At 44.2% G+C, this 144,179-nt stretch overlaps 1 pseudogene; it reads right to left on the bottom strand.

Moving 5' to 3' along the window:
• Nucleotides 1–25,067: 25,067 nt before the first annotated feature.
• LOC147728315 (far upstream element-binding protein 2-like) lies at nucleotides 25,068–135,279 on the bottom strand (annotated as a pseudogene).
• Nucleotides 135,280–144,179: the final 8,900 nt, after the last annotated feature.

The raw sequence follows: 144,179 nt of genomic DNA, 5'->3' as shown, positions 1-144,179 counted from the left end.
TGTACAGAGGACACACTACATTGCCGCTCAAAGGACTCATGAGGGTATGTGTCCGGTCCAATGACCTGGAGATCATGGCAGCTGTTCACATGATTGACAAAGAAGCAGTCATACAGCAGAAGACCTGAGCCTAGTGTATTTTTTTTTTTTTACCAGGAACGTTCAAGCATATCAGGTGGACAATCTGGAGAGTTTAATGGGTGATTGAGAAGGTGTATGGTCCGACGCTCTGGCCATCCCCAACGGTGATCGCAGAGAAGCCCAGGCATCATGGTAGGATGCAGTTGTGCATCAATATGAACCTTCCAAACAAGGCCATCGAATGGGAGAGGCACATCACTCCATGATAGTTGACATCATAGCTCACTTGAACGGGGCTAGTTGGTTTTCCAAATTGGACCTTAATGCTCAATACCTCAACTCCAGCTATTGGAAGAGAGCTGAAACACAACTGTGTTCTCCACACTCCTGTGTCTGAGGAGATGCAAGTTGCTAAGCTTCAGCATATCATCTGCAGCAGAGGTATTCAAGAATGCTATAAGGGAGGAACTGTCCGGATTTCAGGGTGTCAAGAATATCAATGATAACATTTTAATTTACTCAAAAAAAGCAGAGGAATATCACCAACAGCTGTAGGCTTCCTTGAAGTGCCTAAGTAAGGAAGGCATCACCCTCAATAGGGAGAAGTGCTCTTTCTTCCAGACCACCATCGAAATATTTAGATATGTCTAAACACAGGAAGAGGTGCGGGTAGACCCCCGAAAATTGCATGCCATCAAGCAGGCACCAAACAATGTCTCTGAGTTGCGTAGTTTCTTAGGAAAGGTCAATTATTGTGGCAATTCATTCCCAAATTGGTGACCACAGTGAAACTTCTAAGTGCACTGATAAAAGTGGATGCTTTTTGGATATGGGGCCTGGTGTAGAAGAGGCTTTTCAGAAAGCAGAATCAGCACTTTTCAACAAGGCAACAATGCCATGCTTTTACGTGAAGAAAAGAATGTAGCTTGTGGTTGACGCAAGCCTCCTGGGCCTCGGGCGGTGCTTATGCAGAAAGTGGAGTCAGGAAGAGGGGCACCTCAGTCATTTGTAAGCAAGGTGCTCACACCAACAGAAGCAAGGTATGTGCAAATTGAAATGGAAGCCCTTGCCATCATATTGGCATGCAGGCATTTTCATTTGTATCTAAGTGGGTAATCGTTCAGGGTGATCAGGGATCATCAGATTTTGCTGCCATTGTTTAGGGGCATGGCGCCCTATACACTGCTCATATCGAACAATGTAGCACTACCAGTTCGAAGTTGTCTACAGACAAGGGTCAAAAAGTCCAGTGAATTTCCTGTCCTGTCACACCATCCACCCCAAAAGAATGGAATAGAAAAAGAAGCTGATTGTGGGGAGGTGTACGTCCGACTGATGTTGCAAGGAGCCTGCCTGAAGGCATTGAGCCTGCCATAAATAGAAGAAGAGACTGCTGGTGATCCAGAGCTCCTGAGTTTTCTGGGGACACTGCAGAGAGGATAATGGCATGATTTTCGACAGGACGCTAACAGCTGGAGCAGCCTGTAAAGAAACATCTCACCTGCTACGGAGGATATGGCACACGCTCAGCGCCACCCAAGAGAATGGCATTGTGTGGGGCCATAGGCTGTTCATTACTGAGTGTCTGCAACTGTAGGTAGCAGTGCTGACACATGGTGAGCATCAGCCCATGTTCACAGCAGAACATGGGCTTGTATTGGTATTCTCAAGGGCCTATTATCAAGCCCATTATCGCCGCTTTAGAGTCAGTTTTCTGCCGCTGAAGCTGCGATAATTGTAACGCCGTTCCTTGATAATATGTCCCTGCCTTTCTCTGCGCTTCCAAGATTTAATGTAATTTGCAGCAAGTTGATTCTAATCAAGGATCGTTCTTTCATCTTCAAGCAGATTCACACTCAAAGGGTAGGAGTGTAATGCAGGCCCTTTCAACCACTGTGGTGCACAACGGCCCACGGCCATAGGTGAGTCCTCTTTTCAGCCCAAGGCTACAAATATTGGTAAAGTATGGGAGACTCAGAGAGCCCATCACCCTAATCCACGGGGGAGGTGGGTATGAATGAATGAATGAAATTGGATCTTATAAAGCGCGAACTTAGCCCAAGGGCGTCAAGGCGCTAGAGCAGACTATAAGTGATGGAGGCAGAGAGAGTTAGGCTACAGACTGAGTGAAGAACCAACTCTTCAGGGCCTTACGAAACAATACATGAGAAGAAAGGCTGGAAAGATCATGAGGAAGGGAGTTCCAGAGTTTGGCAGCGACTGGAAAAAAGGCACGACCTCCCCATCTAACCTTGCTAAACCTTGGCACTATAAGCATGTTCTTATCCGCCGACCTGAGATTTCTAGAGGGATTATAGCGAAGTAAGAGTGCTTTAATACCCTCTGGACTAGTGCCAAAAAGGGCCTTGTGATCTAGACATAAGGTTTTAAAAAGGATCCTACGATCAATGGGAAGCCAGTGTAACGCCCTAAGAGAAGGGGAGATGGAATGAAATTTGGGTAGGTTCATCACAAACCTGGCCCCAGCGTTCTGTACCAGTTGCAGCCGCTGAATGAGACCTCTGTTAATGCCCAAATGAAGGGCATTACAGTAATCAAGTCTGGATGTCACAAGGGCGGCCACAGCCTGCTTACGGGAATTCAATGAGAGATAGGGTGACAGTTCTAATGATCCAGAAGCAGGTGGAAACTGTCCTGCTCACCTGCCTACTCACGGTGAGAGAGTTATCCACCAAAATACCACGATTTTTTCCAAGTGAGACAGGGCAGGGACAGCCGCCCAGCGAATCAGGCCACCAATCGCTGGACCAGATATCCAGACTACTGCCAAAAATTAACACCTCAGTCTTCTCCCCATTCAATTTGAGGAAGTTTGAGCTCATCCAAGATGCAACTGCTTCCATGCAGAGCCTAAAGTTGGAGGACTCATCTCTGATATTATGGGTAATAGATAACAAAATTTGCATATCGTCTGCATAGGATAAAACCTCCAAGCCATACGATCTGACAACTTTGGCGAGCGGGGCCACATAAATGTTGAAAAGCGTCGGACTCAGGGAGGAGAACTGAGGGACGCCACACCCCGTAGGCCCAAGAATCACCATCTGGGTCCGATCATTCAGAAAGGAAGCAAGAAGCCCCAGCGCTGAGCCCCCGATCCCTATCTCCCTGAGGCGCTCTACTAGCCACACCGGGGACAGGGTATCAAAGGCTGCTGTGAGGTCGAGAAGGATAAGTAAAGTAGTGTGGCCTGCATCCACCTGCATACAGATATCATTGAACACCACCGTAATGGCTGTTTCAGTACTATGCAGGGTTCTAAAGCAGTGTTGTGAATAATCCAGCAGTTGATGGTCACTTAGATAGGAAGAGAGGTGAACATTAAGATGCCTTTCAAGGATCTTAGCCGGGGCCGGGAGCAATGATATCGGACGATAATTCTTGAGCTTCACCGGATCGAGAGAGGGTTTCTTCAACAATGTCTTGACCACTGCTGTCTTCCAGGACAAAGGAAACTGTCCATCAGAGATAGCCAGATTCAGAACGGGTAAAATGTGGTATAATAACATCTCGACACCGTTTTAAAATTTTGAGAGGGCATGAGTCCAAAGGAGAGCCCGACTTAACACCTTCCAGTAGTCTGTCCGTGTCTTCAAGCGATAATAATGGGATGGTTAGGAACGCTGGTAAAATCTCAGGGGACGCCCGTTCCTCCATAACAGTAAGTGAAGACGAAGATGTGGACTGTCCTATATTGGCAACTTCAAGAGCCACATAGATATCTCTTATCTTGCCAATAAAGAAATCTGAGATTTTATCACAGAAAGCCTGTGATACGTCCACGGTACGAGATGTTGTCAGTCAGGACAATAAGGGAGTTAGTAACCTTAAACAGTTCCCTCGGGGACTTAGACGAGTCCATCATCTTTGAATAATAGAACTTTTTTTCTTCCATAATAACTTCCTTGTAATGTTTTAAAGAGATCTTATGAAATTCCCTGTCAGCAGGATCTAACTTTGAAAGCCACGATCTTTATGTCTACGGCAGATTACTCTCAGTATTCTGAGTTTCTCAGAGAACCAAGGAGCAGAGGGTTTTAGTCTAGCAGAGTAGTGCTTCTTAACTGGAGCCAGATTATCCAAAGCATCTGACAATTTTTGCGACAGCTCCATAGCAGACTGATCAACATCATGGTGCCTACGGGGAGGGTAATTGTCTAACAACCTAGTAAGGGCCTCATTTGTTATCCGGCTAAGGTCTCTTCTTTCCACCCAATGATTGTGTTCTGAGATAGTTTTACTGGATGAACCATTGCGTAAGGAAAAAGGTACCGCAAAAGGATCGCTGACATAATATCGAGGGACATAATATCGAGTACCAAAAATATCGACGACAAAATATCGACAGACAGAATATCGACTTTGCATCTACAAACAGGTAAGTACAAAAATATTGAGTAAAAAATATTGTTTACAAAAATATAGTTTGTAAAAATATCGACTTTATTAAAAACAATGTTACATTAAATTAATATTAAAAATTATTTACTAAAATATACTTAAAATACTTAAATTACCTTATAATAATTAAATAATTAATTGAAGTTATAAAATTTTTTTTTTACAATCATATTTGTTGAAACATATATATATAGTAACATAATATAATTAAAATATATCCAATATTATTACCGTAAGATAGCGGAAGTATAAAATTACTATTCCCACTCCAGAGAGTGCAACAGGAGATAAGGCGTTGGACAGAGTAGGGGTAAAAAATACTATTCCCACTCCAGAGAGTGCAACAGTAGGGAAAGGGTTGGATAGCGTAGGGGTAAAACTTACTATTCCCACTCCAGAGAGTGCAACAGTAGGGAAAGCGTTGGATAGCGTAGGGGTAAAAATTACTATTCCCACTCCAGAGAGTGCAACAGTATGGAAAGCGTTGGATAGCATAGGGGTAAAAATTACTATTCCCACTCCAGAGAGTGCAACTGTAGGGAAAGGGTTGGATAGCGTAGGGGTAAAAATTACTATTCCCACTCCAGAGAGTGCAACAGTAGGGAAAGGGTTGGATAGCGTAGGGGTAAAAATTACTATTCCCACTCCAGAGAGTGCAATAGTAAGGAAAGCGTTGGATATCTTAAGGGTAAAAATTACTATTCCCACTCCAGAGAATGCATCAGTAGGGAAAGCGTTGGATAGCGTAGGGGTAAAAATTACTATTCCCACTCCAGAGAGTGCAACAGTAGGGAAAGCGTTGGATAGCGTAGGGGTCAAAATTACTATTCCCACTCCAGAGAGTGCAACAGTAGGGAAAGGGTTGGATAGCGTAGGGGTAAAACTTACTATTCCCACTCCAGAGAGTGCAACAGTAGGGAAAGCATTGGATAGCGTAGGGGTAAAAATTACTATTCCTATTCCATAGAGTGCAACAGTAAGGAAAGCGTTGGATAGCGTAGGGGTAAAACTTACTATTCCCACTCCAGTGAGTGCAACAGTAGAGAAAGTAGATACTTCATATAATATTTCAAAAGATATATTATTAATATCTATAAAAAATGTAATTAAAAGTAATTACCACTTTAATATAATATAATATGAATTAATTACAAATACAAATTTAATTTATTCATTACAATTAATTATCTATTAACACTAATTAATTACAAATTAACAATTAATTAATTAGTAATTAAACAGTTACTTAACAATTAAAATCTAACAAATACACAAAAAAATTAACATATTTGATTAGTTATAATTAAATTACTTCCCACCCTATTCCCCTATGAACCCACAACCCGCTACAGAAATTAAATTACTTAAATTAACATAATTATCAATTAATCAATTAAATAAAAGTAATTGGCAATTAAAATGCAATTAATTACTAAATAAAAATTAATTAACAAATTATTATAAACAAATACCAATAAATAAATTTACATATTTAATTAATTATAATTAAATTACACTACATAAATTAACATATTTAATTAATTATAATTAAATTACTTCCCACCCTACTCCCCTATAAACCCACAACCCGCTACAGAAGTTAAATTAGCTAAATTAACATAATTATCAATTAATCAATTAAATTACAAGAATTGGCAATTAAAATGTAATTAATTACTAAATAAAAATTAATTAACAATTCATTATAAACAAATACCAATAAATAAATCTACATATTTAATTAATGATAACTAAATTACTTCCCACCCTATTCCCCTATAAACCCACAACCCGCTACAGAATTAAATTACGCAAAATTTAAATAACATTAAATTTATTAATCAAATTACATTATAACATAAATAAACACTTTCAACACATAAAATACACTATAAAAAAATGTGATATTAATAAAAGTTCAATATTTTCCTTAACCTATATTATCTACTTCGATATTTTGACTATCTATATTTTAAAATTCGATATTACATTACTTACCTTCAAAACGATATTTTTGATGTCTATATTCTGTCCATTCAATATTCTGTCCAGCCTATATTTTGTATTCGATATTATGTCCATTTGATATTTTGTAATCAATATTTTGTCTGTTTACCACCGCAAAATGATCCGACCATGTCAAAGGAACAGGGTCTCCCACACTAACTCGAGGGTCATTAGAAAAGATCCCATCCAGGGTGTGACCTGCCACATGCGTGGGACTCCTGACCAGTTGAGGGCAACCCCAGCCATTAAAGATTTCAACAAGAGATTGAGTGTCAATACAAAGAGAATTATCTAAATGAAAATTAAAACCACCAAGAAAAGTAAAATTCAATCTATCTAGAAAAGGTTCCACAAGACTGCTAAATTTATGGCCAAAGGTCGTCCTGGCCCCCGGGAACACTAGAGAAACTTTTCGTAGGAATCGAATTAATAGAGAAATACAAAGCTTCAAAGAGGTCCGAAGGAGCGAAAAGCTGCTGTGTGCGGCAGACCAGATTGTCCTTATAAAGGGTTTTTTCCAGAAGGATGTGATATATTTGCATTACAACACTGTCAAGGGGCTGGCTAGACTGGAGAACATGTTTTTGGCAATCTGTGCAGTGGACTGTTTTCAGCAGTCCCAGGGAATGCATTGTAGGCAGGGGTTCAGCTAGTAATTTAGGCAGCTATCTTCCTATTTTGTCTTTTCCTTATTTAAGCTTTAATTATTGTTTCAAAAGACTTGGAGTTAAGTGATGAATATTACCTCAATTGTTCCAGTTATATTCTTCATAGAAGAATTCATTTGACTAAACTGTCATTATTACCTTTGATTAGTTGGGTTAATAATTATTTGCAAGACCACTTGCATTGTATCCATGCTAAGTGAAATTTGTGTATTCACTTAAGTAATTGGTAAGATGGTATACAGTTTATTTTACTACAACTTGACATGCTTTCAGTATCTATATAAAGGATGTATCCTTTTCTCATTTTACCTGGTGCAACTGTAACCAGTATCTAGTAATGATAAAGGGCCTCATTTATGAAAAGTGATGCATCGCTGCGTGAAAACAGCGATGCGTCACTTTTTATTGCGCCCTGCTTGCGACACCAATGATGCGTCCTATTTACAGTATGACGCATCATTGCGCAGGGAGTTACAGATACGTCAGTATTTCTGACGTATCTGTATGGCACAAAAGTGACGCATTGCTGGTGTGTGTCACAAAAGTGACGCAACTCCAGCAATGTGTCCAAGGGCCTGCGTCAGTCTTACGCCTGCTGTGAGGCAGGCGTACAATATTGATGCATTTGCATTATGGAAGTAGGTGAAAAAGGAGAGGTACCCCTTAACTGAAGTCAAGGGAAATGGGGTTCACCAACCAATATAAAACAGAGATTCCCTTGAACAAGGTCATGTACATAAGCACCATAAGTGGAAAAAACCAATAACTATAACAAGTAAATCTAGAGTAAAAAACTGACAAAATTTATTGTATACAGTAAAATTAAAAAAGCAGAAAACATAGTAAGCTGCTTGACATAGGTTAAAATAATTATAATAATAAAATAACAATCCCACATTCAATATTGACCAGCAATATTGCTAATAACAGACAGAAAAATAGTAAGACATACAATTTGTGCAATACAAGGTGTGTGTTCTGATATTCTTTTTAAGGCACCGGTGTTATGCACTTTAAGATTGTACTGTGTCAACAACAGTGTCTGAGCCTTGAATCACACTGTACTAGGGCGTCGACGCGTTTCGGTGGTTTGTTGAAATTCTATCCACCTTTATCAAGACAAAGAATCAGCTTCTGTCGTAGTGTACATATGTTCCTCTTAGGTGCGAAGGACCAATCTATAGTGATAGTGCAGACGTCCTCTGTAATGACGTTATTACTCAAACCGCGGATGTTCATTAACAATTTTCTTGGTACACGGCGCTTTACTTTCAATCGCGTTGTGTGGGACCAGAGGCGCCTAAGTCATGCCCCAGAGACGTGAGTATTCGTTTCCTCTACGTCTACTGTCGGCTGCGCGCTTCTCCGGTCGTAATTGAATGACACAACGCGATTGAAAGTAAAGCGCCGTGTACCAAGAAAATTGTTAATGAACATCTGCGGTTTGAGTAATAACGTCATTACAGAGGACGTCTGCACTATCACTATAGATTGGTCCTTCGCACCTAAGAGGAACATATGTACACTACGACAGAAACTGATTCTTTGTCTTGATAAAGGTGGATAGAATTTCAACAAACCACTGAAACGCGTCGACGCCCTAGTACAGTGTGATTCGAGGCTCAGACACTGTTGTTGACACAGTACAATCTTAAAGTGCATAACACCGGTGCCTTAAAAAGAATATTAGAACACACACCTTGTATTGCACAAATTGATGTCTTACTATTTTTCTGTCTGTTCTTAGCAATATTGCTGGTCAATATTGAATGTGGGATTGTTATTTTATTATTATAATTATTTTAACCTATGTCAAGCAGCTTACTATGTTTTCTGCTTTTTTAATTTTACTGTATACAATAAATTTTGTCACTTTTTTACTCTAGATTTACTTGTTATAGTTATTGGTTTTTTCCACTTATGGTGCTTATGTACATGACCTTGTTCAAGGGAATCTCTGTTTTATATTCATTATGGAAGTAGCGCAGTGAAATCTTATAGATTTCATTGCATCACTTCTACGACCCTTTCTTGCGTTAATACGCCCCCCTTGCCTACATTATACCTGGCGCAGGTATACTGTGGCGCTGGGGTTTACAAAGTGTTGCATCTACCTAGATGCGTCACTTTGTAAATATGGCGCAACAAGGCGCATTTTTTACACCACTGGTGCATCAGAAAAAGTGACGCACCGGTGGCGTAAAAGTGACGCACAACCTCATAAATGAGGCCCATAGAATTTCATGTTGTACCCTGTTTTACATGGCTACAGTGTCCCTACTAGAAACATTGAGGTTGGTATCCCTCCAGATCCTTGCTACACTCCTAAATGTTAAGTAAACTGTTGACCCCTTTTTTATGAGAAGTAACAAAATGAAATTTGACACATGTTTTTGGCATTTTTTTTATCAAACTCTATGGTATCTGATGGTATCTATGGTGGTTTAATCAAACTTATTTCAAATAATATTATCATTCCTAGTAAAAATCTTAAAATGACTTCAAATAGAAGTGTGTGCTATAATAAAAATTATGGGTTACCCTAATTGGATTTTTTAAAAGTCAAATGTGTATTTTATAAGCTGCATGTTAAGTGTAGGAATTTCACCTTTCCTGCATGGTCACCTCAGACTTTTCTCTTTTCTCTGGACTCTATTTGTACTGGTTTTAGAACTATTTGCACTTTACAACTTGTAACCAGGATTAAAGTGCTGGTGCTCTCCCTTTAGCTGTACAAAAGGGGGTGGTGATGGACGGAGCATCTGAATTAATCAAACACTCACACCCAGTCAAAAGATCTGGGGTTAATCATCACCGTTCTTTAGCCCACTCTGCCACCCCAGTTCAGACATGGCTATATGCAAATCAGTCTGACCCTGTGCCTCTTGGGAACAGTCCAGCCCGAACTGCCAAGCCATGTCTTCCCTGGACCGGAAGCAAGCTTCCGAGGACCGGTTTCTGCATTCCAGCCGTCTTCAGGCCGGCTTGCTTGAATCCAGTGGCAAAGTGAGCAAGGGACGCATGTCTGAGCATACCCTGCCACACTTATGGTGGCCAAAAGCTGTACAAAAGGGGGTGGTGATGGACGGAGCATCTGAATCAATCAAACACTCACACCCAGTCAAAAGATCTGGGTTTAATCCATCACCATTCTTTAGCCCACTCTGCCACCCCAGTTCAGACATGGCTATATGCAAATCAGTCTGACCCTGTGTCTCATGGGAACAGTCCAGCCCGAACTGCCAAGCCATGTCTTCCCTGGACCGGAAACAAGCTTCCGAGGACCGGTTTCTGGCATTCCAGCCATCTTCAGCCCGGCTTGCTTGAATCCAGTGGCAAAGTGAGCAAGGGACTCACGTCTGAGCATACCCTGCCACACTTATGGCGGCCAAAAGCGGTACAAAAGGGGGTGGTGATGGACGGAGCATCTGAATCAATCAAACACTCACACCCAGTCAAAAGATCTGGGTTTAATCCATCACCGTTCTTTAGCCCACTCTACCACCCCAGTTCAGACATGGCTATATGCAAATCAGTCTGACCCTGTGCCTCATGGGAACAGTACAGCCCGAACTGCCAAGCCATGTCTTCCCTGGACCGGAAACGAGCTTCCGAGGACCGGTTTCTGGCATTCCAGACGTCTTCAGCCCGGCTTGCTTGAATCCAGTGGCAAAGTAAGCAAGGAACTCACGTCTGAGCATACCCTGCCACATTTATGGCTGCCAAAAGTGGTACAAAAGGAGGTGGTGATGGATGGAGCATCTGAATCAATCAAACACTCACACCCAGTCAAAAGATCTGGGTTTAATCCATCACCTTTCTCTAGCCCACTGTTCCACCCCAGTTCAGACATGGCTATCTGCAAATCAGTCTGACCCTGTGCCTCATGGGAACAGTCCAGCCCGAACTGCAAAGCCATGTCTTCCCTGGACCGGAAACAAGCTTCAGAGGACCGGTTTCTGGCATTCCAGCCGTCTTCAGCCCGGCTTGCTTGAATCCAGTGGCAAAGTGAGCAAGGGACTCACGTCTGCGCATACCCTGCCACACTTATGGTGGCCAAAAGCGGTACAAAAGGGGGTGGTGATGGACGGAGCATCTGAATCAATCAAACACTCACACCAAGTCAAAAGATCTGGGTTTAATCCATCACCGTTCTCTAGCCCACTCTGCCACCCCAGTTCAGACATGGCTATATGAAATCAGTCTGACCCTGTGCCTCATGGGAACAGGCCAGCCCGAACTGCCAAGCCAGGTCTTCCATTGACCGGAAACAAGCTTCAGAGGACCGGTTTCTGGCATTCCAGCCGTCTTCAGCCCAGCTTGCTTGAATCCAGTGGCAAAGTGAGCAAGGGACTCACGTCTGAGCATACCCTGCCACACTTATGGCGGCCAAAAGCGGTACAAAAGAGGGTGGTGATGGACAGAGCATCTGAATCAATCAAACACAAACATCCAGTCAAAAGATCTGGTTTTAAACCATCAGCGTTCTTTAGCCTACTCTGCCACATCAGTTCAGACATGGCTATATGCAAATCAGTCTGACCCTGTGCCTCGTGGGAACAGTCCAGCCCGAACTGCCAAGCCATGTCTTCCCTGGACCGGAAACAAGCTTCCGAGGACCGGTTTCTGGCATTTCAGCCGTCTTCAGCCCGGCTTGTTTGAATCCAGTGGCAAAGTGAGCAAGGGACTCACGTCTGAGCATACCCTGCCACACTTATGGCGGCCAAAAGCGGTACAAAAGGGGGTGGTGATGGACGGAGCATCTGAATCAATCAAGCACTCACACCCAGTCAAAAGATCTGGGTTTAATCCATAACCGTTCTTTAGCCCACTCTGCCACCCCACTTCAGACATGGCTATATGCAAATCAGTCTGACCCTGTGCCTCATGGGAACAGTCCAGCCCGAACTGCCAAGCCATGTCTTCCCTGGACCGGAAACAAGCTTCCGAGGACCGGTTTCTGGCATTCCTGCCGTCTTCAGCCCGGCTTGCTTGAATCCAGTGGCAAAGTGAGCAAGGGACTCACGTCTGAGCATACCTTGCCACACTTATGGCGGCCAAAAGCGGTACAAAAGGGGGTGGTGATGGACAGAGCATCTGAATCAATCAAGCACTCACACCCAGTCAAAAGATCTGGGTTTAATCCATCACCGTTCTTTAGCCCACTCTGCCACCCCAGCTCAGACATGGCTATATGCAAATCAGTCTGACCCTGTGCCTCATGGGAACAGTCCAGCCCGAACTGCCAAGCCATGTCTTCCCTGGACCGGAAACAAGCTTCCGAGGACCGGTTTCTGGCATTCCAGCCGTCTTCAGACCGGCTTGCTTGAATCCAGTGGCAAAGTGTGCAAGGGACTCACGTCTGAGCATACCCTGCCACACTTATGGCGGCCAAAAGCGGTACAAAAGGGGGTGGTGATGGAAGGAGCATCTGAATCAATCAAACACTCACCCCCAATCAAAACATCTGGGTTTAATCCATCACCGTTCTTTAGCCCACTCTGCCACCCCAGTTCAGACATGGCTATATGCAAATCAGTCTGACCCTGTGCCTCATGGGAACAGTCCAGCCCGAACTGCCAAGCCATGTCTTCCCTGGACCGGAAACAAGCTTCCGAGGACCGGTTTCTGGCATTCCAGCCGTCTTCAGCCCGGCTTGCTTGAATCCAGTGGCAAAGTGAGAAAGGCACTCACGTCTGAGCATACCCTGCCACACTTATGGTGGCCAAAAGCAGTACAAAAGGGGGTGGTGATGGACGGAGCATCTGAATCAATCAAACACTCACCCCCAATCAAAAGATCTGGGTTTAATCCATCACCGTTCTTTAGCCCACTCTGCCACCCCAGTGCAGACATGGCCATATGCAAATCAGTCTGACCCTGTGCCTCATGGGAACAGGCCAGCCCGAACTGCCAAGCCATGTCTTCCATGGACCGGAAACAAGCTTCCGAGGACCGGTTTCTGGCATTCCAGCCGTTTTCAGCTCGACTTGCTTGAATCCAGTGGCAAAGTGAGCAAGGGACTCACATCTGAGCATACCCTGCCACACTTATGGCGGCCAAAAGCGGTACAAAACATGCTTAAAGTGGCGTATTCTCTATTGGCACCTTTAACTTGACCATATATCCCTGATATATGGTGTATAAGGTGTTACCAGGGCCTAGGGGTCAAATACCACTTTTAGGCTTTATCATCTATTGTGCCATCTATTACAGTGAGAGTGCAAACATGGTTTCAGGCCTACCCTGTGTAGCCTGGCTGCAGCAGTGTCGCCTGTCAAAACGAACCCCCTGACAGGTAAAGACCTCCCTTTTAAATACTAGTGTATCACTCTTATGTATGCCTTGCTGCCAGCAATGCAGTGTGCTTGATATTCAAAATTGGGACAGAGAAAATTAAAATTAACATATCCCTACAGGGACAAGGACCAAAAAGCTAATTTCACTTTGGTTGGCAAATTTCCTATGCAAAAAGTCGCTGACTACAATGACACTTGGATCAAATCCTGGATGCCTCCGGACCAATTGTCATCCTGGTTCACAATAGAAAGGGCCCACAGAGGTTCCTGTTTTTAAGAGGCAAGATGGCCGCTGACAGGCCGTAGGGAGCAGTCGCATCCTCACCTCTCTCCTGAAAGTTGCTGACTACCGCTGGCTGCTGGTAATGGAACAATTGGGATTAGTGTATGGTGCTCAACTACGCTGACCTCACCTATATGAAGATATCACTAACTATGCTATGGATATCTAACTGGACTTTGTGGTCGGTGTGCTCCCTCGCCACGAGCAAAGCAAGGCAATTACAGCGGCGTATCCTTGAACTGATCCGTGGGGGAGCGAGGCGCTCTGACAAGGCGACCGCAAGACACACCATGGCGCCGAAGCCCCAAAAGGTGCCGAGGGAGCAAAAGGAAATGAAGGACAAATATAAGGAGAAAGCTGTCTTCAGCGATCCGGGGGTGCCAGAGGCTAACCTGCGGACAAAAACGAAGACACAATCACAGCAACGGAGACCCATTGAAAAGAATGTGGATGATCCTAAGATTAGGGATGCAGTCGTAACAGAAAAGAAGGCGAAGGAAAAGGGCAATAGTGGTAAAAAAGGAAATAAGGCACCGAGGAACAATGAGGAGCTGGGGATGAAAGAAGCCACATTCCCGCAGCCTACCTTGATTGAATCCTTTGTCCCAACGATAGCAGTACGATCGCCAAATCCACAGCTTCCCATTGATGCATCACTCGGAGACTTGCAAACTCAGCATTGGTCTAGCAGCGGTGAGCAGCGGCGAGGTGAGATGGAGACCCAGGCCACTGAGGGAGCGGCCGAGTATCGGATTGCATCTGAGACGGAGACAGAGCCCGGATTCCAGGGCCAGGACACTACACAGCAGCAGACATCAGAACAACACGAGGAGCTAACTGCAGCTCCTCACGGACGAGAGCGCCCACTAGTACAGGCTTCATTGCTTCCAGGCCTTCCTGAGGACCGGCAGGTAGGGGAAAACAATGCTGGAGGCTCAGATTGGCAGCTTCCGCCACTTCTGATTGACAATAATAATAGACACGAAGAGCATGGTAAAAGTGGTGGCCAGAATCCATATTTAAAAGAAAATGGAAGAAGGAATGATCAGGGCATAGAGGAGCAGTTATTAAGCCCCACGGGGCATTCAACAGTAGAGAGGCTAAACAAACTGCCTGCAAACACTGGCCATATTATAGAGGGACTAAGTACTACTTCCCTAATCATAAGGTCACCCAGCGATGAGTGTTTTTTCTCCCTCAATGATGAGGAAGGTGAAAAGGAGGAGGTGGAGGAGGATGAATCGCTGACAGACTCACTTTCAACAGGGTCAGGGAGCTGTACAGAGGCTTCAGAAGTAGAGACAGATACTTCAGAGGTAGAGGGAGACACAGTACATAAGGCGTGCTCTCATCGGAAAACCAAGACTAGCAAAAATAGAATACGGAGCAGAGCAAAGAACACACTAAGCTCTTCACACCCAGAAGTTTCAAAGAAATTAGACTGGGATTACTCGGCTACTTCCCAGTTGTATCAGGAAGGGGCAGGAAATATCCCTCCACAGCCCCAGCCTCAAAGTCAACCGCAGACCTCCAGTCTTGACCTTGTGTGTACAACGCTGAAGCAAATGCAAGGGGAAGCCAGGTCAGAGAGCCGTAGAGCGAGACAGGCAAACATGAGAATACAGGGGTCACTACGAAAAATTAATAAACTACACTTGGACCTAGCAGGTAGGGTTATGGAGGTTGAAGAAAGAACTGGTAAACTGGAGGACGAAATTGTAAAATGTCAGGAACACAGACAGGAGCAGGAGAAGACATCATCAGATATTTTATGGAAGCTCGAGGATTTTGAAAATCGACAACGAAGAAATAGCATAAGACTACTGGGTGTGGCAGAGGGGAAGGAAGGGCAGGATGTTCGGGCCTATGTAATTGAGTTACTTAGAGGTGCACTCCCTGAAATAACTGCATGAGTTTGGGAAAATGAAGTGCAGAGGGCTCATAGGTTTCCTCTAATTCAGAGAAGGGGGAATGCTATAGACAAGCCAAGGGCGATTCTGGTTTTCATAGGTAACTATTTGTTAAGGGAGGAAATCATGAGCAAAGCTAGGCCTGAGGCCAAGCGCATCTATAAGGATACAACGCTTTTAGCTAGGCCTGACTTCTGCCACACCACTGTGGAAAGACATTGGCGGTTGAGCTAACTAATAACACCATTCCAGAACTTAGGGTGTGAGGCTTATCTGTTGTTTCCTAGCCGCCTCAAGGTAGGGAGAAATAGGCAGTTCAAGATATTTTATTCAGAAGTGAAGCCCCAAGAGTACCTCACGGGGATTAAGGGAAACAGGGGCCAGAGCAGTGCGACAGATCTTGTGAGGCAAAATAACCGCAAATCCCAACAATAGGAGCAGGGAGAAAGCCCAATGGGCACCCTGGTTGGAAACAGCAGCATGTTGAGAAGGGGTGGCACGGTAGTAGGGTTTAAACAAAGAATGAAATGAGGAGGAAGGAGGGGGCGCGGGGAGCGACAACCTGGGGCCACAGATGTCACACATAGGTCAGAATTGACCTATTTGCCAGTAAGGGGGGAGGGTACGCTGGGAGGGCTACCAGGGGAGGGAGGGGAAGGGTCTGGGCACAGGGCACGGCACATGGATACAACACATGGGGTTTTTGGGAGGTGATGTAAGATGGCTGAATACAAATTGCAATGAGTTACAAAGAAGAGAACTGAGCAAAAAAACTAATAAAGGGGGAAAAATGCTTAAATATTGTAGGGTTTTGTGGTTAGGACAATCACCAGATTTATTTTAATGGGTGCCCGAATTGTGAATTGGAATGTATGCGGGTTGAATGAGTGACACAAGAGGCAAAAGGTTTCTATGTTGGTAAAAAGTATGAGGGTGGATTTTTTGCTTTTATAGGAAACGCATATTATGGGGACGCAAGGGCATCTTCTGGAACAGCTGGGGTTTCATGTATTGGCATGTTCAAGACAGGGCTCCAGAAATAGAGGTGTGGCTATTCTATCCAGGCGGAGAGATATTGAAACTAGAAGAAACTTGAAGAAAAACGGGGGAGATGGGCTCTGGTGTAGTGCTTTATTAGTGGGGAATGGCCCACCCTTGGTTCAATTTACGGGTCAACTGAAGATGACCCAGATATTTTAGATTTTTTAGATATGGAATTAGCAACCTCAGCCCCCCGTATTGTTCTTGCTGGAGACTTTAATATCAATGGGGCAGACAGGTTAGGGCTAGGATCTCAGGGGAAATACCAAGGCAGAAAGAGGAGGGTTTGCCAAGCAGTTCTCAGTCTGGCAAGAAACAATGCATTGGTAGATGTATGGGATGGTCTAAGGCCGGGGTAGAAAGGGTTCACATTTTATTCGGCTCCACATAGGGTTTGTGTACGATTAGACTACTTCTTTATCTCAAATGACCTTCTTTCTGTGTCAAGAATTGAGAGGTTACCTCGTATACTCTCGGACCACAATCCCCTGATTTCTAATTTAGCCCTGGCTACGGTGTGTAGAACAGAGAGGGTATGGACCTTTGAGAGAGGGTTGCTGAGCGATGACAGCTATGTGCAGCATATGACGCATTGGATTGAAGCATTTCTCGAGATAAATAGGGGTAGCATGGCAACGGGAATTGTCTGGGACGGCTTTAAGGTGGGAGTCCGGGGGGAGACCTTAAGTTTTAACACTTACATACGAAAGCAAGATCAGTTGAGAAATCTGAGTTTAAATAATGCATTATTGGAGGCTGAGGATGAAATAACTAAATGTGTCTTGGCAGGTATCCCGCTTGAACAGGCCCTCATTAAGGTGGCAAAGGCCAAAATGGAGGCAGAAGAGGATGTAGCAAGTAAGGCTGCTAAGATATATATGGCGAATAGGGAAAGATGTCATGAGCTCAGTGAAACAGTGGGTCGTACCATAGCGGTAGGGGCGAGGCAAAAGGAGGCGACAGGAGAAGTAAGGGAAATCAAGGATAGCTTAGGTAAACTAATTACAGATCTGCAAGGGGTTCAGGAGGTATTTAGGCAATTCTACTTAAAATTATATGATGAGGGGCAGGGAAAGGATCCTGAGGAAATAGGAGTATACCTACAAGATATACCGCTGGCAATTTTAGGGGAACAAGACTGTGTGAGATTAGATGCTCCTTTAGATCCAGAGGAGATAAAAGCAGCTATGATGAGCCTTCCATCTGGGAAGGCGTCGGGCCCAGATCAAATTCCATTGGAATTTTTTAAGGTATTTTGGAATGTGCTGGGCCAGGACATGATAAATACAATACAGCAAGCACAGACAGGGGTATCCATTCCAGGCTCCTGGGCAGGGGCTGACATTGTCATTATTTTAAAGAAGGGGAAGCCATCAAACGACCCTGGTTCATATAGGCCGATCACCTTGATGAACGCTGATACAAAGGTCTACTCCAAGGCATTGGCAATAAGGTTCGCAAGTATAATAGACACACTAGTAAGTGGTAACCAGCATGGCTTCATCCCAGGGAGAGGCTCTACCCACCACACTCGGAAAGTGATCACCATGTTTGATGCCAAAGAAGTCGCAGGGGACCCGATGGCGGTAATGTTGTTAGATGCAGAGAAGGCGTTTGATCGGGTCTCCTGGGACTATCTGTGGTACATTTTAGGGAGAGCTGGGTTTGGGGATGGTTTTATTAGAGCAATACGAGCATTATATAGAGCCCCTACAGCCTGTATTAGGGTGAATGCAGGATCAACCTTGCCACTACAAATTAAGAGAGGAACAAGGCAGGGGTGCTCGTGTTCCCCGCTGCTGTTCTCTATGTACCTAGATGCACTGATTCGTAGAATGGAAATGAACGAGAACATCCCCCATTATCCACACATAGGGGACAATGCAAGATATTAGCATACGCCGATGACGTGGCGGTCCTTACACCAAACCCCATGGAGGCTATAGCACATGTGAAGTTAGAGGCTCTTAACTTTGGTAAGGTGTCAGGCTGTTCGTTAAACACCTCCAAAACGCAAATAATAAAGAACCAAAAAGTGGTATGCCTCGATCAGCGGGTGGTGCAGTCAGGTATATATTTAGGGATCACGATCACATCAGATTTAGACAACTTGGTGGAAGGACATATAACCCCTATAATTGCTAAAGTGAGAAAGGACTTATATAGGCTGCACAACTTACACTTATCTATAGTTGGCCGCACTGATATTGTTAAAAGGTTGATATTGCCAAAGTTTTTGTATATTTTTAGGGCAGTCCCGCTGTTTTTTGAAACCAAATGGTTTAAGACTATAGAGAATATGATTAACAGATTTGTGTGGTCCAAGGGAAAGACTAGAAGGGCACTAAGGTATATGGCACTTCCAAGGGAAAGGGGAGGCTGGGCACTGCCAGACTTAAACCTATACTATTGGGCAGCAGCCCTCCAGTACATGGCAGGATTGTTAGGGGGAGCAGAGGCAGAAGGGGGGATGAGTTGGGGACCATAGCAATATATGCTTTACTGTTGGGGGACGAGGCAGAAAATGTGCTTCTTAAGCAGTTTGATTCAAGTTATTTTAAGTGAACCCGATTCAAGACGATTATGGCAGCGCATAATATCTGGAAGGCGTTTAGGAAGAGGTTTGGCCTAGGGAAATATAATGTATTCACGAGAATGATCAATAATCCTACATTCCCTCAAGATATAAAGATTGTGGATCTCATGGGCACACAAGGAATTATGCAATTCTCGGAGATTCAGTTGAAATATGGAGTAGATCCAAGACAATTTTTCAAATATATACAAGTGAGAAGTTTTATAGTAAATAAAACAGGGGGGCCGGCGGGTTTTGAAAATAATTCAATCCTGGAGGTTGTCCAGGGCAGGGTAGATTGCACGATTAAGAGATTCTATTCTGAAATAATAAAGAGTAAGGAGGATGACTTGGAGAAGTGGGGGGATAAGTGGGCACAGAAGTTAGAGGTGGGAAAAGACTGCTTTAATTGATCATTAGAACTAGGACAGAACGTCTTGTGTTCGGCAGCCCTCCAGGCGCAATACTATAAAACATTGTACAGGCTGTATTATACGCCGGCAAGAATTGCACAATGGGGGGGGCTCAACGGGATTTAATTGTCCAAGATGTGGAAGTCCGGAGGCAAATATTGTGCATATATTTGCAACATGTACACACCTTTGTACAACATTAAGAGACATTGAGATGTTCCTTCGAAATTCGCTAGAAATACATATTACTCTACTGCCTTCAATAATATTACTGGGAGTAACGGATGATGATAGACAGATGGAAGGTCGATATTTTATCTTTGTAGCAATGGCAGTACTAAGGTTATGTATTGCTACAGCATGGCTTGACCCATTACCACCGACATACCATCAGTGGCTAGCTAGGTTAATGACAATCTATAACTTAGAGAAGGCAATATATACAAAAAAGGAAAGAATGGAAGGAAACTGGGACTAAAAATATGGGAACCTATACGTAGATGGAAGGAAGAAAAAAATAATGTTTAGATGCTAATTTAAGATGTTCCGTTTGTATGTTATAATTTGTATCAGTATTACCCATGTAAAATCACACGTGCAATTGCAGTGTAATATATATTGTTTCTTTTTATCTGTTTTTTTCTCTATTTGATGGCTGTATTGCTGTGCCCTGTGCACATAAATGGGGGAAAAACTTTCAATAAAAAATGTTTTTTAAAAAAAGAAAGGGCCCACAGAACTCTGACCCCAGGTGCATTTCCCAGAATGGAGATTGTTCATATCATTAACTTCAGAGACAGAGACGCCATCCTTATGGAAACCCACTCCCGGTCGAAGCTCTGCAGCGGGACGCCAAGGTTCTTCTTTACCCTTATTACTAGTAGCCCGCCCCAGCGTTGCCTGGGGCAGAAAGGGGCTGGAGGCAGTACACCCCATCCCGCCCGACCCCCTCCTGCACCGACTCCCTCCCGCCCCAACTCACTCGCGCCCCCCTCCCTCCCCGACTCACTCGCGCCCCCTCCCGCCCTGACTAACTCGCGCCTCCCTCCCGCCCGACTCACTCGCGCTCCGACATTTTCATTTACAGCTGCCTCCTTCTTGCCTCCCCCTGCATCACACAGTCTCACTTTCCCTTTCCTTACCTGTGCCGCCGCTCCTCACTGCGCAGCCGCTCGTCACTGCACCGCCCTCCTCCTTCGTCATCACGCACGTTGCGTAGCGGCCAGCGCTAGGACCCGGCCGGCGCTACTTTCAGGGGACTACTTTGTTTACAAACGTAATTTTTTTTAATTTCCTTTTTTTTAAAAATGTATATAGCCTATGTCCATCTACACACCCTGACATTTTCATAGATGTATCGGGTATGTAGATTGGCGCTGTGGTTACCGAGTTTACCTGGCCAAAAGGTGCAAGTTCTCTCTTTATAATAGTAGTATAGATACCCGGAAAGCTTTACAACAAAGCCTTTTTATTCTGGAGCTCAAACAGAAACTCAGGGTGCTGGGCCTCCAATATTGCCTCCTAGTTCCTGTCAGGCTTTGTGTAATCCACGCTAACAAATCCAACTTCTTTGATACCCAGTGTCTGTCTGGCATTGGTTTACAGAAGAACGCCCACTTCTTGATCTTGCAGAGAACTCCATGCGGGGTCCAGAACCACCAGGACAGCTGGGAACACACCGGCGCCCAAACCTCAAAGATATTGTACTTTTTCATAGAAAAGGCACCACAACAACTGATTTAAATTCTCCTCACAGTCTCCCCAGGCACGGGGCCGATTTCCTTCTTTATTACAACTTCCCCACACCTCCGATGCAGGGGAACACTAACTGGATCGAGAGAACCCTCTGGACATAGCATCACCACTACCTACTGATATTCACACAAACACAGACCTCATTATGAGTCCTGCTTTATACCTATTGTACTATTCACTGTTTGTGGGGCACAAATGCATCCATACCTGAACCTCATCAAACATACTCCAATGGCTGTCCCTTTTCTTTGACTAAGGAGGGGTCCACCACTCCATTTCCTTCTTATATATTGTTTTGAATCTCAGTTTTCTTTTTCAGGGCAACTGATGCTTCCTGAGTGGAAGTAAGGGGGCATGGAGGGTGTTGCAGATTGGGGATTCAGTACAAAGTCAATGCTCATTTTGTTGTTAGTTCTGATTTGTTTGTTTTTTGTGTTAACTTGACTCAAACCCACATATACAATGTACCTCATGCAGCACTAACTGAGGCATGGCTCCCTACCATGCACTAAAGGTGCACACTTCAACCCCCAGGTGCTATGGGGAGACTTACTCTCCCTCGTCCTGACTGCTTACAAACACCTCTACACCCTCTATGGCACCCTTCAAATGTTGTCCTGGAATGTTAATGATCTCCAGATCCGGTGAAACTACCACTGTCCTCAACTTTGCTCACCCACACCTCACTGAGGTCCTACTACTCCAAGAGAATCACTTCATATGTAACCACTGCCCCATTTTTGATGCACAAAGACTGTGACAGCTTCTTTCACTCAGGTTACTGGTGGCTATCCTGCTGTGGTGCACCTTCCCCCTGTCACTCTCCCACGATGTTAGAGACTCACAGGGCAGCTTCCTTGCACTCACTAGAATAATTGAAGGCTTGACCATTGGTGTGTGTCTATGCTCCCCCAGTGGCCCTCAGCATCTTTCTACATAATCTTTTCAAGATCCTCCCACAAGATGTAACCTTAATACCTGCTGCGTGTTTATGCTCCCCCAGTGGCCCTCAGCATCTTTCCACATGATTTTTTCAAGAACCTCCCACAAGATGTAACCTTAATAGGTGGTGACTTCAATGCGGTTCTCTACCCGGAGGCTGACAACACTGGGCCGCCCACTGTATCTAGACACTCAGTGGCTCGTCATCTCTCGGATTGGGCACCCACCCTTGGCCTCTGTGACGCATTGAGGATATGGAACCCACAGTGCCATCAATTCACACACATCTCAGCCACACATAACACCCACTCACTTATAGACCTTGTCTTTATGCTCTCTCTTGATTGTTGAGCCATCTCCCAAGCTCAGATTCTCTCCCTGAGTATATCTGACCATGCCCCTCTCGTCCTCAACATCAGCACCCCAGGAATGGTGTATGCCCATGTGGTGACTCAATGCATGGTATCATGACGACAAATCCTTAGTTCAGGCACTTGGCCCTGAACTCCAAGCATACTTCCACAGTATGAAGGCTCTGTTGCCGCAGTTGGCACTGTCTGGGTCACCAGTAAGGCGACCATGAGGGCGTTTGCTAGTGGGCACATTTGTGTGCAGGAATGCACCTGCGTCCTTCACATCACTCAGCTAGAGGCCCATGCCCTCTTCTTGGAGAGAAGGCTTGCGACAGACCCGTGTGGTGACACCACGCAACAACTGGGTTTCTTGTATGAAGAAATACGTCTTCAGTCCCTGGAAACTACTAAACATCTTTGGCTTGCCACAGCGGCCAGAGTCTACATGTGGGGGGATGAAAACAGGGAGCTCGTGTACTGGCTTGCCTCCCCTCTACAGACAACCAGAATTGTGCCTGAAATCACTGATGAAAAGGGCAATGTTTTCCATGCCCTCACTGAGATAACACAAGCATTCCCCCTCTATTATGACTGCTTATACACAGCTTCCCCCCAGAGGAGACACAGACTCCCCCTCCCGTTCTTTAACAATATACCTCTCTCTCGACTGTCCCAGACCTATAGCCTGAATTCTGGACAAGCCTTTCACAGCTGAGGAGATCAGCTCTGCCTTGTCTGAGGTGACTCCCATACACCTTCCTGCCCCGACTGCTTCCCCTCAGAGTACTGTGCAACATTTTGTGATATCCTGACCCCTCAACTCCTGGCCTGTATAAGGAGGTAGGACAGAAAGGTTACTTTCCTCCAGAATTGCAATGATCATGGTGATCACAAAAACACATCCTCCCTCTACATCATGTGCTGATTACCTTCCAATATCCTTCATCAATGGGGAATTTAAGATCTATGTCACACTGCTGGCCAGCCGTCTAAAAACAGGTCCACAACTTACTGATACATCAAGACCAATGTGGCTTTATGCCCGCCCATAGCAAAATACATTGCCTTCAGCGCCTTCCTGTGGCACTGTCCCACCACTGTCTCCTGCCTCCTGACTTAGCCTTGTTTCTTATCGAGTTTTAAATGGTGTTTAATAAGGGGTACCTACGGTTGGTGCTGATACATGCCAGAGTCGGACCCCGCTGTTGTGGAAAGGTTCAGATCCTTTACTCCAATTCCACGGCACAAGCCTAGATCATCAGTGTTCTCTACCATGCCTTCTGCATCAGATGAGGCCCTAGACACGGCTGCCTCCACTCCTCTTCTTACTGCCATTTGAACCACTAGCGCAGCTCATCTGTAAATAAGCTCAGCTACGCGGATGGAGATGGAGTGAGGGTCACGAAGATCGCATAGCCTTATACTCAGAAAAAGTCCTTCTTTTTCTTTTTTTTTAAACAAAAGCAGCATTTATTTTAACAAAAAAAATGCCTTTTATCGACAACTAATTAAAAAAAAAGACAAAGAAGCTGTGCCACAATGGCCTCCATGACATGACCATTTACAATGGTCCTTAGAAATACCAGGAACATATCAGTTGGCAACAGCCCCTCCAGAGCACCAGGGCAGAGGGATGCAAGCCAGCAATTGCCCTTCCCACCCTGGGGTGCCAATACAAAGACACCAGCCAGGAAAACACCAAGGGGAAATATTTTGTTATTGTTTATTGTGAAGATAAAAACGAGCGGTAAAAAGTAAAGATTTGAGCATACAATTTTTTCTGTCTTTATTCCTCCCTTCAACAGACCTTTATACAAGACAGACAAGACCAGTCCAAGCGGTGGAAAATGGTATTGTGGGATGGGGTAAGGGCATCAAGAGAGTTTTTTCTTTCCAGATACCTTGTCCAAGGAATGTTCCAACTCTAACTAAAAGCAGAGCTTGTTTAAAGTTTATTTTAAAAACAAAAAGAAAAAAACAATTCAGTGTTAACCTGAAACTGTACAAGTTTCAGAAAAGAGCTGACTTTTGATGTTTTGTGAGGGTCTTTATATCTTCTACAACTGGTTCAACATGAAGGGGGGGCTCCAGATTTTAGACGTCAAAGGAGCAACCAGGGTACCTAAAATGTAAAAAAAAAAATCTCTAGATATCACCTTTTCGGACTGCTCCCATCCCTCCCCGGGACTTCTCTACAGCAGCGACCGTGCTCTCCAAATCCTCATGACTGTCACAGATGGGGAGTCATATTCAAGTCACTGAGCCTTTTGTCCCTTTTGTGTGGGAGGGGGCTGCTCAACAGGGGCACCCGGTGCTTGTCAACAGTAGGTCGCTTGTTGGCAACAGTATTCTGCCCATGCCGCACTGTGGTCTGGCTGAGCACCTGGTGGCACCTCTGCTGGTGCCAGTGCTGCTGCTGCTGCTGGAGCAGGGACCACTTCTGCTGCTTGAGCTGCCGCTTGTTTCTTATAGTATTCCTCTCACGCTTTTGTGTAGTCCTGCTGGCCTGTGGGCTAAGGAGCTGGCTGACCCTGCTGCTGTCCTTTTTTCTTGTAGAATTCATCCCAAGCTTTGGTGTAATCAGATTGTCCAGTTCGCAACTGCTGTGGGGGTTCTCCCTGAGCAGGTGTTGCTGCCACAACAGCAGGTGGCTGGCCTGGCAATGGTGCTGGAGGCTGTGGGTAATAGTGGGTGTAGTACGCTGCCCAAGCTGCATTGGGATCCGTTGGTTTGCCTGGGTCATGAGCAGCTGGAGGCTGTCCCCATTGTGGATATGTGCTTCCCCAGCCGTGAGGAGAATATTGGTGTGGTGGCAGTGGCCCAGGGTTGTAAACCATTGCTGCGTCCTGAGGCGGCCTTACAGCGGCATGCGAGGCCGGCGGAGAAGGCCCAGGCAGCCCTGGATTGTAGGGGCTGGGTTAAAGGGGCCCATAGGACCTGCTGGACCAGGACCTCCAGGTACTCCATGCCCAGGTTTAAGAGGTCAGAGGGGTGCCTCAATATTCTCCTCAATAAGCTGCTTAGCGTGGTCAATTTGTTGGGGTGCCCCTCGGATGATGAAAAGCTCAAAGTTGGGGTCACCATTGGGTGGGGGCTGCCGGGAGATCTCCGCAAACACCCCCGTTTGCTGATTTATAGCTTTAGCATTCTCTCCACCTCTCCCAATGACTAGGTCACACTTGTGCATAGGAATGGGGAAAGTCATCTTCCCTCCAGGGGGCCCCCAGCTACCTTGGCCTCGTCCTCTACCTCAACCACCAGGGGGCATCTCTGGACCTTGGGGACCAGGTGGCCCAGTCCGAAGGCTCTGTAAAAGGTCATTAATGATGCGTGCGGCATGATCACGCCTATCTGACGGACCCATTATGTGTGCTATCTTCTCAGGGCCAGTACCATCATCTTGTTGGAACTGTATCCGCACTCCTGCATTGTTCTGTATTTTCTCAATCATTTCACAACTACGGCCAATAACCACACCAACTGAATACCTAGGCACCGGGACATCTATTCCTCCACCACCTCCGCCGCCGCCTCCTCCCCTTGAACCATATTCATTTCGGTAACCAAAGCCACCTTAGTCACGCTCCCACAGCATTTCCATTACCATCTCACTGGCTTGCTGTACTTTATAGGGATCGCCAACAATTCGAAGGGGTTTATCAACATTCTGACCCTGGCAACCATCTTGAATTAAAATAATTTTCACTCCAGCTCGTTCCTGAAGCTGCTTGATGGTCTCTCACCCCTTGCTGAAGATGAGTCCAGCTTTGCCTGCAGGAATTAATATTTCCTCACTGCGCCATTCTGACTATTGGAGTTATCATGGAACTGACCAGGTAGGCCCCCGCTGAGACCCCGGGACACAATTTCATCCAGCATCATCTTTGCCTTCTGCATGGAGTCCGGAATTTCTGTCAGCTACACAACTCTTTCTGGCATGCCACCGCTATCTGCATCTGATGAAATCTGTACTTTGCAGCCTGAGTCCTGCTGGATTTTGTTGATTTGTTCACCTCCTCTGCCTATGATCTAGTGGACCCAGCATTGAGCAGCCCTCATTGTTCTTGCCTCCTTCAATACTTTGAGAGGTCTTTATACATCTTGCAGAGTCTGCCACTCCTCATCCCACGGTTATGGTTAAGGGCCCAGGACATGATCGCAATCTCCTTTCTCTGGCATGGGGCCAGGCCCTGCCTTGGTCTTACTCACTGGCAATGTGCCCCATATGATGGTGGCTTGGGAATGGCCAACCTCTACCTCTATTACCTAGCCTCTCACCTACATGATTGCTTTAACAGGGGCTGGTCTTATCTCACCTACAGGTTCAAACTATCTCTCTTAGGATTCTCCCAAATGCTAGCCATGCTCTACAGTTCCCTGATCCCCCACAACACACCCCCAGTGACAAAAATGGTTCTTCTGGCTTGGGGAGCTGCCCTACGGAACACTCACTGGGATACAACACTTATGCAACAAACACCCCTCTGACACAGTACCTGGCTGAGGGAGGCGGTGATATTGTGGGGCTTTGGAAGATGGGACATTATTGGTATTTCGCAAAAAGGCAATGTGTGGTCATGGACACACATGCAGCCCTCCCAAGAACTCCAAACCACTTATGCCCTTACCAGCACATAAATCTACAAATATTTTAAATTGAGAACCGCTCTTCAATTTCATGTCTCTCAGACCAGCCCGCAGGAAGCTAAACTCCTCATGGATGCACAAGTCAAAGGTGGGTTATCCAAATTTTACTGCACACTAACATTAACACCTCGGGCACTTTAGACTACCTTTGAACCCAATAGGAGAACTGGATAGGTCTCCTCAAAGATGATGATTGGAGGGACGCACTAATGGCGCCTAGGATTATCACCATTTCTTTTCACCTGCACTTGATCCCAACGTACTATCTATATGGAGCTTACCTTTCCCCAGCTAGACTGCATGAGTAGGCCTTCTCCCTGAACCCACTTTTCCCCGCTGTGGTGATGCTCTCACCGATTTCTATCATGTGGCCTGTCTATGCCCTAAGTTTCAAGAGTTTTGGTCCACATTGGTAGGAGAGCTAACCGAAGAGTTGGGGTGGAAGGTCACCCTTTCCCCCTTGGTGCATTTGCTAGGTGTCCTCGATGGCTCCAGGGGTATGAGGGCTGACCGGACATTCTCGGGCATGGCCTTCATGGTTGCCAAGCGCAACATTGCCATTCGCTGGAAAGCTCCAACCCCTCCTACTCTATCACAAAGGCACCAGGGGGTGGACTTGCGATCTCAGCAGTAAAAATTATTCTACAAGGCCCGAGATTGTCCCCTTTAACATGGAAGAGTCTGGGGGAAATGGCTCTGCCAACAAGCCTAGGGTTCCACTTGGGGATGAGGTGTTGCTGTTTTGTGCTACTGTGTCATGCCTATACCATGATCAAATGCTGTATAATCTTTTTTGACATGCTACCTGGGTTAATTCTGTGTGCAAAATTTCAATAAAATCTGTTTGTCAAAATAAAATTTCCCATGTAGAAAACCCCAGTGCTGATTAAAATATGAATACTGTTAACTCAGGAAAATACCAGCTATAACAATAAGTAAACTGAATAGTGAAACTAGTTTTTAATATATATTAAGGAAAAGTAACTTTTAGAAGGTCACCCCTTACTTGCCTGAACTAACTAGCATTAGCCTCTGCCAAATCCCAGACTGTGCACACCCCTTAATGAGGTGTGTATGAGGATAAAATTTCACTCAGGAGTTACATAAGAGTTTAGCCTGATTGGACAGGGGTAATTCCTATGAGCTCAACAGAATCTTCAGGGTTAAATCTATTGTCTTTCTATTGATGCCACAGTGCCAGATTTTGCCTGACAAGTATGTTGAGCCACATGTAACACTAAGGTGCACCTCATCATCATTTGCTTTCTTTGAGCAATAAGACAATAAAAGTGTAAACATCAACATCAAGCACACATGCAATCATCTTATGTAAAAATAAATCAACAAGTACTGATTCTTTAGAAAGATAGGATAAAAATACAAAATACAAAAGGCTGCACATAAAATCTTAAGCATAAAAAGATTACAGTTTAAAAGGCTGGGAGCTAGGACATAGCCAGACAAACTAAAGTGCATACTCTTAACATAGACCATTTCTTAATCCATTGGGCAGAGTATGTATTCTCTTTTGTCAGAAAGTAACTACTGGTCAGATGTAAGCAATAACTCATAAGATTTAACATTTAGCCAAATCGCCTCAGCTCCCAGCCTTCAGTGCAGCTGTGCGAAGGGGCCAGGTCCACTTTAGATATCTTGATAGGAAAAAAATACGATAAGTTCAGTTGCATCAATTTTCAGTTTGCGTAACGCTCCTGCACATTGTATAATTCCCAAATTCCGACAGAGATGGAGAATCCATCTAACTCTATCGGCTTTATACGTTTAACAGAGCAATAAGAAGTGTACCTCGGTTTTAGAAATATTAAAGCAAAAAGGATAGCCTCAAGGACTGACCCATGAAGTTCCCCCTTTGCAGTAACAGACCTTAGTGGCAATGTGGCAATTTGAAAACAAGTGTGCAGGGATTTAGCCTCAGCTTGGGTAATCCTATACAGGAATGGTTCAAAGTGTAGAGAGGATTTGTCGCTCAAACATGTGTACTTCAGACCTCTTTTTGCATTATGTTCTTTGTAGGAAATGTTCCCGGGCAAGTCCTTTTATTCATTTGGCTGAGATCTTATCCTTTGTAGTGGTGTCTTTCCACATGCTCATTAGATTTAGATTGTTACATAAATATATTACAGCACTCAGCCAAGGTGTAATACAGTTCTTGTCTAAAGTAATTAGCTCCTGCAATTATAAACCTATTTTCTGTGATGTTATGTCTTGAAATGTCATCTAAACTCCATATTTCTTGACCATAAAATGCTCCACCTATAGCTACCGTACTGCTCAATACACTTAAACAGCTGGGGAAAATGCTCTATTAAGTGTTGTTCTATATTTCAGTGCTGAGCTGTGGGACAACAGAGAATTACATTTTTGTAACTGTAGATCCAAAGTTAGTTTCTCCGGGAGCCTAACTCCCAAATAGTCAAAACTCTTTACTTGTCCAATAGGGGATGCATCAACAGTAAAATTATTTCTAAATGAGTGATGGGGATTTAATACGATCAGTTATCTTATGCATTAATGCATAAGATGCATTATGCATTAATCTCAAGGCCTCTACATTTACAAAATTCTACAAAATGATTAAGCAAATGTTGCAAACCTATATGTGTGCGTGAGAGTAACAGGGTATCATCCGCAAAAAGCAATACTGAAACACGTACACCTGCTACCTTTGGGGCATCATGCTAGTAGTTGGACAAATCATCCACCACTCCATTCATAAACAAAGAAAAGAGGGTGGGAGCCAGCACACATCTCTGGTGTACACCCCGCTTAATAGGGATCTGCCCGGTTAAGCCTCCCAGGTCATTCCACCTCACCCATCGCCAAGTTAGAAGATGCAAAAGGTCATGGGGCAGAACCTCCCAGAGTGTATATCTTGGTAGTAGAATGAATGCAGCTCTACTATCCATAAAGGCTGGGTGCAGATGCTCTTCCCAATAGTGATTTATTTCCAGCACAGATTCATAAAGCAGAATATCTGGTCCTCTCTCCCCCATCATCTCCCCAAAACCCACCTGTAAATGTGATGGAACATTATGATCGGTCATCCACTCCTAGATCCAAATTAAAACTTGGCAACAAAAAATCTTCTGGGTGCTATGTATTAGGCTGATTGGCCTATAATTTGCAGGGATGTCTTTGGCTCCCTTTGGATGGATTAGAACAACTATTGCACCTTGCCATGTTTCTGTGAATAAATCCCAATTAGAAACAGAATTTCTTAACATGTTCAGATAGTGGACCCAAATGTCAGGCTCCAAGTGGAATAAGTCAATGGGAATTCTGTCTGGGATTCTGTCCGGGTCAGGTAATTTCTCGCTTTTCATATGAAGGAGGTCAGTTCTAGTTTTGTCCATGGTAAATACTAAAGAGCGATCCTCAATAGGATTTGAATAACCTGGCGCCAAAACAAGAGGGCAACATAGAACCTTTGTTTTAGGAAGTACATGTGAAACCCTTTTCAAACTTGCTGTATAGTGTTTTAAAGTGTTTGACCTAGCATTCTGCTGGGACAAACACTTCTGGGGTAGAGTTACCAAAGCAATTGCCCACCGCATCCATCTTCCAAAAGGTTCTGTAATCATGTTTCCACTGGGCTTTTAGCATCTGTATCCATTTAGACTCTTCCCAGACTTGTTTTGCCTTAGACAATCAGGATTTGTACAACCTCCTTGCTGAGATAATTTCCCTTTTGGAGCCCTCCTTGCTAGCTTTTATCAAGTTTCCCTAAGCAAACCCGCAGGCAGACGAAAACTGAGGGTGGATTATAGATCTGACTTGCAACTTTCTAGTTTGTTTTGTAGATATTGGCCCTAATGTGTTAATTTTCACCTATGGTAGCCCATTTTATGTTCCTCTGATTGTTTATAAGCTTCGGTGGGATTGCAAACGGACCAGTGATGTCTTCAAGGGCCTTGCCAAAAGGATCTGGGTTAAACTCAACAACAAGGGCATTATGATGGCTGTGTACCCTGTAAGCAACTATCATGTTGGCCATATATGACCAGTGCCTTAGATCTAAAAGTATATATTCTTGTGTTCAAAATAGTTTATTGAATTATTGTATAAAGACAAATAATATTGACAATACAAAAAATATTACTCTTAAGCAATTAATACCAAACAAAAACAGCATTAATTTACAAGCATCTACTAAAAAATTACAATTGGCATTACAACAGGCTTCATCAAGGGAAATATGGGAAGGGGAGGAGAATAAGGAGAGGGGAAACAAATAGATCAATCAGATCGTAAAATAACTATACATAGCTACTATAATATAATACAAAATAGACTATATATGCAAACTGAGAATTAAAGTTATAACTATACCATTAAGAGGATAAGTACACATCAATAGGAATCCAAATAGAATGATAAGCAAGGGAATAATGGTTAATCCCATTCATAGATAATTGTGCACCTCTTTTAGTAAAAATAACCCAAGACCACCATGCATGAACAGATAATATAGAAAGGTCTTTCCAACAGTCAATGATAGATTTAAGTGCTGCTGAAATTAAAAAATGTAAACGTTTTCATTCTAAAACACACAAATTTGATGAAAGAAGCGCAGATTTACATATTATTAATGGATTAGAAATATCTGTATGAATATTAAAAATCTTTTTAATGATCACCCATAGTTCGATCCAAAATTAAAAAATTAAGGCACAGTTAAACGGCATATGTTGTAAGGTACCAGGTTGAGATTTACAATGCCAAGAATCTGCAGATGGAAGAAGTTTAGTTTTATACAAACGTAATGCAGTCCATAAACGATTAAATAATATATAGGAATTGGTTTGATAAATTGAAACAGGAAACCAACCAGATATATTACTAAGCCAAATATCTTTCCATGCGTCTATGGATAAAGTAAGTGAAAGCTCAGTATTCCAAAAATTTGAAATCATTTCTAAATTATTACCTAAAGTATCAGACAGCTTTTTATACAGTATGGAAACCCCATGAGATGCAGTGGAGATTGTTTGAATATACATTGACAAATCAGCAGTGACATTAGAAGGAATAGTATTTGGAAAAGAGTCTAAGATAGAATTGCATAAAAGTTGATATTTAAGAGAGTCAGAATGGCGTAAACCAAATTTAGCTTGAATGTGATCAAAAGGAATAAATGTATTATTGGAGTATACATCTTTCAGATAAAAAATACCAGCTTTAATCCATGAAGACCAGAAACTCATATTTCTGCTTAATTTTATAAGACTACTGTACCATAATGAAAATGCTGCTGTATTATTCATAGGACATAGAAAAATTTGATCAAGATCATGAAATAATATTTTAGAAGATTTGATAATAACTGAATTTTGGAAAATGTTATTAGTATTACGCATAGTCAACAAAGTAGTTAGCGGAAATGGAGAAACTAAGGATTTCTCAATACAGAACCATGCAGGTGGATTATGTAAAGATGATTTGTTAAACCACAACAAACTTTGTTGTAAAATAAAGGCTTTATGATAAAGAAAAAAGTCAGGTATACCAAACCCAGCATTACGTTTAGATATTTTCAACTTATTGTAACTAATACGAGGAGATTTGTTGTTCCACAAAAATGTAGACAAAAGTTTATCAACATCTCTATAAAATGTTAGTGGGAGTTGTGTAGGAATCATGGAAAGAGTGTAGAAAAATTTGGGAGCAATCGTCATTTTAATGGTGTCCATTCTGCCCCACCAAGAAAGATGAAAGGAGGCACATTTAGCCGTTTTAGTTTTGATATAGTTGAGAAAAAAATCACAATTTAAATTGAGTGTAGATTTTATGGTATCAGAAAATAAAATTCCAAGGTAATTTAGTTTATTTTTTTGCCAGATAATTTCCCGCATAGGAAGCATATCAGAAGTGCAATAAATATTTGAAGGGAAATACTCTGTTTTATTGGTATTTAAAGTATATCCAGAAATGTTAGAATATTTAGTAATGATATCCAAAAGTGATGGGAAAGAAGATAAAGGGTCACCAACAAATAAGAGCACATCATCAGCATAGGCAAGGATTTTTAGAATAACATCCTTAATAGTGATTCCTTTAAAAGTTTCACAGTTTCTAATAGAGGCCAGGAAAGGTTCAATGCCAATTAAAAATAAAAGAGGAGAAAGAGGGCAGCCTTGTCTCGTACCTCTAAAAAGTGAGAATTGATGTGAGATTTGGCCATTAATAAACAAACGAGCAGTAGGGGCATAATAAAGAGCTGATATCATGTGTATAAAAATATCTCCAAAATTAAATGAGGATAGTGTATGAAATAAAAATTGCCAATGAATTTTCTCAAATGCCTTCTCAGCATCTAAGGATAGAATTTCAGAAGGTAATGTTAGAGTATGGCTTTGTTCAATAATGTGAAGTAAAGTTCTGGTATTATTAGCAGAATGTCTATTCTTCATAAAACCAGATTTGTCTGGATGTATAATAGAGTCTAGTATGGGCCCTAACCTATTTGCAAGGATCTTAGCATATATCTTACAATCTTGATTAATTAGGGAAATGGGACGATAATTAGAAACTCGAGTAGGGTCTTTATCTGGTTTCTGAAGTACTATAATTAAAGCTTCCATAAAAGATCCAGATGTAGTTCCCGTAGAACTAAAAAATGTAAAATGTTGGTGTAAAAAAGGTAATCATTGTGATTGAAACTCCTTATAAAATTCCGCTGGGATCCCATCAGGGTCTGGAGATGTATTCTTTTTAAGAGATTTTATGGCTGCTAAAATTTCATTTCTAGTGATAGGTGTGTCAGGATCATTTCTATCAGATAGTGAAATCCCAGGTAACTCACAGGAATTTAAAAAGGAATCTATCAGGGACACATCTAGAAATATAGGTTTGTTATAAAGTTTGGAATAGAAACTTAAAAATTCATCAACAATATCATTGTGATGAATTTTTCATTCAAAGGCAGTTAGCTAATAACCTTCCAGATCTATTGGCATTTAAACTGAATCTAGCTTTAGCATTAGAAAGTTCAACACCCGCTCTCTTACTAAGAAGCGAGTTAAATTCATAACGCAATTTTTGTAATTTACATTTTTATTGTGGATCGTTGGATTTAATAAAAAGACATTCAAATTTTGCAATCTGCTTTTGAAGGTTTTTAGTACTAGTATGGGAGGTTTTATTTTCATGAGCCATAATAGATATGGAAACACCTCTAATATAAGCTTTGAAAGCATCCCATCTATTAGTCATTAATGTAGAACCTTCAGGAGTAAATATAAAATATTCTTGAATGGCAGTTAAAAGTTTATGCTTGTTATACTCATTTAAAATTATACCAGTATTCATTCGCCATCTAGACTGTGGAGCAAACGCTGTTTCTAAATTCAAAACTAAAGAAATCATAGCATGATCTGAGATGTCAATGTTACAAATCATAGGATTGGATATTGAAATAAGTACATGTCTAGAATACGAAATTTGAGAGTTAGAAAAGAAGGTGAAACATTTATCTGTAGGAAAATGTAATCTCCAAACACCTACCAGTTTAGTGGCTTGAAGAAATGATTTGAATGCAAAATAAACTTTAGAGGGATGAAACTTAGTAAGAGACAATCTATCAAGTAATGGGTCGAAAATAACAATAAAATCACCTCCAACAATTAAAGGGACATTACCAATCTTAAGAATCTCCATTGTAAGATTAGACCAGAAAACTGGATCGTCCGCTGGAGGCCCATAAATGCTCAATAAAAAAAGAAATGAGTCGTGAACTCTAATCTTAACAAGTATAAATCTACCATCCTTATCAGATGTTTTACTAAAAATTTGAAAACAAAGTTTCTTTGCAAATAAGATAGCCACACCGTTTTTTCTACCATTAGCAGGTGATGAAACAATAACATCAACCCATTTTTTCTTCATATAGTCTAAAACTTTATCATCTATGTGAGTTTCTTGTATAAAACAAACATCTGCTTGGGTAACTTTTAAAATAATCAAGTATTTATGTACGCTTAACTGGATGACGCAAGCCTTTAACATTTAGTGAAACTACATTAATATGTTGAGTGTTAGCCATAATAAAAGAAAGGAGAAGGAAAATAGAAAAGAGGAGGATAGAGAAAAATCAAGAGAAGGAGAAAAAAGTAGCTCCAGATAAAGAGGAAGAAAAAGGAAAGGGGAAAAACATAAATAAAAAGACGACAGGCAAGAGACATAAATAAGAATTGTGAAACGCACACACGCTCAACAAACATGACCATAACCGCTGGAGCCCCTAAATAAAGGAATTTCAGTATTGAGTCAGAGTATACATAGCATATAAAAGTCACGTATTAGAGTCATTTGTATCCATAGAGAGTTGTGACTGATGGTCCAAGAAATGTTTCAAATCCTCAGGACGTTGAAAAGAACTTGAAAAATTGTCCTTCCAAATGCGCATCGTCGACAGATCAAAAAGGCCATATTTGTAACCTAGACTTCGCAGTTGAGGACGAAGAGAAGTAAACCCTTTCCTAATTGAAACAGTTTCTTTGGCAAAGTCTTGATGGATAAATATTTTGTTTCCATTAACCATCAGTGAAGGTATTTCCATGGCTGCTTTTCGGATTGATAGCAAGTGGTGATGACGAAGGACTTTAAAAATCATTTGTCAGAGCTTTGTCTGTAGAGGGTTCCTGTGGGAGGGAATCCTCTGAGCCTTATCAATTTCAAACTTCTCTTGAAATTTAAGTTGTAAAAAGTTAGGCAATAGACCCTCTAAATATAGTCTACAATTATAACATCTTCCGGTAAATTAAAGATGCGTGAATCATACTGTCTATTACGATTTTCCAAATCCAGTAATGCAGTGCAGACAGGTGAAATATTACCCATAAGTGGGGTAAAAGCATCAAGTTTAGCTTTATTATCCTGTATTTTGATAGAATTATCAGATATTTTCATTGATAGATTAGCCATTTCTCGGCGTACAGTTTTAATTTCAGAGGCAATAGTATCGGTGTTAACACGAAGTGCTGTATTTCCTCCAGTATTAAAGATAATGAGGGCTCAGAAGATTCCACCACTTTAGATTTAGCAGGAGGTGGAGAGACTTGCTGCCTTCTTTTATTATTAAATGCACTTTTATTTTCCATTTTGAAAGAAAATGAGGCAGAAATATAATGTATTTAAGTCAAGAATGGAATGTAAGGCAAAAGCAGTGAAAGCAGGCAAAAAAGGCTGGTGCAGCAGCTAAACCAGTCTGGGGGAGTGGCTAGGCCCAAGCCAGGCCCTTTCCTAAAGATTACTCCACCCCCCTGACTAATATTCCAGGCAGTACCTTGAGGCAGAGGAGGGAGCAGGTACCATGGAGGGGAAAATACCACTTGCAGCACAGAAAAACACCACGAAAACGGCCACCAGGTAGGCAAACTGCTCCCCAATACAGCGACCTCTTAATGCGGCGAAAACTGACCCAAAATCGTCGATACTTGCCAAAACGGGCAAAAATGCGGTGGAGCTCGATTATGCGGCGACCATTTTCTTTTGCGCGATCGCGCGTCCCCCTAAAAGTATATATTCTATATAGCTAGTATACAACACTCATTTAAAAGTAGGATGAGGGCAAATTTCAGACTTGGTATGCCCATCGCGGCTGTTAGGCCATAGTCAAATTACAGATGAAAAACTTGAATTGGTACTTTTGGCCACTTCATGGCCGATTTGGTCTGAAGCTAAGAGATGCCTCACTAAGTATCTTCCTCAGCTATTAAGGCTGAAAATCGGCCAAGTGGTTCAAAATGTGAATTACAGTCACCTACTGTCACCTACTATAACCACAGGCCAAGGGTGAAGTGAAATATTCTCGGTCAATAGGCGTAATATGTGTATAGTCCGTGATTTTGCACTATCATGAACAGAACATACATAAATGTTCACCACCACTATATGTTTGATCAGACAAGGTCTATTGTTAACAATACTGACATCTAATATATTATTTGAGCTTGTTTCTATCTCTTTGACCCTATAGTCATAAGAATGTTTTAACCAAATAATTATACCCCCTTAGGCCCGACCTGATTTGGCTGGAGTAGCACTGAAGTAAAAGGTAAGATATACAGGCCTGTGGACTGGCTCTATAAAATGATTTGATGGTCGGCTATAAATTCTTCCCATTCAGGGTCACATAGTTTAGCTTGCAGACCAGCAACACTCAGGGCATAAGTCTGACTGGGCTTGTTAGAGATCGCATGTTTGTGACTACAGTTGAAGACGAGGCTGGGACTGGAATAACCACACAGGGAGGAAAGTCCTATTTAGCTTGACCATTGGTAAAATCACTCGTGTTTACATTCAACATGAACCCATGACATATCATGGATGCATGCTCTATCGGTTGACGTATTGGATCAGAGTCGGTGTGGATATTCTGATCCAATGACTCAAGGAGTCAATCTATGTCTGATATGGCCAAGGTGACAGCCCTGACCAGTTACCGTTCAAGTGATTGTATGTGGAAGGGACCGCATGTCTCCAAACATCTACCAATTTAGGGGCTTGAAGAAATGATTTGAATGCAAAATAAACTTTAGAAGGATGAAACTTAGTAAGAGACAATCTATCAAGTAATGGGTCGGAAATAACATTACAATCACCTCCAACAATTAAAGGGACATTACCAATTTTAAGAATCTCCATTGTAAGATTAGACCAGAACACTGGATTGTCCGCTGTAGGCCCATAAATGTTCAATAAAAATAGAAATGAGTCATGAACTTTAATCTTAACAAGTATAAATCTACCATCCTTATCAGACGTTTTACTCAAAATTTGACAACGAAGTTTCTTTGCAAATAAGATAGCCACACCGTTTATTTTACCATTAGCAGGTGATGAAACAATAACATCAACCCATTTTTTCTTCATATAGTCTAAAACTTTATCATCTATGTGAGTTTCTTGTATAAAACAAACATCTGGTTTGTAACTTTTAAAATAATCAAGTATTTTTGTACGCTTAACTGGATGACGCAAGCCTTTAACATTTAGTGAAACAACATTAATATGTTGAGTGTTAGCCATAATAAAAAAAAGGAGAAGGAAAATAGAGAAGAGGAGGATAGAGAAAAATCAAGAGAATGAGAATAAAGTAGCTCCAGATAAAGAGGAAGGAAAAGGAAAGGGGAAAAACATAAATAAAAAGACGACAGACAAGAGACATAAATATGAAGTGTGAAACGCACACACGCTCAACAAGCATGACCATAACCGCTGGAGCCCCTAGATAAAGGAATTTCAGTATTGATTCAGAGTATACATATCATATGAAAGTCATGTATTAGAGTCATTTGTATCCATAGAGAGTTGTGACTGATGGTCCAAGAAATGTTTCAAATCCTCAGGACGTTGAAAAGATCTTGACAAATTGTCCTTCCAAATGCGCATCGTCGACAGATCAAAGAGGCCATATTTGTAACCTAGACTTCGCAGTTGAGGACGAAGAGAAGTAAACCCTTTCCTAATTGAAACAGTTTCTTTGGCAAAGTCTCCCCATTTAAGTGGCCTGGCAGAGGAAGTGAAGGGAGGGGTAAAGACTTGCTGGGTGCGATTAGACAGGTACGATGACAGCCACTTCAGAACAGAGCCGCCTAGCCCTAAGTCCTCCAGCCTTCTCAGCAAGATCTTATGAGAGACGGTGTCAAATGCTGCTGAAAGATCCAGCAGCACTAACACCGCCCTCGACCCTCGGTCAAGCGTCCATCTCACAGAGTCGGCCATTTCAATGAGGGCCGACTCCGTGCTATGGCCCGACCTGAAGCCATGCTGGGAGGCATGAAGGAGCCCATTGGATTCGATGAAACTAGCCAATTGGGAATGAACCAGCTTTTCCAAGACCTTGGCTGGGGCAGGCAGGAGGGAAATGGGCCTGTAATTACAGGGGAGGTCAGGATCTAAATTGGGTTTCTTCAGAATGGGGACTAGGGAGGCATGCTTCCATTTGGTAGGGAAGCATCCTGTACGGAGTGAGTCATTCCAGATGTGATTTAAATAGGGGTTAAGTAGGGGTGCCAGTTTTTTGTATTCCTTGGCTGGCCAAGGGTCGTTAGGGGAGCCTGATTTACATTTAAGGAGCTCAATCAGTGCTCTCCTTAATTCACCTGTTTCCACCCTTGCAATTGACAAATAAACAATATCACTGCCCTCAATGATGGAACTTACTCTAGGATCCCTAGTTAAGAGAGCTACATAATTCACAGGTTGTACCTCCTCTCTTGGTTGAAGCACCATGTACCTGTTGGAGCACTCAACATTAACCATGAAGGGGGCTGTGCAGCTTGCTTCCTGCCTGGGGGCTACAGCTGTGTCATCTTTCAGGGGGCTCGGCAGTGTGTTGCTATTGGTGATGGAAATTGGGTTAGCTACTGGCACAGTCTTGTTCTGCACTGAACCATTCTTAATTAAAGACGTTATGCCTTTAATCTTTGATTTATTTTTTGCGAGTTCACCCCCTTTATCTTCCTCACTCAAAAAGCCTTCTACTTCCTCAATTAACCACTCAGTTTCTTCTGAGCTGTATTTGGATGCAGAATGCTTTGCCTGCTTCTTGGCCTTCCCAGACTCCCCCGCATTATCTGTAGCTTTTTGTTTGCCCATTTCACCCTTGATATAAAACAGAGTCAGTAGCCTACAAAGCATGTACAACTGAAAAAGGACCTCAGACAGGTTTTGGGATCAAAACAGTGGAGTAAATATATGTCACCACCAGTACAGTTACTATTACACAGTCCAAGCAACACAGTTAAAATCACTATACACAAACAGCAGCAGGAGTTTACATTAACGCAATAGGTGAAATAACTAGCTTGAACACTGCTACCAAAATCCCAGTTTATCTGAGAGGTTCAAAGGCATAATGTCAGTAGCAAACAAAAGGTTTATCAGGGCGCCTCCACCTCAAGAGAAACCAGCATTCAAGCCTAACAAACTTGACTTGCAAACAATCTGCAGCAGAAAGTTCAGTATATTGCTGGTCAATGACCCCTCAATAATGTTGTATGCTCTTACCACTTACGCAGGTATTCCAGCATTGGGCCTGGGGGGGAGGGGCTGGCCCTGCCCTGCCTCTTGCTGGCACTGATGGGTGCAGGACGGCCCTGCCCTTGGCCACGGCTTTCCCCAGGCATGGCCTGCATGTGTCCCATGTAGTGGGTTGTTAGGATGCCTATCAGTGCTTCAGGCAGGAGGGCTGTGTGAGAGCCTCCTGGTGCTAGTTGATATGGTAGATGAAGTCCCTCAAAGCATCCCAGTCCCACCAGCAAAATGAACAGCATCCCAACGCAGTGGGTTGTTAACGTGCTTATCAGCGCTTGAGGCAGAAGGGCGGCATGGGTGCTTCCTGCTGGAAGTTGATATGGGAGATGAATTCCCTCAGAGCAGCCCAGTACCCCAAGTAAAATTAACAGCATCACCTGAAGCGAGTTGTTAGCAAGCTTAACAGTGCCCCAGGTTGGAGGCAGGAGGGTTGCATGGGTGCCTCCTGATGGTAGTTTATATGGGAGGTGAAGTTCCTCAGAGCAGCCGATTACCCCCGACGAAATGAATAGCATCAACACAGTGGGTTGTTAGCATGCTTATCAGCATCCTATGCTTGGTAGCTTCCTCAAAGGGAGCAGTGGTGAGTATGGTACTGGGCCCCCCTGTAGTATGTATAAACCTACACCAGCAGAGCAGGCCTGTGCAACTGTATAGATTCTGGGCAGTTGTGTCCCAAGGAGCCTGCATGTGCAGAGCCAATCCATTAACCTGCCACATTAAAAACTCTCATTCCAGTGTGGTCTGGTCTGGGCTGGTAGTAGCTTAATACCAGAGAAGTGGCCACAACAACGGCGCATTGGCATGATGCCATTCATAGTAGAGCTCCCCAGTTCTTCCTCCAAGAGTGGGAGTTGTGTCTAGGGTTTTATAGAGCGCATGACTACCAGCAATGGTTTTCCAGAGATACGCCCCTGAAAGTACCTTTTCAGATGTGGTTTATAAGGTGATAAATAAGGATCTGAGATACTCAGGACCCATATTTGGCATAGTTTGTACATATAACAGAATGGTTTATTCAAATTAATTCTCAATACATACCCAGTTGCTCTTGTATGTGGAGATAATTCCAGGCAGCTTTAGAAGAAGCCTGGCAGTAGCATTTTGGACTAACTGTAGTTGCTTAAGTGCACCCTTTGAAACACCCAGATAGAGAGTGTTGCCATAGTCAAATCTTGAGAGGATCAAGGCCTGTTTCACTGTTCTTTGCGCTGAAGTCGGTAGGCGACTAAGAATCTTTCTGTACTATCAGAGCAATCTAAAGCAGGTAGCAGCTACCTTAGTGATCTTGGGGTTCATTGAAAACTTGTTATCTAGCCAGATGCCCAGATTCTTAACAGCCCGCACTGGAGTACAACATGTCCCAAGAATTTTAGTCCACAAATGAGACCCCCGGAGATGGGGCTGGTTACCCTCCAACAAAATTTCGGTCTTATGACCATTCAATTTGAGATGGCTTATGTTCATCCAGGCCAATACTTTTGATAGGCAGTTGTTTAAAGCATATGCATTCCGGCTTTCCTGAGCTGACAGAGAGCCAATGATTGGGGTATCATAAGCGTATGAGAAAAGTGTAGAAACTCAGTTCTCCACAATATCAGTCAGAGGACGTACATAGATATTGACCAGAGTTGGGCTTAGGGTGGAACCTTGCAATACGCCACATGAAAGTGGATAGATCTGTGAACAATTCAGTTTTGTAAGTACTTGAAAGGAGGGATCTGGCAGAAAAGACTTAAACCGTTGCAAATAGATGCCATGCACACCTATTTCTTCAAAGTCTTTGCAAATTGAGGTTGTGGGTTGTGATTAACCATATCAAAGGTGGCACACAGGTCTAACAAAATCAGAGCAGCGATCCCGCCTTTGTCTAAATGAAAATTAAGATTATCTGTGACACCAAGTAAGGCTGCCTCTGTACTGTGGCCAGCTCTAAAGCCCGATTGGGACAGGTGAGGAGGTCATTTGAGTCAATTAACGTTTTAGCTGCTTATTTACATGTTTTTCCAGGATCTTAGTCGATATTGGGAAAAGAGTAATAGGCATGTAATTTGACCAGTTGGAGGTGTCTAAGTTAGACATTTTTAGCAACAGCCTGACCACATCATGTTTCCACACCTTGGGAACATATCCTTCCAATGGAGAAACATCCAGATGCTGTGCTAGACATTCTAAAACTTGTGGGCCCATTTTACCCAGAAATGAGGGCACTTGTGGGTTTAAAGGAAAGTTTGACTTAATAGCATTGAGGAACTCCGTGAAAGTCAAGAGGTCCAAAGGTGCAAAAGTATTCAGCAAACAGGGCAGGGCTCATAAGGGGGACTTCTCTAGTCTGCATCCAATTGTTTACTGATATATTCCAGGCAGTAATTGCTCTTGTATCATTCGGAGAACTGTCTAGGATGGTTGGGGAAATAAAGTAGGCATGAATGTCAGCCATTTTTCCCACAAAACACGGACTAATTCATTGCATTTTGATAGTGAAAAAGCGTTTTGGGGCAATTTGAGCCTTAGGGATTTTTTTCTGAAAAGAAGGAAGATATGGAGATACAACAATTGTTATGATAGACCATTAAAGCTTGTTTATCTATTGCTTTATCAGTTTCAGAGTAGGATTTGTGCCAGATTCTTTCCACGTTTATACTTATTTTTATTTTCATGCAGCTCCTCATTGAACCAAAGTGCCGAAGGATGTGTTCTGTGATGCATGAGTTGGGTCAATAGTAGCACAGCGTCAATTGATCATCGGAGCCGGTTATCGATAATAGTAGAGTCAGCCTCAATTGCGTGACTCAGAGCTGGGCAGCTAGTCTCCAGCATTTAGTTCAAGGCAGAAAGGTCAGGTTTAGACGAGTTCCTGCGAGGTTGAGCCATGATCCTAGTGGTAGGCATTGATGAAATGTAAAAAGAGAAAGGGACTGCATAGTGGTCCGACCATAAAAGGGGAATCGGAGAATCGGTTTTTATGCCCTTCAAATTCGTAAATAGGAGGTTTAGCAGATATCCAGCCCTACGTGTAGGGACGTATTTAATACGGTGGATATCTAAGGCTGTGAGATCTTCTATCATGGTGGAGGCTAATTTCCAGTCCTGAAGATCAAAGTGAATGTTAAGGGCACCTAGCACTGTCAAATTAGCATATTGTAGGACACACAGAGGGAGGATCCCTGATACATGGGTGTTCCAGTTACCTGCCAGTTTTGGGGGGGACGGCGATAAAGTAGGGTCCCAGACAGAGCAAAATTGTTAAATAATGTCAGGGAGAACAGAAGAGAGTCACAGTCAGGGATCTCCAGACTCACTATTTTGCATTGATAGTGTGTTTTATAAATGATTGCAATCCCCCCCCATTCAGTCCTGGTGATCAAGTCTAACAATGCAAAAAGTTGTGGGCAGGGCAGCAATTATATCCCGTACTGAAAAATCGTTAAGCCACGTTTCAGTAAGAAAAAGAGTATCCGAATTATAATCAACTGAAAAGTTAAAATTTCCACTCGGTGTTTAACTAAGGAATGACAGTTAATGCTGAAGAATTGATAATGAACCGACTTAGGCTTCTGTATATATCCATTTGCAGTGGTCATAATGGGATAGGGCCCACAGTAGTGTAAACCAGCTTACAACGGTGTTTAGGAGTTGTGCAGGGATAAGCAATTCTGAAATCACAATGTGCGCATCTAGCACTGTTAGCATCCAAGTTAATAGAAGGAAAAAAAAGCAGACATCTGAAGTTATGGGACAAAGAGCAAGTAAACGCAAAGTTTAATACACTAACCTGTCTTGGCAAAAAAGCCAGACTTTCCGGCCCCTCTCTGGTTGCAGATGGGCGCAGATGGGCTTGCCGGGAGCAGGTGAGAAAAGCCCCAACGATCTAGCATGCTAACCGCTCTGCATAGATGGCTCCAACAAAATGGCTACCCAGAAAGTGCCGATTATAGTGCAGCTAAACTTTTTAACGTTCCCACTTCCCCCCCCAAAAAAGTGGGAGTTTTGTGCAGATCCAAAAAGAAGGTGTGCACCAACAGAAGCGTAACAGGCGAGAACACATTTAGCAGCCAAGACAGGATAAGAATTTTGGCAATCATTAGGCAGCCCACTGGTGACAAAGGTAGTGCACAACAAAACGGAGGAGGTGCCTGGCAGTTGCCAGGATTCTGTCCAAATTGAACTCCACCAAGTCGTCATTGTCATGGTACACTTGAACCACTTGATACATAAGTGTATTAGTCACCCATGTCAATCTCACAACATGGGCATGGACTCATATCAGGTTAACTGCTTCCTAAGGGGGGAAATGCAGAAAATAGCCAGGTTTACCTGAGGGATAGAATGTAGTCTGAAATCTTCCAAAACTGCCATCAGACCAGGCAATGCCTGCCTACACTTGTGTAAATACACCAGAGGATCATCCGCACGCAGCAATATCCAGTGATGTTCACCGCTTTGGGGAATACCCCATTCAAGGCCTCTCTGCCGCAGTATACAGGCCAATGGCTTCATGGACAGAGCATATAATATTGGAGACAATGGACATTACTGCTGGGTGCTGTAGAGAACTCACTCAATATGATGTGTCATGCCCGCACTCTAGCCAATGGCCTTTCCTATAATAATTTCACCCATGTCCAGAACACCGCGTCAATGCCCATGTCCTCCAGCCCCATTTCCAACTATGGCCAACTGAGCGTGTTGAATGAATGAATGAATGAATGAATGACAACATTTATAAAGCACGCAGCAACTCCCGAAGCAGTGTCCCGCGCTACAGATTCCCATACTACTGAGCAGAGATAATAGAAGATTATAGGTTGCCAAAAGCTACGTTTTTAACATCTTCTTCAAACTTAAAAGGTCCTGGGCAAGTCTGAGAGGCACAGCAGCTTGTTCCAAGCCTGTGCCGGCTGAAAGACTTGCCACCCCTGCATGCTAACTGCACCTTGGGGACACATACATAGGCCCCCAAAGTTGATCTTAAGCGCTTTTAGTAACATACCAGTCGACTCGTCCTCTAAAGTAGATGGGACCCCTGCCATGGAGGGCCTTAACACTTTTTACTAGTGCCTGAAACAGGATCCTCTCTCTCGCATAGGGAGCCAGTGGAGGTATTTTAGATGCGGTACCATGTGGACCCTTGGTTTTAAGCGAAGGATCGCCCTGGCTGCGGCATTTGTACCACCTGCAAGCGTCTTAAAAGGCCTTCTTGTAGACCTAAATAGAGGACATTGCCGTTGTCCAGTCTCAATGTAATCAGCACCGGGACCACAGTCTTCCTACATTCTACCGGCAAGAGAGGAAGGAACTTCTTGCCATCCGGAGTAGGTCCATGCAGGTCCCCACCAGTCTGAACTTGGGGTCTTAGAGAAAGAGCATCATCCATTTTGATTCCTACGTTTCTCACTGTAAATTGAGCAACGCTGGGGGTGAAAATTCAGCCGGCCACCAGCGGCCCCCGTCCTGGACTGTAGGTTGTCCCAAGAAGACAATTTCAGATTTGTTGGAGTTGCACTTTTGCTGGTTTTCCTCTAGCCAGTAGTAAACATCCACAAAGCAGGATCTGATAGTATCCCAAAATCAACTTTGTGTCATCTGCATGTAAAATAATCTGTACCCCTGTGCTTCTACCTGAGTTGCCAATGAAGACAGATAAAGATTAAACCACATCAGACTAAGAGACGAGCCCTGTGGCACCCCGAATTGAAGGCTGGGCACAGCAAATGAAAATGGGGGTGTCTTGATCAGTTGCTTTCTTTCACCCAAGTAGGAGGTTAGCCAGGCTAAGGTTGTTCCACCAAAACCCATATCTTCCAACCTATCCAGGAGTCTCCTGTGTGGCACTGTGTTGAACGCTGCTGACAGGTCCAACAAAATCAAAATTGCACGGCCTCCTCGATCCGGAACTTCCTTTATATCTTCTGTCACCTCCAGCAGTGCCGTTTCTGTAATGTACTCTGCCCTGAAATCCGACTGACTGAGGTGCAGCAGATGATTGTGTTCCGCAAACTCCATTATTGTTTTGATAACATGTTTCTTGAGCACTTTAGACAGGACTGGAAGGAGGGATAAAGGCCTATAGTTTGTGGGTATAAGGTGATCTACACTCTGCTTTTTCAGAAGAGGCAGAATCTTCACTTTTATCCAAAGAGATGCCTCTACTCCCCCCGCCAAAGAGGAGTTAAAAACCATATTATTAAACAGATTTATGGTTGAAGCCAGAGCTGGAAGTAACTTCACCGGTGAGCCCAACTTCAGGCTCCGCAGATAAGACAAGGATTCATCTACTGAAATAGCTGAAAAATTCAGCAGCTGTTGGCTTTGTATGGGAGGTCTATATGCATGCCCCCCTAAGGTGGCCACGTCTATCCCCTCCACCGCCTTCTTTTCCTTGACTGGCATGGAGAAGGACTTTTGGATTGTTTCTATTTTTGCCTGGAACGAGTTGGCCAGCAACCAAGTCTATTCCTCCGAGACAGGAACCACTCTATTGGTTGCCTTTAGCACCATTAATGACTTTACTATCCTGAAGATCTCCTTGCTCCTATGTGTTGCTGAATCATTTTTTTCTTGCCAGTAATTCCTCTTTCCTTCTCTCACTCATCTATAATGAGCTTTTTGGGCTGCCTTGTCGACTGCCCTATCTTCCTCAAGGTAGAGATTATGCCACTTTCTCTCTCTCCAGCCTTTTACAGTTACTTCTACTAATTCTCAAAAATTTGTTGAACTAGGGAGCTGATTGCCGAGACCTTCTCACCTTACGTACTATTAGCAGTGCAACTGTATCTATGTTGGTCCGGAGCCACCCTTCAATAGCATCAGCATCCTTAGATGAATTGTCTGTCAATTTAGGTACAGATGTAACAAGGGCCCTCTTTAAAAGCGGCAAATCGGTTTTATTTAGGGCTCTACAGGTATACTCTGTGGGTTCAATATCAGAAGGCCCATCTTGCCCCATTATAGGAAGGCCTTCTAGATGTCCAAAGACACTGCCACCTCGTTCTTGCCACTGATCTCACACGTACATCATGGTGAACAGTTGGTTCACATTCAACAATGTGCTGCGTGTTGGGATGAACCCATTCTGATCTGTGTGGAAGAGCGATATTAAGCATGACAGCAGTCGATTTTCCAAGATGGAACTCAAGATCTTATAGTCTTGGTTGGGAAGGGAAAGGAGACGGCAGGAGCAAACATCTACAGGGTTTCTCTCTTTCTTCATGAGTAAACGACCAGGGCTGCTCTGATTGATCTAGGTAGTTCGCCCCCATTAAAGGATGTTTTATATACTGCCAGTAGCTTGTCAGCTAAAGGGGTCTTGTACATAGCATAAAACTTTTCAGGGAGCCAATTAATGCCTGGCTCCCTGTTGCATACCATCCAAAGAGTTGTTGTGCACACTTCATCCATAAGCAACAGTTTTCTAACTCCTGCTGCTAAAGGGGATACAAAACTGCAAAAAACACAGTTGATGGACAGAATGTAGAACAATGTCATACATTCACCCCAGTACAAGGATCTGGGCCTACAGCCATCGTTTTTTTGCACTCCACACCACCCTGGGTTAGACACTGGCTATATGCAAATCAGCTCTGACCCAGTGCCTCATGGGAACAGTCCAGTCTGAACTACCAAGCCATGTCTTTCCCAGACCGGAATCAAGCATCCAAGGACCGGTTTCTGGCTATCAGCCTTCATCAGCCTGGATAGCTTGACTCCAGTGGTGTGGAGAGCCTGGGACTCATGTCTGAGTATACCCAGCACACTTGGGGTGAAAATTGCAAAAAACACAGTTGATGGACAGAATGTAGAACAATGTCATACATTCACCCCAGTAAAAGGATCTGGGCCTAAATCCATCGTTTTTTTGCACTCCACACCACCCTGGGTTAGACACTGGCTATATGCAAATCAGCTCTGACCCAGTGCCTCATGGGAACAGTCCAGTCTGAACTACCAAGCCATGTCTTTCCCAGACCGGAATCAAGCATCCAAGGACCGGTTTCTGGCTATCAGCCTTCATCAGCCTGGATAGCTTGACTCCAGTGGTGTGGAGAGCCTGGGACTCATGTCTGAGTATACCCAGCACACTTGGGGTGAAAATTGCAAAAAACACAGTTGATGGACAGAATGTAGAACAATGTCATACATTCACCCCAGTAAAAGGATCTGGGCCTAAATCCATCGTTTTTTTGCACTCCACACCACCCTGGGTTAGACACTGGCTATATGCAAATCAGCTCTGACCCTGTGCCTCATGGGAACAGTCCAGTCTGAACTACCAAGCCATGTCTTTCCCAGACCGGAATCAAGCATCCAAGGACCGGTTTCTGGCTATCAGCCTTCATCAACCTGGATAGCTTGACTCCAGTGGTGTGGAGAGCCTGGGACTCACGTCTGAGTATACCCAGCACACTCGGGGTGAAAATTGCAAAAAACACAGTTGATGGACAGAATGTAGAACAATGTCATACATTCACCCCAGTACAAGGATCTGGGCCTAAATCCATCATTTTTTTGCACTCCACACCACCCTGGGTTAGACACTGGCTATATGCAAATCAGCTCTGACCCTGTGCCTCATGGGAACAGTCCAGTCTGAACTACCAAGCCATGTCTTTCCCAGACCGGAATCAAGCATCCAAGGACCGGTTTCTGGCTATCAGCCTTCATCAGCCTGGATAGCTTGACTCCAGTGGTGTGGAGAGCCTGGGACTCACGTCTGAGTATACCCAGCACACTCGGGGTGAAGATTGCAAAAAACACAGTTGATGGACAGAATGTAGAACAATGTCATACATTCACCCCAGTACAAGGATCTGGCCCTAAATCCATCGTTTGTTTGCACTCCACACCACCCTGGGTTAGACACTGGCTATATGCAAATCAGCTCTGACCCTGTGCCTCATGGGAACAGTCCAGCTAGAACTACCAAGCCATGTCTTTCCCAGACTGGAATCAAGCATCCAAGGACCGGTTTCTGGCTATCAGCCTTCATCAGCCTGGATAGCTTGACTCCAGTTTATTATGTTTATTAAAACTTTTATAGCGCGCTCTATTACCACGGGGTATCCTGGCGCGGTGAGTGATTTGACAGCAGGAGTGATGGATCAAACCAGAACGATCTGTTAGAGTGGAGCATTAAACAGATGAGTCTTAAGTTCCTTCTTAAAAACAGTAATGGTTGGCGAGGCTCTAAGGAACAAGGGGAGGGCATTCCAAGCAGAAGCTGCCTTAACTGAAATTGATTGGCCTCCCAATCGGGCATATTTGTATTTAGGAATGGCCAATTGACATTGATTGGCCGATCGTAGGGCACGATTGGGAGTATAGAATGAAAACCGTTTCTGCAAATATGTCGGTCCCTGGCCATGAGCTGCTCTGAATGCCAACACAAACATTTTAAACAAGATTCGGTGTGGCACTGGGAGCCAATGCAGACTTCGTAAGTGGCTCCGCACGCTCGACCTCCTGGGGAGAGAGAAAAGCAGACGTACTGCAGCGTTTTGTATCACCTGAAGGCGATGAACCATGTACGCAGGTAGGCCACTAAATAAGGCATTAGCATAGTCGAGCCGAGATAAAATCAGGGCTCGAAGAACAGTCTCCTTGGCTGCCCTGGGAAGAAGAGGGAAAATCTTCTCAAGGCTCGCAAGGTACCAAAGCAGATGCCGGTCAATTTTTTTATATGATCCGAGAACTTCAGATCCTGACCGAACCAGACCCCCAAATTCTTAGCTGGGCCTCCCATCACACTAGGGCAGGGCAGGTCCGGGGGCCAAATCTGATCCTTGAAGTTGTCAGGAAAAGAGCCAAAGAACAGGACCTCGGACTTGTCTTCGTTGCACTTAAGTTGGACTTGTGCAAGCCACCGAAATACTTCCGACAGACAATACTGGACTGCTGATGGATCAGACACACCCTTAGGCCAGGTGAATAACAACTGTGTGTCATCTGCGTAGGCTATTATCTTGGCTCCCAGCGGTTCCGCCAGATAGAGTAGAGGGGTCATATAGACTTTAAACAATAAAGGGCTTAACGTAGAACCCTGCGGAACTCCAGTTGTCAGTCTCTTCGGGGCCGAAGAGTAGGGAGGCATCCAGACCTGCTGAGTTCTATCGCTCAAAAACGATGACAACCAGTCAAGGGCCAACCCTGAAATGCCAACGGCTCGTAGTCTTGCAATAAGCAAGGCATGGGGCACCGTATCGAAGGCGGCAGAGAGGTCCAATAGAATCAGGACCGCTCTGCCACCCCCGTCCAAGCACTCTCGAACTGCCTCCGAGACCTCAACTAGTGCTGTCTCGGTGCTGTAAGCCGCTCTGAACCCTGACTGAGCAGGGTGTAGGGCGTGGGAGGACTCAATGAAGCTATCCAGCTGTTTAAAAGCCACCTTCTCACACACCTTCACCAGAGCTGGCAACAGTGAGATGGGCCAATAGCTCGATGGCATTGCTGGGTCTAGACCAGCCTTTTTTAACAGAGGGAGCAGTTTTGCCTCCTTCCAACTTCTCGGAATCAAGGCCGTGGAAAGGGAGAGGTTAATGATTTGAGTCACCTCTTGATTAATAATATCCACTATCCCTCCCAAAACCCTGGCAGGGCAGGGGTCTGAAGGAGATCCAGACTTTAACGCTGCCAGGATTTGCCATATGTCCGATTCCGAGGCCGGCAGGAAAGCAACAAACTGATCCTCTAAAGATCGTCTATCCGATAATAAAAGGGCAGATGGAATCATAGAGGACTTTTGAGCCACTTCTAGGTCCAGTTCAGGATCTGGGCCTAAATCCATCGTTGATTTGCACTCCACACCACCCTGGGTTAGACACTGGCTATATGCAAATCAGCTCTGACCCTGTGCCTCATGGGAACAGTCCAGACCGAACTACCAAGCCATGTCTTTGCCAGACCGGAATCAAGCATCCAAGGACCGGTTTCTGGCTATCAGCCTTCATCTGCCTGGATAGCTTGACTCCAGTGGTGTGGAGAGCCTGGGACTCACGTCTGAGTATACCCAGCATACTCGGGGCGAAAATTGCAAAAAACACAGTTGATGGACAGAATGTAGAACAATGTCATGCATTCACCCCAGTACAAGGATCTTTGCCTAAATCCATCGTTTTTTACACTCCACACCACCCTGGGTTAGACACTGGCTATATGCATATCAGCTCTGACCCTGTGCCTCATGGGAACAGTCCAGTCCGAACTACCAAGCCATGTCTTTCCCAGACATGAATCAAGCATCCAAGGACTGGTTTCCCCTTCATCAGCCTGGATAGCTTGACTCCCAGCACTGGGCCTAATCCACTGTTCCCATGAGGCACAGGGTCAGAGCTGATTTGCATATAGCCATTGTCTAACCCAGGGTGGTGTGGAGTGCAAATCAACGATGGATTTAGGCCCAGATCCTTGTACTGGGGTGAATGTATGACATTGTTCTACATTCTGTCCATCAACTGTGTTTTTTGCAATTTTCATCCCGAGTGTGCTGGGTATACTCAGACGTGAGTCCCAGGCTCTCCACACCACTGGAGTCAAGCTATCGAGGCTGATGAAGGCTGATAGCCAGAAACCGGTCCTAGGATGCTTGATTCCGGTCTGGGAAAGACATGGCTTGGTAGTTCGGACTGGACTGTTCCCATGAGGCACAGGGTCAGAGCTCCTTTGCATATAGCCAGTGTCTAACCCAGGGTGGTGTGAAGTGCAAAAAAACGATGGATTTAGGCCCAGATCCTTGTACTGGGATGAATGTATGAAATTGTTCTACAATCTGTCCATCAACTGTGTTTTTTGCAATTTTCACCCCGAGTGTGCTGGGTATACTCAGACGTGAGTCCCAGGCTCTCCACACCACTGGAGTCAAGCTATCCAGGCTGATGAAGGCTGATAGCCAGAAACCGGTCCTTGGATGCTTGATTCCGGTCTGGGAAAGACATGGCTTGGTAGTTCAGACTGGACTGTTCCCATGAGGCACAGGGTCAGAGTTGATTTGCATATAGCCAGTGTCTAACCCAGGGTGGTGTGGAGTGCAAAAAAACGACGGATTTAGGCCCAGATCCTTGTACTGGGGTGAATGTATGACATTGTTCTACATTCTGTCCATCAACTGTGTTTTTTGCAATTTTCACCCCAAGTGTGCTGGGTATACTCAGACGTGAGTCCCAGGCTCTCCACACCACCGGAGTCAGGCTATCCAGGCTGATGAAGGCTGATAGCCAGAAACCGGTTCTTGGATGCTTGATTCCGGTCTGGGAAAGACATGGCTTGGTAGTTCGGACTGGACTGGTCCCATGAGGCACAGGGTCAGAGCTGATTTGCATATAGCCAGTGTCTAACCCAGGGTGGTGTGGAGTGCAAACAAACGATGGATTTAGGCCCAGATCCTTGTACTGGGGTGAATGTATGACATTGTTCTACATTCTGTCCATCAGCTGTGTTTTTTGCAATTTTCACCCCGAGTGTGCTGGGTATACTCAGACGTGAGTCCCAGGCTCTCCACACCACTGGAATCAAGCTATCCAGGCTGATGAAGGCTGATAGCCAGAAACCGGTCCTTGGATGCTTGATTCCGGTCTGGGAAAGACATGGCTTGGTAGTTTGGACTGGACTGTTCCCATGAAGCACAGGGTCAGAGCTGATTTGCATATAGCCAGTGTCTAACCCAGGGTGGTGTGGAGTGCAAAAAAACGATGGATTTAGGCCCAGATCCTTGTACTGGGGTGAATGTATGACATTGTTCTACATTCTGTCCATCAACTGTGTTTTTTGCAATTTTCACCCCGAGTGTGCTGGGTATACTCAGACGTGAGTCCCAGGCTCTCCACACCACTGGAATCAAGCTATCCAGGCTGATGAAGGCTGATAGCCAGAAACCGGTCCTTGGATGCTTGATTCCGGTCTGGGAAAGACATGGCTTGGTAGTTCCGACTGGACTGTTCCCATGAGGCACAGGGTCAGAGCTGCTTTGCATATAGCCAGTGTCTAACACAGGGTGGAGTGGAGTGCAAAAAAAAGATGGATTTAGGCCCAGATCCTTGTACTGGGGTGAATGTATGACATTGTTCTACATTCTGTCCATCAACTGTGTTTTTTTGCAATTTTCACCCCGAGTGTGCTGGGTATACTCAGACGTGAGTCCCAGGCTCTCCACACCACTGGAGTCAAGCTATCCAGGCTGATGAAGGCTGATAGCCAGAAACCGGTCCTTGGATGCTTGATTCCGGTCTGGGAAAGACATGGCTTGTTAGTTCGGACTGGACTGTTCCCATGAGGCACAGGGTCAGAGCTGATTTGCATATAGCCAGTGTCTAACCCAGGGTGGTGTGGAGTGCAAAAAAACGATGGTTTTAGGCCCAGATCCTTGTACTGGGGTGAATGTATGACATTGTTCTACATTCTGTCCATCAACTGTGTTTTTTGCAATTTTCACCCCAAGTGTGCTGGGTATACTCAGACGTGAGTCCCAGGCTCTCCACACCACTGGAGTCAGGCTATCCAGGCTGATGAAGGCTGATAGCCAGAAACCGGTCCTTGGATGCTTGATTCCGGTCTGGGAAAGACATGGCTTGGTAATTCGGACTGGACTGTTTCCATGACGCACAGGGTCAGAGCTGATTTGCATACAGCCATTGTCTAACCCAGGGTGGTGTGGAGTGCAAAAAAACTACGGATTTAGGCCCAGATCCTTGTACTGGGGTGAATGTATGACATTGTTCTACATTCTGTCCATCAAGTGTGTTTTTTGCAATTTTCACCCTGAGTGTGCTGGGTATACTCAGACGTGAGTCCCAGGCTCTCCACACCACTGGAGTCAAGCTATCCATGCTGATGAAGGCTGATAGCCAGAAACCGGTCCTTGGATGCTTGATTCCGGTCTTGGAAAGACATGGCTTGGTAGTTCGGACTGGACTGTTCCCATGAGGCACAGGGTCAGAGCTGATTTGCATATAGCCAGTGTCTAACCCAGGGTGGTGTGGAGTGCCAAAAAACGATGGATTTAGGCCCAGATCCTTGTACTGGGGTGAATGTATGACATTGTTCTACATTCTGTCCATCAACTGTGTTTTTTGCTAAAGGGGATACAGCAGTGAAATAGGCACTGAAAGAACATATTGGCATAGCTACCCGGGTGGTGAACCATCTCGTGGCATGTGAAGTTCAGAGTATTAGTCATGAAACTTGTCACAGATTACTTCCTGTGTATTCACAATGATCTATCCTGATCTCTAATAGCTCCTATCTGTATCCCAGGGATCTCGGACCATAGCAGTCAGGCCAGTGCCCTGCCTATCCTATCCCCTTCTGCAGGATGATTGACCATGAAGGCCATGTAAGACAGGCTGCCCATACGAGTGCCTCCTCTGCACAGTGCCGCCAGTTCCACTCCTGCATCCGGGGCTGGCACCTCATGCCACGCCGCACGTCTGAGAGCCCCTTCCAAGTCATGCATTTCCCTATGTAACATGTGTTGTGCCCCCCATGTGCTCTTTATACAGTGTCCCCTTACAACCACTTTGATTGTGCCCCATTCTAAAGACATATGTGTGGACGTACCATCATTATCAGCAAACTAGTGTGTTATGTGCTTGTGTATCTGTTCATGGAAGCAAGCATCCTTCAGTGCCTCAGCCCTAACTATCCAGATGGGAACCCTGGCCTGATGCCCCCAAAGTGCTCCAAACTTAAGTGGATTATGGTCCGATATGGTGCACCTCAAATAGTCCCTGTTTAACAATTTTGGGCAGAGGTCTCCTAAGCAAAGTCAATAATCTGGCCTGAAGTGTAAGTGGTGTATCAGGGAGTAAAAAGAGTATTCTCTCTATAGGGTGACCATTTCTCTTGGCACCCTTGACGCACATGTCTTCCTGACAATCCTGAAACAGGCGAGCAACCCTCTGTATGGTTGTTCCTGGTAGAGGAAGAGTGGTGCAGTCTGCAGGAACATCCTTCACACAGTTAAAGTCTCCCCCAGAGCTGGTGAACCTGTGAGTCGTGCAACAGATCTAGGGACAAGTGGCTAAAATACTCAAATTGCTGCACGTTCGGGGCATAAACTGCTATAATGGACAATGGTTGGCAATTTAAGAACCCCTCAAGCAAAACATCTGCAAATTGAGTCTATCTATGTCCACTGCATCACATATGGTGCCACCCATATCTCCACCCCCCCTTGTGTATGCAGAATATGTGGTCCCATAGGTCTGCTTGCCCCATCTACGTACTACCTTTGGGAGTTCCACTCCCGTAAGGTAGGTCGGCTGTAGACTGGTGAAGTGAATAAGCCTGCATTTTTCATTTGCATATACCCCATGATGCTTCCATGGCACAGCTATTCCCTGGACCCTCCAGGCCTGCAAAGAATATTGTGTCTCCATCTACCCATCCAAGGATTAAAGGGGGTTTGCTCTCACCTCTGATGGGCGGGGGGGCTTAATCCCTTTGACTCTAGGGATCCTGCAAGAGCCAGGCTGTCATGTCAAGGCTGGATTGTCAGCACTGTACAGGGCCAAATCAACAAGAAACAAGTAACATAACTTCTCTCCTCAGGAGGCAAGCCTGAACTGGCCACCTCCAATAAAACCCATGGTGAAACTCAAACACAAACAGCTCTTCTTGCGAATATCCATCCAGTGGATGGTAACCTGGAGGAGCAGCAGTCACTGCAATGTGCCACTCATAGTCTGGTGGCAAGGTCCCAGTATGTTTGTAAAAGCTCTGCATTTTGCCAGTCAAACTATGTGAAGTAGGGCAATCAGCCACACCTACCCAATCAAAGGAGGTCATCTGCCAACCGAGGTGTCAGTGCCTGCCCCTGAATGTGGCAAAGACCAACTGCTGTCTTTACGACCGATACCCAGGTCCTATGACATTTAACTGGGTTACCCCATTATCTATAATGGGCCCCTGAATCCCGTCAACCTCCAGTCTGTTCTGATCATGATCAGAGGTGCTCCCTGAGACTGGACTGCCTGAACTCAGTGAATTGGCCGGCTAGAGTTCTGACACCGTACGTCCTCAATCACCTGGGCCCTGGCCTCGGCTGCTTCCCTCTGTGTTGGACGACCCTTCATCTGCTTGGCATGGTGCGTTTGACTATGCCCTAGCTCGAGTTCTCCCACAGCTGGTGCGCTGATGCCTTTACTTGCAGCCAGTTACATGCATCGTCACAGATCTTAGCCTGATCCACTATCCTCAGTTTGACCAGGTACACCAGTAAATACTATATGTCCAGCACCTTTAGGTGCTTCTTGACTTTGGTATAAGTGATGTGGTGGCACTGTACGGCCCCTGCGCAGTGTGGTTATACATTCACATCTTGGCCACTGATCTTCCAGGGCCCTTTATTGTGAGTGATTTGCAAGACCTTATCTCTAAAGTTGGAAAGACAGGCCACTTTGGGGCCCCTGGAGGAGGAGACCAACCGGCACACTGTGGGCCTACTCGGTGGAAAAAACGTTTATTTCTTGCCTGTAGTCAACGGTTGTCAGCCAATAATCAGAAACAGTTCGGTGCTAGGGCCATCTTCATGCTCTGACACCCAAACAATGTTTACGTTGTTGCACCTTCAGCGCCCCTCCGCATTCTCTGAATGAAGTTTGAGTGTTGTGATCTCAGCCAACAGCCCCTTTATCTTATCCTGCAGTTCACACACCCTGGGCCGTAATGTGGTGGGATTAGATTCTGCTTCATTTACCCTGTCTACTAATTTTCAGTGGTCAGTGCACAGTATATTGATGTCCAGGGCCACAACATCTATTTTTGTTTCAAGTGTCAATTTATCATCCTAAATGGCATGCAGGATAGAGTCAAATTTGAAGGTGTGTGATAACACAGTGGCCTTCACATGCCCAATTATGGAGTTCCCCGATGGAGCCAACACCCATGCAGCCCACACCCTTGCATCCCAGGCAAAGTAGCAGTGTGAGGCTTAACCAGTCTTTTTTTGCCCACTGTAACCACAGTCAATTGGGGTTGGCGCAAGGGGGACCCGGGCGGTTTCCACCACTCTTCACTGCCAGCTCCAACAACCAAAGTATTCAATCCGACTCGGGGGTGAAGATGTGTGAGCCCTCACAGCACCATGATGCTCCACTCGTTGCCCCCCATTTCAGAGTTTGTTGAGGCCAGCACCATCTACCTGGTGGGTGACACAGCACTCCTCCTGGTGAAAGACCTCATTCGGGCCCAACTCCTCAGAGCAACAGATGCGGAGGAGAGTTCCATCTGGACCCCAAGGAGCACAGGCACTTCATTCAATAACTGCCTTTACCAGGCTCCACTGTCGAGCTAGGACCGCCAGGAGGGACACTGCTCAGCACCATCAGCTGCTCCAACCTGCTGCACAACATGTTCTCTCCGCCGCCACTTGTCCTTATCAGCGGCAGTGAGAGCCCCAGGTGGCACAGCTCCATGGATCAGTGCAGCAGCCGTAGCCAGGTGCAGTCTCTACACAATGGCTCTGATATCCTCCATTATTTTGTCTTTACGTTCCTGTTACTACTGTTGTATATTATTCAATTTTTACTGAATTGTTTTTTTAATGGTGTTTTGAATTTAGTACTGTTTTGATACTCCTTAACTACTCTTTCACATTGACCTACATTAATCCTGTCTGCTCTTTGCAGTAAGTACCAGGGGTTGAGCTCAGGATAATCTAAGGGCTTTACGGGTTCTCCCTAATGAGGGTTGTGATTATTCCGGAGGTAAGCGCTCACCCACTCCAAATAATAATGTAATTTCTCACAATAAGCATCCATCCATTTTTAAGCTAATACACAGCACATAATATCAATAAGTTCTGCAAAAATTAGAGACGAAAAAATACATATAGAAGCATGCAAAATGAAAAGCTAATAAATGGGATAAAAGTTAATTCAGTTCAAGTATAATATTCATTCATCTATTTGTGTCCAACATCCTAAAATGGGAATCAATGTTAGGGGTGTGTAGAGTGCCACCTGCCTATATTTTGCATTAATTCCGCCTAATTAGGCTTGAGCAAATTACTCTTATTACGCCCGCACCTAGCTTTGATTTCTTACAAATCAGTGTTAGGTCCAACACATTAACAAGTTTACCCAGGGAAAACTCATAAACCTTTACTCAATTATTTGTTTCATTGTTGTTTTGTTCAATTTACTTTCGAATAGATTCATGACAATGTCCAGACATCCCTTTTCTCCTCTTTTGTTTTATTGTCAATTGAAAATGCTCTGCCTCTTTTTCTTTTGCCACCTTTCGTCCATGTCTTGATCTTTGATTGTTCCTTTCTATTTCCGAAGTATGAAAAATGGGACACATCCATACTATTTTCATGCATTTTACCTCTTCTAAAAATAAGATTTTTTTTAAGCTTGTTTGTTCATTTTTTAAAATCACTCCCACTGAAGTCTGGTCTGAATTCTATAGTGCTCGTCCCTTCCGGGGAGCATTTCAGCTCATCATATTTTTTGGGCACATGATTAAATTCCACCAAATGTGTAATCTTTATAATCTCTGAACAGTTTTTATCTTTTTTTGTTTTTATTTTCCTGCTGGTATTTATTCATCATTTTGTCTATAATGCTATAATGGATATTAGCCATGTCTTAAACCTCCAAATATAGTTAATAGAGGAAATGAAGCTACAGGAGTCAAGAAAATGAGATACTCCAGTATAGTGATATATCCGCCCGGACTTTTTTAAGTCTGTCAAAATAAATCAAACCAAACAACAATAGAAATAAGAAGTCTTGTTCTGGGATTTTTTTGTCTGGGACTCCATTGATTATGGCCAAAATAGAGATGGCGAGCATTCATTCATCAGCAATGAAAGTAATTGTTAAGCATATAGACTAGCCAGTTTGTCAATAAAAAAGTGAACGGTGAAAGGGAGTGAGATGACTCGTCAGTGAAAAGCACCGACAGACCTAAAAGCATTGCACACGAAAGTTAAAGAGTGAAAACCAAAATCTGCACCCTGGTTGTGTCCCAAGTTTGAGAGACTACTCTCTGGCGCTACCTGTCTTCAACAGTGCTCCCTAGTGCCACGAACTACCAACACTCTTCCCTACCGGTCTCTTTCTAATCATACTCATCTAAAGTTGTGCATTGGGTAAATCAGCAACCACTTCTGCCTGAACACTGGGCCAGGTAAGAATTTCATCAAGTTGAGCGTGAGCGGAGTTCCTGAATCTTTGCTTGCACTTGCACTGTGGTCAAAGGTATCTGGGCCCCTGTTGGTGTTTTTTCAGTGCCACTCACTGTCCTGAAATTGATTAGATGTTAACAGCTCTGCGTTGCTGTTCCTTCCACCTTCATCTCCCATTATCTCTGCAAGGCCGTCTTTTATTTCTGGTTTTCCATTAACTTAGCATTTTTTCCATCTCCTTGTGAGGATGACGGTGTCTGAATAGGAGGGCATCCTGCTGCTTGTTGATCCTGATATCCTAGGCCCTAGCAATTAGCAACAGGTTTATTCTATCCCGCTGGTGATGTGATGGTTCTGTACCCGATGAGAAGTTGCTGTACACCTGTAAGCAGTATCTATGTTGGATAATGCTAGACTTTTTTTGTGCAGGAAGGGATACCAATCTTGTTAAGCAATGACTTCTTTCTTTGTGTGATGCAAAATGCATCACACTTAGAAAGAGGAAGTAATAACGAGAATTAAATATATTTCACCTTGATACGCCTCATTGGGGAAGGTGTGGCATTTTGATGCATTTCCCATTTTTTCTAGCTTTACTAAATCTGGGTATGTGCTAAAATCAATGGGTGAATGCATGGCAACGCCGGTAGGAACCCAATTGAATGACTCTCTGATACAGTGTATTGCAATGCTACATTGCAGAACATTTTCTTTACCAAGTTACGCAAGGTGACACAAGGCACCCCTAGCATGGCCTAGTAAATTGCCAACTTTTTGCTATATGGCTGCAGCCAAAACCTGGTCCAATTGCAACGCAAAATGTTATCAATTCTGGGCCTAAATTAGGTGGGCAGACCAAGCGTTTGGCAGACCAAGCGTTTGTCACACTGAAATGGAGTACCCTGTGCTCCAAACTTTAATTCACCTCATTGTGCGCCTGGTCTCTTATTCTGCATCAATGCCCATCTTTCAATGCAATTGAAAGGCATAATGAGCTGAATATGATTTGTCAAGATAACCCGTATCTACCAAGATGACTATTTTGACAATAATTTAGTAGTAAATGAGCAATGACAGCTGAGAATCAGATCTATAACAGAATGACTCATCTTAGATTTGCTTGGAGAAGCAACATCAGTGTTATGCCACTTGGCCTTTAGGCCTACTGCCAGCCCAATCAGATACACAAGTCGTTAGGGGTTTGGATGGGGAAAGGGAATTTGGGAGGACCACAGAGGGTAAGCGTTTCTTATATTGGATAATGTTTCTGTCTGTCGTCTCTTGTTTTTTTTCTGCTATAGGACCAATCAGTAATAAGACAAATGGAATTAGACAGAGCTTAACATAAATGAATTGCCTATCCCTACAATATGGTGCTGGTACTACAGAGGCCTATTATAGCTATAACACTGTGTTTTGAGCCTCTTCAAAAACTATAAACCATGTACATCTCAACAATACTTACCACATATTCTCATTTTTATATCATTCTGTTCTAGTCAGGTTTATTCCTGTATTCATTAATTTGGTTTATTGCACCTTAGGCAAGAAAAAAGATCCTGAAGGTGGGAGCTGGTTCTTGATGGGATGTGGGTAGTCCAAATCTATCCTCATGCAGCCCACACCTCCTAGCCCTCATTGTTTTATCTGGAGCACAAATGAGTATTTGGGAAGCACATCTAACGTTTCTGCTTACCCTTTTACGTCGCATTTTCCAACATTTAAGATGGGGATGTTTGGAGAAAGTGAGGGGACTAGGAGCAATGCTGATCACATCCTTTTCACTCAGCACCCATATATCTGATCAGAAATTGTGGTATCAGAAGAGGCAATTGAAGGTTATCCCTTGTCCTCTTTGATGATCGTAATGCCAATTGGATATCAATTGCATATAATATAGTGAGGTCAATGGTGGAGAATTCTGTGATGCTTGCTAGAGCATCTGATATCGGGTTAAAAAAAAAAGTGACCAAAAATCTTTTCAATTCACCCTATTTTTCATCAAAAAGGTTGTTTTATCCAATCTGGTAACATATATTTATTGATTGTGAGACTGGACAACACATTATTAAAATGCATACATTTTTAGGACAGAAAATTCAGCTCCATATAAACAACAAAATGATAATTAGGTTTTAATGAATAGACTTGTCAGAAAGCATTATTAATATTGTATTGGAGTCTACATGATTTCTAGGGAACCTGATGATTTCCATGAAATTTGAAATAGCACCATACTGGAGCTCACACAGGGGCCGATTCTACTCGCTGCCACAGACAACATCCGCATCCTCCTGGACCAAGGCCACTGTGCAGCCCGATCCTACTTGACCTATCAGTGGCCTTTGACACGTCTTCCACCACACACTAGTTTCCAGACTACACAACGCAGGTACACAAGGAACAGCCTTGAAATGGATCCGATCATTCCTCATTGGAAGAAGCCAAATGATCATACTCCCACCCTTCCTTCCCGACCTCACGAAAATCACCTGTGGAGTCCCACAGAGTTCATCCCTCAGCCCCACCCTGTTCAACATCTACATGGCCCCCCATGCATCCATCGTCCGACAACACAGCCTCAACATCATATCCTATGCCGACGACACACAGCTCATCCTCTCCCTCACCAAAGACCCCACCACTGCTAAACTCAACTTCCAGAAAAGAATGCAACACATCGCAGTCTCGATGGCCAACAGCTGCCTGAAGCTCAACGCCAAGAAGACAGAAGTCCTCGTCCTCAGTACCATCCCTTCTGCATGGGACAGCACCTGGTGGTCAAACGCCCTTGGAAACCCACCTACTCCCTCAGACCACACCTAGAACCTCAACATTGTATTTGACTCATGACTCACCATGAACCGACCGTTCAACCCCGTCACCTCCAGCTGCTTCAACACCCTCCGCATCCTTCGCACGACCTTCATGTGGATCCCTACTCCGCAAACTCCAGACAATACAGAACACCGCCGCCAGACTCCTCCTCGGCATCTCCCGACAAGAACACATCAGGCAACACCCACAAAGTCTCCACTGGCTCCCTGTGGAGAAAAGAGTCACTTTCCAAATCCTCACTCACGCCTATAAATGCCTACACAACAACAGACCCAAATACCTCAACGACAGAAGCAACTTCCACGTACTCAAAAGAAACCTTCTATCTTCCAACCTTGCACTGGCCAAAACCCTGCGCATCCACAGAGCATATCCTTCTCTAACTTTCAGGAACACCCTCAAGACCTGGCTCTTTGGCTAAACTGACTCCCCCTCCTCAGCGCCTTGATACCCTCACGGGTGAGCAGCCTGCTTGCAATTCTCTGATGGATTGAAAGCTACTACTTCCAAAAGGACTTGTAACACTACTAATTGTCCTGCAACTCAACCTTGAACTAAGCCTAGAACCACACATGGCCAACAACTGGAGCTGCAACACGCTTTCAGAGAACATAATGGAGGCAAGGACTCAAAACAAATTCCCACGTGAAATAAAGAGAAATTAAAACAATATATATATGCCTAAAAAATACACATATTTGAATGAATATTATAAAAGTATATATATTTAAAAAGAATCATATTTTTTTATAATTTTTATAAAATGTAAAACTAAATGTAAATTGTAATGTTTGTAAAAAATATAAGTAATACAAATTCATGCTACACATTAATGTGGGTCAATTTTAATAAATGTTAAATGAAATTAAAATTTTAATGTAGGTATGATTTTTAAAGTAAATCCTTGAATTAAAAACTATGTTTTAATTAGATACATTTTCATTAATTACGTTTTTGACAGACTTTTAATGTTAACACTGCTGTAGTTTTTTAAATTTGTTATTCAAAAAATCTTTATTTGATTCAGAGAATTATCAGAGCATTTCTTAAAATATTTACAACACAACACGTCATTTCCACAGGTATGTACATTAAGAACTAACCTCATCAATGTGTAAAAATGCAGCATAATTATAAATATTGAGGTTTTTAATGTATGTTATTAAATACTTACAGAGAATACATGTTTGTTCAAAATTGTACTAAGATAATTCATTGATGTCAGTATAGTACATTCTTTATAAAACTACTCTACTTGATCTGAATTAAAACAAACCACTCATGATATATATTAAAAGACAACAGTACAAAAATACAGGAATCAGACCTAAATCCATATTTAAAATTAAAGTTTTTGCCCTCTCTTTTTCCTTATATAACTAATGTCCAGTAAAAATCTGCTGATACCGAATACAATGAGTTGTGAATTATCTGTTTTAATATTTGCAACATCTCATTGTATTTCCTAACATTCAGACTTCTACCTAGTGGTTTTATAAATTTTATTCTAGCCATTGCATACGCTGTGCTAAAAAATAAAACGTGTGCAATATCCTCTCTTACTCCCAATTGGCATAATTGCAGTCAGAATCCCTATCCTTAGATTGTAGCATGGCCCATTTGGATGTAAAGGCATTTATCTGAAGTATTTCATATCTATATTTCAGGTATAATGTCTTTGCTAATTGGGGATTTCTTTCATCCAAAAATGGCTCAAAGCAGGGAGTCATTTTGAACAATAGAAATTATGTAATGAATCTTCCTGATGTACTGTTTAAAGTGACCTTGTGCCAGATAAAATCCCCCAAAATATGCTTCATCTCACACTTTGATTCGAGCGTCAGCAGCCTCTGGTTTTTCCTGAATCTACTCAGACCTAAATAAAGGAGCCATTTTCGAATCTGGGCCAACCAGGGAAAAGTGACATGGGCATCCAATTCCAATAGCTCACTAAGGGTTTGTCTATCGGTTTCTAATTCCACTGTTATCCAAATTCTAACCCAATATGACAGTGTTCTCCAGATAGCTGGGTGTTCCAGTCATGTTATACCCATATCATATGTTAGAGGAATCAATGGGGTGTGTTGGGGAAGGGCCGTAAACATTCTCAAGATTTTATTTTCCCCAACAATTAAAGGGTTAGGAGTTTCACCCCCCCCCATAGCTCTGAGACATACAGGGCAGCGGTTTGAACTCTAAATTTATATACTTCCAAGGCAGGTGTAATAGCTTTTGACACCATTTAATATTGTTTCTTTACAATAGGAATAGAATTTTGCATTAAAATGGTCTTAGATTTCTCTCCTTGAGGGTTCCATGAAAGTTTAGATTTAAGGGTAGCCCCCAGGTATACAAAGTTTGGTACGCACTCCAAGGTCACCCCATTCAAAGATATTTTGTTTTAAAACATTTATGTGGTTCCCTAGTCATGTATTTAGTTTGATTGGGTTTATTTCTAAACCTTTAGATTTGCAGTAGTTGTTAAGACTATCGAGTAGGTTTTGAAGACCCCTTGGAGTTTGCGACAACAGAATTGTGCCATCCGCAAATGTTAAAGCGCAGATGTGGGTCCCTCAGAGCTCAGGGAAATCATGGGTAGATTTTTACAAATACTGCACCAAGGGCCATATGTAGGAGGCCAAATACCGGTCGGTAACTGCCGATTTCGGCCGTTACCGACCGGTATTTGTATTTTCAGATGTAGAGGGCCATAATATTTTCAGAATCTGTAAATTTACCGAATCGTTAAATTTACCGATTCTGTAAATTACCGATTCGGTAAATCTACAGATTCGGTAATATGGGATGTAGGTGGCACTGAAAACAGTGCCACAAGCCCTAAATAATTCGTTATTTACCACCAAATTCTATTTGATGGTAAATAACGAATTCCTGTGTACATGCACATCTGTGCATGTACTCCTGTGCCATGTGACACACATACATGCCCTTAGGGCATGTATGTGTGCCACATGGCACACAAGCCTGAATCTGGGGTGCAACAGTTGTCAAAGTGACACCCTGTCCCCCTTGTAAAATCGGTAATTTTACCGAATCGGTATTTATCGATTCGGTAATTGCCATTGGTTCCTATGGGCCTGAAGGCCCATAGGAATCAATGGCAATTACCGAATCGGTAAATACCGGTTTGATAATTACCGAATGTTACCGATTCGGTAAGTATTTCGGTAAAAATACCTACATAGCATTTACCAATTTGTAATTACCGAATCGGTAAAATTCGGTATTTACGAATCGGTAAATGCCATTTATAAAAGAAACAAGGTTGGCGCCAGGACACAGCCCTGGCGCACACTCCTTCTAACTGGAATCTCATCTGTGAGCTCCCCTCTTTTCCCCAGCGTACCTTGGCAAAATTGCCCTCCTGTGCCTTTTGAGTTGGATTAAGATCTCCTCTGGTACCCCCTGCTGGTGCAAAGTTTTTCATTAACAGGTCCCTAGGAATCAAATCAAATGCTGCCTTTTAAGTCAATAAAAGCAACATATAAATGACCAGCTCTTAACTTTGTGTACTTCCAGGCTAGAGTTACAAGTCTTAAAACTAGATCAATTGTGCTTGTTTTTCTTCTAAAACCAGCTTGGCAAGGTGAAAGTACATCTCTTTCTGTTATCCAGTCATTTATCGTAGCTATAACTTGTTTAGCATACACTTTTTGCATGATGTCTATCAGGCTTATAGGCCTGTAGTTTATAGGATCATCCTCATGGGCATACCACAGGCCCCCGCAGCCCCCGCAGTGTGGGGGACCCAAGCTGCTGCATGCCCCCTCAGCACAGTAGTATGTGGCTGCTCAGAGTTCCTGCGTGTGTGTCAGTGCTTTGTTTGTGCCTGTGGTTTCCGGTGCTAAGCAGCACCAGCACTTTCAGGGCCAGGGCTACAGGTGATATTGGCTGCTCATTAAATTCACTCTAGTCTCATCGGTGAAGAGCTGATCTCGCATGTGATTGTGTGTAAAATATTACAACTTGGACGCTAAAGCAGCCAGCCTTAGGAGGCACACACTCAGAAACTGCCAGGGTCTCTGCCGCTTACAAGCTATATTATTAGCCCGCTCCGTCCCCACTTGGCAAATCAGCAAGTGTGTGTCCTGAGTCGGACCAATGGGATCAGTTTTTTCACCACGCCCGCCGAAGCCTACTGCCCAGCCGCAACTCCTTTCAACCGATGACATGAAGAAAGCAATGTGTTGCGCAGCAAGCCTCAGAATAAATAAAACTAAAAGGCAGTCCCAGTAAGTAGCGATTTTGTAACATGATGCTAGAAGTATTGTGAACTGTGAAGGTGAAGCGAGTATGGAATGTCAAATATACACTATGTTGCATGTTGCATCATAATGCAGTATGTGCGGACTCACCATATATTTGCTTGGACATTTCCAGGACAGTCACAGAGAACCCCAAGTTCTTTTGCACATTGTGTGTATTATTTATTTGGCCCTCCCTCTGTTTTAAGTCTCTTCTCGCACACCACCACTGCACTGGAACGATAACACAACATTGTCCTCTAGCAGGCGCCAGCTGTGGGCACTAGCTGCTCACCCCCTCTCTTGAGGTTGAATTGAAGAGACTTGCGCTTATTTTGTTGCTAATGTTCTCCACGCACCCTCTTTTCTGTCTGCTTTCCCCTCTGTCATCTAGAGGCAACAAGCCTCTGAAAGGCTAGAAGATCTGGGAAGGAGTCAGTCTGGTATTACATCTGTGGTCACAAAACTCAATACTGATACGATACGGTAGTGTCTCCCTTTGTGGACTACCCAAAACCTCAACTGCACCTCTTAGAGCTTCAATTAACGCCGCAGCAACACTCATAATTGGATCTAAACGTAGCTCCCACATCTCCCCGGACCTTCAATCCCTGAACTGGCTACCCGTAGATGCGAAAATCCAGCTGAAAATTGCGTGCATGACGCACAGAGCCTTACATCAAAAGACACCCTGTTACCTGGCACAGAAACTAACGCTCTCTGGCGGTTCCAGATCCTCAAGAAATGCGGAAAAACTACTGCTGAAACCACAAAAATGCCATAAGAAAATAACCTATAACAGATCCTTCTATGGGATGGCACTCAGAATCTGGAATGCCTTACCCCCAGAAATCAGGCTTAACCCATACATTTATGTTTTTAAAAAGGAAGTTAAATCCATCCTCATGGCCAAATCCACATGAGTATGGTCTCCAGAATCATATATAGAATATCCTTTGCACATTTGTTTGTATCTACTCCTATGGCCCATAAGTAACATTTACTGTTTGTATAGCGCTCTGACATCCACTAGGATCTTATTGTTTTTTAGTATATTCTTTGCACATTTGTTTGAATCTACTCTTATGGCCTGTATAATCAACATTTACGGTTTGTATAGCGCTCTGATATCCGCTAGGATCTTGTTTGCGCTTTATAAAACTTTCAAAAATAAAATTAACCTCAAATATTAGTTACAGAGCCCTATTGTTACTGCCTAGCTAAAATGTTCTTTTTCCCGCTAAGCTACAAGGGCTTCGTGTCACCTCAATTGAAAGCCTCATTATACAGAAAGCAAAGGCCAACTTTCACTGCCTCAAGCCCAGATGGGACAAGTGAGGAGAACAGACAAGCTTGGCCACGGAACCACAAGTCTTCCTGTGGCTGAATAAAGCCACATGTCATGCAGCCTGACTCAGGCTGCGCAGATATGTGAAACGCAGCAACAACAGATCTGTGTATAAAGTCATGGCTGATACAAACTAAATTGAAAAACAAAAATGTCCCACACATTTGCCACTAAGTTGGTAAGAAGTGGACTAATGGTACCAGGTTTGTTGTTGTTGTTTAGCAATACCAATCACACAGATATAAATGGGACAGGAAATCACATTACTGGACATAGGCCAACCATTATAGTCATTTAACAACCGGCAAATAAACCAATATAGCACACATAACACTTAAATTCAAGTCAGGATTAGGAAAAGAAAGCCAGAAAATTGTTTTTTGGAAAAATATATATCATTTGTGTATTTATTCAAGTATTCACAATATATCACAATCATAACGAATCATTTAAAAAATACATTGAGTATATTATACATTTCATTAAAAGCATAAAAACTCGCAAAAATAAACAAAACAAACGTTGGTTTAAAAGTTCGTAAGAACAGGGGTCGACGCAGCGTTTCGGTTAAGGGCTAACAATAAACAACCTTCTTCAGGACCAAGTTCTAAAAGAAAACAAACAATTACTTTTTTGCGTATACAGTTTTTCACAGACACAGCATATTTCCAAAAAAACATTTCTAGTTGGCTAAACTTTTAGGTGGTTGGCACTAGTCAAAAGCTGGTGATTTTTAAAAAAAATTATTGGTATTGTAAAAACAACTAACCTATTGGTAGGGTCATCATTAAGTGAATCCCAGAGTCTATTTATGGGGAACCTTTATAGCAAAGACATCCTATTCATCATGTCCAACAGACAACAAAGTTACCTGTATTTAATAATGGCTTCCAGATATATCCTGGAGTGCCAGCGGCCGGTTGTAAAATCCGGACAGTAACTGTTGTGAATTCGCAATGCTTTTGATGTAGCATACACAGTATTGATCTCTGTAGGTGATAATAAAATATGGATCAATCATTTATGTGCTCTTATTTGTCTTTGGTGTTACTAGTCAATATAGCACGTAACTACCTAGTATTTGTATTGGGAGGATTCACGCTCTGGTAGTAGGAGCCACCGATATTGGTTTACAAAGATGCTGTAGATAAATATACCTCTGTTACCATATTGTAATTAAAGGAGTGATTATCAAATGTCCTATGAGATTCTAATTGTTTGTACTTACCCAGACTTTAATAACTGGCAACTTAGTACTGTCACGAGCTTTTCAATTGGCTTGTGTTTCCATTTTGGCGTTCATGCCCTGGCGGGGATTTTCCTGCCGCTGATAATATAAGGGATGGAACTTTTGTTAGGATCACTATTCATTTGGTCATTATCATATATAATTTTAACGTAGAGTGTCTGGTCACTACCTATATATTAATCTAGTGTACACCCTCATGCTGCAAGTATGATATGATACAAACTAAACACATTTTGTTTGCAAACCTAGTGTAAGAAGTGCAGATTTTACGGACCTCGGGCTGTCAAACTTGATTGAGGAGCACTGACTGCACATTAATACATATAGATCACTTAAGGCCTCAGGTAATAGTCTATCAAATGTGTTGCACTTTAAAATGTTATTTTTCCTAAGGTGGACTGCCCTGCATGCACATCGAAAGATTTTGTGATAGATCAAAAATGGCACAAGACAGAAAAACTGTGACAAGGGGAAAAACAGCAGGGATTAGAAGGAACCTGCAAGAGTGAGAAAAAGTGGCAGAGAGAGATTTGGGGGTGGATTAAAAAGGCACACGGTGGATTCAAGAGTATGCAGTCTTCATATTCAGACTTTGAACTTGCTAAAAAAAAGTTATATAAGTACTATTCAAGCTATGTAATTTGGCATGGATTTGAGCTTGCTACAGATAATGTTTGTTTCAATACCAGTGAAATCAATCGGAAAAATCCAGCCCAGTAGACCACAAAACACTCCGCAAACATTCAAAATAAATGGGCCACACACTGACCTGTCTGACCAGCCCATCGGTTACTACCTACTTGCCCTGTAGGCTAGTCCGGCCCTGGTAGACTTGGCATTCAGCACGCTGACATTCAGTAGCACCAGCCATTCTCTCCTAAGTCAAACTTTGAGCCTTGGCACTTACTGTTTTACAACTTGTAAGTAAACAATATCTGTATAACCGTGTCAATTGATTTGACTATGCAGTACTTGTATTACGTTTCCAAAGTGCCTGTGAACATTGGAACTTAATGGGCCAAGGCTGCAGTCGGTATGGCGGACACACGACTGGCTGTAAAGGGGCACATCAAAGTAACAGGGTCTCTGGGGCTGCATTGTCATGGAGTGGGGGTGCAGGTTATTAGGGAAGTCTGGGTCTGGACGAGCGAGGGTCCCGAGGACCTTGTAGTAACAGAGGACGATGGCGTGTGAGATATCGTGGAACATTGAGGGTTATAAGAGGAGCCCTTGGAAAGGGACATGTGCTGCCTGCCCTTAACACAAAAGCCACCCACCTTCCTCAAATGCAGAGATGGTGTCAAGTGTGATCCAGCGGGTTACCAACCTGCGGACATCTATCACTAAATGCTCATCTGGGCCCATAATCTCACTCACTCATATAGGCCAGTAAAAATCGCTGGGGATCAATTTTAGGGCTAAAATTGTATATCCATTTGCTTATCAATTCTTAAATAGATTACTAGTCCGAAACCCTTAATGTAAAGACTGCTGTGTCCCTTTAGCACAGACCTCCATCTGTCCTTAATACATGATCTACACCAAGGCCCGTCAAGCCATACCAGGAGGCTGGAAGGCTGGGGGTTCACTTTTATAGCAGTGCAGTAGTTTTAAAAGCACTGCAGAGTTCATTGTATATCCAACAGTTTTCAGGCAACAATAAATGTGCCAAGATAACTCAGTAGAATGCTGCTTATGTCACGGAGACCCTTTTGTTACTGTGCAATTAACAAGATACAGTCATGATCTAGCATAGTGAGCTATGAACTGCCATCAAAGCGCTAGATGAAAACAGCATGGTGCAGGTTAGAAAGTTAGAAATCTCCCTTGATGAAATTCAGATCAGGTATTACATCTGGCTTTCAGTACTGCCAGTTGAGGATGTGGGTAGAGCCAGTGGAGTGAGTGGGTGGAGCAAGTAGAGGAAGTGGATGGAGCTGGGAGAAAAGGGTGTGGCCTTCTAAAAATATTTGAGCACCTGGACTTAATATTTTACAAATTAAATACTGTTGCATGTTCGCTAACCGTTCAGCTTGGGCCATCAACGAAGACAGTGATTTACATATCAGGCTCTGTTGATGAATGGATTGTGTCAGTTTCCAGAAATAAGTACGCAGACAGGTAGCCCACGTGACAGGTGATGCTGGTTTGTGTTAGTTTGAAGATTAAGTGCTAACAAGCACGCTCTGTAGGGCCAGTTGTTTTATGCTTTTTGTTTGTAAAACGCGTCTCTAATTAAATGCCTTTAAAATGAACAGTTATACACCTCAGATGTATTTGTCTAGCTTTCATTTTAAAAGATAGGTATGATTAATCAGTCTTGTTAAAACATGATGTTCATCAGCTGCCGAATTGGGGATCTTTGAATGTCCTGCATACCAAGACTTGACTCAATTAAGAAAATAGATAAGCAACTGCCAGGAGATTTCATTCAAGCTGCTGCATAAATGACACAGGTGGTCATTGCGTAGCAAGGGTCAATACGGCCCTAATGCACGTAAGGAAAACCATCCTACTGCTTACAGGTTGAGTAGTCAAATGCAGCCATAGTACAGTGCAGTGGGCCCATCTCGCTTCTGGGCACTAGTTCACTGCACCAATGATAGCTGTGCCCCTGAGCCTGGTTAAGTCCTCTAGTGCTCTCAGAGCCGGCTTTGCACACTGCTTGTTTAAAGATGGCTCAGGCCTTCGATACATTTTTGTAAGGTCACTCCATGTCAATAGGAATGCAGTTTTCCACCTTTAATGTTTGATTTACCAACCTAAGCAATTCCTAGCATTTTCTTTTATCACATCAATTGACACTGAAAACAATGACCTGAATACACTACACTTGCATCGTGTGCTTTGTGACAGGGGATCAACTAGTAATTTTACCCTTTTGTGAAATTCTGAGAAAGTTTGTAGGTACTGTCATAGGTTGGCATTCAAAGAAACATCCTGCATTTTGCGTTTTTTGCAGTTCTAGGACCTTTCTTTAATATGTGTCTTCTACTCTTACATACCCATTCTACTGGGGAAGCTGGTTTGATTTGAGGTGTGTCACATCAGATTATCACACCCAGATACAGATCCCCTAAGGGAAAGTAGCATAACAATAGCCTCCGCAGTCTCTGCAGTGCCAGGGGGTCCCGTGAGCTCCAGATGCCCCCCTCTGGCACTGTGGTCTGCAGCATGGGGGCCCCTCCATGTAACTTGCAGGGGGGACCCTCAAGTTAAGTTATGCCACTGATCATCCCTACTGCCTTTGTTATAAATGGGAACTGTCTCTGCGCCCTTCAAGGATTCTGGAATTGGCTGTCCCCTGACTACTGCATTACATACTAAATTTAGGTATGACACCCACACTTCCAGGGCATGTTTTAATAAGTCCCAAGGTATCTTATTAGGTACGGCCGCCTTTGATATCTTAGTAGCACTTATAGCAAGTGTGGTGTCTTCAATACTAAACTGTAAGGGCGCTGTTTGTGCTAATATCGGTGGCCCCACACTAGCATTTAAAGGATCTGTATCTGGCTCCTTTGGGGTTGCATAGAGGTTAGCAAAGTGTCTCTGCAATGTGCCAGGGTCTAATAAATTGTCAGAAGCCGTCTTGTTTAGCTTACAGCCATGGGCAATTATTCTCCAAAACATGAATTGTTCGCCGGTCTTGAAGCTATTATAAGATCTTCCCAACTAGCATATTCCCAGATTCTAAAGACTGCCTTCTGGGTTTTTTCTACATTCTGTTCTTTCATGTTTGACCTCATTTATATTTTTGGCCTTTAGACCCCTGATAATCTGTTGCTTGGCAAATGCACAATATTTATCAAACCAAGGATTCGACGGCTGTGTTATGACCCTATGATTCCTGTTCCTATCTGGGGTTTAGTTACATAGAGTTTTATGTTCTCTACCAATCTCAGATGCATTTGTGTTATCTGTATATTTTCTGGGCCTGACTCCACATAGGAAGTTAAAAGTTCATAAAAACATTATATATATTGGTGAGGGGCTAAATTTGGTCCATTATGACGGGCCACTTGACTGACCACCGGTTATTGCTTACCAAAGGCTGCATAGTCTTCCCCCAGATCAGTTGAGAGAGTTGGGTGGATGGGTTTAGTATACGTTTTAAGAAATATATTACATTATTTTACATTAATATTTAACATTAAAATATTATACTACTTGTTTTTAGGTATAATATTTTTTTTTACATTTCCCTATACTTTACCATAAAGAGATCTCCTCCCAGGTGGCAGAGCACTCTGCGTACATGTGAAAAGTTACTAGTAATAAATATACACTTGGACATATGTCTCCATTCCTTGGTTTCAAGGGGTGGGGATATATAAGTGTACACTTTGGAGTAACTTTATATTCGGAAATGGTGAACTGCCAAAAGTTGTAAAGTTACTTCAAGGTGTAAGAATAAATCTATACAAGAGTCAATCTATACGTGTTAATGTATCTTTGTGAATAGGGCCCTCGGCTTTGGAAACTGTCTCCTGCTGTCAATGTATCCACTATAATCTTGCAGGATACAGTATAACACAATAACAATGCTCATCTTTTACACAGGGTAATTTTCCTCCCCTAAACATTGTAAAAATGCTGAAAAATCTAAACATGTATATTATGCTTTTTGGATTTAACTAATTCATTTCTCACTACTTTTGAGTTTTTTGTTTATTGAGAAAAACCCATATTGTACATGACAACAAACATTAACTTTTTAGGTTCCTCTTTAGTAGCAAATTAACAATGTATATGTCAAGTTCAGTACCCCATGCTTTTTTGTTTTGACATACGATTTACAAACTATGTACATTTATTTTAATATTTCACATGCTTACATCTGCCTCCAGCAACGTACTTTAGTCTTTTTGCTCACCAACTGCATTGCTGTTGTTTGGTAAAGAACTGCTGCTATGAACGTGCAGCACATGCTCAACTTTTTAAAGGAAATCTACCTTGTGTCTACCGATATAGCACTGACCTCGCTTGTGCTCACTAGGGAAATTCGAAAGCTTTTAGAAGTCTGAGTCTTCTTTTGCCAATTAATGACGAACATTTGTCTCACTTACTGTATTGTCCCGAAGGAAACACGGGCCTTGCAGCGTGGCAACTCTGAAGGGCAATGAGGCAGCTTTCTGCTTCTGCGACTAACCCATCATCCACGTGTCAAGCAGAGAATCAGAGCCTCTCTATACACTCAGAAGTTATCATTTTTAAAATGAGCCTTCTGGAACTATATTAGCTTTAGAATATTGCAACATTTATTTGCTAACGTTCTTCCTCACATGCATTCCTCTATTTCAAGGAGTCACTTTATTCTTTCTCACGCATTCCTGCATGTCAGAGGGTACACAATGCGTGAAGATTGGCGCTGACATGAAATTATTGAGATAAATGAAGTTGAACTTTAGAGCGTCTACGACAGTCACTTAGAGCTGTGTGCAGTTTGAATACCACAAGAAAAGTTTGTTTGGTCGTATTCCAAAATGTTAGGACGAGTGCTCGCACAACGTGAATCAAAGCAGTTGGGTGCAAGTGCAACCATCGATTTTGCAATGCAGAGTAGTTTTTTTAATCGAAATTTGAACGGTGCAAAAAAGCTAAGCAATGGTCTGAACCTGAACGCGTGCAAAAAAGCGTAGCAATGGTCTGTGCCAGAAGCGTGTTAATCACCCGCGTAGCTAGGGGGGGCGGTCCGCCCCAGGCGGCACCATTTCTGAGGCGGCCGCGGTCGCGCGGCACTGGAGGCCCGTTGCGGCCGCCTTTATAATTTATTTGGGATTCTTGGGGGAGCACAGTGTCCCGCATAACTTATTAAGGCGGCCGCAATGGGCCTCCGGTGCCGCGGCCGCTGCCCGCATTTGCACTGTGCCTGCAGCTGCAGTGTTAAAAAAAACTTACAAGCAGGTCAGGGGTGTGCAGGCTGCAGCGCGGGCGCGGCCTAAGTCCCGCCCCACGTTAGTGACGTCCTCGTCAGTCCTCCGGCTCCGACCGTTGTGGTTGTTGCCCCCCTCCCCTCCCGCCCAGCTGCCCAGCCTCACTCATAGTCACATCAGGGCAACTGGAACCCCCCGCCCCAACATACACAACATCCCGCAAATAACACACAGACACAAGTGTTAAGATTGGGAAAAATTGCTACAGGTTTATTATTACATACAACATTATGTAATCACGGTGGGTTATCTTACGGGCGATCCAAGTGCAGGCCGCATTCTCGCCACCTGCCCGCCTGATGAGCCAATCAGCACAGTGGCGAACCACCCAACTGCTGCACCATTATGGTAATCACACTACTCACGCCCCTTGCGGGGCGTATCTAGGCAAACCCCCGGTTGCTCAGGCCCACAACCGCCCGAAGGACTACTGGGGTGCCGACACGCGTTCCTAGACCACCCATGAGGTTCTAGGTTAGGCTCTGGCACCCCTATGTGCCGTCTGAAGTACAGTGTTGCACCTCTCTGCTTCCGGATCGCCCAGTAACTCCGCCTGCAACAAAAAAGGAACACATTAAAAACTCTCAAGGATCCCCCCACCTAGCTGACACTCTGGGTTAGGGGTAGGGAGGGAAAAGAGTGTCTCCGAAGTAATGCGGTCGACGTCCGGAGCGGCAAAGAGGCCTAACAATGGCGAAGGGGAGAGATATAGCCCCTCTGCCTGCCGCCCCGGATGCGCGTCACTGACCCGCCCACCTCCAACTGGGCGTCGCCTGCCCTGGGGAGGAGTGGCTGACCACTGAAAGGGACAGGGGGGCAGCCCTCTTCGACTAAGGGCCCGCCCTCCTGATGCCCACCGGGTGGCCTCGGGCAGGCACATAGTCACATCAGGGCAACCGGAACCCCCCGCCCCAACATACACAACATCCCGCAAATAACACACAGACACAAGTGTTAAGGTTGGGAAAAATTGCTGCAGGTTTATTATTACATACAACATTATGTAATCACGGTGGGTTATCTTACGGGCGATCCAAGGGCAGGCCGCATTCTCGCCACCTGCCCGCCTGATGAGCCAATCAGCACAGTGGCGAACCACCCAACTGCTGCACCATTATGGTAATCACACTACTCACGCCCCTTGCGGGGCGTATCTAGGCAAACCCCCGGTTGCTCAGGCCCACAACCGCCCGAAGGACTACTGGGGCGCCGACACGCGTTCCTAGACCTCCCATGAGGTTCTAGGTTAGGCTCTGGCACCCCTATGTGCCGTCTGAAGTACAGTGTTGCACCTCTCTGCTTCCGGATCGCCCAGTAACTCCGCCACAGCCCGGCCGGCGGCCACCGTCGCCGTCCGGGCCCCCCACCACCTTGCCTCCTAGGGAAACCTGCAACCCTTGCTCTGCAGAGCATCTTGTCAGTCCAAAGGAACAAGACCAAGACTACAGGTGAGAGGTGGACCCTTTCCACCTCGCCGTAACCTGATCCTGGCATGAACATTACATGCCTGGAGGAACCCCGGCCCCCCTGCCACTAAACTGCAGATACCCCCGGGTCTTTTATGCCTTTACAACCTTAGTGTAACCATCCCCGGCTCGTGAAGTCATACTACAGGACATGACAAAGTGAAGAGCGGGGGCCCCTACAGCTGAAGGCGCTTCGTATCGAACAATGGCGTTACAGCACATGCCCTGAACTCAACCCAACCCTTCACCACAAGCGTCAACAGGCATACCCAGCTAAGTTACCACTACTGGTATAACGCCGTTCTCCGCATAACATGGGGAAAGAGTACTTACGAAGAACGCTTGTGCTGCTAAACTCAAGAGAGCACAGGGACAATGAAGGGATCAGTACATATTATAGTATAACTTGGGCGATGTCTTACATATGCCAATACAGGATTGACAGGTAATAACAGCAGGCCACACCTGCCCTCTCGGTTGTAGACTGGAGGCAGCTTAGGCCAAGCTACCTCTAAGATAGCTTGTCAGAGAGGATAACATAGGACCACCAACAAGGGATTGCTGGGACTGAAACCAAGAGCCCCCTCAAGATCCCGACCTGCAACATGACGCTTTGGCCATGCTACCTCTACGATAGCTTATCTGTGAGGATGACTTACGACCACCACAAAGGGATTGCTGGGACTGAAACCAAGTGCCCCCTAAAGATCCCGACCTGCATCATGACACGCCCGCTGAAACTAAAGCCCCTTAGGCACTAATCAGCATATACCCCCGGGAACAAAACCCTCTACAGCAATAGTGTAGACTATCCCAGGTTCGTTAGGTCATACCCCTGGAAAGAGACCGTGTGATGCGGCGGCCTCCCCTGCTGCTATCGCTCTCTAATCTATAGAATGGGAGAACCAGCGCATGCCACTGAAATCCACCACACACCTTCCCACAAAACCTCAGCAGCTACACCCAAACTTGTAAAACTTCTGCTGAAGCGCAGTTAACAAAATTCAACTGAAAACTGTGCTTTATGTACGCTTGCGCAACTATACTTCGGCAAAGTACAGAGGGATATTTCAGTGCGCAATGCATAATTTAGTATCACTTGCGTGGTGAACTTGTATTTGATATACAGGATTGCACAGGTAAACAGCTGGTAACACATGCCCCCCTGCCTGGAGGCTGCTTAGACCAAGCTACCTAAAGATAGCTTGTCTAAAAGGTTGACTTACGACCCCCGCCATAAGGGATTTAGGCTGCACACAGGTGCTCCCAATAATGGCAAATGAAACCTCAAGCCAACTTCTCACCTTGAGAGGAGCCCGAAGGAATCGAAGGATACTCCGGTTAAACACGAGGCTGTTCCAACGCAAGCCAGGGGAGCCCAACCACCTAACCGAGAACGAGACCTAGTGTGTCCAATTCCTGATAGGAGCCCATCGTGCCAAGCCACCACCCATAATAGAGAAAATGAGCAAGAGGGGTGTTGGAAAACGGGAGATATTCTGAGTTTGCAAAACAGCTTTTACTTCACTTCTGGAGCAATTCTATATTGAGAGTCTACTAGGGGCATACTTCTTTAGGTATTATTGTCAGTCCAGGCTCAGGCAGTGGTTGCACAGATACTCCACTAGTATGTGAAATGAGTGTAACACTGGCGGCTGTAGACCCTACATACTACTGATAGGCAGCAGGTGCTCCCGAACTGATGGCTCTGCATATAGGCTGCCTTCCATATTCCAGAGCCTTGGAAGACAGACAGACAACAGCAGTATTATGGAACAAATTGACTATTGTCATGAGACCTTTACTTCTCATGGTTAAGTTAAAAACAGTGCAGGTCCCAGGATTGTTCAAGGACAATACTAACTATACCTCTTGGTTAGGGCCCCCGGTGATTGCTATGCGCAATGGGTTAATATGAACCTATTAGCTTAGGTCTAGACCTAGAATTAGCTAAATATCCTTATTTGGCACATCCTAGATGGACTTCCTTCAGTCATACCTAGCCATGACAGTACAGTAAGATAATACCCAAAAGTGAGGACCCCTCCCAATTGCGGGCCACAGGAGTAAGCACAACAGCGAATCTGCAATATGTATGATATTCAGGAGCCAATGAAAATTTTCACACAGCCATTAAAGAGTCACAACGCGGCTCGGGGCTCCCCCTAGCACACATAGACGTGCAATTCTATGGGGTGCCTTCTCTACTGTATTAGAACAGACCCAAAAGACGCCAAATACATAAAACGTGACTGAAAATTAACACCTATGGCACACTGATTCCACACTGTTGTGTTCTACGTACAACTGTTCAGACAGTCGCACTATCTTGTTTTGAGAAAATGATAGATGGGATCCAAAAAACGCTAAAATGGCCTCACAAATGCGCAAGAGCAGGCGTACATTCCCATCCATATCCACTGAGCGCACAACTAGGCGCCTCTCCTGGACCGAGCAGTCATTCATAAGACAGCTGTGCACACATGACCCATTGCTCGGTATCACTCCTGCGGGTGACAGGCGCTCATTCACATGTACGCTGCGCACCCTTCACACCATGTCTGTTCCATGCAACTCCTCTGCATGGCCACTCATTTACATGCCTCTCATTTACATGCCCTCCGGCCACCGCATGCAGGTTTTGGTGCGTCGCACATCTCCGACAAACATGCCTCAGACACCTGAACATATATCATGTAGAGGATGGCTTGCTCTAGTAAAGGCCCCCTAAAGATGGGCACCCAATCTCATTAATATTTAAGCCACCACATACTGTATCTGTGCGCTGGTGGCCTGAAACACTGCCCATCTCCTGTACACTAGCAAACGGTTGTGTGTACATATTGTCACACTATGCAGTAGCATTTGCTTGGCTGGTGTATCGCATAAATCTTAGAACTGGATACACGATCACCTGCAATACCGATCACCTCATGCATGGTTGGCTTACTGTATGTCTGGAGTAACACATGTCTGGAGTAACAATTCTATAATATGGGCACACAGTTACATGTACACATTAGTCACCACATACCATGCAGTGTCGGCTTGCTGCTAGCCCGGTTGCCTCACACACACTGAAGCACTTCCAATACAGGTGTACACAATCCATATGGCAGAATATAGCTTGTGTAAATTGAACACTTCCTAAGCAACTGTAGACGATTCTGTCTTAATCGAATTATTATCTCAGTGGCCCTGTAGTGAAACTGATTCTCTGTAATGCGCCCTGACACCTATGGGCAAAGGCCGCGCTATATAAAACACTTATAAAGACAAAGCTACAGCTCCTGCCCCGCAGCATGATGGAAGTCTAAACCATGGCTTGTATTACTTGAAAATGGTTCCTCTAAGCGGCGCTCTGACACCTGGAGCAATGTTCGCTCCAGAGCTTGATACGATTGTGTGACATACACACGCCACTCTTTTCTTGAAGACAGCTTGTAATCTGTACACTTGTAAGTTTCTTACAGGCCGAAGCCCATGCCGTTGAGCTACTGCTCCGGAATGCAGGGAGATTCAAGGGCATAGCGGGCCACTAGTGCCGCGGAGAGGAGGCTGTATGGCCCTGCCTAAAAGGGAGGGGCGAGCACTAAAAGCTACAAGGCAAAAACAGCGCGGTCTAGCCCCCGGCCACCATAGGCACGCCCGGGCGGGGACGGCCGCACATGAACAATGCCGAGTTGCGCTGAAAAACACCTAAGAATGTGCAGCCCTGGTCCACCTCGTGGGACACATGGAGGCACGGGTAAAACTCCTCGGTGAGATCAGGGATATGGTCCCTAGTCTGTGGGGCTGTGGATGCCGCGCACTGCCCAGGAGATCCACGGTGGACTTACCACGAGCAGGTGAGCGAATTACAGGTCAAAACCAACAATGCCTGAGATGATACTACCTTCACGACATGGCCATTAACGCTCCCTAGATGAATATAAACGATCGGGAGATCGAGCTCTAGCCACCTCGTGAGCCTGAACGTGACACGTGTACTGTAAACTATGAAATGTAAGGCAATCGGGCCAATACAGGTTAGTTACTGTGGCGGGAGTTCGCAACAACACTAAGTTCGCTGGGAGAAAAGTTTGTAAGTGGCATGTATTCGATACTGATCTGGGCTAATTGAAACATCTGAATAGCAGGAGTGGCGTGGTAAGAGCAGATTTTCATGGATATCGGCACCCCATTAAATGCGTGTCGCAAGGAGATATGAAACAAAGCACTGTGTGGATCAGAGCCGCTTTGAACCCGGGCAGTACAAAAACCAACATAAATACGACGCAGAACATAATTTAAAATTCGTAACATCCTTGGCACTCTATCTTGTCTGAGCTAGCAAACCTAAACAAATGCGAATGTATATTTGTACTTCACTCCGTGTCGTCCTAGCGATAATTGGGACACCGGACGAGACTTCGAGCCCAAAAACGTGTTTAGCAGTCTTGGCCACCGTAGAAATGCTTCCGCCCCCACTAGCAACTCACAGTGCCAACAGTCGTAAGACTTCAGTATTACAAGTTGCCAACGCGCTCGTAGTGTCACCGGAAGGCTGACGTTAGGTGAGCAAAAGTGCCCAGCGCTGGGTACAAGCTGTCACGGGAAAGGGGGTTGAACACAGGGTCGGGCCCCAAAAGTAATAATGATACAATGCGGCGTAACCCGACCTGAAAGAAAAGGATGCGTGAGACAAATGCGAAGGACGGTCCTAGACGAAAACGCACCCGTAAGGGTCTCTAGGCGCTGTCGGGAAGATTGAGCAAGCTATTGCCCAGAGCTACATAGTGCTGGGCTAATCTGCCGCCGGATCTGGGGCTCAAACCGTGATTTCGGAGTCAGTCGCCTTAGCCGCGGCGCCACACTAAATATTTCGCAACCATTTCACAAACTGCAGAAACAAACCTGCAACAACAGAGGTACAAAGGACCATCTATCTTATGCCTTACGCCACCACGCAGATGTATAGCAGAAAGGAATAGCGCCGCAAACTATACATTACGACTCAAACAGTTGCTACAAACAAAATCGAGAGCACCTCACCCCTATAACGCAAGATGGCCACTCATTGCCCCTTGTGCGACTCACAATTAACGCTGTTGCTGCGACACGCAGCCGCCCCCAACCACCCGGGAAAACGGAGCGGCGGATACCGCGTCCACTCGATGATTGTTCGGTACACAGGGGGGGGGCCATGAGGGCGACCTGCAACACAAAGGGCCTTTGGGGCCTGCCAGCATGGCGCTCAAAATAAATTACTCGCCGCTACACGGCCTGTGACAACCCAAACATGGCGGCCCCACTCACCAATATGGCCGCCCACATAGCAATTCGCTCACAGAAAGCATTAGTCTGGCCCTTGCGAGTGCTCTGAGACACTGCGCGCGACAGGATGTCTGTCTCTTACCCACCCTGCGGTACCACAAAGGAATACATTAGCGACTATGATTCTTGAACAGCGCTACATCAGCCCCGACGTACACAAGGTACCCCGCCGTAGAGCACCACATCGCATACGCGCCACGCGCGACCCCCTAAGAAGCCGGACTCGCCCGAAGGAAACCCCTGACTAAAGCACATAACGCCACCGAAAGTATGCCCTAGCATCCATGCCGCCGAGATGACGCACACGGAGCAATCCCGTTGTTTAGGGGGAGAACAAGGGAACGGGCCTAGACCAAGGGGTAGCCCACTCATAAATAACCCCCAGCCTGAAATTATTAGATGATGGGGGCGGGTCGGCCATTACCCTACGGTCCCCATGCACGCCTAAGCCACTGGGCCCCAAAATTGAGGCCAGACCCCGCTACGTACCTACCACCGAGAGCATGGGGCAGTGCGCACTGTACATAGCATATGTTAAGAGGGGGGGGCTAACAAAACACTCAGATACGAGCCGAGCCCCCCACGGGGCCCGCAGGAGCGGCCACCGTAGACGGAGCCTAATGATAATGATGCGGTAGACCCTCAAGGATGGAAGAGCCAGGATTGAGGAGCCAAGGCTGTTGCCCCAAGAGAAACCCGGCCCAGTGGGCACGCCGCCAGAGAGGAGAGTCGCAGGGGCGGGGGTAACAATTATAGGCCCAAGGCGTGCCCGGGAAAACTTGAACACCGCGGGCTGAAGGACGGCACGCGGGGGCTCGCACCGCAGGGAACACCCGCACAATAAACGGGAAAGCGTGGCGGCCAGCGCCATGTGAGCAATTGCAACTCTACACCAACACGTTCTTTCTAGTAGGAAGAGGGACACCAAGCGATTTGACCAATATTACAGCACAGCGTGCCAACGCCGGAAGAACACCCCACGTGAATGCCGACAGACACTCTACACAATCAATCAGTGGCAACAATATGCGGGCTCTAAGGCCACCGAGGGCAAACATAGGTCCTTCCACACACGAGCACAAATAATCGGCTGAACAAGAAACGCGATTTACCCAGAATCACATGATGCAAAGCGTTGTTGCCGAGACAAGAACCCGGGTCTCCAGCTCCCTGGTCGAGCGCTACCGCCGCCAGGCCACAGGCTCTCCCCCAATAGAGCTTCCAACCATAGCAAACAATGTTAAGACATCTGACCCTTAAGGGTGGAATGAAAGCACAATTAAAACCTAGCACTCACACGATCAAACACATCTTTGCTCCGAGAGGCCTGGGGACGGGCGCCATGATTCATGGCCAGATCAAGGAGACGCTGGTGAACAAAGCCTGACAGTGAAGGTCCTGCCTGGTGAACAATTCATCATAACCCAAAACAATCGCACTCGAAGCCCTGTTCCGAGGCAAGGACGCGCCAGGAAAATCGAACTCAGTGTGCCTCAATCATAACCATCTCTTTACAATAACACAGAGAAAGAAACACACAATGAGTCTTTGTCCCACAACAGCAGCGCTACCCCAACAGTCCGCACGCGCGTTCGGGAATAAACAAGCACCTCGAATGTACGAACAGAAATACGAGATGCTGAATAACAGTACCCCTAGAGGGAGACGTCAACAGAGACACCGAGGGACAAGGAAGGGGACAGATGAGGAGGAGGGGGTCTACCCACCCGAGCCTGCACAAGTGGCCCCAAGTGCCCACGGACAAAGGAACCTGCCCACAAACGCTTCTCCGTGTGAACGTGACCCCTTGAATCACCTCACTCACCGCAGGAGAAGCAAACCGTCGACATCAGAAAACCCCTCATCGCGACGCAAGACCGGACCTCTGGACGGCGACCAGAGGTGAGGAAAAGAGTGTCCCCGAAGTAATGCGGGCGACGTCCGGAGCTGCAAAGAGGCCTAACAATGGCGAGGGGGAGAGATATAGCCCCTCTGCCTGCCTGCCGCCCCGGACGCGCGTCACTGTCCCGCCCACCTCCAACTGGGCGTCGCCTGCCCAGGGGAGGAGTGGCTGACCACTGAAAGGGACAGGGGGGCAGCCCTCTTCGACTAAGGGCCCGCCCTCCTGATGGCCACCGGGTGGCCTCGGGCAGGCACAGAGTCCTCCAGAGGGGCGTCAATCATTCAGTTCTCGGCTGCAGCGGCCATCCCGGTGCCGGACATCCAGTACAAGGTGAGGCTGAATTGTACGTCCAGAGCCCCCAGTGGGCGCTGCCAGGGGCCGCTTGACGGCGCCCAACCAAGTATGTGGCAACCTTCGTCGGACTCCATGACTATGGAAGTGCCTTCCCAGTGTATTCTTATGGTTAGAGTGTTTGCCATTTATTTATTGCAGAATTATCCTTGTACCTGTGTTTGGTACTCTTTTGTAACATGCACACGTCACTTTTCTCTTGTAACACACTGTTTGTTACCTTTCACATTTTGTTGTCTTTTGATACTTGCACAAGTGCCACCATTGCCTACGTATAATAGACCTATAAAATGAGAAATTAAGTTTAAAAAGAACAACCATGGGAGAAAAGGGGGGTAGTATGTCTAGACAAGTTGAACAAGTGTCTGGTAGCAACGTTAAACACATTGTTCTGTGGGTAGAAGAGATGCTGGGGTGGCTCAAAATCCGGCTGTTTCATTAGCGCATTTTATTAAGTACCACTGAATTATTGATTTAGTGCAATAAAATTAGGAGACATGAGTGCATTTTTCTAATGTTCATTACGTGGTAGCGTACTGCTTTTGTGCTTAAAGTAATAAATCATTCCACGTGCATCAAAGGGTTTATAAAATACACCAGGATTTCTGTTTGAAGAGATGGGGAGTGGATAGAACTATGTGAGGTGCAGGTTGCAGAAGAGGAGAGAATTGTGTCTAATGTGCAAGAGGCAATTTAAAGTAGAGAATAAGCGAGGTAGAGGGAGATCATGCGCCAGTGGATGGAGAGAATGTTCAAATAGGTGTTCAGTGTTAGGTATTCAAGGTTTATCTGGAGAATTAATAATATTGGTAATAACACAATTTTGAAAGCATTATGTAATACTAAGTAATGGTATTGTAGGTAGGTTATCGGAGTGTGTAGCAAATGAGCAGGTTGTTAGCTTAGAACAGGCAGCACACTCAAAAATAAATAGCATGGTACATACTGTGGTTTGTCGAGACTTTGAATTGGAGCCCTCATATAGCATGATTGAAGTATCTGGTAAAGCACTCATAACGTCCGAGGCACTATACCATTTTGGAATAAAACATATTATGTAGAATAACTAGCTCCCTTGTCCAGTCTCAACAGGAGTAAACAGGGAATGTGCAGTTTTTCCTCCGGCCTTCATTGGGCACCCTGGCAAAGACGTCTTAAAGAGGGCAGATATGAATAAGTGATGGGGGAACAAGGACTGTACATCCTGATACTGTTGGGTAATAGATGTGGAGCGGCGCCTAGCCTTGAGAGGGCCTCCTGCTTTGGACAATGTCTGCCTAGCATTAAACAAGCTGTGAGTGGCAGGACAGTGGAATACAATGTGGGCAGTGAGGGAACTGGAGCTTGGTAGATTTTCTCAGTTCCTATTAGTGTCATTATACCTGCTTGAAAAGACTCTTTTGTAACATGCACAGGCCACTTTTCTCTTGTAACACACCGTTTGCTACCTCTCACATTTTGTTGTCTTTTGATACTTGCACAAGTGCCACCATTGCCTACGTAACGTTTGTTCTTGTGCCTGAGTGTCTGCCATACATTGCAGTATTATACCTCTAATTGTACTTTGTTTTCTCTTGTAACCTGCACACTTGTCACTTTTTCCTCCTGTAATGCACCGTTTTCTACCATTTGTATTTTGTTTGCTCACAATGGTCACTTTTGCCTCATGTGACTTAACGTCTGCTTTTGTAATTTGTTCACTTGCAATTTTCTCCTCATGTGTCATTACTGTTCCTATTGTGAAGCGCTCTGACGCCTTCGGGTAAAGTCTGCGCTACATAAAAATGCATCCATAAATAAAAATAGGAGCGGCGGTGTGACGCAGCTGACCACCCCATGCAGACTGTCAGGAGGGACCCATATTCTCCAGTAGCTCACAGACATTCGTTCATTGGCCTTGGGTTGAATAGGGACCCCACTCAAGGGTTGTGAGGCCCCTGTATGTTCACCCCCAGGTGATGTTGTTATGCTTTTAATGCAGGGTGCTGGAACCAGTGTGCGGGGGTTCTCGACGCTGTCCATGTGCAGCCCACAGCTGTGTGGGGTTGCCTTAAAGTGCTTCAAGGTCTTTTCTGCGCTGTTTAGGGAGCTCTCGGTTGCAGTCTTAATTACCAAAGTTGCTTCCTCTAAGAATGCATATTGTCAGTGCACACCTTGGTGCTGTCCTGCCCAGCACTGTAACAATCAGAACACCCCATTCACTGTTCCCTCTGCGAAAACTGCCATTGGAGAGCATTGCACACAGAGAATGACACCATTCTCATTATTTCCTGTATTGCAGGCTCTCAGCTTTATTTCACCTGTTTCAGGAGATGCATTCAGAGCTTGAAATGCTGCGTTTTCTTCAATCCATTTATTGCCTGCGCATTTTAGGCTTGACACTCGTTTAAAAAGCTATTTCCTTTACAAAGAATGTCTCTGGCTGTACAATCTTGTTCACTGACTTTTTTCATAACTGTGTTCTATTGACTGTCGACAACTGTGGCATACTAGTGCTTGAGGCCTGACCTGCTCCATAATCCTAGACAAGTGATCCAAGGAAGCTAGGACTCGCCAGTGTATACATATCAATAAACTTACATGCATTTATTAAGTTTTCCCATTCATCATAATTATCTATTTAATCGATTGTCAGTTAGAAATGATGCCACTGTCTAAAGGCAACGTTGAGAAAACTGCAAAAAGGAATACATTCTGAGGTAGAAATACCACCACAGAGGCTGAAGAAGGGCTATTAAGCAGCTGAGACAGGTGGGGGTGATTATGAGATTTATTTACAAACTTGTTGCAGCAGTAAACAAGCTAAAAGCTGATGCAAATCATTTGATTGATTCTACAAAAAAGATGTGAATAAAAGGTTTTGCTTTTGACAGTTAACGGGCTATTGGGCTGTGCGGTGGGATTTATTTCAAGTGCCCACCGTCCTTTTTCCCCAGCAACCCCCCCTGCCCCCCCCCCCCAAGGGGCGGCAATCTGAGGGCTAGCCCCGGGCGCCACAAGCTCTAGCTACGCCCCTGGTGTTAATATATTTGGGAGGTAGGGGTGCGTGTTTGAGGTCGAACCAGTGGCATGCGCTTTCAAAATTAATGTACTAACGTGACCCCGAGTCACGCAAAGTCCCACTGACACTATGGAGAAGATTTACTAACATTTTTTGGCAGGTTTTAATCTCGAAAGTGATGCATACCAGTGCAAAATAATTATTTTTGCGCTGGAAAGTAGCCTAAAAGTAACGAAAAGTAGCGCTTTGTGCTGCTTTGTGTTACTTTGCATAAAAGAGGAATCCCGCGGATGGTACATGGGCGTTGCCACACAACCACTCCTCATTTTGGATGCAAACCCCTTTCTGCTAAAAATTGTAGACAGGGGTTTTGCACCACAAATTAATACCGTTTTGACATTGGCATTAGCTAAAAAAATGCTTTTATTCATCAAAACGTTTCGGACTGTATGTGTTCTGAACTGCACAGCACACATTTGATAGAGGGAAATGTTTTCAAGTTTGTCTAGGCAAAGTATTTTGATCTGGAAGGGTATCCTACCAGTACTAAACTGATGCTAGACATGATGCAGACACCTTTGCTCTATGGTACAAAGATACGTGCATGGCGTTAGGCAGCCTGATTGTGCACTAGTTCTAGGGAGATAACAGGACAGTGTCATAAAACTCTCTCAAGCAATGCAGAGCAGCAACTTAGGTTGCCATCCTGAGGTGTATGACGTATTTGTAAATCTAGACCACAAAGTTTACGAAATAGCGTATGCTACTTAAAGGAGATGAAAAAGTCTGAGCAAGTTCACAAATACTCCAAAAATTAACAAGCTCAACAGTTACTTAGGGGCATATTATTAAGAATCAGCGTTAAAATTATCGCTGCTTTAGCGGCAGGAAACTGACCCTAAAGCGGCAATAATGGGCTTGATAATATGCCCTTGTGAATTCCCTTAGAAGCCCATTTTCTGGTGTGAACATGGGCTTCTATCGGAATTCTCCAGGGCATATTATCAAGCCCATTATCGCTACTTTAGTGGCAGTCTCCTGACGCTAAAGCGGCGATAATTTTAACGCCGTTCTTGATAATATGTCCCTTGGTTAGAAAAGCAAATATGGGATAGTTATTTTGCAACACAGGCAGCACCTTCTTGCAGTTGTCATCAGTAGAAGACAGAGGAGAAAGAAAACCTTCAGATTGAGCGTCACACTCTTTGACCACCATGATGTTCATGACAGGGCCCCGGCTCCCAGCTATGATCTGGTGAGAGAACAGTAGACAATGCGATGTGCAAAAAGCAGGAACTGTTTTGCTCTGTTTTACAGGAAAAAATGTCTCATTCTAGTGCAAAACCACAGTAAGAGCACACGGATAATATTAAATTACTTACTGTTTTTAGACCTAATGGCATATCTGGCAAACAAAAGCACATTTGGAAAACTATAATTTGGTAAGAGCATTAAAAGGTAGAAAAAGGTTTTCTGTGTTGGAAACTGTCCAGTGTATAATGTTTCCATGAGAAAGTTATCCTGTTTCAGAATGACAAAAAAATTAAGAGGCTGATTCACAACATCTTTTGTCCCTGTAAATCACATCTCAACAAAAGATAAACCTGATTGTCCATGATGGAGCAAGGACTCATGTATAAAAGAGACTTGCTTGGACGCCATCTTCTCATATAACCCCGTAACGAAGTATTAATTATGTCTGTAATACTAATTTGCACAACATTCCATATATTTCTAGAAAAGGGGATGCTTGCCTATATGTTTTACTAACAAGTAACCCGAGTATATTCAAAGATGGCTGCTAATGCGGGAAAATTAACTGCACTTGCGTCAGCTGCATGACCTCTTAACGCTTGGAGGGAAAATTCTGCTTCTGCCCAATAGCATCTAATAGGGCCGTTTGGAAATGCATGTGCTAAGCATCTGATTTGCTGAAACTAAACCTAGTTATATACTAAGGTGTAATGCATACATAGTTTTTTATAAGTATATGGAATTAGAGTAGAGATAGGTGGTATATATTGAAACAATTTTATATTGAATGTAATTAGAACTTTCTATTAGATCGTAGTTGGGCCTCTGAACGATGCTAAAGTCTGACACCCACGTGGGTTTGCCTGTATGCGTAGAAGGGGCAACTCAGGAGCAGTGAGCTCAAGTCTTAGTACTCGTCCATGGACATTCTCCACACATGTCCTGGGAACCAGCTGAACATCCTGAAGAATCAATGGTCAACCGTCAAATGTATACATTGTTATTAATAAAATGTGTGAATATGGGCAGGAAATAAAGCTTGGGAGAACAAATTAATGGGAGGGAACTTAAAACAATTGAACTTAAGAAAAGTATTAAAACTTAGCATGGTGTGATGATCATCCACTCAGATCGTCCAATCAGAAATAGGAGTTTCAGAAGGTTGAAACATTTAGGGGTGGTACATGCCATTAGAAAATATAATTAGGGTAGTTAGATAGATTAGACAGAGCAGTCACAGCCAGAACGCTGGGAGACAGAGATGCTGTCCAAATGCAGACTTAGAATTTCCATAAGCAAAATTAGAACTAGAAGAAGAGCGCGGAAGAATCATGAAGGTAATAGAATTAGAAGAAGATCGCGGAAGAATCGAGGCGGAAGTTAAGATCAGAGAGGGGTGAGACACAGGCAGCTAATCCAGAAGAGGTCATCGGTCCTGTCTTAAAGTACCTGTCACTTGAACTTTCTAAGGGGCCCAATGGACTCTTGGCCAGAGGGTTCTGATTTTCGCACCATCCCAGGTCAATATAATTCTGCGTATTGTGTCAATGTGCTTTCTCTATCCTCTTTTTCCAATGGTACTAATTGCTGTGAAATCATATTTTAATTTGGATAGACTGATCTACTTCCTCTGAAAGATGGAGTTAACACTGTAATTTGTTTTGCTCATAATATTATTTGATAAATATTTAAACCATACCCAAGTCTATGGTTCTTCAATGAGATAATCAGTTAAATGAACTTATGTTATACTCATTAAATCCTAATCAACTAAAATAGATCCATTAGTTATAGAAAGGGCTTCGGTTCAGTAATAGATTAGAGAATTTATAAGCAACTGAACTTACAATTTTAGCCCATAAACTTGATCCCCAGCGGTGTTCACCGGCAAATATGAGTGAGTGTGTTTATGGGCCCAGATGAATATATAGTGATATATGTCTGCAGGTTGGTAGCCCGCTGGATCAGTTTGCTAGTAGCAGAGGAATGGTTTTTATTGATTAGTTTGTTGATTATTAGTTATCGATAAATGTTCTAACAAACCCATTCGTATACTGTTTCTTGTTGTCTGGAAATTCCAGGGAAGTGTATGGCGGATGGTGAATGGAAGCCACACTGCAGTAAGGTTACTAGTCTATTTAGTAATTGAATTTTGTGAATAAGTGAGCATGATTGTTAGCAAAGAGTTTGCTAGTGAAACTTTGGAGTTATTTTACCTGGAAAGGGTAACACAAAAGGAGCAACAGGTTCTTCTAAGCTTGGGTGAAGAGTAAACGGAAGGTTTTACTAGTAATGTATGAAAAGTAAGCAGAAGGTTTTACTCGCAGCAAAAGAAATCAACCATTCTTTTAGTTTTATGAAACAGACAGAGTAGGGACTCCCCCACTCTGCGAAGTATACATGGCCCCTCACCAACCACTCCTGCCAGTGACCAACCACTCCTGCCAGTGACCTCGTCATTGGGCGACCCTGCCCTGTCACCTTGTCACCCAAGCACTCCATCCATAGCACGCCCTTACCACAGAACCTAGACCTCCTAGGGATCCCTGCTCCACTGAACTCCGAAACTCCCCAAGCCCCGCCATCATGATTCCAGCATATGCCACCAGAAGCTTGCTAAACGCTTAACCTCCTGCTTCGGGCCTTCTGTAACACCCGCTAGGACTCACAACATTGATATGGAATCGCCTTATTTGACCCTGAACTCTGGTCTAGCTAGCCCCTCCCATAGGGATGCGGATCGACCTAGCCCCCATCACTCCATCCCAATAGCTCGCCTCGTACCAGCCCCCAGCCCGCCTGAACCCACCTCTAGGCTACCTGCACATACCATCAGAACCTCTCCTTGGCACCTGGACCCCAGCCTACCAGAACATACCTTTCTTAGAGAGATTGATATTCTCCTCTGAAGATCCTCCGAGTTAACATTGAGCATCCACAAATCGATTCTGGACCTTAAGCACCTCCTTCACATCACCAAACTCTCCTTCTCTAATTTATGGATCTCACAGAATGTGACCAACATCCCCCTCACGATGCCCCTCGTCCAGCCTCTGTCAATATCCCTGAGACACTTGCGCCCTGCTAAGCAACCCTGCAACCTCTCGGAGGATGATATTCATGTCCCCCTCCACTCCTACAAACCTACCCCTGGCACCTCTAATCCCTCAGACCTCACGGAGAAAGAAGTGGCTGACCTCCTCAGTAGCTACGACTTGGCCCTGACACGCCCTTGCCCCTTAGACCTGAGGGGAGAACCTAACAGATCTGCAACATTCCGCATCAGAGGCGTGGTCAATAGCACCTTAGCTAAAGTTCCCACCTCTGCTTCCAACTTTGACACCCACTCCAACCCCTCCCTAGCCGGCCTCCTTATAAACTGCCGGTCAGCTGTAAAGCATGCATCTGATATCGCCAATCTCATCCTGAGTCATAAATCGGACCTAGCGATCTTGACTGAATCGTGGCTCAAAGATTCCTCATCTCCCTACCTTGGCCTCTTAGTCCCCCCGAATATAACATCGTAAGGTTGGACTGGCCCTCAAAGAAAAAAGGGGGTGGCATTGCTTGTATCTCCCGGTTCCAACCTCCTTGTTACAGAACTGCCGGTAGACCCCACAGACTCCTGTGAATACCTTGCAGTCGCCATCTCCAACAGTACCTCACAGCTGTGCAAACTTCAAATTTTTTACCAACCCCCTGGCAAGAACGACACCTTAAAGGACCTCCTCATGGAAATCATAACAGCCAAGGTGTCCCCAAACTCTAACAACATTTTCCTTCAACTTGCATTTGAACTATCCTAAGGACCCTCAGGTCAATGCCATCAGAGACTTCATGGCTGATCAAGCCCTTACCCAAGCCTGCTCCCTTCCCCACTCATTCGAAAGGTGCCTCCCTTGACTGGATCATTGCCAAGGAATCAGCTGTCACACTTGTCTCCATTTATCGTGTGATTGGTCTGATCACCACGCCATCATCTTCCTCTTACCCAGCACCCACAAATCATGGACACCTCAACCTGTGATTCCCAAACGATGGGTTAGGGACACCAAGAACCTCGACCACAAGAAACTGGCAGCGGGTTGTGAGTCTGACCCCCTTCCCACAGTGCACATCGGTCACCAACCTAGCGGACCATTACTCCGCCACATTATCCGACATTCTCGATGACCTGGCACCTCTAAAAATAAAAAGAAACCAGATCAAGGACAGAATTCCCTCAACAAGGAGAGGAGATCCCTTCGACTGACAGAACAAATCTGAAAACGACACCCATCTGCAGCACATCTAAAACTTCTTCGACAGGCCAGAAATGCCTACAGTAAGAAAATCCTTAGCACTGAAAAATAATTTCTCATAACCGAGCTGGAGAACGCCAAAAAATCAACCTCACAAACTGTTTGACTTGGTCAAACACCAATCCAAAAAACTAGCTAAAACTGCCAAAGAATCATCTAAACCCCTAATATCAAGCAAGGAATTCTCCTCTTTTTTCTGTGACAAAATCTCTGCCCTAGGAAATGAACCTAAATACGCAACCCTCCACCAAAATCAAAATCAACCAGCTCCACCTCTTCCCTCCACATTGTCCTCCCTAACCTCACCCAAAAACCTAGCGCACTGGTCCAACTTTAAAACCTATGACAACCACGCTATCTCGAGAATTCTTGCCTCATTAAAACGGAACAATCACTTTAACGATCCTCTCCCCCTAACTGCCTGGCTGCCACCTCTCAGGCTATCATCCCTTCCTGGAACGCAATAATCAATGCCTCCCTCCTACAGGGCTCAATTCCTGATTCGTTTAAGACTGGCCAAGAGGTCCCCATCCTAAAAAAACCACGCTGGACCCTGCCTCCGCTGAGAACTACAGACCCATATCCAACAACCCACTCCTTGCCAAAGTTCTGATAAAATGTGTGCAACAGCAGCTAAGCCTACACATCAACAACTTTCACCTGCTAGATGACTTCCAATCTGGCTCCAGACCTGGAAATAGCGCGAAAACCACCCTCCACCACATTATGGATGACGCCCTCCAAGCCCTAGACCTAGGCAAAACCTGTCTCCTAATCATTCTTGATTTCTCCTCTGCCTTTGATACAGTGAACCACGAAATTCTCCTAGAACGCCTCAAACTCAAAATGGGATTGAATGGCACCGTCCTTAAATGGTTTAGATCCTTCCTCCAAAACCACTCACAGAGAGTCCTCATCAACGGTGATCTATCCGACCCCTCTCCGGTTTCTGTTGGAGTCCCCCAAGGATCAACCCTCTCCCACACCCTCTTCAACCTTTACCTTGAACCTCTCACCGAGGTGCTTCGTGCCGCCAACATCTCCTACCTTATGTACGCCAACGATACTCAGGTCTATATAAAAATCTGCTTCCCCTGAGGACATTCTCTCCCTTAACAAGGCCCTGAAACTGACAGTCAATTGGCTCACTACCAACCAGCTGAAACTCAACGCAAATAAAACCGAATTTCTTCTGATCTCCCCTCCCAAACCCAATCCAGACATCCAGGAATGGATCAAGACCATCACAGCACTAAACTGCCCTCCTACCATTGTGGACTCAGCAAAATCCCTTGGTATAACCCTTAACGGCAGCCTGAATTTGCATGGTCATATAAACTCTATGGCCAAAAGGGGTAGATTCCACCTGCGCTACCTAAGAAACCTAAAACCCTTCCTCAATGCCTCTGACCTTAAAACGGCAATCAAGGCCCTAGTCATTTCCCGACTTGAATATGGATGCTCTACTCTTGCAGGGCTACCCAAGAACTCTCTGGCCCCATTGAAACCCTGCCTCAACACCGCCGCCAGATTCCTAACGGGCTCAAGAAAATTTGACCACATCTCTCCCCACCTCAAAGCTCTGAACTGGCTTCCCCTAGAGGCCAGAATACAATTTAAACTAGCCTGCATTACTCACAATGCTCTATACTCGAATTCCCCTACATTTCTCGCACAAAAACTCCTGGTTAAAGGAAAATTAAGTTTTTGTATTACCTTGTGAAGGGAGGGTCAGCTGTTGGAGTTAAGTTGACGTCACAGAGTGTAGCGCTGGGATTGGTTGAAACAGCAGGTGTGTGTGACAAACAGGAAAAGGGAAAGGAGGGATCAGTGTCACACTGACGTCACAGAGTGCTGCGCTGGGATTAGTTGAAACAGCAGGTGTGTGATTTTCAAAGGCTTCGTAAAGGAAGGGTCAGTAGTTTTGACTTGGTTTAACGGATTTTGTATATCCGAGCGTGATTGGATAAAAGAGTAAAAGCTGCCATTGGATTGGAGAAACCAGAGTGTAAACAGAAGGACTAATTGGTTGACAAATAGAAGCTGTAGTAGTAATAGACAGTGGAGTTTGTTTGTGGAAATACAATCCAATATTAATAGGGAAACACCCAGATAGGAGATATGTAGGTTTTGCAAGACAAGAATACATAATAGGACCTACTCTTAAATTGTACGGAGAGAAAAGAAAAATGTCACTTATGCAGAGAATTAAGACTTATTTAAAGAAAAGATAAGCCCATTAAGACCAGGGAAGGAATTGTTATCCCTCCAGTAAAGACTCCTGCCTCATTTAAGATGATGGAAAGAGGTTATCATACCTGTGTATGGTTAGAAAATTAAATTGAGTACACAAAAGGTGACAGAATACTAGCTTTCCCAAAAAATGGTGCATTCAATGGGAGAATTCTTCAGAATTTTAGGATGAGGATGAATGAATTACAGCCAAGACCAAGACTAACGCAGTATGAAGCTTTAGAAGAGTGGGAAACAGAGGCATTTGAATGAGACAGGTCTAGAAGTACTAGGAGTTATAGAGGATTTCACCCTAAAAGAGTGCGTGAATCCAGTGAAGATCAGATGAAACAATGGAGACAGGTAATGGTTACGGAAGGACTGCATCCTATATTAATGTTAGAGGAACAGTCGGTAGACGAATGTACAAGAAAAACTAAACATTTAACAATGACAGGTTGTGGGGAATCGGAAGATGAGTTTATGGAAGACATCCTAACTAAGAATCCTCTGCCATATCAGGAGGGACCTAGTAGAACTACTCCCAGTGCGCCTGCTTTATGAACACCATTAGTTCCTCAAATTATGCATGACTCATTAAACAAAAGAATACTTCAGATAAAAGAAAGGAAAGCATAAATAAAAATAGAGAAGAATTAATACAGAAAATAACACAATTGAGAGCACACCCTGAAGCTTTCACTATACCAGTAACTGTAGGTCCTGTTGTCCAATTGTATGGGGATAAAGAAAATTGTCCAAAACCACCAGTCATGTCCACACCTATAATAGAACCTAGAAAAGAGAACATAATAATTGAAGATCAAGCTAGTGAATGTGAATCAGTAATATCACTAATGGATTTGCCAATAAGAGAACAGATAAATGAAACCCCAAGAAGAGTAACACCTAGTTGTTCAAAGGAAAAACGATTAGAAACCTCCACAGGAACCAAAAGCACTACAATAGTGTTGCCAGAAGAATTAGAAAGGTGGGCACAGGGACTAGACAAACCAAATCCACAGCTAAAGATTTTGGACATTTTTAAATTAAAAGTAGAAATGGAAGAAATTATAGCTGGAACTGTGGGAATAGACAGGTTGAATACGTACACTGAAGAAGAATTGTTCATATGTTGAAGCATTACTAGAAATATTGCATGAAAAACTGACAGAACTTGCGTCTGAGATGGGAATTAAAAAAGGGAAATCGAAAGTATTGCATAAATCTTACAGAGCAGACTTTACTGATAAAGACTTAGAAAATATGAATGTCTCAGGAAGAAAATTACAGATTAAGGCACTAATGACAATATTACAAAAATGGTGAGAATTAGACAGGTGGAAAACAAGGTGGACAAAGAAAAAGGAGGAAGCACAGGCAAACAAGACCGCATTAGAATATTTATTAAGAGAACCTAAAAAGACAGAAAGATTGTGTCCCATGAGACAGGTACCAGGAGGAGGATATGTACATGTTCCATGGACCCAACAAGATATTTTGTCATTTACTAATGATTTTCCAAAATTACGAGAGAAGCCAGTTGAATGGTATAGACAGGTTGAAAGGTTTGTGAACGAATCTACAGTTTTGTTGAAGGATTTGGATGGTCTATTTGACATAGCAGTACCTGTAGATTTATGGACTGAATGTAAAATCACAGTTGATTAGCCTAGTGATGAGTACCCAAGAGATGAGAAAACAGGAGCACCTTCAGAGGAGGTAATGAGGAAATATCGCTATGTGATCACTTTCTTAAAAGGGAACATTTCTCCAAAGGAAACAGATTGGATAAAAATAGACAGAACAACTCAAGAAATAAATGAGACTGTACATGTTTATTATGAACGTATGTTACAGGTGTTCAAAAAGTATAGTGGATTTGTGACTATTGTTGATAAAGGTATGGGACATTTTGTGTATCGGATTGTATCTGGACTAAGGCCTGAGATTTGTCATATGATTCAAACCATATGTTGTGCTAGCAAGGAAAGCCAATAGGTTAAGTTTTAAAGTATGCCAAATACTGCGGAGATGAGATCAAAAATAGACACAAAAAGTTAGAAGAAAAAGCAAGAGCTTAAATTAAATAATCAGAATAATGATCAAACTAGAGGACCTGGTCAGAATGAAAATAGTGGAGGAAAACCAAAAGGCAAAATGAACAGTGAGGAAGCAAAGAAGACATTTCCTTGTCATGGGTATGGAAAATTGGGGCATGGGAAAAACAAGTGTAAAAATATTCAGAATAATAATGGCCTAAATCAAAATTTAAATCTACAGACGCAGAATGAGGTGGTATTGAGTCAACAGCAACCAGTAGTTAATCAACAGAGTCAGTTACCACCTGCCCCTTTGCCAAATTTTTTGAACAGAGCAAAATACAGTGTGGACACCGGATTTCCAGGAGAAAGTGGTAAGATAAATTCTATAACTTCACAAATTCTATTGCAGATCAGTTGTTCTTTTGAATATGAACAATGACGGTGCCTGCGGGGGAGGAAGAGGAGTACGTACTTGGCGCATCCTTCCCGGTAGATCAGTCAGGTCCATATATTGATGGAAAGGTAGAAGGAAAAGATATTACCTTTTTGTTGGAAACTGGTGCTACACGTTCTTCTGTGAGAACAGCAGACATCCCAAACCTACCCCTCTCGGGTGAAGAAATCCAAGTAGTAGGTGTTTCAAATAAGCAGATCAGAACTCCAATCAAAGAACCCATGAAAGTATGCATTGGCAATTTTAGAGAGATGCACACATTTGTAGTGTGCGATTCCAGTCCTGTAAATTTGTTAGGAAGGGATTTACTATGCAAGTTGAACTGTACAATTTATTGCACACTGGATGGTGTTGCAATTTAGACCGCTGATGAAGATGGTATTTACAAAATAATGCCAAAATAACAAGGTACAGAGGTAGATGAGATGTATTCAACGATGACAAAAGATGATCTACCTGATGAATTAAAATTAACAGTAAATCCAGAAGTGTGGGATTTCACTGGAAAAGAAGTAGGTTTAATGGCAAATGTAGATCCAGTAAATGTGACTGTAAAAGAAGGGGTTGTCTACCCAAATACAAGATAATATGAAATGAGCCCAGAAATCAAAGCAGGTGTCATAGCAGAAATAGAACAAATGATTCAACAAGGCATTTTCAAAGAAATAATGAGCAGTCCCTGTAATTCACCTATAATTGGCATTAAGAAACATAACGGGAAATATCGGGTAGTTCAGGATCTGCGGAAAATAAATAAAATTGTGGTTCCTGTTGTCCTGCAGTGCCGAACCCAGCAGTAATTATTTTTCAAATATCATGGAATGCAGGATGGTTTACAGTAATTGATTTGTGTCATGCATTTTTCTCCATCGCGTTACACTCAGATAAATCACTGACATATTATCAAAAATCAAAAAATCGACATACACAAATATGGAGTTCTAAATATCGATAACTAAAATATCGACGTTCTATACTTATTTGTAAAAATACAAAAATATCGATACCACAATATCGCAATGCAAATATATCGACTACACAAAAATCGCAAACTCAAATATCGTAATACAAAATATCGAAGGTTATAAATAAACATAGTACATATCCAAAATATCAAAAACAAAAATATTGACATCAATATTATCGTCAATAACAACATATTGATAACTCTAAAATGCATGAAAAGTAGTATTTGCAACACTATAATTCAAATAAATAACAGATATACTCATATCACATTAAAGTTATAGAAGAAACATAACTAACACAATTTATACAACATAAAAAAAATAAAAGCTACTAGACAAACGAAAACATTTAAACAAATGCACTCAACATCTTCAATAGTGAAAATAAATATAATACCTTTTTTAACACAAAATAAATTCATTATGTCCTTCATCAAAAATTAAAAATACAAATTCTCAACTTTGCCAATTTACATACAACTGAAATAATTACCAAAGTAAAATAAAATCAAATGAACCAATAGAAACACAAATAAATACATTCGACCAATAACATACAAAGACTAATTAAATACTCACTATATGAAGAACTAAACTGAAAACTATTACACCTTCAACCAAAAAATCAGGAAGGAGAAGCCTGCTGGATTTTCTACACCCTCAAAGACTCTTCTAAAATAAAGCCAACTACAAATAAAAAAAAGTAAGTAAATAAACATTTCTAAATAAACTCTTAATTTAAATGCAGCCTACATTTTGATTACTTACTAAAAATACTAAATGATATGCTTTATCTCTTTATATTTCCACAACAGATATAACTATAAAAACATAAAGGACATTTTCAACTTGCAAAAACAGCTAACTGCAAAAGTAAGTATACTTTACATGTTTTTAATTTAATGTAACTAAATCAGAACTAAACACCTAAAATGTCCTAACCATCATAACAACTTCATTCACACTTTTAAATCTTATTAAAAAAATTAGAAAATATATCTAAAACATAGAGAATGTGACCTTCGTCCTAAAAAACGCCACCACCACATATAAATGAAAAACATAGCATTAAATATACTTTACTTTCTTTCCACAGACCACTTAAAAAAGAACAGCAGCAACAAAAGAAGAAAACATCTACATTCAACAACAATTAAGTATATAATATATGTCCATTTGCTATTATTCATGCATACTGTATAACATTGTTTAAGATAAACTTTTTTACAGAGTTTTCCAACATTTGTTATTACTTTTAGAAAATGTTTATAAAAAAAGTAAAACAATAATCAAAAAAATACTGTATCCTACAAAACGCCAACACCACATATAAATTAAAAACATAGACTAAAATATACTTTACTTTATTTTCACAGACCACTAAAAAACAGAACAGCATTCCCCAAACAAGGATAAATCTACATTACATCTCAGAAAGGGAAATTTGTATTGTGCTATATGGGGTACGTTTATACCCAGGAAAAATAAACATGTCTTAAAGTAAACTGGAAATGTTCTAAGTATTACTCAAACAAATATTATGGGCGTGCAACAACCAGGGAAACAAGTGTAATACATACAAGTGAGCACAACCATCTACCAAATATCTCAGAAATAGAGATTAGATCAACTCTAGAAAACATTAAAGAATTCAGTAGCACCTCAGAACTACCAACAAGTGTAATACTTAAAGAACTATTACCTAGAGTACCTAGAGAAGCAAGAGGGCAATTACCAACAAGATCTTCTATCAAAAGAACAATAGCTAGAACACAAAATTTACAAGACCAACAATACCTACACCTAAAACTTTTCAAGAGGTTATAATTCCCCCTGAACTTACTATAACACATAATGATGAACCTTTCATCTTCTATGACAATAACAATAAAGATAAAAGGATAATTATGTTTGCTACAGCAAACAATATAAAGAAACTAAATAAAAGCCAAACATTGATGATGGATGGCACTTTTAGCATATGCCCTAAGCCATTCTATCAACTATATACTATTCATGGGCAATACCATTACACTTGCATTCCATTTATATATTGTTTGTTACCAAACAAACAAACTTAAACATACACAGAAATCTATATATATAAAAACGAAAGTATGTCTGTTTGTCCTTTATGCATTACTACACCATTCATCCGATCGCCATGAAACTTTGGGAAGTTGTTGAGTACACTCCCACGAAGGTTACTGGCAAAAAAAAAGAAATAATAATAATAAAAAAATTTAAAAATTGTTAAAAGTTGTTGAGTACACTCCCGCGAAGGTTTCTGGCAAAAAAAAAAGAAAAATGTGTTAAATATCGGCCCCCCGGCCTCCCAGGGCCCTCATAACCTTTCCAATACTGAATGTTTACAGTTTACGGTGCGACTCGCTTTTGCAATGACCATCAACAAAGCACAAGGACAATCGCTGCAAGTGTGTGGACTACATTTGGAGAATCCGTGCTTCTCACATGGACAACTGTATGTGGCCAGCTCACGCGTTATTCGTGTACGCACCAGACGGAAAAACAAAAAATACTGTGTATCCACAAGCACTCGAATAAATAAACAGAATTAAAACAACACTTTAAAATGTTTTCCATATTAAAATGAATAAGTTTAAAAAAATATGACACAATGTAAATTGAATGTTTCATAACAAGTTTCCTGACATTTCCTTTCTTCTGAGATCGCAGCAAAGCGCGACGGGTAAGCTAGTGTTGCATAAAATAAAGGAAGAAACAACGGACTTCTTTCCCCAAAAAATAGTGATCGACTTTGAACAAACCATGATAAACTCCATCCTCAAAATATATCCTCACACATCTATACAAGGATGTCACTTCCACTTCAACCAATGTCTATGGAGACATTTACAAAAATCAACACTCAGGGCCCGATTCCGATCTCGGTCGGTCAGCCCTCCGAGACGTGTCAGTAGCCTTACCTTACGGCAGAACCGTACCTGGAGAGAGACCGTCCTGGCGAGGAAGTAAGATGCGGACAAGTGTCAAATTCCCGACCGACGCGTATGCTCTGACTCCATGCACAATTTAAGTCTGAGCCTGACCCGGAAACACTTAATTCGCGCCGCACGGCACCATAAATATTGTGACTTCTGGACGGTCAAGTACGATGCGCAGTTCCTACGTTCCGGACGGGTCGCCACGTATAGCACGTCACAGCACCCAAAAGAGCTGCATATCAACTCCGATTCACGCCAATCGCGCAGGTCATACCAGTCCTGTACATATATGACCGGATCAGGAACAGACGTGGATGGCGCAGACGGTAAGTCTGACACCCACCCTACAAACAAACCCATGGGGTCAACACCCTGTCCACCAGTACCTTGCCTCCTTAGGGAACCCAAGTCCACCACTACTGCCACCCCGCCCATAGGGGCATGTTAACTACCACTGATGCCACCTCACGCATATGTGTCATGTTTCCCATCACCACTGCCACCCCACCCATAGGGGCCTGTTACCTCTCACTGATCCCACCCCACCCATATGTGTCATGTTGCCTATCACTGATGCCACCCCACCCATAGGGGCATGTTGCCTATCTCTGATGCCACCCCACCCATATGTGTCATGTTGCCCACCACAACTGCCACCCCACACATAGGGGCACATTACCTATCACTGATGCTACCCCACCCATATGTGTCATCTTGCCCACCACCACTGCCACCCCACCCATAGGGGCACGTTACCTATCACTGATGCCACCCTACCCATATGTGTCATGTTGCCTATCACTGATGCCACCCCACCTATAGGGGAATGTTACCTATCACTGATGCCACCCCACCCATAGGGGCATGTTGCCCATCACTACTGCCTCACCCACCCATAGGGGTCAGTGTGGCAGACAATATTGACACCCCCACCCATAGGGAGAATGATGCGCCATACATCCATCAAACATCAACCACAGGTATGTCAGCCAAATACATTTCACCACAACATCATGCCAACAGTGTGTAGTGCCTGACAAATAGCCCCAACAGTGAATTTGATTTATGACACACAATGTAACTACTATCACATGTGTGATCAACACCAGAGTGTGGGCTACACAAGTCAAGCTTTGAAATAGCACTGGGCCAATGTGTTAAACCTCCCCCCCCCCATCAGTGTGTACATCCAATGTAAAATGTGTGGACACAAACTGCAGCTAAAAGCGAGCATTGTGGCAAAGGGTGAAAATCCCCCCACAGTGACCTCAAGGTAAGTGTCATAATGGAAATAGCGTTCAAAACAAACAAGGAGTCAGGCCGTTTTAACCATATAGAAACAAGAAAGTGCACCTAAACTTCAAATTTTAAAATGTTTTTTGAAAAGTTTGGATTATGACTTTATGATGTTTATTATCCGTGTAAAAATACAAAATTAATTCCATAAAAACAAAGAAAAAGAAACAGTAAAATAAAATACTGAGATAAAACATAAAATTGTTTTTTTTTTTGAGCCAAAGTAGTTATGCTCACTAAAGAAATTTGAGGTTTAGGTGCACTTTCTTGTTTCTATATCATGGAAATAGCAGCACATGCCAAACAGTATGTATGATTCCTGGACATGTCAGCACAACACTTGTTCAGTCAACCATCATTTACCACCCAATGTAGGCACTGGTGACATACGCCTGGGTACGGTACTGCCCCTCAAGTCACCTGCACATAGACAATACATATGTCTACCAAGTTGCACAGAGGACACAGTTGACTTTACACCAATAATGTCCAATAATGCCCAGACCTGCACATACAGTGGAGGTGGGATAAAAGTCAGGGAAAGTGTCAAATTGTACATTGTGAAGCACATTATATGTGCATGGGTGCAAGCCACTGATGTGGCCATGCCAATGAAATGTTACAATCCCTGTGTTAAATTAGTTAATAATGACACACCCAGTCAGCTGCAAATAATGACATGGATACCAACCTGAACAGGAAACATATCTCATGGTCACCAGGGAGTGCACCACATCAGCACCTCAGTAACAGACATTTGTAAATCCTGCATCACCACATCAAGGTCAGGGTAAACAGTATCAACAATATGTACAGCTGAATCAAATGCACAAGGATAACAAAAAATGCTTTAATCAGCAATTTGACATCTGAAAGGGAAAATCCAAAATGAAATTTAGTCCAATATCCTTCCAAAAATACAAAGTCCAATGAAGGTTTGAGTGACACTTGTCACCCGTGGCACTGCAGGAACAAGATCAGGGCTCATCAGAAGGAGGCTGTGAAGTGGTGGTGGGTACAGGAGAGTAACTGGCTACTGCAGTGGAGGTGTCTGACATGGTTTGTGCCGTCACAACTGTGGGGCACAACTCTGATGGGGTAAGTGCTGGAACCACTGCAGTGGGCAGGTCACGTGTAGTGGGCATTGTCCCCACTGCAGTGCCCATGTCAGACTCGGTGGTCGTGGACTCCAATGCAGTACCTAACCCCATGGGAGTGTAAAGGGGTGCAGGTAAGGTTGGCAGGACAGATGGCAGGGCCACGGTCCCAACAGTAGTTGCAGTAACAGACAGAATGGTGGTGGTGTCAGTGGAAGGCCAAGTGGAAGCCGAGGGGAGGGTGGTGGTGGTGGCAGGAACAGCCTCACTATCTGTGCTTTGCTGGCTGCTGACACTCGCCCCCACAAAGGAGTAATCCTCCGAGCAGCTGAGGCGGATGGTGCTGAGGGCTCCTCGGTGTGTTTCAAGTTTATTTTTCTTTGTTTGATTATTAAAATCTTACAAAAAAGTAGCTAAAACTCCACCAATTTTTAAAATTATAATCAGTTTTTTCAATTAGTTTCCAAGGAATAAAATTATATATCATACACATTTAATTATCTAATAAGTCTGTCCTTTAAGATTGTTTCTAAAACTGTGTTATAAAAACCATATTCACATAGACTGTTGTTTGGTCAAATGGAAGAGTCCAGTTTTTTCTGTACAGCACAAAGGAATTTGACAAGTGCAGAACTCATTGGCAGATCGTTTGGATTTAGACTTGCAATCAATGCCTGTCTACATGTCCTTACACCACGCATGTTAAACATTCTTTTAAGCATAGTTTTTCTTTCGATTTCCAGTTCCGGACAAAGACACAATAGATGTAAAATATTTTCTTCCCCTAGTTTACACAGCCTGCATAAGTTATTTCTTGTAATATTTTCCATGGAGCTACGCGACTTGTGCCTGGAAAGGAGCCAAATCTAGCATTAATAAAAATGTGTTTATTCTTCTTAGACCATGGTGTTTCCAGGTAAGGTTGAACCTTTTTATTCTTAACTCCAGAGACAATTGACCATGCATGGCTGCGTTTAACCAAATTATCTTTGTCCTTAATCAATGAGAGGTAACTAGTGAGTTTGTTTATTGTTTTTTTGAAGCTCTCCAAAGTAATTGTGGCTTTCCAGATGGGTGCTATACCAAATTCTGCAATTGAGCTATTTAGGTAGGAGCTGACAATTGTATTCGTTTTATTATTTACTTCTTGCCACAATAAACGGGACATTTCATTGTCCTGATCGTTTTTTATTCTGTTCCATACTTTTAGTATGTGTCCTTTCCTTGCATAGTATTGATTGTTTAGCCCAAACTCCAATCTCACCTGGGCTTGTGAGGCATTCTTCGGGAGAGAGAATAAACATCTATACGTTTTGGCCATGGCGATATTAATAATCTCAGCATCTTTACCATTGAGTGCCTCCCTACCGTAAGTTAAGATAGGCAATAATTTTGCAGCAATTATTTTTAATAAAGGGTGATAAGACAAATCTCCTGTTGAATTCTGAATGATTTTAAATGCCCCTACAAGGGAGTTTGCTTTCCTTGTAATATCTGATTTTTGTGTCTGAAAGTTGCAGTTGTCATTAAAAGTAACTCCCAAGTATTTATACTCAGTTACTTGTTCCAATGTTTTACCGTCCAAAAACCATTTATGTTTGAATCTAAGATGCACATTTTTTGAGATGACCATTACTTTGGTCTTAGCTTCATTTATTCGCATGCCATTTTCCTGTGAATACCTAAAAACTCCATCAATTAATCGTTGCATGCCAACATTAGTTTGACTTAAAAGTACAACGTCGTCTGCATATAATAGGTTTGATACCAGTTTGTGAGCTAACCTTGGAGGGTGTGCATCGATTTCGTTTTGCTCTGTAGAGAGATCAGCTAAGAATAAATTAAAAAGTAAGGGGGCCAGAATGCACCCTTGTTTCAAACCACTTGATGTTGGGATTGTATTGGTTAGAATTTTTCCCTCACCTAACCTCACCCTTACCCAAGTTAGACTCCTCGGTGTGGCTCCCCTCACCCTCCGTGCCACTGGGTCCCTCCGACTCCTCAGTTGCTGGCCTAGGCTGGCTCTGCGGCTCTTCATTTTCCTTGGCACTGTCTCCTGTGCCCGTGGATGTATCTGCATATAAGCATGAAAAAAGGGACAACGTTAGTCGCCTCCACTGACTGCACACAACACTGTCAATACACCACATTACAGGTCATGCACTGGCATCCTTAGCTAATATTTGCTCAAAATGCACACACAGGTGTACATAGGGCAATAGCCAGTCTGAACATCAACGATGGCACCCATATCCCTCCTGGACCTGTCCCCATATGTCTGTTGCATGCTGTTTGACAATACCCCAAAATGCACACATGCACTACATACACAGTTGTTGTACATGCAAATGACCATGTAGAAATACATAACTATTGACATACATCACATCACATGCCAATCACTCAGTACAGGTGTCTGGATGAGTGTATCCCCACACTCACATTTCACAATCTTGTGATGCCTAGCAGCAAAACACACAATGATGTCCTTACATCCTGAAAGTTAACGACACAATGGGGTGCATGGAACACCTCTGACTCCAATGCAGGATCCCGCTTCTCAAGTCAATGCCCTGGCACAGACATGCATGGTAAGTGAGTCTTCACTGTCACATGTCATGGGGTGTTAGACCTGACACCATTGGCGTGGGTCTCCCTTCCATTTTTGTTACTGTTGCCTCATGTGTTTTGCTGGTGTAAGCTGCTCAGAGCACTGTGCCACTGCCAAACAGTGCCACAGTGCAAGTGCTCCCTATATAAAAATGTATATGTTGATTGGTTTACATGATTGGATTATTTGGTTTACTGTCAGACACCAGTAAAGTGCACCAGGAGTGCACAGGGCTTGTAAATCTAAATGCTGCTAGTGGCCCTGCAGCACTGGTTGTGCCGCCCACAGAAGCAGTCCTATAAATTATGTCTAAGGTCTGCCATTGCAGAACCTGCGTGCAGTCTGGTACTGTCATGCTGACTGGGTAAGTGCACCCACTTGCCAGTCCCTAGTGGAGAAGTGTGGCTCAAGTGGTTGGAGCGGCAGACCCTGATGCAGAGGTCTGGCCCGGACCAGGGTTCAATTCCCTACCTCGGCGGGTCTTGGGCTCAAATTTCCCCGGACCTGACAATTCTCGCCTCGGTGCCTATTCCAATCATGGAGTCCCACTCTGTAACTCTGGGCAATAGCTTGCTTAATCTCCACAATGGCCCCTCGCAGCGGGATGCCTGGCTTTCACCTTGTGGATGCCCTTAATGGGTTATCTCGCAGGGGAATACCAGGATGGGTTCCCTGAGCAAGCGCTGAAACGCTTTCGGGCAGCCATGCGCTCTACAAATCAAATTTCATTTCATTCATCCATAAACCTTCCCTTAACTTCATATTAGTCACCCCTATGGTAGGCCCACGTGCAGGGTGCATTGTAAGCATAAGGAAGGACAAGCCCTGATGTGTGTGGCATGTCCTAATAGTGAATTACAGCCATTTTCGTTTTTCACTATTGTAAGGCTACCTGTTCTCATAGGCCAGAATGGGCTGCTGGAATTGTTACATTCTACATTCCTAACAGACTCAGGGAACATGGTAGAAATTCGAGGTTAGTATGCCTGAACTGGTGGTGAATAGAAAGATTACACCAGGATGGGTGGGAGGAGTGCCCCTTGACTCTGAATAGGGCTGTGCTCTGCCACCACAATGCTGGCTCCACCTCCTGTGGAGCATCTGATGTCTGTGCCATACACACTGAAAGCAGAAGCCTCATGTCAACAAAGTGCTCAAGAACTGGACTGAACAAGGCAAAGGCCCCCTGGCCTGAAAGAACAAAAGAAATGCAGTATAAATATAGGAGCCCTGCTCCTAAGAAATCAGATCCTGCTTGAACCACGAAGAACCTCTGCCCGACAAGAAGGACCTGGAAAAGCTGAAGGAGGAGTACTGTCCCTAACCTGGGTATTGGCCTGCAGTGGGTGCCTTGCTGTGAAAGGAGAGGAAAAGACTAAAGAAACTTTGCAAAGTTGTGCTTCAACAATCTCCAAGGGCTTGTGGGTGACCTTGCCTCCTGAACAGAGTCCAAGGAATATTGGACTCTCCCCTACCTTCCCTAATGAGCTGTTGGACTTCAGCCTGATCTTCTGTGCCACTGGAGCTGCGATATCAAGTGCGCCTCCCCTCCCCGTCTGTTGTGCAGCTTGTGCCTGACTGCCCCGCACCGTGTGACTCCGCTCGGACCTGAGCCGTGTCCCCACCGTCCTGCCTGGGCTGCTCACACTCTGCCTCCTTTTCCCCTTTGAGCCACACTGTACGCCTCGCCGCCTCCACTTCTGGAAGTAGGATCGGAGCGCACCGCAAGGCAGAATATGGCCTGTACGCTCGAAGCGTACCAGCCGCCTCGCACCGTGCTCCCGATCCCAGAGACCTCCCCGCACGCCAAGAAGCCCGGCCCTTATGCCTCGTACCGGCTGCCTCATGCCGCGCTGTCAGCCTCCAGAAAGCAGCCCCCGCTACGGAAGGTACGGCTCGAATGCTACTTGGTACGTTAACGCTCTGACCAAGACAGTCCGCCTCACTTCCCGTGTCCCCGCTCTACGCCTCGCAGGAGACACCAGTACGAGCCGGGGCTCGCATCACAGAGGGGCCGACAACGCTCCTAGCCCACTTCACTTTTTCCCGCATTGTCCGGACCGGACTCCACAAATAACAAGGTACTGTGAAAGTCGTACTCCGACTTGTGCGCACCGGACTAGAGAGTCTACAACGTTGATTTAACCCTTTTTGTGATATGAACGGTTCCGAAAAGAACAGCACAGTCAGCGCGACGTGCAGGGACCCGAAAGATACGCATTTCTTTGAAGTAATCATACCCTTTCCTAAAACAGTATTGTGGCATCATTTTTAAACGTTATTTGGATCTTGTGCTAAGCCTTTTATATAAAGACAACTTATTTTTGATACAAAACCACCTTGTGTGGTATCCCTTTTGTGGTGTTATCATTGAATTACTGTATGCACTTACAAATGATTAACCCATAACGCTCTGAAGTTTAGCCTTGTCTGCTCATGCCACGCAACCTAGAGGGTGAGTAGGGGTTATTTTAAAGAGTAAGTCCCTTGCCCTGACTAGAGGAGAGAGTCCCTGCTTGTCACAAGTACCTACCTGTGCCAACCAGAGACCCCCAAATCTAACATGGGGCAATGCATCCGGACAACATCAGTCTGCACGGCGTCACATTCATAGGTCATGCCCATACAAAACTCTGCAGCTGACAAGTGCACCAGTCTGTCCCCTGCCACACACTCTTCTTGGACTATGATGAACCTAAATCACTCATATCTGACATATGAGTGACTGCAAACACAACTACCTGAACATGATCACCTCATAGTCTGCTGCTAATGACACACAGTTGCGTGAAAGTCACTGTTGCATACACCATTGTGCACATTCAAATGACCAGACCCCTATTTGTTGCACATGTATCATCCCCATTGTCACAACTCAGATGTCCTTCTGACACTAAAATCCTCAACACACCAGTTGTCACAAAAAGGAAGCCACACTACAATGATATTGTGTCAGACACCTGATGGCACATTTCAGGAAGCACAATCAGTAGGTCCATACACGTGAGTGTGAGTACAGAATCTCCCAATGCCGTGGAGTGGGCATGAATGACCAGGTAAACCTAAAACAGTGTATTGGCCTGGACAGTATGCAGGTGTCTGGGCTAGTATGACATACTACCTATAAATAGCCCTGAGGACACTACACCGACTCACCTACTGCATGGGTATGTTTCAAGAAACCCACACATATGTTGTGACCCAGATCAGCAATTAGAACACATATGAAAGACACACACAGAACACATGTCAGAGACCAGGCGTAGTGCAAAGAATAGACGCACCCACAATGCACACATCAGAGTCCCAGTAACATATGCTGTGCAGGACCATCAGCATAGCTGATTGAAGGGACACAGTGCCCAAGTGAAAAAAGTCAGAGGCTGTAGGGGCCACAACTGTGGATCAGATGAGGAGTGTGACTTACACAATTGAGGGACTTGAGTCCTGCACTCCAAGACCAATGTAATGTGGGAGTATGACCAGGCCAAAAGACTGCAAATAGCATGTCAGACATGGTCACAGATCAGGCATGGACTTACCCCCTCCTTGCTGCTGTCTGGCCTTCAGTTGTCCATCCAGGTCAGGTAAGACCACCGCCAGAATCCTGAGCATGTGGGGGGTCAGGGTCCGGTGTCCGCCCCTGCGGCGAGAAGGTGACAGCTTCAGTTGGACCCTCGCGATCCTCTTGGTCCTGCCACGTAGGTCCTGCCACCTCTTCTGGCAGTTGCGGATCTGGCACTTGTAGACCCCCGCTGATCTCACTGCCCGGGCGATGGTCAGCAAGATTTCTTGCTTCTGGTTGGCATCAACCTGTGAGCGTGACAAAGTGAAGAGGACATTACCACACATGCCACCTAATTGTGCTGCATACAGTTGAAAATGCATGTAGTCATCACAAAGCTAAAAGAGGTGCACAGGTAGTGCACTCATATAAATGTGCATTCATGCTGCAGGTCTGACATGGTAACATTGGCTAGGAATTTAAGGCTAGCACTACTGCACTACTGCAGCAGGACACCTGTTCATCACATGTACCCACATAAATAGGTAGCTGAAAGTACTCAATGCATATGCCTCACACTGCTGTGCACACTTCTATTACTTTTAGACAGACAACTTGCCGAAAATGATAGGCAGTGGACTTCACACTCACCTGCTCCCCTGGTTTCCCATACAGCTTGCTCTACTGTGGGAGGACTCCATCCAGCAGGGCCTGGTTCTCCTCCTTTGTGAATGCTGGGGCCCTCTCCAGAGTACGTGCCATTGCAGGATCCATAGGAAGCATAGACAGCAGCATCAGTGGATTCAATAAAGTTGTCCTATAGCATGTAGTGCAGGCAAGTGAGCTCCCTGGGCGCCTGCCAGACTTAAATCAGTGCTGCAGAGGCACATTCTGTGACACGGTTGCATTCTATGAATCTGTCCAATCCATGGATATGTAAGATTAGACGTCTTCCTCATCGTTCAAAACGCTCAACTTCTGGACACCCTAGGATTGCAACATTGTTGTAGGCATCCAACTGAATTTCCAGCACACAACTCGAACGATTTTTGAATTTGTGTCCGTCTCCATGACAGCCCATTGCCAATGAGTGCGCATGGCTCGGTAAACTGACTATACGACGCATATTTTTTTAACCAAATGCATCCGTCTGGATACGATTCTATGGGCTATGCGTGCGCATGTCTCAGTCCATGCGTGTATGACGCTTCTGCCTACAAGTGACCCGCATCTGTTCAGATTGCAATCAATGGCTTAGCCATGCGCACGGCTCGGTCCAGAACTGCACAACGCGTCACTGTAGAAGTCACCCGCGTCGGATCACATTGGTGTGACTTGCAGAGGGTTTACACACAGATTTCATTGCCATGGCCACACCTTCAACACCGCAGCATGTCCCACACTGCATCACATGGCATGTAAGGCTGCATCACCTGTGTGTGCATGGGGGGCAACATTTCTATTCTTGAGTGGCACTTAGGTCAAGCCATTCCCAAGCTGGGCAGGGGTTCATGGAGACCTATTAATTTTGGTGTGCTCCACTTCACAAATGTAATGTCCAAGTATTGGCTTATGGGCATGTGTCATGGACACAGTACCAGTTTGGAAATGTGTATGACCTGTCACATACACCATGAGTACAGGGTTGCATGTCATGTATTTCACAGCCAGACCCATGGCCACAATCATGATGTACCCACACAGTCTTTGTGCATGTTGTGTCTCTTATGTTTGTGGTTCCATGTGCCCAATGTGAGACAGGGTCCACCATGCGCCTTGTGCATCCACATTTATGCTATGTGTGTGTGTCTCAGGGACCTCCATGTATGGCCTGCAGGGACCACAGGAGCCAATAACTGTGTGACCCATGATTGTTTGTGGGATGTCCATGATACAACATGTCATTCCAGTGCACATGTGGCAATACAGGGACCATGACTATCTCCCTGACATGGAGTTGTGATGCCTGTGAAACATCAGTCCTCACTTGTCACTGTGTTGTGTGTTTTGAACATGACAGCAGTCCATATGTACGGTGCCACAGCCCAATGATTTGCCATTGCACCCCAAGGAACTCATGTACACATGTATCATTGATATGTGAGATAATTTACATGAAGGTGACATATGTGTCCATAAGCAACAGCACACGCCTCAGTTACTTGTGTATTGCTATGATGTATCATGTGATGTTTTTGCAAGGTGAGTGCCACATGGGTAGGTGAATTTATAATGTTACTTTACCCATCTCTGTACTGCAGTGCGCCAGCAGTCAATAGACCGTTCCCTGACCTCGAGACCATGGTGGAACGCGACAGCATCCGACGTTACCGCTTCAACAGGAGTCTGATCGATGAGTTGGTGGAGCAGTTGGCGCCACATCTGCTACCTGGCCGCACATACCTGACAGCACTGACACCAAAGGTGAAGGTGATGGCAGCCCTGTACTTCTTTGCCACTGGTACCTTTCAACACACTGTGGCTTGTGTTGGTGGTATTTCACAAACTATGTTCAGCCGTGTGCTTCGAGATGTCTTGGAGGGGATGTTGATTCACCTAGACTCCTACATCAAGTTTCCTAGACTGGGTGAACTCGCAGAGATTAAGGATGCCTTTTGTGGACTGGGGAGGATGCCACACGTGATAGGCTCAATTGATGGCACCCTCAGAACCAACACTCCTATCAGCCTTTCTTCACGCTGGGAAACAACACCTTGAAATCTGCTATGTGGTATGACCCAACTGAAACCTGAAATCCGCCATCATACCCACAATGATTATTTCAACCAGAATAGAAACAGGTTTGTGAGTGGGGTATTTGTTTTTTTTTCACTTCAAAGCTCAGTTTGCATTTCTGTTTCCCTTATTAGGCAGATCAAGAGTTGTATCCCTGATCTGAAATACTGAGGTAACCAAGTGATGCCAGGAAACAAGCGACGTTAAAAAGTAAATAAATAGAGAATTGGCCCATCTAACACCAATGAGCAGATATAGAAGCCCAGATTTAGAAACATGTAACGGAATGCCTGGCAACACCCAAAGTTGGTGTGCTGCATTTTGTTGGGGGGAGAGAGTAGGAAAGGGTCACAACGAGTAAGATTTGGCACTGTCCTGCTCTCTCTAGCGCTGGCAGCCAATTATGCTGCTGAGCGCCACTCATACACACATATCTAGCATAGGTTCTGCACTAGAAACGTATTCTTTCCAACAGTATGCCTAGATAAAATTGAAATCTTTTACCACTTTAAATGTAGGTGGTACAGTGCAGCACAAATGCAAAGTTAGAAATGATTGAAGAAAAAAAAGCATTTCTCACTTGAACATTTTCCTCAAAGTGGCATTATGTTGGTGCGATTCCCTTTCTACTATTGTTAGTAGATAGGGTTTTGGACCAAAAACCATGGGTGGTTGAGTTATAATGCAAATTCAAAAGGTTTGTGCCTGTTTGCGTAATGTTTGTTGTGATGCAAGCTGTGAGAAATTGGGTTGCTGGTTGAGAGGGACGAAACTCTACTGAAGGAGCAACCACAATCCCTGACAGGGTGAGGAACCAGCAAACCCCAAATTAACCTGTGCTCTACCCTCTAGAACCTTGGCACAAGGCAGTCATGATTAAATTAGAGGCAATGTGTAAAGTGCTTATGCAGTCAAACAATAATAAAGGGAAAACCCAACACAAAAAAATCCTACCGTAATTCAATAAAATAGAGCAGAATGTAAAAAATGCATCAAGACCAAAATGACAAAAATCAAATCAGTAGATCGGGAGACATGAAGTTCTAAAGATTTAAGTAAAAATACAAACAGCGTAAAGCAACACTAACAGCTATGTGGTCTTGTGAGACCGGGAGAAAGTGACAGGTTCAATCTGACCTCGATGGAGCGTAGGTCAGATACAGGGACCAGGTTAATCCTGCTGAAAAGTTAACTTTTTAAGGGCCCGATTCACAAAGTTAAGCTAAGACTTTTGGTCTAAACTTAGACCAATTGTCTACGTTTACAACTTTGGGAATTCACAAAGTGCATTTTTTAGTACTATCTTTATGGCTGCACTCAGGGTAGAGATCCGGTTCGAGTGCAGACATAAAGATGATAATCGTAAATGCCCTTTGTGAATTCCCAAAGTCATGAACTTAGACATTTGGTCTGAATTTAGACAAAACGACTAGGTTAACGTTTGTAAATCAGACCCTCAGTTCGGTGCAAAGTGTCCCATTTGCAGTGGAGGGGGCAGCAGAGGAGCCCTACAGGCGATCGTCGATGTACAGCGATGCACAGGCCCTGCATCACAGATGGTCGCTGCTGTAGCACAAAGATTCTATTTTTTATTGTGAGCAAGATGCCATAGCTTCACAGTTCTGCTCTCCAGTAGCGAGTGATGCTATATCGCGAAAAGTCAGGTTGACACTACATTGCGTTGGCAGGCTGTGCAAAAACATCAATTTAATGTCTCTGAGGCCACACTAAAGGTCCAGGAACTGAGGGGCACTACTTGGGATCAGGGGCTTGCTCCAGAAGAATCTGGGAGCTGATGCAGGTGGTTGTGAGCCTGTAATGTCTCTGAACAAGAGGCCAGCAGACTATCCCTGGAGTCACTCTGGAAGTCCTAGGTTCAGGTACAGTCCAATCGCTCTGACTCAGGCTGAAGAACAGCAGGGCACCAATCCAGCAAGGCAGCAGTCCAGCAAGGCGGTCGTCCAGAAGGTCAGCAATCCAACAGTGTGGCAGTCCTTCCAGCAGCACAGCAATCTTTCTATCTGACAGAGTGTCCACAGGTCCAGTAGTGTATTGAAGAGTTGGTGGCTGAGGTATTATATTTATACTAAGTGCCTCCTTTGAAATGGGAGAAGCTTCTAGAGGTTTCCTGTTTAAGTGCACAGGTTCCTGCCTTCCCTGCTCTGACTCCAGACTAACAACAGGGTTTATGCAGCCCTTTGTAAGCAGGCAGGAAACAGGCTATTCAATTGTAGGTAGGGCCATGCCCAGCTCTGCCCTCTCATCCTGCCAGTCATGGCCCAACCAGAAACACTTTAGCTCTCTGTTGTGTGTGGCTTTCTGGGAGGAATGCACAAAGCCCGACAGCCAACTATACTCAGTCATGTGACCCAGAGACAGGCACTAAATGGCTAAGGTAGGAAAATGACAACTTTCTAAAAGTGTCATTTTCAAAATTGTAATTTAAAATCTGACTTTACCATAAAAAAGGACTTTTCATTAGAATTCTCAACATACCACCAAACATGAACTATTTGCTGGTTCCCATTGGAAGTTAGTGTATTAAAGTTACACGGTAACTGTAATGCCATCCTATGAGAGAGGCAGGCCTTGCAATAGTGAACAACAAATTTGAGTTTTTGACTACCAAGACATGTTTAAATACACCGCACCCTGCCCTCTGGGCTGTCTAGCGCCTGCAACAGGGGTGACTTATATGTATTAAAAAGGAAGGTTTGGCCTGGTGAAAGGTTTCCTTTGCCAGGCTGAAATGGCAGTTTAAAACTGCACACCCAGGCTACAATGGCAGGCCTGAGACATGTTTAAAGAGATACTTAGGTAGGTGGCACAATCAGTGCTTCAGACCTACTAGTAGCATTTCATTTACTCTACAGGCCCTGTGTACATGTTGTCCTACTTTACTAGGGACTTAAAAGTAAATTAAATGTGCCAATTGTATGTAAGCTAATTTCATCATGTATTAAGGAGAGACAACAAACACTCTATCTCTGGTTAGCAGAGCTAAAGTGTGCAGAGTCCTAAAAGCCAACAAAAAGGGGTTCAGAAAATAAGGGGGTGAAGGCAAAAAGTCTTGGAATAACCCTGTAGGCAGGGCCACGTCCAACACTAGCCCAGTGAAAAATATTTGTAATTCTGCCCTAGAGTTTCCCCCCCTGAAATGCCTACAGCACTGGGTGAAATGCTCTGGACAAGAAGAAGAATTTTTCAATATAGTATGGGGCACAGCTCCGTTTCCCCATCTGACTCAATGACCAACACAGATTATATCTACCCATTCATCAAAACTGATCAATAAATATACATGGGAGCCATGACTCCTAAATCAAGGGTTGGTTCTCCTTAACATCAGCATCTGCATTTTAATTCCTGGAGGATCAATGGAATATGAGGCTATACCGTCTGGCACAAAGGCCATGTCTTCTCTGCTGGCAGAGAATCTCTCGTGGCAGAGAATGCTAGTGGATCTCTGGAATAATTCTTTTTTAAGAGAAGGAAAAGCAACAAAGAGGGAAATTGGACCTCCAGGCACAGGGGTAGCTCTCTAAACCCAACCAACCTTGTTCTTTTCAGCCTCCTTGGAGAAAAGATTATAAAAAATAGTACACTGATCTTTACAAAAATGGACGATGGAATCCATGGATTAAACATTTTCTTAAAAAAAGAAGCAGAGTGGAAGGTAAGACATCCTGGCACTAGGCTCCGTTATATTGATTTGTGTAGCACATTAATCACCTGAGAAGGTATCCCTGCACTTGTAGTCTTCAAGGTGCTTGTATGAAGAGCCAGGTCTTAAGCTTCTTGCGGAACTTAAGATGTGTGGGGGAGGCTCTGATGTGTTGAGGTAGGTCGTTCCATGCCTTTGGTCTAGGTGCGTCTATCTTTGACACCCACCCACCTTCCGCACTGTATCTGTGTGAGGGTATGGAGTGTTTTCACTGCCTTAAGAACCACCATCATTTCATCTCCCATCGCTGGGCAGGTCATGGGGGAAATTTTTGATATTTTTATTTTTTTCAGTCCACACCTTGATCAAATTTATTTTTGTGCCTGTTCTTATTTTATCACTCTTCAGGTCAATTGCTCACAGTTCTCCTGTCAGACGCATTTGCATCATTAAAGTTTTATACTATAACCAGTCCAGAAAATGATTTCTTTTGATGGGCTCTTCAGAATATTCTGAAGAGTCAATCCTGTTTACACAATGGACCAGGGCAGAAAATGATTGCACTGACAAAAATGTTGCTGCAAAGTATTTAATTATATGAACTATAGAAAGAAAAAAAAACCTGAGAAAGCTAGCCACCATCACAATGTACTTTCAGAAAAAGTTCGTTTAGTTGTCCTGTAGGAAGGACCATCAATGCAGTGGAGTAGCAAGGGGGGGGGGGGGTCACAAGTTTTGGAGGCGGTGGCATCCCTCTCGATTCTTACCTGTGGGCGTCGGCGGTGCTGCACAACCACAAGAAACCCCCACTCTTACAGTCTGCCACCGTGGGCGGCAAACGCAGGAGCCACCCTGAGGGGCATAAGGTCTAGGTGGGCCACTGGATTAATGACTGCTTACTTATTTTATAATGTCACTGCTGTGTAAGTTATTGCAACTTTGAGATTTTCATTTCGCCAACATATTGCAACTTGCAGCAGTCTCATGTTCAAAGCGGCATGATTCTTCTTCAAGCTTGAAATACATAATGAAAGGATGATACACGCTTGGCTGCAAAGTTAAAGACCATGATTGTGTCTACTTTTTGGTACACAGCATGTAAGCAAACTTGAGGGAATTGTTCCCCAGCACTTCATTAAAGAATAGACTATAAATGACATTAATGAAACAGTATTAAAAATGCAAAGCCAATGTCTAATAAAGCCACATTTTAAATAATTACAGCTCAAGGAGCAAGCTTGGCCACACTGCCTACGGAACAGAGATAGAAGAAAACAATATGCAGGGAAATTATGCATGAAAGCTAATTAAAAAAATGTTGGAATAAGGACTTTCACATTTTTCATTTGTCTCTAATGGCTCACAGGATATAAGAATCGAAGCTACCAGAACTACAGAAAAATTATGTGTCGGATTAGAATATGCATAGGAGAGAGTGGAAAACAGTGTGCATAATAGATTTCACATACTTTTAGAAATCAGCAGGAGAAATATTTTGCGTTTCTTTTAGTCTGCATGGGTATGCACCTCTGTTTTGGTTTCTGGCTCACAAACACAATTTAGGAAACTTTTTTAAAGTCCCTTAAAGACATTATGTCCCTCATTACGATGACGGTTGGAGTTGACACTGTAGCGGATTGGGAACCAACCGACCTCATGTTGGCGGTTCCAACTGCATTATTTGGATGTGACCACACATGGTGAGGTAGAAAACGTGGGGGCATATTATCAAGGGGGTTTATCTCCGCTTTTTTGGCTATAAAAGCCAAGAAAGCAGAGATAAAATTATCTCCCTATTACCTAGCTGTCGCTAACACCAGTTAGCGACAGCTAGTAGGAGATAGCGACCATCTTGGGCCACACTTTGCATGTCAGTGATATTTATCACTAATGACATGCAAAGTGGGCGTGCCACGATGTTAGCGACTGAAAACAGTCGCTAACATCGCTATCTCCTATTACCAACTTTTGGAGATATTCGCGCTAAGCGCGAATATCTCCAAAAGCTAACACCTGCCCTGAGCAGTTCTTAGCCATGTTATCCAATGGGAGGTGGATAACATGGCTAAGAGCATTAGCGCGGTAATGCATGAATATCGCTGACTTTTCAGCAATTTTCATGCTTTGCGGCGATTTTTATCGCATTTGCGTTAAACCTTGGTAATACCAAGGTTTATTTGCGGTAAAAATCGCCGCAGCTCAGCGGTAAATTTTTGTCTCTAACCAAGCAATAGCGATAATTATCGCTATTCCTTGGTAATATGCCCCGTAATTTTTTTAACTGGAGCATTTGCGATGGGTTGAAACTGCACGCATCATAATCTCCCATTGAAAAATGTAACTTTTCAAACATCCCTGCACCATGTGGCAGACACCTCACAGTGCCTGCCACATGGTGCAGGGATGTTTAGGGGGGGGCACCATAGCTGCCCCCAGGGCCAAAAGCAGAGGGCCGGAGGGAGCCCCCAAAGTCAGTTTCAGACAATCAATGCATGTCGAAAAGGTCAACATGAATTGACTGTTGGAAATCGCCATCGAAATCCCAACGGCGGAGACACCATCCTCAGAGGATTATGAGATATTTCCGTCTGCCTAATAAGCTCAAACCCCGACCACCATTATCATAATATGGCAGTCAGAGTTTAAACCTACAATGTCGGTCGGACAGTCTCTGACCGCCAGAAGCTTTCTGACCGACATTGTAATGAGGCCCTATATGTCTTTCTTTTGTAACAAAGTCTGAGAGATAAATAGTCATACAACTGTATTTTCCTAATGATTTATACCTAAGGAAAACTTTGGTTTGGGGCCGAATTTTGACCCCTGTGAAGGTACTGAAAGTTTTAGGTGGCTGCACACCAATATATTTTTTTACTAACAAACTCCCAAAGCAGGATTTTGTTTCTAAAAAAAAATCCAATGACCATCACGCCCTGAGAATCTTCTAACAGGGTAAGAGGGTCATTATTTTCTTTTTGTATCTTGTTTTTTATGTCCATGACTGATAGGTTTTTCCAGGCAAGGTGGACAGAAAAAAAAAAATCAGACAATTCGCTATAAGTATGCAAGCAATCAGATTATTTTGCTGTAACGGCCGTTAGGCCTGTCATCCTTGGGTGGTAGCCCCTTAAATATTTGTCTTCAACCCTCCTGTTTGCTGAATGTTTGTTTTTTTGGCTCGTGCACATTACCATCGCTAACCATTGCCAACCAGTGCTAAAGTGCTTGTGCTCTCCACTTCAAACATGGTAAAATTGGTTTATACCTGATTGATACATTTAACTTACTTGTAAGTCGCTAGCAAATGGTACAACATGCACTGAGGGCTTATAAATTAAATTCTACTATTGGAAAATAGCACTCATTACAGACCCACTTAAGTAGCCTTTTAAAACATTTCAGATTTGACACAGAAGCATCTAATGAAGTTTCAAACTGCCATTTTGGCTTAGCAAAACAAATCTTTTGCCAGACCCAAACCTTCCTTTTTAACACTTTAAGTCACCCCTGAGGTAGGCTCTGAAAGTTTGTAGGGCAGGATGCATGGTATTAAAAAAATTGGAAATGTGGGTTTTAGTTTTACATGTCCGGGCAGTGAAAAACTTCTAAAGTATTTTTTCACTATTGTAAGGCTATCTCTTCCAAACAGATAACACTGGGTTGAATTCACTGGGTTGACTTATTAGATTTTAATAAGTGCTAAATTTCGACAGGGAGGAGATAGAAAAACGATGTTTATGCTCAAATGAACTATATTTGACAATTCATCTTCTCTTTAATGGTAAAGTCAGATTTTAGGTCACAATTCACAATTGGCACTTTCAGAAAGTTGCCATTTGTGTGCTTAAACCAACTGTGCCTTTCTGTCAATAAACAGGGTCACATGGCTGTTTTTTCTGTGATGGTTTGTCGATTCCTTCCAGGCATGGGGTCAAAGGTGGTTTTGGTGTGCACAGAATGGACCATCTTGACAGGATGACTGGGGAAGGGGATGTGCCCAGCCTCACTTACACTTCAATGAGCTTTTGCCACGATTTGCTCCCTATGCTCTCATGACCACCATTAAGGGCCCTAATTGTGGGACTCTCCAGTGTTCTAATCAGATTCTAGACCTTCCACTGTATGCCTATACTGATTTCTAGACTCCTGGACACTATTCAGAAATACCCATCCAGTTACGTCCATTCTGGGTTTTGGGGAAGCCAGTCTGCTCATGCTAAAAACTCAATTTCCTATAATTCCCTGCTTACTGCTTCATCTCCACGCCTACAGGACAAGGATGTAGGTGGAGGAATTCACCACTCCTGTGGCTGTCAGCTGCAAACTTGCTCATGCATGTGATCATTGTGAGCTCTTTTAAGCCCCATCTCCCTTTAGTCCAGCGTTTGTCATTGTAGCAGTGTTCGTGTTTGGCTGACCCGTTGTTTCCTGAGCTTCTGATAACCTTGGAGCCAAAGTTCCTGAGCTAAAGTAATTGCTTCTTCCTATTCCTGAACTGCAGATATTTGTTTGTTTGCTGAACTGGCACTGCCTACAATTCTTCCTTGATTCTTGAGCTGTTGCTAATCCTTGCTCCTGAGGTAAGACGACCTACAGTGCCCAATTGAATTTTGAGCTAGCACTTTTTTAACGCACCCTTGAACTCTCTGTCCTGAATGTATTTACCTGTTTCTCCTGTGCCTGCTTTCTTTCCCTTTCCCTTCATTTCAGTCTCTAGTTTGCTACTTTCCTATTCCTTCTGTCTTAGCTTATAGTGTCCTTGTGTTGTTGTGTTATTGTTACTTGCTTTCTGACAAGTCTGCCCTTTGTTCCCCCTTCTTTCCTGTTAAGCACTCCTCTTTTTTTCTCCCTGTCTATTGTGGCTGTGTATTTAGTTCTACACCCTTGCTGTTACTGCCTTGCGTGTTCCTATTTGATCACCAGAATCAGTAGGCAAGGCTGACAATCTAGGTGGTGCTTATTGTCCACTGTGAGTATTGTCTTTGAGGTACTTTCATTACATCACCAAAGGTATCAGCTCCACAGACTCTGAGTCTGCATGTATATCCTATATGTAGGCATTTGTAGTCATTATCTGTAACAGCAATTTTGGGTGAGGAACTTGCTGAGTTTCAGTCTTGCCATGTGGAGCTTACCAGTAAATTACCCGACATTCCCTTTATTGTTAATGTTGTAATATCCGTCTTGCACGTCCGTCCTGGGTGTTAGCTAGTCTGAATGCCAAATTGCCTCTTGAATGCCTGTCCTTTCTGAGCATTAAATCTCGTGTTCCCTTGTCCAGAGCTTTGCCTTTGAATACCATTTCTCGTCTGACTCTCTGTGTGATCTTTGGGCAGCTCTGTACCCTGTATTATAGCTACTTTGTCTTCCCTGCCACCAGCCCTTGACAGAGTCCCTGCCAGCTTTGCCTAGGTCACACACAAGGGAAGCTGGTACTAGGCCCTGCTCTGCCTTTTGTCACATTAGACAGATAGAAGAAAATCCCCCAAAAATCAGTGAAACTGGACAGAACTAGTTTTGGAAAAGCTAGAGGTTGCCCCTTCAAAAGCTGACACTAGGGATAAAGGTAGCACTCTCAGTTCTCTCATTAGATCATTACTGGGCCCATGGTAGATTCAGAAGAAGGGCTACTATCCTGCTGGCTGCCATGCTGTTACAAGGGCTGCCTGGCTGCCCTGCCATTTGAGGTAGGAATTCTGGGCCTGCTCCCTTGAACACTGGCCCCGGAGTAACTACAAGGGTTAGCTGGCTGGCCTCTTCTGTACACTACACAGACAACAAAAAGCTTCCAGAGGCCTTCCTAAAACTGCCCAACTGAGCAGCACCAAGTGACCCTGCTTGGACTTGCCTGAGCCCTGATGCTGGCCTCTGCTGGAATGTGTCCTGATCCACTTGAGTTGCCCCCAGATCCTAGACCCTTGGATAAAATCAATAAGACCTCCTTGTAGTAAAGAGGGACCGCGCTGGAGATATTAAGTAAACAGAGGTTTATTCAGGTAGCAGGTAGGCAGGTAATCAGGTAGAACAAATCCTGGTATATTGCCACAGCAGCCCCACCGGGAGCAGCCTGCTAGCTGCTCAGCCCCATCCACCAACTGTCATCCCTCATTCAGTCACCCAAGTATTCCACTCATAGCCCACACACCAAAAAAATTCCATTCAGAACACTCACACAGGCTGAGCAGCCAGGTAAAGGGAAACATGGGAGACGCAATCCTTAACATCAGGATACTACATACCTCTTCCCTAATGAACAGAAGAATGATCTAACGTAAACAAAGTATAAAAGATAAAAAACAGCAGATAGCTATAAACATAAAATTAAGCAACAGTAAATACGGAAAAACAACATTGGAAGTGGAATATAACTAAACAAGATGAATCTAGAGCCCAGACCCAGGGATGGCGAGAAACACGCATCACTAGAGGGAAAGGAACAGAAGACTAGAGAAAGACGGATAAACAATCCTACCCATCCCTCCCTCTTATGAAGAAAAAAATGAGAAAACATACAAATGTAACATCTCCATGTAAGGATTAAAGGCAAGACAGAAGGGACTAGAACCCAACATCCTGCCCTTACCCTGAGCAAAGGACAATGTGTACATGAATGAGGACCATAGGGACAAATACCCAATGTCCTGCCTCCGCCTACCAATAGGGACAACCAGTAAGTTAGAAAATGTTCAAAACCCTGTGCAGCGCAAGGAGTCTTATGCACGCTGGGACCCACCCCTGCAACAAAAACCCATGCAGCGCAAGGCATCTTATGCATGCAGGGACCCACCCCTGCAACAAGTTACAGAGAAAAAAAAACAGCCTTCACGAGGTCACCCTCACATAAGGGTAAAATGTAAAATGGTGTCCAATGGGACTAAAAACACAAACCTTCAAAAGAGGTACAAAACGATGTATAACGCAAAAAACTACGTAAAAGTTACCCCTGTGTAGAGGTACTGAGAAATGACTGTAACTTAGAACATTCCTCCCGTAATCGACATATTTCACCCACCCCAAAAAATGCAATAGTTTAGGCACAAGAAGTAAAAGATGACACTAATATCAATGTTCAGTAACAGAAATCAGCATAAAGAAATGGCCTCTGTAGATGAGAGAAACAACAAAGCAATTAAACATGCCGGTGAGCGAACCTCTCATCCGAAATGTTGAGTGATGATGTAATGGACATCACACACATATGATCAAGAAGCAAATAAGATGAAGAAGCAGTGTTCAAATTTCATCAGCTCAAATAACAATGTGAGTAGTGCTGCTGTAGTGTAGTTCCTTTATTCCCAATAGGCTCTGCGTATTGGAATAATATATCCTATAGATTAGACGTAGGACTGAGGTCAACTAGGTCTCTATCGAATATACTAAACTTGATAGTGAGTGCCTGCTAGCTCAGAGGTCACTAGAAACTTTCTCGAATTCACAAGAAGGGAATAGTTTCTGACAACTGCATAAACATGACAACTTTGTTTCCCAAGAATAAGAAATATATGTCTCAGAGTCGTAGAAACAATAGGTAAGTATTTCACTCAGTCAATCGTGCATGCTTAGTTTCAACAGAGTTGTAGAGAAATAGAGAGACTGGCGTTTTCAATAAAAAAGTTTATTGAACAGTCTTTTCTCATACAAGAGAAGTGAACTGCTACAATCGTTAAGCAGACTGCAAAGTATAAGTGTACAGTGAGAATAGTATTATAAAATAATACTGTAAAAGCATTGTGTGGTTTCTAAGCCATATAAAAATACACACTTAAATAACATTGACTAAAAATACTCAACTGGTGCTTCTAAATACGCCTACCCCAATGTACCTAACCTAAGTCTAGTACACGGGAAGAAGTAAGTATTGTGTAGCATAGGTTTCGTTTTTTTTGCCAAGAATCTACCCAAGGTTTCTCTAGGTTCTAATCAGCTCCATACATTAGTTTAGAATGAAGGAGATCTGGTATCTCTATCTCGAGATTCGATTTCCCAGCACCCAGCAAGGAGAGCTTGGAAACACTGGAGCTGGATTCTTGGCAAGAGAGGGGCAGCCTCCTGATCAGTGCGTCAGCTGGAGAGTAGCCTTCCTTCAGCACTTGCTGTAGCGAGCTGTGTTGGGCAAGGAGATAGTCGAACTGCTCAGATCCACCGTAGTTTGCCATAGCAAGTAAAGGTATATTTATACCTTGAAGGTATTTATGAATGCCATTGTTTGACATAAAGTCGGGCAAATGAACGTCAGGAAAGAACCCCTAGGGAATAGTTGTGCTTTGCAAAGTACATGAGTTCTTGGACAAATCAATGTTCAAACAAGGGGACGTTCCCTAACTGCTTAAGCCGATTTTTCAAGAATTTGTTGTGATATTTGGTACGGGTGGAAGTAGCCATGCCTGTATTTGGGTCGCATGTTCTATGCCTAAAAAAGGGATTGATTTCTATGCCTATATAAGGGCATGAATCGGGAAAATTCACTCGGAGCTCTAAACGCCACACAACACTGCGAACCTACAGCAAGCGAAAACAGCAAAATAATTCTCCGGGGCAATGTCTAGGAAAAGTAAATAGTTGCCTCACAAAAGTGCAAACGTTCCGACATGAAGTATGAAGAAACACCTCACAGCACAGGTGCTCCAATGTGCACAAAACACAAGAAAGAACAGAACCTGATAGTCATGTGATGATGAGACAACTGGAACCATTGTCGCTGCAAATAAATAAATTGAGCAATATCCTCAAAGTCTTCTTTCCTTGACTTGAAGTACCTGATGGTCGTCTGTGAACAAGTAACTTTATTTGAGAGAATGTTGATTTGAAATGAGCAAACCCTGCCAACATAAAAATGGTGGTACAAAAGGGGGTGGTGATGGACCGAGCATCTGAATCAATCAAACACTCACACCCAGTCAAAAGATCTGGGTTTAATCCATCACCGTTCTTTAGCCCACTCTGCCACCCAAGTTCAGACATGGCAATATGCAAATCAGTCTGACCCTGTGCCTCATGGGAACAGTCCAGCCCGAACTGCCAAGCCATGTCTTCCGTGGACCGGAAACAAGCTTCCGAGGACCGGTTTCTGGCATTCCAGCCGTCTTCAGGCCGGCTTGCTTGAATCCAGTGGCAAAGTGAGCAAGGGACTCACGTCTAAGCATACCCTGCCACACTTATGGCGGCCAAAAGCAGTACAAAAGGGGGTGGTGATGGACGGAGCATCTGAATCAATCAAACACTCATACCCAGTCAAAAGATCTGGGTTTAATCCATCACACGTTCTTTAGCCCACTCTGCCACCCCAGTTCAGACATGGCTATATGCAAATCAGTCAGACCCTGTGCCTCATGGGAACAGTCCAGCCCGAACTGCCAAGCCATGTCTTCCCTGGACCGGGAACAAGCTTCCGAGGACCGGTTTCTGGCATTCCAGCTGTCTTCAGCCCGGCTTGCTTGAATCGAGTGGAAAGTGAGCAAGGGACTCACGTCTGAGCATACCCTGCCACACTTATGGCGGCCAAAAGCGGTACAAAAGGGGGTGGTGATGGACGGAGCATCTGAATCAATCAAACACTCACACCCAGTCAAAAGATCTGGGTTTAATCCATCACCGTTCTTTAGCCCACTCTGCCACCCCAGTTCAGACATGGCTATATGCAAATCAGTCTTACCCTGTGCCTCATGGGAAAATTCCACCCCGTACTGCCAAGCCATGTCTTCCCTGCACCGGAAACAAGCTTCCGAGGACCGGTTTCTGGCATTCCAGCCGTCTTCAGCCCGGCTTGCTTGAATCCAGTGGCAAAGTGAGCAAGGGACTCACGTCTGAGCATACACTGCCACACTTATGGCGGCCAAAAGCGGTACAAAAGGGGGTGGTGATGGACGAAGCATCTGAATCAATCAAACACTCACAACCGGTCAAAAGATCTGGGTTTAATCCATCACCGTTCTTTAGCCCACTCTGCCACCCCAGTTCAGACATGGCTATATGCAAATCAGTCTGACCCTGTGCCTCATGGGAACAGTCCAGCCCGAACTGCCAAGCCATGTCTTCCCTGGACCGAAACAAGCTTCCGATGACCGGTTTCTGGCATTCCAGCAGTCTTCAGCCGGCTTGCTTGAATCCAGTGGCAAAGTGAGCAAGGGACTCACGTCTGAGCATACCCTGCCACACTTATGGCGGCCAAAAGCAGTACAAAAGGGGGTGGTGATGGACTGAGCATCTGAATCAATCAAACACTCACACCCAGTCAAAAGATCTGGGTTTAATCCATCACCCTTCTTTAGCCCACTCTGCCACCCCAGTTCAGACATGGCTATATGCAAATCAGTCTGACCCTGTGCCTCATGGGAACAGTCCAGCCCAAACTGCCAAGCCATGTCTTCCCTGCACCGGAAACAAGCTTCAGAGGAACGGTTTCTGGAATTCCAGCCGTCTTCAGCCCGGCTTGCTTGAATCCAGTGGCAAAGTGAGCAAGGGACTCACCTCTGAGCATACCCTGCCACACTTATGGCGGCCAAAAGCGGTACAAAAGCGGGTGGTGATGGATGGAGCATCTGAATCAATCAAACACTCACACCCAGTCAAAAGATCTGGGTTTAATCCATCACCGTTCTTTAGCCCACTCTGCCACCCCAGTTCAGACATGGCTGTATGCAAATCAGTCAGACCCTGTGCCTCATGGGAACAGTCCAGCCCGAACTGCCAAGCCATGTCTTCCCAGGACCGGAAACAAGCTTCCGAGGACCGGTTTCTGGCATTCCAGCAGTCTTCAGCCAGGCTTGCTTGAATCCAGTGGCAAAGTGAGCAAGGGACTCACGTCTGAGCATACCCTGCCACACTTATGGCCGCCAAAAGTGGTACAAAAGGGGGCAGTGATGGACGGAGCATCTGAATCAATCAAACACTCACATCTAGTCAAAAGATCTGGGTTTAATCCATCACTGTTCTTTAGCCTACTCTGCCACCCCAGTTCAGACATGGCTATATGCAAATCAGTCTGACCCTGTGCCTCATGGGAACAGTCCAGCCCAAACTGCCAAGCCATGTCTTCCCTGCACCGGAAACAAGCTTCCGAGGAACGGTTTCTGGAATTCCAGCCGTCTTCAGCCCGGCTTGCTTGAATCCAGTGGCAAAGTGAGCAAGGGACTCACGTCTGAGCATACCCTGCCACACTTATGGCGGCCAAAAGCGGTACAAAAGGGGGTGGTGATGGGTGGAGCATCTGAATCAATCAAACACTCACACCCAGTCAAAAGATCTGGGTTTAATCCATCACCGTTCTTTAGCCCACTCCGCCACCCCAGTTCAGACATGGCGATATATGCAAATCAGTCAGACCCTGTGCCTCATGGGAACAGTCCAGCCCGAACTGCCAAGCCATGTCTTCCCTGGACCGGAAGCAAGCTTCCGAGGACCGGTTTCTGGCATTCCAGCAGTCTTCAGCCCGGCTTGCTTGAATCCAGTGGCAAAGTGAGCAAGGGACTCACGTCTGAGCATACCCTGCCACACTTATGGCGGCCAAAAGCGGTACAAAAGGGGGTGGTGATGGACGGAGCATCTGAATCAATCAAACACTCACACCCAGTCAAAAGATCTGGGTTTAATCCATCACCGTTCTTTAGCCCACTCTGCCACCCCAGTTCAGACATGGCTATATGCAAATCAGTCTGACCCTGTGCCTCATGGGAACAGTCCAGCCCAAACTGCCAAGCCATGTCTTCCCTGCACCGGAAACAAGCTTCCGAGGAACGGTTTCTAGAATTCCAGACGTCTTCAGCCCGGCTTGCTTGAATCCAGTGGTAAAGTGAGCAAGGGACTCACCTCTGAGCATACCCTGCCACACTTATGGCGGCCAAAAGCGGTACAAAAGGGGGTGGTGATGGATGGAGCATCTGAATCAATCAAACACTCACACCCAGTCAAAAGATCTGGGTTTAATCCATCACCGTTCTTTAGCCCACTCTGCCACCCCAGTTCAGACATGGCTATATGCAAATCAGTCTGACCCTGTGCGTCATGGGAACAGTCCAGCCCGAACTGCCAAGCCATGTCTTCCCTGGACCGGAAACAAGCTTCTGAGGACTGGTTTCTGGCATTCCAGCTGTCTTCAGCACGGCTTGCTTGAATCCAGTGGCAAAGTGAGCAAGGGACTCACGTCTGAGCATACCCTGCCACATTTATGGTGGCCAAAAGCGGTACAAAATGGGGTGGTGATGGACGGAGCATCTGAATCAATCAAACACTTGCACCCAGTCAAAAAATCTGGGCTTAATCCATCACCGGCACAGGGTCAGACTGATTTGCATATAGCCATGTCTGAACTGGGGTGGGAGAGTGGGCTAAAGACCGGTGATGGATTTAACCCAGATCTTTTGACTGGGTGTGATGTTTGATTGATTCAGATGCTCCGTCCATCACCACCCCCTTTTGTACCGCTTTTGGCCGCCATAAGTGTGGCAGGGTATGCTCAGACATGAGTCCCTTTCTCACTTTGCCACTGGATTCAAGCAAGCCGGGCTGAAGACGGCTGGAATGCCAGAAACCGGTCCTCGGAAGCTTGTGTCCGGTCCAGGGAAGACATGGCTTGGCAGTTCGGGCTGGACTGTTCCCATGAGGCACAGGGTCAGACTGATTTGCATATAGCCATGTCTGAACTGGGGTGGCAGAGTGGGCTAAAGAATGGTGATGGATTAAACCTAGATCTTTTGACTGGGTGTGAGTGTTTGATTGATTCAGATGCTCCGTCCATCACCACCCCTTTTTGTACAACATAAAAATGGCGCCACGTTAGGGCACACCTTGCCAAGTGGCTCACTGCATGTACATTCGCCCAACATTGCTGTACTGTATGGCTGGATCATAAAGGAACATCATAGAGGAGAAGATCCACGAGCAGGTAAGAGCGCGTGCTGCTTGTGTCACACTCCTCCATTTTTAAAAGATAAAAACAGCCATTTAACTGCGCTAGTTAAGAGGGATGAAAAATGAAAAAAACAATAAGAGACCGTAAAAAAATATACATCACCAGAATCAATTATCACAGTTGTTAAAAATCTAATTGTGATCACATAGAGATGTTCCTCATGGTAACCCCTTTATCAGTGCATCATACATACTTAAGAGCATAGGTTGTGGTTTGTTGACACCACAGCTGTTTGGCCCCAAACATGTCTTGGTACCTTACATAGTTCTTCCAGCCACTGCCAATACCTGGCTCCTTCCCAGCATGATGTAGCAGGCATCTTGAAGTTTTTTATGTCCACTTGTACCACTGTAGAGCGTGGGGACATCCTCAACTCATCGCCAAAAATAAGTGTAGTAAAGAGGGACCAAGCAGGTAAACATATAGAACAAATCCAGGTATAATGCCACAGCAGCCCCACCGGGATAGGCCTGCTAGCTGCTCAGCCCCATCCATCAAATGTCATACCTCATTCAGTCCCCCAAGCATTCCACTCATAGTCCACAGACAAAACATTCCATTCAGGACACTCATACAGGCCAAGCAGCCAGGGACAGGGAAACATGGGAGAGGCAATCCATACCATCAGGATACTCCATACCTTTACCACCATAATAAAGTTCCAGCAAGACCTTTTCTTCGCCCCAACATAAAACATCCTTGACAACCAGTAACTTGACATCTGCACTGCACCGATAGTGACTGCCCGTGATGATCCACCACTGAAAATGCTCAGGGGTGCCCAGATCTTCGCGCTACAGTGATGGCCATCTGCAATAGTCAACCTTCTCTTTGTGCCAATAGCTTCCTCCTTGCATCCTCCTTCAGCGCAACTGGAACTCTTTGTGCCAGACTTGAGAAGGTAACTCTTCAGCAGGCCTAACTTAGGCCCCCATTAGGATGACGAGCGGACTTTGTCCGCCCGCCATCCCTTCGCAAAAAGGGACTGCCCACCATAGGGCTGGGGTCCCGTTGGTGGCATTAGGTTGCGCCCGCCACGGTTGTCAGCGCAACCAGCATTCCTACCATTGTGGTGGGCGTTGCACTCAGCACCGCCCGCCACAATGGCAGGAAGGCATGCTGTGCACTTCCATGCACAACATGGCAGTCACCGCGCGGTGCCTGCCATGTTGTCCATGGAACTGCTGGGGTGTACAATAGGTACCCCCCATGTGCACCCCCCAATCCCCCAGATTCCTTGGGGGCCCGCAGGGGGCCCTCAAAGCAGACTCGGCATGCCTTTCTGTGGCAGCATTGCCGCCACGGAAAGGCATTGCAAATTGCCCATCCTAATATGGCTGGCAAGGTCTGATAGACACCGCCACCATATAAACCCTTTTTCGCCCCGGTCGCAAGGCTACCAGGGCAAAAAAGCAGCAGACAGTGTTTCCGTCCGCTGCGGACCCCCCAGCCATACTAATATGGCGGGGGGTCATTCCGGCACGGATGGCGGGTGGATCGCTCCTACCGGCCTGGCGTGGGAGATCCGCCTGCAATCCTTATGGGCCCCTTAGTCTCCATCACGTTCAGCCTAAACTTGTGCCTTTCCAATGGTCTAGCATGACTAGATAACTGCGAGTGGCACTTTCTGCTTCTTGATGCAATTTTCACTGAAAATTTTAACATCAATATCTCAGGTTCAACTGATTGCATTTATATTTTTCTGGTTTTTATTTACTAAAATGTACCCTGCTTTTCTAAAGTAGTTTTCCATTTTTCATATGTTTTATTTTTACTTTATTACTTTTTGTGTGCTACATAAACACTTTACACATTGCCTTAAATTAAGCTTAACTGCTTTTGTGACAAGTTACCAGAGGTTAATGTAGTGACTTGTGTGGTTCACCTTAATAAGGATTGTGGTTGTTAGGTGAGTGGGACTCATCTAATAACCACATTTATTTAGGCCCTTACTATGCAGGGCTGTAGGAGCAAGATTCCAATAGCATAGAGGTACTGCAGTCAGAAAACTGACAGTCAGCCTGACTCAGAATAGAGCAGACATACGGAAGGATTGGTGGAGATAATACTTTTTCATGTTTGTGATGAAGTGCCCTGTCTGCAAAACTCCAAATCATGCCCTTAATTCTCACATACAAACCCACAGTGTGATGTTGACATACACTTTTATTATGCTTCATTACACAGCACTCCATGCAGGGTGATGTATTGAATATGCACAACATACTTGTCTTTCTTTTTTAACGTCACAATGCATACGTCCCAAGTAGATACTGTCAGGCCTGCCTATCTTATTTTGCCTAATCACTTATAAAGGGTCCCAGGTGCTGAATGTGCGGCTGGATTTGAATTTATTTTAACAGGAATTCTACATGGTGTAACAAAGCAACAACATGAATTAGATATTTGTGGTTTTCTCCTTCGAGCCTTATAGTTTTAGTAATTTTTCCCAACTTCTTTGGAGCAAAGTTCAGGGAAATCAGTGAAGCACATTTTCAAAGTAAGCATCATGAAATTGCGCCCTGTACGCATACCCTGACTGTATTTCTTTATAAACCTATTTCTACATGATGAATGCAACAATTGTGTTATCTACAGTTAAGGTCTATGTGTGTGTTAAATTCGAAAGATCTTGTTATGAAGCTCTGGCAGTGGCACAAAGGGATCAAGGACTAGCTCTGGACTTAAACTAAGCATCAATTTTAAACAACTTTTCTCCAAAAGAGGACATGCACATTTAAATTCAGAAATAAATCAAATAAAATATACCCTTTTCTAAAATATTTGGTTAAGGCACTTTTTTTTTTTTTTTTGTATGTTCTTATATAGCGCTCGAATCACCCGGAAGCATCTCGGCGCTTGCCTTGGGAACCCGTCCTGGCTTTTCCCTGTGAGATAGCCCCTAACGGGCATCCCCAAGGTGAAAGCCAGGCATCCCGCCGCGGGGGGGCCGTTGTGGAGATTAAGCAAGCTTAATGCCCAGAGTTGCAGAGTGTGAACCCATGATTAGGTCAGGCACCGAAGCGAGAATTATCGAGTCCGTGGACATTTGAGCTCAAGACCCTGCCGCGTCGGGAATTGAACCCTGGTCCCGGGTCTGACCTCTGCTTCAGGGTCTGCCTGCTTTAACCAGTGAGCCACACTTCTCCACCATAGAGTTGGCGGGCGCTAGGCCCACATACTCCTAGAATGATCACATAGACACTAATAGTATGGTTGGATTACTGGCCCAGAGTCCATGCGCTCGGCCCCTTTTATTGTCAGGGTCACCTGACTGGTGACGCCTGTGGTGGGTGGGTGCTCAGTGTATGTTATAACATGCTAAAACACTAGAATGCTGATCGGATGATCACTACATCCCTTCCAAACTTTAATAAAGGTCAAAACAATAAAGTCCAAACCTGTGGGAGAGAATATGATTTGGAAACAAAAGCAACATAATAATAACGACTTCCAGGTAGTCTTCTCCGCTCCGCCTACAAGGGTATCCTTGCAGCCGGGACCACTAGTTCTCCTTGGCACAATGTCATGCTGTCTTGTGGATGGAGTCTTTCTCTGGCTTGCAACCTGGGAGTGGGATCTACAGTCTCTCTCTTCCTGCTCCACATTCAGTGAAAGTGCAGATGGAATGATGGTGGATCAGTTATATGTTATTTCCACTGTACAGTCCTGGGTGAAGTACTTCCTCCATCTGGTGATTCTCTTCTCCCAAAGGGATTCACAGTTGCAGGACGTCCCTCTCACGGATGCCCCTCTCTCGTGGGTGTCCCCTCTCACCGGACGACCACGAGGCCCTTTGCTGCTAGACTGCCACTGGACCGATGGACTGCCGCCTTGAAGCTCCAACCGCGTTGAAGGAATCGCTACGGGTCCTCTCTCCGTGTCCGAAGCTCCACCTGAAAAAGGGTGTTGTTGGCACTTGTTCCTTTGCATTCTACCTTTGTTCTCCCAGGATTTCCAGAGCGAGCTTCAACGGTCCATCTCTCGTGTTGGGACCCGCTGCCACCGGTGTCCCAGAGGCCTCTGCCCTTTGGATTTCTGCAGTCCTGTGTCCGTTCCATCCCAGAGGTGGTTGTTACCAATGGACCATCTTGCTCGCCTCTGTTGTCACTGGGTGATCTTGGGGTTCCAAAGTAGATGTGGGCTTCCAGGGATACTGATGTTTTTTAGGCACTGCGTTCTGATGTTCTTGCACCTCTGCACTTTATTTCTTCTGGTGTTCCCCTTCTGGTGTGTGAGTTGATCTGTCATGCACACCTCTTTAATCTTCTCCTCTCTTTTTTATCTTTCGCCATCGCGTTTTGCCACTCAAATTCTGTATTAGCTTTCTTTCTCTCGTGACGTGGTCTGGTCTTCTCTCATGCCTGTTCGCTCTCACCAGGCTTCTCTGTGTAGTGTGCACTCCACAGGTTTCCCCCTGGTCTTTTCCAAGCACTAGGACACTGTCTTCACTTCGCTCTGTGACCCGACCTGTCATCATGACCTTCTTTCATTCCATTACTTCTGACTTCTAGTTAATGTTGTAGGACTTTTCTTCCGTTTCTTTCTGATCCTCTTCGCGGACCTCTCCTTGGTCCTCTTCATGGACATCTCCTTGGTCGTTATCTTCACGGACCTCTTCTCCATTCTTCTTGTTGGACCTCTTGTCCGATCACTTCGCTCTCTGACCTCTTGTAGGTCGGTGTCATCCTTGCGACCATCTGGCTGTCCGGCTTCTTCTCCTTGTAACCATCTTGCTGGTCGGCTTCTTCCTCCTTCCGACCATCTTATGTGTCGGCTTCTTCCTCCTTGCGACCATCTGACAGGCCGTCTTCCTACTGATTTTGACCATCTGGCTGGTCGGCTTCTTCCTCCTTGCGACCATCTGGCTGGTTGGCTTCTTACTCCTTGCGAGAAAAGAGAAGAGTTTCCTTGATCGCAAAATTAAATAAAACGTACAATGACTGTATAACACCCTGTTTTAAACTACACTCAGCAAATATCCAATATCATAACACAAACTATAATCTTTTCTAAAAAAACATTTGTCTTTATTTGTATGTCATGGGCAATTTCAGAAATGTTTAAAAACAACACATATATACTAAGTCTTTCACAAACACAATTACATCCACACTTGTCACAAATATTAAAAAATGTATAGCTTCCCTAATCATTGGTCAACATGTACATAGTCCTTATACATCAATTATGACCTGCATAATCGAGACAAATGACACAAAAGATTTCAAAATTGTCTAATTCTAGTGCACATTGATTTCGAAAGCCTAAGGCCAATACTCTTGATTTATATTTGCACCCTTCTTTGACTTTCTTTTTCAATTGTGCTCTCCTTAAGCGTCGACACGTTTCGATGGTTATATCAATTCTGTACCATCTTTTTCAAGACATACACATGATTTAGCTGTCCCAATATAATTAGCAATTTTTGCTACCCTGAGTGGCTCTTTTGTCCAATGTGTAATAGCTAATTTACGGAGACAATGGTTCTCACGGTAACATGCTGAGAAAAGTCAACTTTGCTGGCCGCCCCTACTGCTTTTGTGGAAAGTTTCTGATGTCTGAACCCTCTTTAAGCAAACTTACGTGACTGGACCCTGAATTGTCACCTATAATTCAGCGCTGTGAGTGGGCTATATCTACACTCTTTAACAGCCTTTAAAATGCTTGATGCTCTGTTTAAGGTTTCCTTGTATTGCTATCAAGCGTTTCTTTTCGTGGTGCCTCTTTGAGTGTAGGCCACGTAGTATTGTCTGTGCCCCAAAGGTCCAGTGATCAAATCCCATATTAGAGACGACGGCACATCTAGACGTGAGCTCCCGCTTGTTCAGTTCCTCTTCCTCCTTACGACCATCTGGCTGGCCGGCTTCTTACTCCTTGCGACCATCTGGCTGGTCTGCTTCTTCCTCCTTGCGACCATCTGGCTGGCCGGCTTCTTCTCCTTGCGAACATCTTGCTGATCGGCTTCTTCCTCCTTTCCACCATCTGGCATGTCGGCTTCATCTGACAGGTCGGCTTCTTCCTTGCGGGTCTTCGTGCTTCTGGTGGTCTGCGCAACCACTTCTTATTCTCTGTGGTCGTATTGCTTCGGCGCGCTTCTGACTGCGCCCTTCAGTCCCTTTTGAGACTTGCTGCTTTGGGCTGTTGTCTCGGCCTCTGCCCATGGTCCATGTGCGGTGCTCCATTGCCATCCTTACTGCTGCACTAACCAACTCTGGCCAGTAGGTGTCGCGACGTCTTGCGCAACCTTGGCAGTGGGTTTTTCCTGCGATATCCTTACAGGCGCACTTGTGGTGTCTCCCACCTCAGTGTAGGCAGTTGCCCAGTTTGTCCACTTTGCTTTACTGTGCCCTGGTTTTTCTAAAAGCTGCTGTGCCTTGCATCTGGCACCGTTACCTTCCTTAGTTTTCCTTCACTTCAGCAGCTTAGATCTGCCTCAACCTACTAACAGTCATTCTGTTCTACTTCTGGATAAGACTTGGCTGCTTTTCCTAGCCAGCTGGCACTAGGCTCAGGCAGGTTTCAGCACTTGTCTCTTTGTTACAGAGGTGTGCTTCCCCCTATACTGTCTCTTCAGCGACCTGCAGTAGCACAAAATGGCCCCTAGATGGCACTGAAGCATTTACTGATGCAGACCATGGTCGTTTTCTTTGCTTCTGGAACCTCGCTCAGTTCCATGGTACTTGTCCTTGTATTTTGCCCTAGGAAGGCCTTGTGGTGCAGTGGGGACGTGCCCTACATTCACACAGTGTTAAGTTAGCATGGGTTTATTAGAACCTTAAACGCCATTTTTGCTTTCCTGTTCTGCTTTGCACACAACACAAACTTACAATATTGTTTAGAGAAGGCTGAGTATTTTGCTTCACATGAGAATAGCTTGTTATGCTACATTTCTAAACTGCCACGCTGGTTTAGTCTGTACATGTAGAGCCAAGACCATCAAGGTTATCTTGGACACTGTGTCTGTTATTCGGAATGATCTTCGCATGTTCTAGTCATAACACATATGCAGCTGTGGCCACCTCTGATACTGGAGCATTTAATAATACACTCTGCAGGCATGATCATACACACTTGGAGAACTTTCGTATCCTGACAGCTTGTGCAGAACTCCATGTGATCCACTACTGCTGAGTATCGGAGGCACCGGGCCGCCCATGTAATCCTATGAGACCTTCTTTAGTTATAAACTAATTCACTAGCTAGGGAGGGTGAAATATAGGTATATTTTAAACATGTTTCCCGTTGGCATTAGAAGATGCTTTCTCCCTTTGTATTTTATGGAATAGTAACAATGCTGACAACCTTGTTTCTGATAATATCTATACTTGTATTATCTAAGGTACTCCGCATGAGAACACGGCGTTAGAAATAAACATTTCAAACTTGCACGTGTCTCTATTTACTCCTTGTTTTGGACTGGTATAAGACTGTAACGAAAGAGTGCTCCTGTTAGCCACCTTATCTGAGGCAACCTAAGTCGCATGTTCTGGGTTGACTAATCATTGGTGTTTTTGCTATAGGACGAAGAACCAATGAGTCACCGATTGCTAGTCTGGTAGGGGGTTTGGGTACTAAGGTGGCTTTTGGTACACCCTAATTCACTGAGGTCTTAAGTCTCTATGCACAGTTCTGTGTAGGAGCAGAATCCCTGCTACATGGCGCCCAACGTGGTTTGGTCATATTTACAAGGCGCTTGAGTAGTGCTTATAATAGTCCTTAACCCCCTCACTATTGTTTCCGGATAACAGTGGTGACGGATAAACCTACCTATAATTACATAGGTCTTTTCAAGCTTGAGTCTAAAGAAATGGTTTCTTTTTTTAATTACTACCCAGTTGTGCTACATAGTTTTGCATTGTACCACTTTCTTTCTGTGTCGTTATGGGTGACGTTGATATACCGCAGCATAGTCGCATTGTGGTCCACAATCATTTGCAGACTTATAACGTCACCTTGGGGGGCATGGCAGTTATCATGGTTGTGAGTGCGGAAGTGGCTTACCCTTTTGAGATTTTTCACTCGTGGGTTACCTTCCCTGCTGTGAACGCAAATACTGGTGTGTTTCCCACGTATACTCATACAGCCATGCCCGCAGAATATGTTCCGTATAGGACACAGGAAATTCCAATTTCTGCTTGGCAGCACCGTGTTTGGTTTAATGGCGCCCTTCCCCACTCTTTGACGGCGAGTAGCTTAGGTCCTTTGTCCATTCCAGGCGCTACTCGGCCTGTTTTGGCTGGATTTACCCCGCATCCTCGGGCGGGGGCAGTTGCCGTTGCCAATCTACGGCCCCTACATAACACCGCAATTGCAGTTATTAGGGCTCTAGTAGAATACATTACCCGCAATCTCCCGGGCGGGGCCCCAGGTGTTGCAGTGCTTCCAGCCGGACCAAGCGAAATGAAACTTAGTCCTGTAATGGTTAATGCAGTAATGGGCAAGCGTCCCCAGGATAAGGATGATATGCCTTTCTGGCTTGCCGAGAAATTTGACCAGCTGAAGCCAATATTTCTTCACACGACTCCTGTTGCAAAACACAGGATTCTTACAATTAGTTTGCCTAAAGACTTGATACCGGAGGCTGGTGACTGTGAGTCATGGGGTAAGATTTTTGCATCGGTGTATACGAGGTAGTTCGGCACTCCGTCAATGACTGTCCTTCCCTCGGTCATTAAACGTGTTCAAGATGAGCACGGACAAGAGGCAGCAATGTGAGACTTTGCAAAGTTAAATTTGTAACCGAAGTCCGCAAAGTTACAAATTATTTGGTCAACGCGACACAGATGCGCCCAAATCTCTTCGTCTGCGAGATAGATGTTATCCACATACGAACACGCATCTGGGTCGACTCACACCACCTTACGGTCTATGCCACAGCCTCAACCTCACTATCCCATCCGACGTGAAGCTAAGGCTTCCGTTGCGGAAATTCTTGAACAGTTGGAATATCAAGGTGTAATTGAAACTTGCGTGTCACCGATGAATAGCCTACTTTTTACTGTGACCAAGCCAGACGGTTCGTACCATTTGGTATTGGATTACCAGCATTTGAACTCGTATTGCCGTACCTGTGCAGTACAGAATACCCACAACTCTGCTCTAGTGGATGGTCTTGTGCAAAAATGGTTTAAAACCACGCTTGACATATCCAAAGTTTTTTTTGCCCACAATTTGGATGGTCTATGCTTGCAATGGACCAGTTCTACTTGTGGCAGCAAACAAAGCCAATTTAAACGCCTGGCGATGGGCTATAAAATAGTCCAGGTGTGTTTGCGGCCCGTTTAGTCTCTCTCTTGGAGAGAGTTGACCCAGATGCGTGTTCGTATGTGGATGACATCTATCTCACAGACGACAAGATTTGGGTGCATCTGTGTCGTGTTGACCGCATAATTTCTAACTTTGCGGACTTCGGTTACAAATTCAACTTTACAAAGTCTCACATTGCAGAGTACACAGTGTTGTTCCTGGGCTACGAGCTCAACAATGAAGGTCGTGGATTAGCTCCTCACTTCTTGGAGAAATGTGCACAGCTGCGCGCTCCTACAACTCTGATAAAATTACAGTCCTTGCTGGGATTTTTTAATTTTGGGCGTACTTACATTCCTGAATATGCCCAGCGAATCAAGCCTTTGTATGCTTTGATACAACCTACTTTCACCAAATCGTGCTGGCTGCCTGAACATTCAGCCATTTTGCAATCTTTGCAGGCTGATCTTCTAGAATCTAAATTCTTACTGACTCTTGATAACCACACCAACCTGGTGATAAGAATCATCCCTGGGGCGGTGGGTTTCACTTACCTTACTTTTAATGAAGAAGACACTACCTATTGTTTACAAGTCACACTTGTACACTTCGGCAGAAATGCGATTTTCCACTGTGGAAAAAGTTTTGACGGCAGTGCGAATGGCGATTCTCAAAGAAGGCGCACTGCCGCAGGGAAAACGCATGTTGGTTGTTACCCTGTATCTTACACTAGAGGCAGTGACGAAAGCTAGTGTACCTAATTCTAAAGCTTTGCACCCAAGGTGGAAACAATGGGCAACATCTTTGACGTCTCGTAATTCATGTTTATTTTTGATGCCTCCTTACAGTCGCAGGAGTTTTTGCAATATGAATTTGTTCATCCTGCGCCATTGGCTATGCGACCTTTGGTTGATTTCCATTGTATCATATTCACTGATGGTTCAGCGCAAGTTGCGCATGGGTCTAATCCTGCATTTGTCTCAGCTTACACCATTGTGGTAGGTACCATGGTGAATGATGAATTCAAGTCCAAAGTCGTGCACGCACAGACTTTAGGGGACTGTATCACACAATTGGCAGAGCTCCGTGCTCTGATGCTTGCATTAGAGTGTGACGACTCTTATTGTGAGTAATTCTTACTACTGTATCCAGTCTTACAATGAGAACCTGTTCTTTCGGATTCAGAATGATTTTCCTGACTCCAAAGGTAGCACAATAAAACATAAAATGATCTGGATCCGAGTGGCTGAGCTTAAAGAGCAGTTGCCTCTCGTGTATGTAATTCACACTCTCGGTCATCAGCGCGTGGAAGTTCACGCTGTTGACAATTCTTTGGCTGATGAGGGGGCTAAATCAGCAGTATCTACATATTTGGTTGCAGCAGTTACACGTTCCAAAAGTAAGATTGATGATCAAATATTGGCGGCTGTAGCCGCAACTGAGATGGGAATTAAATATCCTAAGGGGTTCCCTTCGAAGTATTCTTATCACTTAAGTCCGATAAACTTCCTTATATGAAGATACCCAACAATGGTGACAGATTGATTCCCAATGCAGACCGCAGGCCCACGCTGATTACGGCTGCCCATGAAGGTGTTGCGTCCGCTCATGCGGGCGTTTCAGCTACTGTATCTCAGCTTCAACTACGTTACTGGTGGCAGGGACTGTACAAACGGACGCGAGATTATGTCCTTCAATGTGCATGTCAGCAAATCAAGCCTTCTTCAGCTGCGCGTCCGCCTCAGACACAGTTGTACATTTCTAATAAACCACTTGGTTGTGTTTATTTAGATCACTGTGGTCCTTTTTCTTCTGATACTGCGTATAAGTACATCTTAGTTGCAGTTGACTCTTGCAACCGCTTTGTTTGGTTATGGCCGCACCGAATTGCTGATTCACGAACTGTCATAAGAGACTTATTATTAATCCACATTTGTAAAGCGCACAATCACCCGTAAGGGTCTCTAGGCGCTAAAGGACGTCTGGAAGATTAAGCAAGCTATTGCCCAGAGTCACATGGTGCTGGGCTAATCTGCCGCCGGTGCCCGGGATCAAATCGTGATCCCCAGATTACGGAGTCAGTCGCCCTAGCCGCGACGCCACACCTCTCCCCGATACTTGCGTATCTTTGTGGGAATTTTTGCCTGTGGCACCTTCCATTCTGACCAGGGTCCAGCGTTCACATCTAAGGCGTACAAGGATCCCATTGGGTCTTTGGGGGTCCAAGTCAAATTTTAGTCTCCATACAGGCCTGAGTGCAACAGTGTTGTGGAATGAATGAACCGTGATTTAAAGCAGTCTTTGACAGCTCGAGTTATAGGTACTGGAAGGAACTGGCTAACCCATCTCAATGGCGTACACTGTGCTCTTAATAATCTCCCTACAAGGTCTCTGGGAGGGCGGACCCCATTGGAAATGCGCTTTGGCATCAAAATGTATGTCCCGGACCTTGAAGGTCTAGACTCTGCGGTGTCTGCTGCACCCTTTGACGTAGATGAACAATGTAATGTTTTACAGACTCTACAAAAGACAAGAGACAGTATTACAAAGGAACACTTGCCCTCCACTTCTGATGCTGTGTTGCAGATCAAATTAGTTGGCTGGCTACCCAGAGTTGGAAAACTGGTCCGTGAGAAGATCGAGAACAAGAAAGAATTTGGCCCCTCGTATCGAGCACCAGTTCCTGTACTTGGAGTGCAGGGCACAAGAACAGTCATTTTACCACCACTTCCAGGTCATAAAGAAAATAGGTACATCTCCATAGACAATGTCAAAATACACAGAGTGGCTGATTCTTCTTAGTATGACACCTGCGGTCTACTGCCCGGCTATGCTGAGAAATTATGTTTTGGTGCCTGCTCTTGGAAACTGACCTGTTGACCTTGTCTTAGAGATGCCTGCTGTATCAAGTCCTTTATTAAATATTCCACCTCAAGATCCTCTTCATGAGACTGAGTATACATACCCCACTGACTTGTCGTTACCTGATTTAGAAACTAGGTTGGCAAATTAGTCCAGATTTTCCTTTGACACTAACTCTTCCACATCTAAGTCTCCTTCAAAGACATCAATTTTTGCAACATGGTTCAGAAAACATTTTTTTAATTCCTCCTCGGAATTTCATTTGGTTGGTACTTTTTTTCAATTTTTTTGTTTATGTCAATTGGATTTGCAATTTTTTTATTTCGTTTGGTGAATGGCCACTACTTTGAGAAACGATTAGTTATTCGACCAATTAATGGAACTTTGGCACCATACTTCTTGTCCCACCGCATCAAGAGAGACTTGGAGCATGTTAACATCACTGCTTGGCCAGTTTTGGATGGAATTGTTTGGGATGCAGTGAAGTTCCAGATACATGGTCCGACTGAAGTCATAAATGTTCCAAATGTACTGAGGATTTCCATGGGGGATGTAATTAAGCAGAATATACATGCTGATGATTGGGATGCTCAGGCCGTTGAGGCTTTGTTTTCAGATTTAAAATATTATGCTGCCTTTGATGCTGAAGATTTATATTTGAATTCTGCTAACTATTGTGATTTGTATTGTTACCAACACTTTGGTAATCACTATCTGCACAGGGCGAACACAAGAAGGAATATGGTGAATTTTACCAAATGGGAACACTGCCCTGCTTCTATAGAAGGGTGCTCTTAATCCCCCTTGAAGAGATTCACATATTTTACTGATTTTATTCAAACGAATCCTAATGCGTTTTATTTTAAGATGACCAAAAAGTCCTCTTCCAAAGTGAGACTGACCCATACCAAATTATTATATTCTAAGTCCTTTCTTGGCCAGTTGTCTCTAGGGGCTATGAACTGTGGAAAGATGCCATTGATCTTAAATCTGTTTGGAGTACTAAAAGCTGGCAAGTGCAAGGCTTTGAGGCTTTACATCATGCACGTCTCATCCCGAACCATATGTTGTTTTTGAATTCGACCATTTCACAAACCTCCTGCTTTGGATTGGCTACTCCTAAAAAATTAAATGCACCTTCTTTTTCAGAGTTAGGAGAATATCCTGGCTGGGATAATTACTCTAACATCTCCATTGGAGAATTGCAGACGTTAATGCTGAATTCTTCCTTTAACATCTCTAGTTTGGATCCTGAGGGTTGGTTGTTGTGGCGCAAAAGTGCTGATTCCTGCCAGCATTGGTTTCTGGGTTTGGCCCATGGCTACACGCAGGTTAGGGTGGATCCCCGTTTTGTGAGTTACCATTCTGTCACAGCCTATTCTGTAGGCAAGCTATGTCAGACTTAGCTCAAACACTAAACTTTAGCGTCAGTTAAGCTTCACATGTCTAAACTGACTGACGATGTTGACCTGAATGACTTTATTAAAGTCCCTGCAACTGGCAGATACAAAAGATGGGTATATGCTATTTACAACGAGATTTGGAAACTGTCCCAAATTGAGGCTGCCTCAAGGTTGAGAGCTACAGATCAAACTAATTTACAAAAAGTGCTTGCTGTTGTGGATAACAGCATTAATAAGCTTTCCTCCCACATTTACACTTTAGATAATATTGTATTGTCTGTTGTAGATATAGTGCAAGAGGATGTTTCTGTGTTGTTTCAAGGTCAAAATCAATTGCGTTCTGTAATGCAGTTTGCTTGGACCTTACAAACATTACAATCAGGACGAGTTCCTTGGATTACATGAATACGTCATCGTTATTTGCACCTTTTAATTTGACTGACAAACAGCAGTTCATGTCAATGAAAGATGCCACATTTTCTATGTTGCATATTGAAAAACTTGAACCCTTGCCATTTTCTGTGGCTGAAACAAATTCTGCTGTGTGGCTTATCCACGGAATGATAATGTTACCTTTCAATATAAACAACTTGTAGGCAAGTGCACCACCCTGTTTTCACTGTAAAGTTTTTGTTTTGAAACATTTATTCATAAGGAAGTTTATCAATTTTAGGTTGCTCCCAGGGGTACGTTTTCCGTCCTATAAACGTCAAAATAATGCAAGATTGTGTGTTTCCAAAAGGCTTGGTTACAAATCCCAATGGGGCACTCCTTTAGTGATCAAAAAAGCTTCAAGTTCATTCACAAATTGAATTTTATTCATTCAATAATTTCATGAAAATCAATGTTCAATTACGTTTTTTTATCCGCTTATTATTTCAAGTAAATGCAATTTTTCACTTCACTCCAAAAGAAATGAATATATTCCATGTAACTTTATGAATTCATGATCAATTCTCCAATGCATTTCGAGCAAAAAAACTGCTCTTCATCAGGGAGTGTATTCTAAAAGGAAATAGACATAAAATGCAACCAATAAACTATAATTCAAGATACCAGGTTCAAACATTTTCATTTTGCATGCTTTTTGAGTCAAGTGAGACTAAGTGTGAAAGAAAATAAACACTCGTGAAAGTCCTTGAACGGCCATGCCTCTTAATTTTACTCCTAAGTTTACTCATGTATCCATAAAACATTTGGTGAAATGAATTCTTTTTAGAAGAATCTGTCGGGACAAAATCAAAAGACGAAAAACCGTCGATTATACACCTTCGCGTTTTCACATGAGATGTAAAGAACGCATCTGGTAGCGCTACCAATATTCAAAATACGTTCGAAAAACGACATCGCGCTCCGTAAAAGAACGTGAGCGCTTCAT

Source organism: Lissotriton vulgaris, chromosome 3_1 (assembly GCF_964263255.1).
Source record: "Lissotriton vulgaris chromosome 3_1, aLisVul1.2, whole genome shotgun sequence".
NCBI classification, from domain to species: Eukaryota; Metazoa; Chordata; class Amphibia; order Caudata; family Salamandridae; genus Lissotriton; species Lissotriton vulgaris.
The sequence above is the reverse complement of the archived record's forward strand: the minus strand, read 5'-3'. Positions and strand labels throughout refer to the sequence as shown.